Source organism: Cupressus sempervirens, chromosome 3 (assembly GCF_028749045.1).
Source record: "Cupressus sempervirens isolate cs-2001-9-10 chromosome 3, ASM2874904v1, whole genome shotgun sequence".
Taxonomy (NCBI): Eukaryota; Viridiplantae; Streptophyta; class Pinopsida; order Cupressales; family Cupressaceae; genus Cupressus; species Cupressus sempervirens.
In genome coordinates this window covers 572,130,188-572,274,366 of record NC_143120.1, presented here as the reverse complement: position 1 = coordinate 572,274,366, position 144,179 = coordinate 572,130,188, and the positions used below count along the sequence as shown (strand labels likewise).

At 35.9% G+C, this 144,179-nt stretch overlaps 1 protein-coding gene across 4 annotated transcripts; it reads right to left on the bottom strand.

Moving 5' to 3' along the window:
* Positions 1 to 37,810: 37,810 nt before the first annotated feature.
* On the bottom strand, positions 37,811 to 138,611 carry LOC149567716 (transcription initiation factor TFIID subunit 14b-like). 4 transcript variants are annotated; one of them, XR_016362471.1, is made up of 7 exons: positions 138,474 to 138,611; positions 99,299 to 99,387; positions 98,783 to 99,004; positions 98,466 to 98,656; positions 98,182 to 98,306; positions 79,175 to 79,259; positions 37,811 to 38,373 (listed from the first exon to the last, which is right to left on the bottom strand). XR_016362471.1 is itself a non-coding variant. In XM_089820973.1 (7 exons), the coding sequence occupies exons 1-7, from the start codon at positions 138,579 to 138,581 to the stop codon at positions 38,327 to 38,329; spliced, it is 822 nt and encodes a 273-aa protein (XP_089677099.1). In that variant the 5' UTR covers positions 138,582 to 138,611; the 3' UTR covers positions 37,811 to 38,326. The 4 variants fall into 4 exon arrangements, 3 of the variants coding, with proteins under 3 accessions (XP_089677099.1, XP_089677098.1, XP_089677100.1); XM_089820973.1 differs by lacking the exon at positions 79,175 to 79,259 and adding an exon at positions 98,022 to 98,061; XM_089820972.1 differs by lacking the exon at positions 79,175 to 79,259.
* Between the last annotated feature and the right edge of the window lie 5,568 nt (positions 138,612 to 144,179).

Below are 144,179 nucleotides of genomic sequence, written 5' to 3'. Positions count from 1 at the left end.
GCTAAGTAGCTATGCCCCCAAGACGAGGATAAGAAACAATTCCAAGCCAGGAAATGTGTAGTGAAATGGATGATTGAGATTGATAGACATAGCTGCAAGGGTCTCAAGTAGCGCCTGTTTCCAGGTTTTCACCACTTGGCAAAGTTTTTTTTTTTTTTTTTTTTTTTTTTTTTTTGTGATACATCAAAGTGCCTATTGCTAGGTTTTCACTAAGATGATCATTTTTTCAGGGCATTTTTTTATTTTTAGGATTTTTTTTCAGCATCATATATGATTTTTTTTTGGAATTTTTAGAATAATTTAGAGATTACTAGTTCTCAAGCAAGATCACATCATTTTCTCCCAATGTCTAGCAAGGTGTAGGACATGATGGAGCAAAAATTTGGTGGATAGAAAAAGATGGATAAGAAAGGAGTATGAAGCAAGTGAAAGTGATCCTTAAGGACGCACTCCTCAAGAGTACCCAAGCTAGGGAAAGATAGCCATATAAAGTAGGTTTTGGATAAGCAATGGAAGAAATGAGCAAGATAGCATGTAGGATAAGCGGTGAAGCCAACCAGTGCAATAGCATATAAGATAAGCGATGGAAGGCAATGAGTAAGATAGCATGTAGGTTAAGCAGTGGAAGCCAATGAGAAAGATAGCATGAAAGCGTGCAATCCAAGAGAGTAGACATGTCAAGAGGCCTATGAGAACCATGTTTTATTTATTGTGATCAAGACTCAAGGGTCAACTAGAGAGGATAGTAATGGAATAGAACAATAAGAATAAAGCTCAAGATAGAGGCTATGAGTGAATGGGAGAGCACAATAAAAAATCTCGTGGATAAGATAGCCAATATGCAAAGATAGCTCAACATTGTCAAGATCAAAGAGAGAAGAGAGGATAGATGGAGGATGGAAGAATTACGCATGATGCCTGTTTGTCGGGTTTTCATAATGGTACTTATCCAAGGTGCCACAAGAAGTAGTTTTCACCATAGGATAAATTTATTTCTCTTTACTTTTGCTACCAAGGTGCCACAAGAAGTGGTTTTCACCAAGGCACATTTTCATTTTTTTCATTTTTTCTATTTTTTCTTCTTCTTTTTTTGAATTTTTAGAAAGAGCTCAAACTTTTTGAATGTAGATAGTGCTCCTATAGGAAAGATAAGTCATGATAAGACAAGACCATAGAAAGGTATGCTCAAAGATGTTGATAGGGTGATGAAAGAGAAATGGTAGTAGGAAGAATATATTGAGGATAAGAGTTCATGTATAGAAAGTAAGTGTAAGCTTTAGAGGATTTCATAAGGGTAGATGAATTATTGGACAAGATCAACATTGACACACACCTTGAAGGGTATTGGAATGATGGAGGAATCATGGATGAAATAGCTGAGGTTTAGATGCATGAGGTGGTAGACGAGATTTGGAAAAAAGTGGAGTGGAAGGCTTTGGAATATTTTTGGGAAGATTTTTGGAAGAAGATGGAATGAAAGCCTTTGGAAGCTTGAATGTCAACTTTGAAGTATTTTCAATATTCAAGTCTTTTAAAAGAGACTTGGGAATCCACATAGCTTTAGATTTTCCTTTTTCTTTGGGTGCTTGAGAGTGCATTTCTTCAATGATGGATTTAGGAACCCACATTTTCTTTGATTTAGCTCTCTTAATAGTGGACCTTTGCAGTCTCTTTTGTGCATTTTCCTTCTTAGCATTCACATGTCGATTAGATGGGACATAGTGATCTTCATTTTTCAATGGATTCTTATGTTTATTCTCACTTCCAAAGGACTTGGTATTTGTGGATGAATAAGGTTGATATGACTGGTTTAGATGGATAGATGGGTAAAAAGTTATCAAGGATGAGTGTCTTTGTTGATCTTGAGGTGTGATGGGAGAGGTAGGAGTGGAAAGTGTAGGAGATGAAGGAACATAAGGTCCCAGTATAGATGGAAGGTTTGAAGGCTTTAGCTCTAATGGATGAGGACCAAGGATAGAATTAGGATATGCAAATGGATAGTGAAAAGGGATATTAACATCTTTAGAGTAAGAAACATGGTCAAAGCTATCAATAGACTCATGAGTAGCTTTGATAGGAACAACACTTTTAATAGGAGCAGTTGAAGCTTGAGCACAATTTTAAAGTGGATATGGAGAAGTAGAACATGAGGAGATGCTTTGATCTTGACAAGTAGCTTTGGATAGCATAGGAAGAGAAATTTTCTCATAATTTTCAGTAAGCTCAAGGGAGATAATGGAAGTGGTATCTTCATCATACTTAGGAGGTGGACAAGATATAGGATATGGAGGGGGGAAATCTTGAAAGAGATCAAAGGGTGCTTGATCTTGATCTTTCTTGACATTTATAGCTTTTTCTTTTTGAGAGTCCTCTTGACATGGAGCCACTTCTAAGGACAAGGGAGAATGAAGAGTGAATGTAGTAGTGCTTGGATTAGGCATAGTAGTGCATGAAGGTTGAGGGTGTTTAGGATTAGTAGCATGGAAAAGGTTTGCAGCCAAGTGAAGGTTAACTTGAGTTTCCTTTAGAGGTAACCCTTGAGGATACACGTAGTTAATGTGGGAAGAATTAGGTTCTTTATTTGATAGAGGCATGTTGGAAAGCTTTGAAGTGTTGGGAGATGCACAAGTGTTGGAAGAAGTGGAGGTATCAAGGAAACCATCACTAGACATATAGGTTCATTAATATGATCTTTCTCAAGAAAAGTATCCTCATCACATGAATCATTAGAGGTATCAATAATTCCATTATCAATAAGATCTTGGATTTTATGTTTTAGCTCAATGCAATCTGAAGTACTATGGTCATTATGTTGATGATAAGTACAATAGATATCCAAGAATGGGTTTCCATATGAGCTAGACTTAAGTAACATGATGATCTTATTGCCAAGAAGTTTTTGCAAAGTGTCATCATAAGAATCTTCCAAGGGATCAAAAGTTCTATTAGAAGTATGTCTAGAGTCCTTTTTTTGTTTCTCAAGTGAATGGTATGCATCCATGTCTTCATCATTATCTTGGTCAAAGATAGGTCCATCATAAAATTTTGTCATAGGCTCAAAGGAGGTACCACTTGCTTGTTCTCTAAAGAGGTCTTTAGATCTAGAAGATGAAGACATTTGACATCTTGAAATAGAGCATGTAGACCTAGAAGAAGAGGATGACCTCAAAGAAGGTGACTCACATGCATGTTAATACCTTAAGGAAGATTCATGTAATGATGAAATCTTCTCCTCTAACCTTTTCTCAAGTTTAGAATTCATTTCTGTCATGCGCTTAAAGAGATGAAGGTAAGAAAGATCATTTCTCTTCTAGTTCTTTGTATTGCACATATATATCTTGACACTCTTTAGTGACATGGACGATATCATGATCATCTAGATTTGGTTGACGTTTGGTAGCACAAGCTTTGAATTCCATAGTGGTAATTAGATAATCAAGCATGAAGGAGACTAGAGGAAGCTAATAAGATGACACAAGATAACTTGATGTCCAAACTAGAGAGGTAGATTATTCACTTGCCAATATAGTAAAGATAGAGTAAAGTGACTTGTCAAGAAAGTGTCCAAGTTACTTATGACACTAGTGACTCAAGTCAAGAGCTAGACAAGAAGCCAATAGCCAAGTAGATAGAGCAAGTGGGGTGACAAGTGAACAACTTTCCCAACCTAAGAGTGCAGTCAAGAAATCAAGGTAACCATTTTAGCAAAAGGATAACTAGCAAGTGGACATAGACCATGAAGACAAAAAGACCAAGAGAACTAAGACCAAAGAGCCACTTTAAGCATGTTCAAGAACTAGAGACATAGAAAATAAAAATCAAATGATGAGACTCCCCTTAGCAAGCAACACAAGAAAAATGTTAAGACTTGATGCTTTGACTTGGTTGACGAAGTTTGACAATAGTTGATAGCATAGAAAATTTGATGTTCAAAAACAATTTCTTTCCAAGAAAGATAGTGACACATGGAGTAGTCTTCAAACAATCAAGCAAGGGACAAAGAAACCTTGCATGATACAAGCATATGTGAGGTCTTAAAATAAATCCCTAGAACTATCATCATGTGTATGTTCAAAATATTTTCATAGGTCTAGCACATTCAAGAACACATCAAGCAATATCTACCTAGAAGTCATGGTTCATTGCTCAACAACTTGGCCCACACTTGATGCTCCTTTGCCTCACACTAAGTGGTTTCCCATAAGAGATATTGGCTTTGTCGTGGAAATGCAATAAGCACAACCAAGGGAACACATATGGTGAGTGTAAATCTTGGGGTGATCCGGGTAGTCCACTAGGATCAATCCTTGCACCAAGAAGTTGAGCGGAAAAATAGGGTAGCTACTAACCTAGGGTGTTTAGAAAGGGTTTCCATTCATAGCACTCCTCTTGCTCTTGATATAGGACACCTCACCTTGCAATGAAAATCGATCTCGTGACCACAAGAGTACCTTAAGCATTCCTCCCTAGTGATCTCCTTATGGTCACAATCTCACAAGAAATAACACTAGGTAAGACAAGTGCTATGTCTACCAAGGTTTTTTTTCCTTGACAGCCTTGAGATTATAGTGGGTTGGAATAGCTGGGTAATTGGTGTGTCCTAACTTGGGTCGTTCCTCTTAGGTTGTCCAAGAGTAGGCCCTCTAAAGGATCCTAACTACCACAAAATGGATCCACTCTCAAGGGTCAAGATTTCTGATTCACCTCAAGGGTGAAGAGCATACTCTCCTACCTTGATTGCTTCCCCCAAACATACCAAGAAGATTCAATTACCCACTTGCTTTCGAAATCCAAAGGTGGGTCAAAATTTTTGATTCACCACAAGGGTGAAGAGCATACTCTCCTATCACCAAGAGATTTCAATTACAAGTTTAATGTGCCTACAAAAAAAATGAACAACTACTAGATGTCACACATGAAATAAAAAGAACAAGAAATTTTTGGTTTTTATGCTTTGGGCAGCTCTGCAAACAATTGTTAGTAGCCCTTATGCATTTGAAGCTTTGACATGTGTTCTTTTTAGCAATGAAATGAGAAACTCTCTGCAAAAAAACTAAGGTTATGGAATAACAACCAAGTAATACCTACAAAAAAAAAGTGGTTAGTTGCCTCAAAAATTCAATTTATCTTCCAACCAAGTGCATGCAAAGAAAGTGCAAGTTAATCACAAATGCTCTCATTTTTACTCTTTGATTTTGATCTAGTCAACAAGATTGGACTTGTTTGCTATGATTTCAGATCTAAAAATAGAAATGGAAAGAAGAGACCCCTACTAAAAACTAGAGAGATTTCCAAAAATGCAAGAAATTCAAAAAAAATTATTCATTTGTGCCCTAGGGACCCATTTTGTCAAAACAAGCCAGATTTATCAAATCGAGTTTTTGATCCCTAATACGACCTCAAAAGTCAAAACACAAAGAAAGTACCCCCCTTAGAATTCAAAAATCTTTCTTAAAATGTAATATTTTTTTCTAAAAAATACGTTGATTTGTGATCAGAAATAGCTTTTTATGAAAAATAAAGAAAAAATCATAACTCTCAAAAATTAGGTCAAAATGCTCTGAAAATTGGACGGAGACATTTTGGATACATACCCAACCTTCAAAAACAAATTCAGAACCAAAATCTAAGTAGTTTAAAAGATATGATCAAATTTTTAAACCAACTAGATTTTTAGCCTTCAAACCAATCTACTTATGGGTTGGCCTTAAAACCAAAGTGATAATTCTACAAAAGCACTTGACAAGATCCAATATGCTGTTGTAAAAAGCTAAAGATGAGAAATAAAAGAAAATGGAGCTAGAAACTTGATTCAAGCCCCACAGTGGACGCCAAAAATGTACACTCGAAAGTGTCCCACTCTAAGCCCTTCTATCCAAACGATTCCATGAGTTTGGAATGCTTGGATGTCGGCTTAGAGCTCCCTCTCCATGGAGTGCAAGAGAGTGTATTTAAAGTTCAAGGGCTCTCAGCTGAGCCTTAGGAATACTCTTCTTGCTAGTAAACTATGCAATGGGAGGTTCCAAAGACAAGATGCAAGAATGCAAATGTCTCAAGGAGTTCCTCAAGAATGCAATGCAAGTATGAAAACTAAGCTAAGATGAGAATGCAAAATGCAGATATGCTAAAACATGTATGAGAGTGTTACAATCCAAATATTAAGCTATGTGAGATAGATTATTGCAAAATAGAAGCTAAACTAACATGCAACATGAATCTAAGCTAAAATGCTATGGTATGAAAGAATGTAGACAAGAAATAGAAGTTCTCCACAAAGCTCCAAAGAAACCTGTTAGAAAACCTGCAGCATAACAATACTCAAAAGATGGATGCTTTGAGGGGGAAAGCTCTCTCCCTTTTAAAGTTGTACAAATGGTAAAGAGCAAGATGCAAATGGTGGAATTTGAAAAGAGGAGTGATCCATGTGCACACACAAGTCAACCAATAGAATATAAGTTGACTTGTCATATAAGACAAAAGTCACAAAGCCTTTTCTTTTAATTGCAAAATAGAAAAAAGACTTTATGTATTCACTTTAAGTGGGTCAGAAGAATGGGGTCTTTTATTTAATTAAAAAGGGGCATATGCTCTTTTAATCAAATAATGAACTTAGGATAGCATAGTCAAACTATAGGTTATAATCAAATAAATTGATTATTAGTAATTTGGTCTAGGTAAATGATTAAATTAATTTAGCTAAAATGTTGAGAAGGGGGCTAATAGTCTAGATGACCATTTTTAGGTGATTACACTACCCAAGTGATCACTTAGAGTAACTACCCATTTACAAAACAAGTTAGCATTTACCCAACTTTTACAATGATAAAGCTTCAAATATATCTTTAATTACAATAAGTGATATAATTCACTTTTACAAGGAAGCTACTTGAAGCTCATGACATCAAAATAAAACCAAGACATGTGTTGTTGATGTGATCTTTATGTCCTTTTCTCAATCCAAAAGTCAATTGTTAAAAAATAACTTAACCTTCATAAACACATCCTCCATCCATACTTGATAATCATCCTTGGAACTCATAATTTCATTAATCACTTTTTCTTCTCTTTGGTTGACTCCAACTTTACAAGATCAATGCCATAGTACAAAATGAGAACACATGGTGACTTGCCATATGCTCGAGATCACCCATGCTTCTTCATTGGCACAAAAATGTGTTAAAGTTCATCTTCATTTAGAAGATAAAATTTAAGGTTCCCCAACAATAATTGTAACCATTGTAATCCTCTGAGATTGCACATGCATGAAATAAAGTAACAAAAAATAACCAACTATAACTAAAACTTGCTAATAGTATTCCATGAGATGATAACTCTAACACATTATGTCAAACAATTTATGTACCTTGTTTTTGTCTCCTTCAAGTTGCACATGTGTTGACCAAGAGACTATTTACGTTCATTTCATGTTCTATGCATCTTATCATTAAACAAATTATCAAGACAAAGCTCCTCTAAAATGGGAATATTTAAGAAAATGCATTCTTTGTGTCTAATGAGATAGGCATTTCTTCCATGCATTTTTTTTTATTGACTTGTGTGTGTTGTATATGGCATTGTACTCTACATGTATGCATGTCTATACAAATCCGTCATCACAAATTTGTTAAAAATTAATCATTTTTCTATGATCTTAAAGCTTTTATTTCAGCTCATTGAAAGGATGGTGATGAATATTGTGGGAAGGGGATTCATAACTAACTTTGCATTGGCCTGAAAGTCCTAAAGCCTTTTACATTGAATCCACTTTGTTCACATCCTACAAAAATGGAATTCCCATAAGATTGCATTCTTTCACCCAAAAAAATTCCACAAACCCTTAGCAACTACAACTGGCATCCTCAAGATTAGATGACTTAAACATCACACACTACTTGGTTTGATTCCTAAACTAAAAATATTAAATAGCCAAAGTTGACTCTCTTTTTTCAAGCCTAATTTTTTCCTTAATATATGATGTTTACGGATGAACCCTCAAAATGGCTAGCATGAGTCTAATAGGGAGTCATATATGTCATAAGACCCATATTTGTACTTGTCTACTCAAACACTTTTAACTATATTGTATTATTCATGTAGTGACATACCAATTTAGGCAAGGAGAATTTTCATCATAGAAATGGACTTCATACTTGCATTTGTTTAAAATGTTCTTGAAGTTGCTTCAAAACATTTATTTCATATATTTTGCATCAACTTCATCTTCACTTGTGAAGATGATTGTGGCTTGGCCTATGTAGGTCCGGATAGGTGGTTGAATGAAGTAGTTATATTATCACCATTAATTCTCAGCTCTTTAATAAAATTAGAGACCTTAGCCAAATGATTGATTCCATGGGATGGGATCGGCTTGAGATATCCTATCAAACCCCTCATCTACTTTGTTTATAATCTCAAACTTTGCATGCATCTCACCGAGGGAGTTTCTAATTGCAATTTATGGTTTAAAACTTCATATTCCTTCCTAGTTTGATAGATATTTATAACATGTTTCAAGACTTCCAATTTAGCCCAAATCATGGAGAAGATGTGGGTACAAATTATAAAGTGAAAATTACATCCGCCAATTGCAGGCCTGGAATTTGATGGTCACTCTTGTCTGTCATGTGATTTTTTTTATGATGGTTTAGTCATTTTGTTGCCTTTCATTTTGCATTTTAAGATCAATATTAGTTGCCATTTTCCCTAATTTATGAATAATTTAGTAATACTTTTAAATTGAAATATTCTATCAATATAATATAAAGTAATAAATAGTAATATTAACAAAAATCTTATGTTTCTAAGTACGTATGTTTAATAAAATATATAAAATTATAAAAAATAATTATTTGATATTAATACTTGTTGTCATTTTCACTAATTTTATGAATAATTTAGTAATATTTTTAAATTAAAATATTGTATCAATATAATATATGTAATAATTAGTAATATTTACAAAAATCTAATGTTTCTAAATACATATGTTTAATAATATAATATAATATAAAATCATAAAAAATAATTATAAATTATTAATATATAGAAAGTTTCTAAGCTCATGTAGTGCATACTAATATTTTAAATTGTTAAAACAAGTCTATATTATATTTTAAAAATATTATATATATTCACTATAAAAAATATTGATAGTAAATTAACAAATTTAAGTGTAATATTGACAATTTTATAAAAATTTAACTTGTCAATCCATATGGTCCAAGAAATTTTTTGTGTCATATATAGCTTAAAACTAGAAAAATGGCCAATACCGCCATCAAATTTGTGTGACAGCTGGTTCTTTCTAAAACAAAACTAGTCAACATCTAAATTTTAAGTCTGAAATTAGATTGGTAAGTGTTGAGTTATTTGAAAAAACTACTTCAAGTTACAAAGGAAACTAAGTGTTGTTTTCACGTTTCCTTTTGTCTCAATTCATGCTGTGAAGCAACTTTTTATGTTGTTCACATGTCTCGTGTTGTGGACTATAAAAGTCCCTTTCCTTTCCTTTCCTATGCCCATAATGAAGTGGTGTGTTGCCTAAGAAGGTTGGAATTAACCAGCACACTCAAAAAAATGCCCCCAAATCACTATTGTCCCCTACCCAACTCACCTCATTTTTAACAACCTATTCTAGGGATATTTGACCCATTCAAAGTCGAACCCACCCTCAAAATGCCATCAGCTCACTGGAGGCCTCCCACGATCAAAAAATGCCCACTTTTTCATCAACCAAATTTCCACTTTTTGACACTTTTTTTGATCAAAAAAACGCTCTTTTTTTGACACCCCCCTGTCTTTAGAGTTGTTTTGGCATTTTTCATGTCACGGTACCTTACCATCCCATCTTCACAGGCCATTGTCGGATCCATCAACCCTTTTCGGCGAGCCAATCGGCGAGGCTAAATGAGGCCACTGTGGGCATCGTCGAAAAAAAAACACCACTTTGTTTTCTCTATACTTTAGGGCAAAAATGACCATACCAACAACTGATAGCCATCTCTCACCATTATAGGTTGTATCATACATTATATTTTAGGGCACTTTCGGCGGACTCTTTACGCTCGTTCTAGGGCAGGTGTGTTTTTCATTTTTTTCATCTTTTTTTCATTTTGTGGTCTTATATTGTGTAAGCCATAATATTTTGTCAATTGGGTAACCAGAATTTTTTCATTTTTTTCCATAGGTTACCCTACCATCTACTAGCCTAAACATATACCTACCATCCACCTCCGGCCTACCTACCCTACCATCCACCTACCCTACAGATTATTGAAGACACCGACTATAAATTAGATATAACATACTAATCAGGTAAAATTATATATAACATACTAATAAAATCACCATAATAAGCGGGTAACCATAACTCAAAAAACTCTCATCGGGTACCCAAACTCTTGATTTTATTACCAGCTATGGCCAATAGAATGAATAGTTGGTACCATCCAATTAACATCATATTTCATTCCATAATTTTTACATAATTTTAACTACCTTACCCCACCTTCTACTAGCCTAACATATACCTACCATCCACCTCCGGCCTACCAATAGTAGGTCCCACCTCTGGCCTACCTTACATAATAAGCTGGTAACCATAATTTTTTAACCATTATAAGCAGGGGAACCATATTTTTGGTTAACCATTATAAGCAGGGGAACCATATTGTCCATAATAAGCAGGGTAACCATATTTTACATAATTTTCCATAATAAGCTGGTAACCATAATTCTACAATAAGCTGGTAACCATAATTTACATAATAAGCTGGTAACCATATTTATGAAGACACCAACTATAAATTCTATATAACATACTATATACAAATGCCCCCAAATCACTATTGTCCCCTACCCAACTCACCTCATTTTTAACAACCTATTCTAGGGATATTTGACCCATTCAAAGTCGAACCCACCCTCAAAATGCCATCAGCTCACTGGAGGCCTCCCACGATCAAAAAATGCCCACTTTTTCATCAACCAAATTTCCACTTTTTGACACTTTTTTTGATCAAAAAAACGCTCTTTTTTTGACACCCCCCTGTCTTTAGAGTTGTTTTGGCATTTTTCATGTCACGGTACCTTACCATCCCATCTTCACAGGCCATTGTCGGATCCATCAACCCTTTTCGGCGAGCCAATCGGCGAGGCTAAATGAGGCCACTGTGGGCATCGTCGAAAAAAAAACACCACTTTGTTTTCTCTATACTTTAGGGCAAAAATGACCATACCAACAACTGATAGCCATCTCTCACCATTATAGGTTGTATCATACATTATATTTTAGGGCACTTTCGGCGGACTCTTTACGCTCGTTCTAGGGCAGGTGTGTTTTTCATTTTTTTCATCTTTTTTTCATTTTGTGGTCTTATATTGTGTAAGCCATAATATTTTGTCAATTGGGTAACCAGAATTTTTTCATTTTTTTCCATAGGTTACCCTACCATCTACTAGCCTAAACATATACCTACCATCCACCTCCGGCCTACCTACCCTACCATCCACCTACCCTACAGATTATTGAAGACACCGACTATAAATTAGATATAACATACTAATCAGGTAAAATTATATATAACATACTAATAAAATCACCATAATAAGCGGGTAACCATAACTCAAAAAACTCTCATCGGGTACCCAAACTCTTGATTTTATTACCAGCTATGGCCAATAGAATGAATAGTTGGTACCATCCAATTAACATCATATTTCATTCCATAATTTTTACATAATTTTAACTACCTTACCCCACCTTCTACTAGCCTAACATATACCTACCATCCACCTCCGGCCTACCAATAGTAGGTCCCACCTCTGGCCTACCTTACATAATAAGCTGGTAACCATAATTTTTTAACCATTATAAGCAGGGGAACCATATTTTTGGTTAACCATTATAAGCAGGGGAACCATATTGTCCATAATAAGCAGGGTAACCATATTTTACATAATTTTCCATAATAAGCTGGTAACCATAATTCTACAATAAGCTGGTAACCATAATTTACATAATAAGCTGGTAACCATATTTATGAAGACACCAACTATAAATTCTATATAACATACTATATACAGTTAATATGTAATCAAGAAAGGTATATAGTATGTTATATAGAATTTATAGTTGGTGTCTTCATAAATATGGTTACCAGCTTATTATGTAAATTATGGTTACCAGCTTATTGTAGAATTATGGTTACCAGCTTATTATGGAAAATTATGTAAAATATGGTTACCCTGCTTATTATGGACAATATGGTTCCCCTGCTTATAATGGTTAACCAAAAATATGGTTCCCCTGCTTATAATGGTTAAAAAATTATGGTTACCAGCTTATTATGTAAGGTAGGCCAGAGGTGGGACCTACTATTGGTAGGCCGGAGGTGGATGGTAGGTATATGTTAGGCTAGTAGAAGGTGGGGTAAGGTAGTTAAAATTATGTAAAAATTATGGAATGAAATATGATGTTAATTGGATGGTACCAACTATTCATTCTATTGGCCATAGCTGGTAATAAAATCAAGAGTTTGGGTACCCGATGAGAGTTTTTTGAGTTATGGTTACCCGCTTATTATGGTGATTTTATTAGTATGTTATATATAATTTTACCTGATTAGTATGTTATATCTAATTTATAGTCGGTGTCTTCAATAATCTGTAGGGTAGGTGGATGGTAGGGTAGGTAGGCCGGAGGTGGATGGTAGGTATATGTTTAGGCTAGTAGATGGTAGGGTAACCTATGGAAAAAAATGAAAAAATTCTGGTTACCCAATTGACAAAATATTATGGCTTACACAATATAAGACCACAAAATGAAAAAAAGATGAAAAAAATGAAAAACACACCTGCCCTAGAACGAGCGTAAAGAGTCCGCCGAAAGTGCCCTAAAATATAATGTATGATACAACCTATAATGGTGAGAGATGGCTATCAGTTGTTGGTATGGTCATTTTTGCCCTAAAGTATAGAGAAAACAAAGTGGTGTTTTTTTTTCGACGATGCCCACAGTGGCCTCATTTAGCCTCGCCGATTGGCTCGCCGAAAAGGGTTGATGGATCCGACAATGGCCTGTGAAGATGGGATGGTAAGGTACCGTGACATGAAAAATGCCAAAACAACTCTAAAGACAGGGGGGTGTCAAAAAAAGAGCGTTTTTTTGATCAAAAAAAGTGTCAAAAAGTGGAAATTTGGTTGATGAAAAAGTGGGCATTTTTTGATCGTGGGAGGCCTCCAGTGAGCTGATGGCATTTTGAGGGTGGGTTCGACTTTGAATGGGTCAAATATCCCTAGAATAGGTTGTTAAAAATGAGGTGAGTTGGGTAGGGGACAATAGTGATTTGGGGGCAGCATTGACCCACTTAGGTGGCTGATGTGGGCATATTTCTAGCTTCACTTTTCTAACTTTCAGCAGTGATAGTGACTGTTGTGGTTAACTTTGCAATAATTGTATTTCTAATCCTTCCCGAACAATCATCTGCCTGCCCATTTCCACTTGAACATTGAGATCGCTCCTATCCGCAAAATTAATAGAGGGCTCAGCATTTCAAATATATTTTTTGACACACAATGCTCCACACCGTGGGCCTCATTTTATATGCCAGAGAGAAGAGATCCACAACATATCAGAATGGCGAATAATATTTCGAGCTTCAACATCATATTCCTTCGCAATTTACTTCTTTTAATTGCCAGCTCCCTGATCTTCAAGTGATTGTATCTGCCATCTTTATCACCTATTCTTCAAGATGTATTGGTCAAAGCGTTGATTGCTGGAGAAATTTCTCCAACTGTACCCTCTGAATCATTTGATTTGCATTATGTAAAACGAGTAGTGGCTGAAGTCTCTACGAAAATACAGTCTCCCTTGAAGTTCTTGAGGGGTCATTTGTGGAATATACAGAACTTTTTGTAAACTATTTGGTACTTTGATTTATTATATTGCTTTTTATTTATATTAATTAAATAAATTATCATCTACTGGCGATTATTGATTCAATTGTTAAATGATTTGTTGTAAGTTTTGATAAAGGATTGAGGCATTTAATGATTTATTGAAATTTTATTAAAAAATCAAATCTATTATAAAGAGATTTCTAGTTATCCTTAAAATAATTTTGTACAATTATTCATAGTTGTTTGAACATATTTCAAACATGAATCTTGTAAAGGTCAACAAAAAAATTTCTTTAGAGTTAATCTTCTTCAAACATAGAATCCTCCATCTTGTCATTTGACAAAGAGAGCAATTGTGGGATTTGGATGGATCTTCTTTATGTGATGAGGAATTGAAAGATAACTCACCACATAACATGTATCCACTCTCAGTATCTCAAGATCAATCAAACAATAAGATTTTAAGGTAATAATATACCCCAAAATGATATGACAAAGTAGCTTGGAATCAATTTCCTTCCTTCTATTGACATGGAAATGTACATAATAGTAGAATAAAATACTCTAAGATGAGGAATTAATAGTATATAACTAATCCATACCACATCTAGTGACTTATCTTGTAAAACCTTGGTAGAAGATATGTCAAGAAGCTACATAAGTGTTTATAGAAAGAAACCATTCTTTTTGTATTGCATGACACTTTTAATGTGGATGAGAAGAAGATACTTTCTCATCTTGCATACAAATCAATGGTAGAAGTCTTGAAAGTGTGAAAATGATTCACTCTTCCTCATGAGAAAACAAATTCTTGTCTTGTAAGATTAATCATCCATGAAATCAAAGGTACTTGCATCCTTAAAATGGAATTCTCATATTAGTCACACAATTGTAATGCAGAACCTAAAGGCATTCCTTGGCATGGAAGGTATCCTTAGCTTGGATAGTTGTTTGTCCATTTGCAAAAACTCATATTTAATTATTTTCCTAGTGACTTTAGTTAGTATGAAGATAATTATTTATTAATTAATTGATTCCTCCAAGGACATGTACAAACTAATCTTAATGGGTTGTTAAAGTCTAATTTATCTTAGTCATTGATTGTAATTAAATTTTGGTCATTGATTTTCCAACAAGGGTAGCATAAAAGGAGACCATTGGGAATTTAGAGATCATAAAATTGAAAAGGAGTTTTAGTATTAAAAAAAAAAAATTATTGTTAGAAAATAGGTTTGCAGTAATAGCAAGGGTGCAATGATAGCATTGGAAATAGTAGCAGGATGGAATCTCAATAGGAGAAATTGGGAGAAGAATTTTTGGAGGCAAATATTGCTGAAAAACTGCCAGTAAGAGGCAAGCAATCTATGTATCCCTTAATTTGTTGGAGTTAATATAATTCCTCGTGTGGTACTGGTTTTCACTTTGGGTTTTTTCCACAGATAATTTGTCCAAAAAAATGTGTTTATAGTGTTGTGCATATTTTTTTTGTACTTTTATTTGTGAAGTTGCAGTTATGTTATTATTTAATATTTATTGTGAATTAATCTTTGGTAGTCAAATAATCTATATAAGTGTTAGTCACCCTCCCAAAATCAGCAAATTTCCAAGTTTTCCATGACAAGAATTATTTAATAATTCATAATTTTGATGGGTTGTATGTTGACTAATTCTCAAATTTTGAACACATTGAACATGTTGAACATGGTAAACTTGTTCAATGGATTTAATTAGTTCAAACTGTTCAACATGGAAGTCATCAATTTTGGTCCATTTCTGAGTTTTTAAAGTCATGAACTACTCGAACCCATTGAACTAATTCAAGTAGTTCATAGGGATCAAATTGTTATTTGTGTTCATATTAAAGTCACATTTTAAAAGTAAGTTTCACCACCTCTTTTCTCGTCCAGTCATTTTTTGTTCAGTAAAACACATTAAACCCATTAAATTGGTTCAAAAGGTTTAATTAGTTCAATTCATTCAATGGTTCCACATGTGTGAAGAAAGATATAAAAGATATTTTCACAAGGTACTAAGTGATGTGACTGGAGGAAGTGAATATTTTACTCATCACATTTGAACATTGAACCTTACTAGCAACCTCGTGTGAAGTGACAAATAGTTATGGTTAAATATGCTAGCACAAATACTCAATCTTGTGATTAATGCTCCACTAATATTGCATGTCATGCCATTTAGTTGCATAAATATACTCATACAAAATTAGTTATTAGGTCTTCTATGAGAAGAGCTTAGGCATATATGAAACTAGAGCTCGAGCAAAGAGGTAGAAAGGTTTAGTTGCTTGTAGAGGTGAGTTGTTGATTACTTTCTTTCAGTCTTCAAGAATCTATGTTACAATCAAATTTTATTAGGTTCAGCTACTTCCTTTTTGAAAAAAAGATGAGGAAATCTTTCCAAATCTTTGAAAATTCCTCTACTTTGGTGTGCGATACCTCATAATGTAGAGATACTAACTGGCCACATTTTGATTTAGATGATTTTGTAGAAAGGTCCAATAACTCTAGAGTAGATTTTTCATGAGCACCATATTTAAGAGTAGAATCATCAAAGTTGTGGCATTCCAACATCCATGGTTTTCGTAGAATTGGTTTAGAATTGTCTAGATAGATACAACCCCAAGAAGAGGTGCATTATGAATGTTGATGGTGGGTTGTTTCTCCCAATTAATAGAGAGACCATTACAACAACCCTAAAAAATGGATAAGGGATAAGTATTCTAAATTTAATGTTTCATCCTCTTGGGAAAAATTTTCCCAAAACAAACAATTACATAGGACTGTGATGACCAAGAACTAGTTAATTAAGGCACAAAGAGGTGCTTCAAGGTTACCAAGGCCCCTCACCCATGAGCATATGAAAACCCACATCAGATACTTGGTAGCCATGTTAAATAGGGTTAGGGGAGCCAACCATGCCTATCATTTTGAAGATTGGATTTACTTTTTTATCCAAATCTATCTACAGGGAACCTAGTTCTTGGATTGGGGGGATATTCTTGTCAAGGAACTAGATGACAAACTCAATATTAATCATATTGACAGCCAAAGGGTTTCACACGACTTTATGTATATTCCATAGCCTTGCATATACTTGGGAATGGGTTGGGTAGATACATGAGCCCTTCATCATGAATATGAAAATATATGAGTGTTACTCTTGTTTATAAAGGAATAATTGTACCATAAACTATAAGAGGGTAAATAATACATTCTCATGAAAATTGTCACATAGATTAGTAGGAATTCTCCACTTCATAATGTCAAATGAATCTATTTAGTTCATTGGTGTGTATGGGTGTTATTATACATCATTATCATGCTTTGCATATCTAAGGGTTGGACAATACAGAGGAGCCCTTGTGAAGTTCCCTTGGTACAAGTTAGATTGCTACATGTTGGTGGAAATTGTATGCATACAATCTACTCATGTTAGGGAAATGTACTCACCCAAGAGTCAGAAAGGTATTTCTTTTATCATTGAACTAGGTGTATGTGAATGTAAAACTACATATGATGCTCTTAATTTACATTTAGATTTATTCAAGTTCCAATTTTGATTATATAAACCTTGCATGAAGTTTGATAATAAGGGGTTTGCAAGGGAACACTTTCTTTTGAAGCCAGAGTAACTACTAATTTCAAACTTAAAGGATTACTAAGCTTACTGTGCTAATGAACACAAGGTTTCTAAATAGATTATGAAGCAACTTCACTTTATTTGAAATTGTCATTTTTAGCATAAAAATAAACATTTATGGGGTTGAAAAGGAGGATGAGGATATCTTAGACCCTACCTTTATAGAAATTAACCCCCTTCCCATACTGAAATTGACTGGATGCTCCTACAAATTGATGACTTGGAATTCAAGACATTCCTTTTTATAAGGGGGACTGAAAAGTGGTTGCATGAGAAGAACAGTGCAAACCTAAAAGACAATTAAGGAGAAAGATCTTGCAAAGACTTGCAAGAAAACCAAGCCTATTTCTAAAAAAGCTAATACATGTGCTACCATTTATGATGCATGTGAGGTCTAAAGTAAAGCCAAAAAGTCAAGTCTAAAAGATGATCCCGTAAACTTGATACTCATATTACTGCTATTTAGGTCACACAGTCAAGGAGAAGAAATAAGGAGAAAGGAGTGAGAATTAAACATAAGTTGATTAACATAGATTCAATAGAAGAAAACCAAAAGACCATTTATAGGGAGGATATTGATTTAGATAAATTAGAAACCATTGACTTAGATGATTCTCTAGATTTCACAGAAGCATTGAGTGTTATGGACTCTACACCAATCCAACTTCTAACCACTATTGGTCCACCATCATCCACTCCAAAATGGCTGGAGACCTTAGTGGGAAAGAAAAGGAAATCTATACCTCTTGCAATACCAATTGAATATATGGTTAGAAAAATTCTCTAGATGACACCAAAGGCTAAGATATTAAAGAATACAACTTTAACGATAGTCGATCCACATATAGGAAAATGGGTAGCAAAGATTTCCCAACCAATAACCATAGAGGAGGTAGAAGAACCTACAATTAAAAAATTCAAGATAGAGAAATTGGATTTGAGTCAGGAACAAAGGAACTAACAATCACCTACTCAAAGCTACAATTGGAAAGATGCTAAGAAGATCTTGGAAGTACAAAAAAGATAAAAATGAACTTAAATAAAAGTTATAGGTCATGGCCAAGTACATTGATGTCATCTGCAAGTTGTCCTCCTAACCTCTACCTTAGGGGTCATAGTCATTTGTTCCCAGATCTCTTGCCAACCAAAAGTTCCACAATCAGGTACAAAGAGGTAAAGTTAATGTAGACAAAACTAAAGAAGTTTATGATGAAATAAACTTTGCCAAAGATTAATTGGAAATACAAACCTCTATTTGGGAAAAGGGGGAAAATAAATTGATTAATGTAAATGCACAAATCCAGGAAGTCTAACAATATGGGTTTTCTATGTTCCTTACAGAGAATTCCACTAAAAGTGTAGGTGAATACATGCTTTACACTTGCAAAATGAATATGGACTAGAGAAACTTGATTATTGAACATGGGAAAATAGAGCATTCTAAGATTATTAGAGAATTGAATGAGCTCATCAATATGTTGTTGGAAGAACTTAGGTGTAATCGAGTCCTGTACATTTATGAAAGTAGAGAGGTGGACCAAGATAAAGAATTGATTTTGTAGGATCTAAAGAGAGAAGTGGATATAATTAAGGATTCCACACTATAGGAAACAAGTCCAAGCTGGCGAAATTTGAAGCCTTGTTGTCTACATGCAATGATAACTTGCCTAAATTCACCACTAGAATTTGGGAGATCAAAAAGGAAAATGATGTTTGGTGACAACATATGACACACATCAACATACCTAAATTGAAGGTGGTCTAGGATTTTGTGGCATCTCATGCACAGTAGAAGGTTTTTCATCAGTTGACTCAACATTAAGAGTCTGCAAGAACAACCTAGTGATGCTTTATGCATGGATGAAAATAGATAAATTTTGGGGTAGTTTTTAGGGCATAAGGAGTTAGGTAATTGGGATAGTTATAGAATTTTTTATGAGGTTCTTTATAAAAAATTCAAAAGAAAATTTTGGGTTAGCGATTAACCCAACCTTTTAATTTTGGTTATGTAAAAAAACTATATATAAGGGTTGAACAAGTGTTTCCCGCACTTTTAGCTTACTAGGATATTCCAAATCATAATATTACATTTTGTAAATTTCAATGGTATGGATATATGATATACATGATGAGAACCTTTATCTATGAATGAAAGTTTTTTTTTTTATGTGTTGAATGGATTAATCCTTTCAAATTTCCATATTTGAGGATTTTTGGAGTGCATCTTATCTGTTCAAAGTCAATTCCAACTGATCTATTCATCATCTTCATATTTCATATCTTCTTCAATTTATATATGTTAAAGAAGGTACATTGATTATTTTGTGGGATTTTTTTCTCTCTTAGTTGGAAGATCTATGCATTTTTTAATTGAATATAAAAATATTATTTACTATGTTATACATTCATTTTGTATTGATATGACGAATGTCAAAACCTAGGTTTCAAGTAAAATGTGCTTACTGGTATAGATTTAATTAGAATTCATTGAACATCTAATCAAAATTCAAAGGGGTTCATTAATATTACCCTATTGTTGTACTATAGTTTGGTTCATCCACAAGGGGCATAGAGTTATTTATGTGAAATTAATTCAAGATAAAAGTAGGAGACAAACTATTAGCCAACAACAACATAGGAAATTAATAATCAGTAACTACAATAAAATTTTCATAAGTACTCGACTCAAATTGTATCATCTTGAATTGGAAGAACTTTAATTTGATGAGAGTTTAGAAAGCATTTAATGTGATGCGATCACAATTTAGATTTTATTTCACTTTCCCGTTATTCTTATCTCTCTTTATTCCTCATAGATGGAATTGGGATGGAATCTAATAGACCCTCCTTGATATTCCTATTTGATGATACAAAACTCGAGGTAGGACCTATCCTCTTGGTGTCCTTTTTTATCTTCCAATCACCAAAATCTCTTTTCTGCACAGAAACAAGGTTTTTCTCGAGATCTACACAAAATTTTCCAAAATAATGTGTTTTGGATCTTGGGGAAATCCCAGAGCTTTCTGGGGCCCTAGGTGAGGGACGTAGTGCATCCCTACCCAATGTCGTCAATGTAGGGAATCTCTACCCAGGTTAGGGATGTAGTGTGCCCCTACCTAGAGGCCTATTTTGGGTCCCTTTCTCAACACTTGTGTCAGTGTTGATCTGAGGCATAATTTTGATTGCTCGATTGGTCAGTAGGGGAAAGTTTATTCTAAATCCTTTATAAACACCTCATTTGCTCCATTTTGCATCCATTATTCATTTATTTAGTTGTCCATCCATGATTTTTAAGTGCTTTCAAGGAGATCCTTTACCAAGCCATTAGAGACATCTCTTGCATTCAAGGTTCTTTCAAGGAGGTCAAAAAGAGTTCATTTGAGGGATTCATCATCTATCTTCCATGCTCATGACACAATCTTTCAATATCTAGCTTCCTCCTTTGGTGATAGTAGAGCTTGTCATCAAGAGATGGTCTTCAACATTCATCGTTCCTCTACATTTACACCTTCTTCATCCAAATCAACTTTGTAAGGTGAGCTTAATGCATTTGATTTGGAAACCCTACTATCCTAAGGTTAATCTTTTCAGTTACTTTACACTTTCAACATATCAATTGTTTCTATTTTAAGGTTAATTCCTAAATTTGGGTTAGACCAAGGAAACCCCCCATCAACAAAATAAAACCATTTTTATTGTAGGTTATAGATATTGAAAGACAAAACATAGTGCAAATTCAAACACCCTTTTCACAAAACTTTAGAGATCTTAAATCACTTTTGCAATCAAACACAGAAGGTCAGGGTAGTATTGCATCACCGCCCTTGTAGATTGACCCAATCATAGATTGAAACTATCAATGGAGGTCAAATTTGGCCTCGAGTTGAATGATTTATGGGTTTTAAAGCTATCACAATATCAAGTTTGGAACCAAGTTTGTATTTTGTTTGGAGTAGTATGAAGGGTAGAAATTCAAATCCAATATTCCATTCACTTTTCAAGCTTAGTCACTTATTTGATTTATTCATTTCAACACATTTACTTTCCATATCTATAGTCTTTAATTGCATTTCTTTCATGCCCAAAAATTAGGGCAAAAACACATGATTTTTTTTAAAGTAATATAAATATGTTTATCACATACTAAATTGAATATGTTACAAATATTTGAAATGGGATTGAAGTGAATTTCACCTGTAATTCAAAATGATGCAAAGTCGGCATCTCAACCCTAATACACCATGACAAAACCTTAAGTTTTAGTGCTACATGAACACTTAGTTTGGGTTACACAACTCGGTTTGACTAAACCATAATTAAGATGTGACATCATGTTCAAGGAAACATTAGGGTTCCATAGTTCTTGGGTTAAAGTTGAATTAAATATGTTTAGATGAGTAAGGTAGATTCATATAATTTCATTTTCTGACATGCACATGGAATAACACCACAACAATGGCACATTCAAGTTTTCACCCTAATTGACGATTTAGTCAATGTTACTTGATCATTTTTCATTTCTCATTATTATGTTCTTTAAAGTTCATAAGTTATATTAGATTATTATGTCATTTTCTATTCGTTCTCAGTATGTCAATTCAAACTCCTAGGTGAACTAGTTTTACATCTTCAATAGTTTATCTAATACCTTAATACTTGATCTCGTTTAAATCATACTTTAATTTAACTTAATTAAATCATTATTATTCATCAATTGCTTACTTTTGATGTTCATTTCATTCTTAAAACTGTATTCCTAATCACTCTTGGGATTTCTATCTAGGATCCTTTCAAAATCCTTCCTACTTATAACCTTAGCAATTCGAATGTAATTAACCCTTAGTTGAATTCATAAAAATATTAAATAAAATAATATGCCCAAAGTTTTTACTTGAATACATAATATACTTGTCTTAACAATATAACTTACCTAATATTCTAACATACGAAATAATCTAACAAATAAAATATTCCTTTTTAACCTTACCTTTATTAACTCTTTAAGCAACTACTAATTGTACACTTAAAATGAATTATTAGATAAAATACCTAATTTATTTCTACTAACATTAAATAATTCCTAACCAAATTCAACTACTATTAAAATCTAACTAACCTTACCTTACCTAAACTAATCCTAATTACTAAGCCTAACACCTACCCTACTCTCTTACACCCCCCCACCCCCACTTGTCAACTTGCCTAGCCCTATTCTCAAAGGCCTTGGGGTGGTCTCCAATGTCTTCCCATGCTATCAAAGACTACAGTTCACTAACCAAGCCAGCCAATCTTGTCCCCTCTCCCCCAAACGCATGATCCCACAATTGAACAAAAAGTAATGTGGGAGATTTAAAAATGTGAGTTTTGAGTTTAAAGGTTTATCATTTAACTACCTTTCTATCCTTACACAATATGTTGCATCTATCTTTGAGGAGAGAAGAGCTGAGGTGGAGGCAAGTGGAGAGTGACCTCAGCCTGCAAGTACACATGGACAAGGGAATTTAGGTTTTAAAGATTTATGGGTGAGTTTAAAAAGGTGATTGAGTATGATAGAATTTTGTTTTAATTTCTTTCTTTTGCATTTGTTCATTTTTTGAATAAAGTTTATATGGCTTTCTGAGAGGATCTAGGGAATATTCCCTATCACCTTTTGAATTTAAATGCTTCCCATGTATTTTACAGCATCTTGTAGGTGCTCATTTAGGAATTTTTTTGAAACTTAGTTCTTTTTGTGAGAAATTTTTTAAGGTGGTTTAAAGAGTTCTATCCCAACTTTCTATAGTGACATTAGAGATAATTTGAACGTGTTTAGAATTATGTTAGTGATGTGCTAGCTTAAGTCATTTTTTATTTAACTATATTTTGATAGCTTCATTATATCTATTTGACAAATTTTAATGCACTATAGAAACCATATCCTTCGAACATCAAATTTGATTTTTAATAACTTAAGGAAATCTATCCATAGTCTAATTTGGATTTCTACATGCATCAACATACCTAGAATAAAATCAATCATCTTGCATTCAGAACTGAAATCCAAGGTTACTAGAAGTTGAATTGTGAAATAACTAGAATTCTATATTTATACTATTTCAAGCAATTACAAGAGATTTAAAAATGGAATCTATTCGTCATCTACTCTTTTCTACTATCCAATTTATACATAAGAGAGATCATAATTGTTCATATTACAATAATGCATACATCATGGAATTTAAATCCAATAGGTCTCAATAGAGATACAAATTTCTTTTTATACAAAGGTAACAAGATACACTAAAAATCATCACAATGAGCTCCAACAAGACTAAAGGAACATTATCTTGAGGCTCCAATTTCAAGGATGCTCTATCACAAGGAACTATCCAAGAAATCTACAAAAATACAAAAAACAACCATGGAGAGCTAAACTCCCATCCTAGTTCCCAAAAGGCCACTGACCAAGCTAGGAGAACCAGTAACCGACCCGATGACATTCAGAATCCAAACACAATGACATAACTCAACATATAATTCACATCCAAGGTATGCACAACAGGCTTCATAATGATCCTATGACTAGGGAGAAGGTAGATTTTTCAAGTAGGAGATGTCAATGAAGAACACAGATCATATGCCTCTTTCAAGGCTACCAAATCACATAACTTCCATTTTTTTCTCTCCTTATTTCCCCAAAACAACCTCAGTTTTGCAATGACAAGAAAGAGCTCATAAAACCTTGGTTTCTCCCTCTTCTCATCATGAGAAGAGACTCTGCACTGACCTGAAGTCCAATTAAATCCTTCTCCCATACATGGCCACTTTTGCTCTATCCGAGGGTGAGTAATACCAACACTCCCTTCATAGTTTCTCCAACAAAATAAAGAGAAGAAACATAAAATGAAGCAAGTAAGAACCCACAATACCCATCCCTCACATGATACAAACAGAAACATGCTACAATATGCAAGAATTTCACACATACAAGCAATGAACAAAAGAACATAACCATGGCAATGGAGAACCTACCTTCACAAAAGGTTATGGAAAGAATGAATTTTGAGATGAGCTAAATCCTCTCCTTCTTGCAATTCCAAACTTGACTTCTCTAAATCTAGAGAATGGGTGAACACCTTCCAACTCTTCAAGGGGACTCTAAATAGCCTCTAAACTCACCCACCCAAAATAACAATAACTCCAAATATTAACTCTATGCCTCCTACAATCTTCCCACTTGCCCCTATCATAAAGGCAACCTCTTAGCTAGAGTGTAACCTTGGGTAACCTCATGGAGATGATTAATTTTTGCAAAAAATGAAGAATGGGATATTTTAGGGGTCATAAATGTTGCTAGGAAGTTCTAGAAGGGTGGAAAAAATTCCTAACCCATAAACATACCACTTGGGCACTTGAATAATATTAAATTTGGCTTCTAGGATCAATTTATGACCTATACAAGTGGTTTGAAATATTTGATCTTCAAAAATCCTAAGGATGTAACATTTTCACTAAACCTTAATTAAGGGAAACTAATTTAGATCACTAACTAAATCAGTCTTAGGTTAACGGGTTACTTTGTTAACCCTAAATTGACATGTCAATACATATATGCATATAACGGGTGTCAAGTGACACCATAAGATTTACTTTTACATAACATTCAACATGTCACAAAATATAGAATAATATGCATACATTCAGATTACGATACAAATTAAACACTTGACAATGAGGTTCGAATCACTTTAAAGGATTCAACATTAGTCTTACAGTTTGCACATAGGGTCAATTACCAATTCTCTAATTAATTTCATGGTTAATTATCTTGCACACTCAATTCAAATATAGTAGTTCGATAACATCATATACATATATTTAAACCAAATTTGCATAATCACATTGATCAAAATATTAAAACTTTCATTTAAATAACCTTTCTCTTTTCTACACACATATTTAATCATTACTAATCTCATAATTGAATCATCAAAACATATCCATCAGTTCAAATTAAAATACTGAAATAATCATCATAATGCATACATATACCCAAAACATCATAAACATCCTCAATTATCTAAATGCATATATCCTAATCATCAAGGTACCATAATTAATATCATCATCATAAGGTGAAACACATCATATCATTGTTAGTGCAAATCAATGTTTAAACAGTCAAACAATGTAGTAAGTCTCAAATCATAGAGTATCAAAACATGAACATATCAACTAATCTCAATTTCCATTAGGACACCTAAATCATAAAACATTAATTCATATCCATCATCATAATTATTCTATACACTACAACATTTGGGGTCAAATTGTAATAGCAATTTGTGATGGTGGTGTAATTTGTGGTGATTTTCATATTTATTTTTGTAATTATCCCCGATGTTGTTGTAATACTGACCTTGGCATCGTAATTGCAATGCCCTCGTGAGTATGAACCCAAAAAAATGACATAAATCATTTCCCATTTATTTTGATTATGGAGAGCTACGCGTGAAAGAGGGTGGAGAGCTTCGAACAAGGGTGTAGAGCTCTGAACGTTGTTGTGCCCTTGTGATTGTTACATTCATTGTTGTGATCTCTGCATTTCATTGTCATGCCCTTGCTTGCTCTGTGATTTTGTTGCTATGATCTTTGCATTTCAAGGTTGTGCCCTTGCTCTGCAATTTCGTTGCCATGCCATTGTGATCTCTAGATTTCGTTATCGTGCCCTTGCTCTCCGATTTTGTTGTCATGTCATACCCTTGTGATCTTTGTGCCCTTGCTCTACAATTTCATTGTCATGTTCTATGTGATTCCGTTATCGTGCCCTTTGTGATTTTCTTCAAGGGCTATGTAAATGTTCATTCATCTTCCTTCTAAACAGGCATCTCTTTATATTTCCTTCCAAACATGTATATCTTAGAGATCTTTTTTAAGGTGCTTATTACATCTTAGAACAACAGAAAAATTGATCCAGCTGCATACATATTCTAGAATCCAAATAATAAAACAATAAAACTCACTCAACCCATGCTAAGTGACTTACCTCAAGATCTTACACAAAAATAATGTAGACCAGGAAAAATGGTCAGAGTTTGCAAGAAATTTTACAAAAACATATCATAACAGACATTTTTAGGAAGAAACTAGCCATAACGCAGTTAAATGGGTCTAGTTGTTGATTAGTTGGGTTGATTACAAATTCCTATAGAACTATCATCAAATTAGGTACAATAAAATGAACAATCAGTTGTTAGCAGGATCAAATACAATTTTCCAAGGTGATAAAATTGCATATGCAAGGAATTGAAGAATAGCTTCAATGAAGAGTTGAGTGTTAGGAGTTGAAGAAGCAAGTTATGCTTCTATTTAAATGCCATAATCATGAGGGCTCATTCCCTTGCAGAAGCCTCTACAACAATGACATTACCTCTAAACCATGCAAAGGATGTTGAAGTGGTTCTCAACCTTGAAACACTCTTATAAGCAATGGCAAAGCAAATGCAGATGCAATACATATATTACTATTATTTATATATATGGATGTATGTATGTATATGCATATATACATATATATGTATGTATGTATGTATGTATACACAAGCATATGTGTGTGCCTATGTATGTATATATATAGAGAGAGATCTTGGCACAATAGAAAAATTGTTCCTGCTGAATACATATTCCAAAATCCAAATAATAAAACGATAAAATTCACTCAACCTGTGCTAAGTGACTTAGCTTAAGATCCTACACAAAGATAATGCAAACCAGGAAAAATAGGCAGAGTTCGCAAGAAATTTTACAAAAACATATCATAGCAAGAACAATCAGTTGTTCACAGCTAGCAGGATCAAAAATAGTTTTCCAAGGTGATAAAATTGCATATGCATATGTATGTATGTATGTATGTATATATGTGTGTATGTATATGTATGTACGTGTATGTGCGTATATGTATGTATGAATGTACATTTATATATGTATATGTATATATATGTGTATATATACATACATACACACATGTGCGTGTGTCTATGTATGTATGTATATATACAGAGAGATCTTGTGGATTGTGGAGATCTAAGATTTCATTGTCGTGCCCTTGTGATCATTGCATTTCATTGTTGTGCCCTTGTGATTTTTGCATCGTGTTGATGTGCCCTTCTGATCTCTGTACATGTGTGTGTGTGTGTGTGTACATACACACATGTGTGTGTCCATGTATGTATGTATGTATGTATATAAACAAAGAGATCTTGGCACAACACAAAAACAATAAAACTCACTCAACACGTAGCATGGCCACAAATGCAATGGTAATGCCTATTGGTAAGTAGATTCCTCTTTTTCTCTCTCATTTTTCATGTGTTTATTTCACTTGAACTATTATTTCTTAAGGGGTATTTTGTAATATTGGATTCATTTTATAAAGGACAGGATGAGGCTTTTTCAATCGCTATTGCGAGAGACACACTTAGTGTCACAATTTGTGATAGCAAAAGTCTGACATTTTTCCAACGAGAGCCAATTAGCGGTACTGTCGCTCGGGGGACAGGTATCTGTCACAATTGCGATGGCCTATCGTCGCAACTTGGGCTCAAATGTAGTAGTAACATAAGTTAGCCATAATTTATCATGATGTCCTCTACATGGTTTCTAGTAAGAACAACAGCATTTCCCCATACCATTGCCTTGTCGTGCTCATATATCCATTCAAATCTCCTATAAAGGGTTTTAACAAGAAATTCATATTTAAATAAATACATACGAGGAGGGGTCTTACAATTTCATAGCTCTTTCTATATTAGGGTTTTAAGGAGCTCACATTCTTTCTCCAATTCTATAATCATTAGATTTGTGTTTGCATTAGTGTCCCTTCATCCTTTGGATTGCATTAATCTAATTAGATCTACTTGCCATAGAGTTGGAATTGAAAGGATCAGTATCCTTAACTTTTATTTAAAGTATAAGGCCAACAACCTAAAATGTGATGTAATTGACATATTTTTTGATTGCTTCACATTTCACCTTATGTATTTTGGTGATCCCACTTGCGACAACTCTTTCTTTTGTGGTGTTAAATTCCCCTTTGCATTGTATTGTGTGTTCACCTTCATTATACATTTGGTGAACCCAATTGTCGACATTTTCACATTTTTTTTGGAGTTAGATTGCATCATTTAGTTAAATACATCTCTTGTGATTTATCTTTACATGTTATATGTATTTACTTTTTGTTAGATTACAGTGAGTGCTTTGTGTTCTAATTCACCCCTTAAGACATTCCCTTTGTGTGATCTTCCTCTTGCCTTGCTTGTTATATGAGTTTTATTACCTTAAGCCCTACCTATAACATTCATGTGAGGCAAAATCGTAGGTTCAAAACTTCCTTTGATTCAAAATCTTCTTCCCCCCTCTTTAGAAACCTTGATGATAATTTGGTTTCTCATGATCCTAATCCTTCTATGTAGAATGACTATTTGTATTCATTGTGTGATTAAGAAGAGGCTTTAAGGGTTCCTCATGCCCAAGCCCATAAGCTTTCTACTGAGATTAAAAAGATGTAAAATTGTCTTATTCAAGAGAATCATAATACGGATACTATTGATGTTTTTGAAGATATTAAGAAAGTGATCCAATGATGAGAATAGTGTTAATCTTTTGTGTAGTCTTACTCACCATGTCCACTCCCATGTTAATCCTTCCTTGCCTATTTCTATTCCTATATCTAGCATTCCTACATATGTTCCACCTATTGTGACTACATATATCCAACTATCCAATCCTACTAATGTAAGTCTTCCTATTCCTTCTCTTCATGTGAATGTTTCACCTACTTCGTTCCCTACCTTGCAGCCTTCATATCATAGTGTTCCATGCACTTATTGTAATCCTCTTAGTATTGTGGTTCCAAGTGTCCCACCAATACCACCTTCTATTCCTGACAATTCATACACTCTTCCTAGTATATCAAATGTGTCAATGCCCGCTATTTCTTCTAATGATTCAACCAACATTAGCCTTTCTCAAATTATCTCTTCTTTGCAACAACAACTTGCTTCCTTAACTCAATCCAAATTATGTCCCTGCATGTGACATGGCTAGTCATTTTTCCTTAGACATTATCCACGTAGTTGCCCCTCAACAAGTCAATATGCCTCACTTTGATACTTATAATGGTAAGGAGGATCATGTGGCTCATCTTAAAACTTTTCAAGTCATATGTTGTGATTATGCCCATGACCATAGGATTTTAGCCAAGTTGTTTTCTCAAACTTTTTGTGACAAGATCTTGTAATGGTATTGCTACTTGCCACCTTGTTCCATTTATTTCTTTCATAAACTTGCTAATTATTTTATCCAACAATTCCAAAACAACATTGGTCCTCAAGTGTCCTTAACCTATTTAATGCATTGTAAACAAGGTCCTAAGAAAAGGAAAAAGGTAACTAATTTTATTGATAGTTTAAGCATTTACATACTTAGATTTCTAATCCTATGCCTAATATTGATATTCTACATGTGCATTGCTAATTTACAAAAAGACAATAGAGATAAGATTCTACTTACTAAATTTACCTCTTTTTTACAACTTTGTGCAATGCTTCATCATTATCAATTACAAATGAGTCAATTTGAGACCACCACTTCAATGGATCTTGTATGTAGCAATGAAAAATTTTAAAAACCTAACAACTATGTCAAGATAAAAAAACACAATGAATACAATAGATGAACATATAGTTGTTGCATACAAAAGTGTTGTAGCATCTTCCTCTGTTTTTCGAATGAATCATAAGTTTACTCCTCTCTCAGAGTCTTTGCTTTTTATTATGGGAAGGTTAGTAAGTGCTAATAGAAGGTTAGTAAGTGCTAATATTATTGCATATCCTCTTATTATTAAGACTCTTCTTCTTTCTAGAATATCTAATCTGAACTTTGATTCCAAAGCCTTTCATCAAATCATCATCAGCCTAGCCATGATACTAAGCAATTTTACCTTTAAACATAAGATTCAAGACTTGATTGATTCCAATGCTTGGTTTATTGATAATCATGATAGTGGTAACAAATATGTGGCACCTTCTAATAAAGATCTTCAAATTTACACTAATCATTCACCTCAACACACTACCAATACGATTGCTCAACTTTGTTCTCCCTTTGCTAGGAACATTGTTTATGATCACCAAATGGAAGAGGATAACCATATTGTCAGTATTGTAGAGCATATAACCTAATCCTAAGCTTCAATCTAAACCCCAAGCTCAACCTAATCCTAAACTTGTCCTTAAACGTGGTACTATTACATTTGATGATTCTGGAACTATTAATGCTCTTGATGGTCCTCATTACATTGTTTCTCGAGTTGTTAAGTCACCTTCTTATGGTTGTCTTATTGATCCTACTTCCATGGCTAATGTCATCATTGAGGAACATTTTTTGACCAAGTGTTTGCACTATGACTTTTATGATTCAATTAATACTTGGATTCAGATTTGTAATCATTCTTGTATCGACCACATGGTTCCATTTCTTTGTTTGTTTAACTTTGTGGTAAAGTGGTGTATGATATCTATATTGGCATCCTTATTTCTAATCAATTCCAAGTATGTTTGGTTTACCTTGGTTGACTTTCATGCAAGCCATTGCTTCTCCTATTCATAAATGCATCAAGTTTCCTCATGATGGCAAGATTAAGATGATCAATCATAGTCTTTACCATCCTTCTAGATCTAGGCATTGTGTTGTACTTTCCTTCTTTGCCTATCACATCTCATACTCATCCTGATTTTCTTTTCCAATCATATCAAGCTTATTAACGTAGAAAAATTCTTGAGTTAAGTATGCCTAAGGATCTTACTCATGGCTTGTTGTCTACACCTACACCTCTTTCTTCAAATTCTTCTATTTCTAATGAGACAATGCCTCCCACATCAAATGCTATATCTAGTGTGGTTTATCCCCCTACATCTCAACCTGTTCTGGTTCCTTCCATTCTCACATCACAAGATACCAAGTACCCTATGTCTATTGATCCCTCTTCTTCTCAATTAATTTTTAGCAAAACTAAACAAAATCGACATGTCTGTGATTATTGAAAGAAGTGTCAAGCTAGAGCTAAAGCCCATTTGCATTATTCTCATTCTTCACTAGCCTATGTTTATGGAGGAAGTTAATAACAATCATAATGAAGAGAGAGAGAGAGAGAGAGAGAGAGAGAGAGAGAGAGAGAGAGAGAGAGAGAGAGAGAGAGAGAGGAGAGAGAGAGAGAGAGAGAGAGAGAGAGAGAGAGAGAGAGAGAGATAAACATGATATTCGTATTTTGGATTCTATTGCTATTAATCTTGATGAAGAAGATTCAATAGATGATTCTACTAATAATGATGATGATGAATATGACAATTGACCTTGACAATGATTTTCCTAACATGCTTTCAAAATAACTTTCACTTACATCTAGTCTTGAGCTTAGTGACACTCAAGAGGTCCTAGTTCAGACTTAGCTATTGTTCCTGTTGTGTTGGATGTTGCTCCTCTCACAAGGTGTCCACCTTCCCTAAACGATATAGACCGAGATTGGGGAGGCAATGCACTTGAGTGGCTTCTCTAACATATAGATTTCATATATTCGTCTGTTGTGATGTGCTCCAAACCCCCCCCACCCCCCCTCCCCCCCAACTTATTGTGCTTGCTCTATGTTTGTTTAGATTTATGTAAATGACCGTTATTGCTTCATCAACACAAGGTGATAAAGGAATCAGGATGTCATATCATTCTTCTATTTGTATCTCACTTCTATATGTTGGTCTATGTTATGTTGTACACGTGTCAGTGTTTGTATAGGTATCCTTGTGTTTATTCACTTGGATTTGCAACATAGTACCATCAAATTTTTTTTCCTCCAGAAGTCCAAAAAGACTCTTATGTGTAACTCCTATATGTCTTTCTTCCATTGTGTTGTAGTTCTACTTCCTTTAGGGAATGATGAAAATTCATTTGCAATCATATTTGTATATTCTTTCATGATCGTATATATTGACCACGAAGTTAGTAGATCCATATTGTGCACTCTACATGTTATGTGATCATTTCCCATGATTTTCCTTCTCTTGGGGGCGTTTCATAGTGAATGTATGTATACTTTATTATAGGCATGCTCATGTTAAAGTGTTAGCAATGACTTTAACGTAGGGCCATACACTATGCTCACTTTTTGCACACACGCAATTACTTGACAACTTAGACATACACTTGTTAATCCCTTTATGGATTATGCACAATCCTAAAGCATGTATTATCCTTCCACACCTTTGATTCCTTAAGGAAGTGAGTATATCTAGCATTGGGTCTCTCTTTCTTTTGCACTTAAAATATGTTAAATCTCATACACCGCTAACACATTCAAATTCAATATCGGGCTATGCCCCCTTGCTGGATCTTTACTTTTGGTTGGTGATAGGCTTTTTGTCACCTTGGTTACCCTATGTTCGGGGGGTGACCAATCCTGCTTTTGTTTGTTCTATCTTTGTATTTGAACTTATTGAAAATCTTTAGTCTTGTACAGGGTTTCAGGCACCCTTCAAAATTTGTTTCTCTTAATCAAAAACACATTCAAATTCAATATACTAAATCCTATACACGGGTGATGCATTGAAAAGCTCAGCATGTTAAGTCTCATACATAGGTAATTCTTTTTAACTTTTTTTTGCATGATTCGCAGTGAGATATACACTTCTCATTGGGCATGCTAATTATAACCTTTTTTGTTTTGCTTCCTTGTGTCAATGATTTCTCTCTTATTATGATCTTGGAGTTAGCAAAGACTTAATCCTAAAGGGCTTGATGGATTATTTGTCTCATTGATTATGATAAGATCATCTTATGTCATATGTTCTACTTTACTAAGAGTGTGGGTTGAACTCATACTCTAGCTAAAGTGGGGGTTGAATGTATTGTCTTAAATTGGAAGCACTTCAATTTATTGACGGTTTAACACCCATTTAATGTGATTTCATCATAATTTACATTTAATTTGCAATTTCTCATTTTTCTTATCTCTTTATTCCTCCTCGATGAAATTCGAGCAGGATCTAATGGATCCTCCTTGGTATTCCTATTTCATGGCACAAAGATCGAGGTAGGACCTATCCTCTTGGTGTCATTTTTTGTCTTTCAATCACCAAAATCTCTTTTCTGCACCAAAATATCATTTTTCTTGAAATTTGCACAAAATTTCCCAAAATCAATGCATGTTCCAGAACCCTAAAGGAATACTAGAGCTTTCTATGGTCTTGGGTCAATATGTAGTGTATCCCCACCCAAGTCAAGGATGTAGTGTCCCTACCTCGAGACCTATTTTGGGTCCCCTTCTCTGCCCTTGTGTCAAAGTTGATCTGAGGCATTATTTCAATTGCCCAGTTTGTTGGGAAGAGAAAGTTTATTTTGAATCCTTTATAAGTACCCTCATTTTCTCTCCATTTTGCATCCATCATTCATCGATCTAGCTATCCACCCACACATGTCAAGTATCCATCATTCATCGATCTAGCTATCCACCCACACATGTCAAGCCATTTTCAAGTGCATTTAAGAATATCTTTTTGCAAGTCATTGGAAAGGAGATTCTTGCATTCAAGGTGCTTTCAAGGAGTTCATTTATCTTCCATGCTCATGCCACAACCTTTCAAGATTTAGCTTCCTCCTTTGGTGATAATGGAGCTTGTCATCAAGCGAGGATCTTCAACATTCATCCTTCATCTACATTCACACCTTCTTGATCCAAATCAATTTGGTAAAGTGAACTTATTGGATTTGATTGAGAAATCCTACTATTGTAAGTAAATTTGTTCATTTACTTCACATTTCTAATATTGCAATTATTTCTATTTCAAGGTTAGTTCCTAAATTGGGGTTTGACAAAGGCAAAACCCCATCAACAAAACAAAATCATTTTTCTTATGGGTTAGAGATCTCAAAAGAAAGAACAAAGCACAAATTCACATACCTTTTTAGTAGTAACTCATAGATTCGACGAACACAGAAAGTTAGGGTCATATTTCATTCCTGCCTTTATAGATTGACCATGTCCTAGATTGACACTGCCCCTAATGGTCAACTTTGACGTGGAGCCGAACGATTTCTAGGTTTTGAAGATCTCATAGTTTTAGGTCCACAACAAAGTTTGTTCGTTGTTCGAAGTAGTAACAAGGGAAAAAATTCCAATCCAATATTCAATTCACTTTTCAAGGTTAGTTACCTATCTACTTTATTCATTTCAGCACATTTACTTTCCATATCTATAATCTTCAATTGCATTTCACAGCTCTTGCTACATTAGGATTTTAAGGATCTTGCATTCTTTCTCTAGCTCTATAATCATTAGATTTTTGTTTGTATCAGTGTTCCTTCATCATTTGGATTACATTAATCTACTTAGATCTAATATCCTTAAGAGTTGGAATTGAAAGGATCCATCTCTTTAACTTCCCTTTGAGGTATAAGGTCAACCCTAACCTAAAATGTAGAGTAATTGAGACATTTTCCAATCGCTTCACATTTCGCCTTATACAATTATTATATTTATTGACAATTCAAATAGAATTTTGTATTTGAATTCATTTAAGGATGTCATCTAAAGATTAACAAGATTAGTAATCAAAACATTTAAGAATGTCATCTAAAGAGTAACAAGATTAGTAAGCAAAGGCATTTAAAGTATATGGTTAGTAAAAGAAGGGAGTGGAATCACTTTAAATAATAGTTTTTTTAAGAAGCATAAGAATGAACCACATGTAAAAGGCATTGAACCAATGACTAAATGGGAATGAATCTTACATTCTAAGTTCAACTAATGACCAATTAGACGAACTAAGGGTAAAGTTTATGTTGGAGAATCCACATAAAAAGATCAAATATATACAAGCTTCAATACTTTGAATCAAATATCAATCTTATGAATATTGGACAAGCTAATCGTTTAGTTGGTAGGAGTAACTTATGTTTATGGTTGACCAATGTGTTGTATTAAAAATTATTCTTTGTAGAACTCTGGTTATTGAGAAGTGTGAATGAATGCTAGGAGTTTGCTCCTCAACGCTTACTAGAACTCTTAAGTTGTTAAAGGTCAAGATGCATTCCCAATCCTATGAAACAAGACTTAAGACAAGAATCCAAGGATAACATATTGAAGGCATTTACGTAAATTCAAACATTGTTTGAGATAGACATATAACTTGTTAAATTTGTACTTGAATGGAGACCATATTATGATCATTTTATGATCATTTATAACACCTAAAAATTAAAACTAACAAAAATTATGATATTGCTATCAAAATTCAACTATGTAGGTTTTTAGTCAAACTTGTTGACCCATGTTTTATGACTAGTTTCACAAGAAACTCTCTCTCATGAAGAATAAATAGAACACTAAACACTCGTTAAATTATGATATTGCTATCAGAATTCAATTATGTAGTTTTTAAGTCAAACTCATTGACTCATGTTTCATGACTAGATTCACAAGAACCTATGCCTCATGAACAATAAATAGAATACTTAGCACTCATTAAATCTAAATGGTGCTCATAAAAATGAAGCACTAACCAAACATGTGAAAAAAATACACAATAAACCACAACCCTTTAACATTCTATTTTATTTGCTCTCTATTTACATAGTTTTGATTTAATTATGTATGACTTATTTAATGTCATAGTTGTTTACCATGAGTTAAAAACTGTATTAACTGTTAAATTTTATTAGGTTTTTTTTATAACTCTTCCATTATAACCTAAGTGTTATTTATTTTTATTTTCAATGTGCCAATTCAAACTTCATAACCACGTGTAACCAGGTTGTGCAATAATGCTCTCTTTTTATGTCAATTTAATGATTCAAAATCTTTCCTGCAATGTTCCAAATCATAGCCAACCATTTTGACTTTCAAAATCGTGCACAGAACATTCAATATTTTAAACCAATTCAAAATGTGTGATCTCCCAAAAGCCAAGAAATTCTATTATCAATTCTGATCAACGGTAAAAAAATATGTACATTAAAACATACGTGCCTTCTTTAAACCCTTCAGTTATGTCGGTCCTCCTTTAAGCCCTCCGGTCATGTCGGTCTGTGGGGATACTATCATAATCATCATCATATGTATTTGGAAAACGAGAAGATGATGGCCTATTTCCTTTTCTATGCCTTGAACGTTTATATTTCCTAGGATATTGTGTTAATCATCACAGATTGCAAATGGCTGTTATTTGTCATTTCCTATTCTTATTTATCATACATTACAATGGAGCTTCACTTACCCTAGTTTCCCTTAATCAAAAATTATTTTTTCACAAACAAAACCATTGAGTTCTAAATGATGTCAAAATGGATACCAGTTTGTACTCTCATATCCCTGTCATGGGACTCCATCCAGCATTAATTCTTTCATTCTAGAACCTTTCTAAGCCTTTATAGAATGTCAATTAACGAATCTATCAAGAAAACTAAAAGAACTAAAGAAAAATACTAGTGTTGCATCATGTCACATGCAGTTTGGTTCTTATTTGAAGGTCCTTAACATCCTCGCCCAGGCACCTTAAACGCAATTCTAATCACTAGTTTACCATATTAATGAGTCTTTTCAATTATCAATCTTTGAATATTACTTTCATCTGTGACAGATCTTTCCTAAAATCTACTATTGTAGGCATTTTCCACGGAAATCCAACCTGCTACCATATCGATGACATTTTTAAGGACCAGTAATCTCATGAAAGGTCTTTCCTAGGAGTAATCTTATGAAAGATATTTCCATGGTATCTTCTATATCTTATCCTTTATACATTGGACTTCTTTCATCGTTGTGAGTACTATAAATGTATTCTGACCAGTTACAATACCAACGATTCATCTGAAAATTAGTTGTCTTTTGACCTCCTCAGTGTCATCTGATGAGTTATTACATCTTTCCCAGATATCTCCTATATCTAAACCCATAAATTGGATTTCTCACTGTTCCTTTTTGTGTAATAGAGAAGTAAAAGTGTTTCTATTGTCAAATCGGAATAAAATGAGAACTGCACATCTGCTAAAAAAAGTTGGAAATGAGTAGCAAACTGCAATCTCAAACTTTATTATACCAAATGCTTCTCATTTCAGAGGCTGAAAACAAGATTTTGAAATATGGTCCAAATTATTTACTTCAACCAAATTATAACAGAGTAAGATTTTGCTACCTGAAACGTCTTGCTTGCCTTCCAACAAAGAGATAAAATTTGGATTATCCAAGATAATCCAATGCATTGGATCTTTATGTATAAAAATGTGATCAATTCTTTGAATCAAGTTAAAAATCTCAGTAGATTCTGTGTAGGCCAGAAAGATGTGGTCATCTTCAAAGTTTATGTTTCAATAATTCATTTCCAACTTGCACCTCAAACAAGAGATTTTTCATAAAGCAGCAAAATATTGACTTGCAATTAACTTGCAGCATAAATATCCATCTAGATCATGTATGCAACATATTCAGATCTCTTTGTAGTTAAGGAATGCAAATACTGAACCCAAAAAATTCCGAAGTGCACAACTGCAGTCTTCTCAAAGTGAAACATTGAACATATTTGTATAGCAATTTTACATATGCCCTCAATGACCACCTCCAGTTGAACAATGATAAAGCAATTTTCAATGACCAGCTTACTGAACAAAATTTAACTCCCAATAGAGCAATTTTTATTGACCTTATTGACCAGAGTTCGATTTCATACGCTGAGCCTCCGCTTCAATTGAAGTAAGCTGCCTTTTCAATTTCATTATATGATGTTGAATCTGCAAGCAAAAAGGATACCAGGCTCAAACAAGAGATGTAAATCTCAAGGGTTCGAGAAAGGGAACCCTCGTAAGAATGAAATATGGATGCACAATAAAAGAATTACATGACTAGTTCACTCAAAAAAACAAATTCCACTGGACCTTCATTGGGGTTGGTTTATTTACTTTGTTTTCTATCTATGAATGTTATGTTATTGTCTGACTTTGTCAGCAAAGCACTTTCCATGAAGTGAAAAACTTTTACCTGCCATGCTTTTCAAGTTTTCTGCTTGACAGTAACAAACATTTCATTAATCAATTCAAGCATGTTTAAGGATTTCAACAACTATCTTAGCTTCAAAAGGTGTGACTAGAAGATGTTAGTTTTCTTGTCACCTAAAAGCGAAATATACAAATAGCTCTATTTGTAAGTCATTATGGTTAGCTAATCTAAGGCAATGGAAGGTGTTAATATGAACTCTTCATGAAACAATGGACTGCAGCAGTGACAATATAAAGCTTAAAGTGATAAATTTTAAACTACAAAAATCATTAGTTGAACTATCAATTTGAACTTTTTTTATGAAATAATAATGACAGTGGTAGTTTCTTCATTTTATCTTGCAGAGGGCATGACTATATCATGAGGCTTTTCATGCCCTCTGATAATCAGTAACTCTTATGAGGTAAGACAATTCAACGGTTAGTAATAAGGTAGCTTCTGGATTCACTTGGTAAGTACTTATACACATCAAATGCAGAAGCTATCGTATTATTTCAGTGTGGACTGTGGAAAACTAATACCAATCATTGGTTAGTATCAATTGTACCATGTTTAGGAGGTTTCCCCAAATACTCTCCGCCTATTTAAGACCAGCAGATAAACATTGTGATCACTGTGCACTTCAGAAGTATTTAGACAACTCTAACATGGTCCATCAGCAGCAAAGTAGGTAAAATCCTCTTCTTCAAAACACAGTGACTTCCTAACACTGTCTAGTGACTTATTTTCTCATATTTAGTCTTTATGTTTACAGATTGATATAGTAGAGTATTGAAAGATTGAAAATGAGATGACTGGAAGCAACACACTAGATGAATTCCCTAATCAGGATTAAGCATACATTTCTGAATACAATTTGGAATCTCAACTGCACCAAATGTTAATTTTAAGACTGAGAAGCTTCTAGGAACAGGAAGTATGATAACAATAGCAGCTAAATAAAGAATGGCTTGCACCAGGTAAGTCCAACTTCATCCTTACAAGACTCGATGTCTTTTTTCAAAACAGTGTCTAATATTTTATTATTTTTTCTAAGAAAATGAAATAAAAATCCAAAAGATCATGAGATACTCATGAGTTTGTGATTATCTACAGAACCTCAAGGACAAACATACGCATAAAGAATGCATACTGGCATGCTTCTAGACCTCCATGAGGGCACATCCACCCACAAAAAAAAACCCCGCGTTATTTTTGGGACATGGGGACCTCAGGGAACATCCACCCCCCAGCCACACCGCAATCAGGATGCCACCGAGATGTTGGGGATGTCGAGATGTCTTGTAACTGTCCTGGAGATACCTAGGAGTCTCTCATGGCCTCTAGTTAGAATCTCCATCTGAAAACAAAAAAGGTGATAAAATTGTGAAAATAACATTTGTAATGAAGGTTTTGGAGGTTTTGGAGGCTTTAATTGTGCTTTCTGCCCCTAAGCCCGACTTGGGGATCTGCCCTTTAACCAACCCTTCCAAGGGGAATCGCCCCCTAACCCCATTGGGCGCTCTGCCTTTTGACCAACCCATGCAAGCTAGGGGCTTTACCCCTAGAGCCCCACAATGGGACTGTTCCCTGACCCCACTGTGGGCTTTGCCCCCAAACCCCTACAAGGGGCGCTAACCCGTGACCCTATTGGGACCTTTATCCCAAAGCCCCACTAGGGGCACTCTCTCTTGACCCCAGATCTCCACCCACCAATGTTATGTTAATGCAATCATTGCCATGTCTTTTATGTTTAGTAGCTTAAACTTTTCTTGGTATATTTGCTCCCAAAGTTTCAAAAATCTACCTGATGGAGCCCAGAAATTCGTTATTCCATTTATGTGAACGATGTTGTGAATTGGTTTCTTTTTTATATCTTGGTGAAGCAACAAAGTGTAGAGGAAGCAAGTTATTGGTATTTGATATTGAAGTTTCAGATCAACTTTTTAAATGAACAATATATACGGAGTATGCAGCAAGGACACTTATTTCACTAGTCTGAGAAGTTTCAAAAGTATTCTGATTGCTCATATATTTTTCTTCAAATAAGGAAATATTCAGCGTCTTTATTTTTGTAGCGGCTGGGAAGGTTAGATCTTCTATAATATGATAAACTAGAATTACAAAAGATCTGCAGATACCTTTCAAAGAAAAAGGTAATACTTTTTTTTGATTCAAATAACAGCCGTAAGAAGCCAACTTATCATTTGGTTCACCAAGGAAATGGATCAATACGTAGCATAAGAACAAGTATGCATAAGCAAGAATATGTGTACGTGAAAGTAGCAGGTTTTCAAAACTGTGCACTTGTCTCTTTTTCTACAGATTGCTGTCACACAGGGCATATTCAATCATTTTACTAGGTTCAGCAATATTTATGACCTATGAATTATTTCTAAGATTATATTAAGAAATGTATGAATTTTACGTACCCAAATGAAGCAGGTATCAACATTTGGCACCTTCCGGTCTAACTGTGTGTTTGGTCTTGTTTGGAATATTTCTTCAAAATACCATAGTGTTTGCACAAGGTTCTCTATTCAGCGGTACTATAAAGAGATTCAGTGAACACTCTGCACTCGGTCTTACATTGAAGACTCAATATCAGGGCGATCAAAACAGTTGGGCAGTTGCTACAGAATGTTCATTGATTACAGGAAAATTCTGTGCATGGAGATCCTGTACCAGCTGAGATTCAAGAAAGTGCTTTATTGAAATGTATTAGAGGAAAATGTATTACACAACTATTGTTGCTTGATGCTCTTGATTGTATCCAGAAAAATCAATTGGACCTGATCAAATAGAGGCATTATATCAATATGCCAAGTTCCAGTTTGAGTGTGGTAATTACTCTGGGGCAGCTGATTGCTTATATCAGTATCGTGCTTTTTGTACAAACAATGACAGGAGTTTAAATGCTCTGTGCAGCAACCTTGTAGACTGGGATTGTATCTATGGGTGTGCACAAGCAGCACCTGATGAATTGCAGGTTGTTGGTAATGGAGATATACAACCGAAGCCAATGAACAATATGTTGAAAGTGGGCTTGCTATCCCAAAACTAACAATAGACGATAACGAGCCTACAACATTTCCCGAAACTCTTAAAGCACAACTTAAATTCATAGATGTTAAGAAGGCATCATGTGATATTTTAGGACAGACGGAGAGCATTCTCGGTGCTTTGATGATGCTTACTACATCTCTAACAGGCCATAAAGGGAACAGTAAAAAGGAAGTCGGGCACAGGGTGATTTTACGTCTACGGCAGATTTATGCACCGTGAGTACATTCGGACGTGGGAATCATCACGTGGAGAAACATCAGAAAAAGGAAAGGAGATATTAGCGGGCAGACCCTAAGTGTTGCCGTTGGATAATCAAGCAAATCTATAGCCCTTGCATCCTGCATCTGCACTGAAGCTTTAATTTTTATTGATCGATTCTTAACATAATCCCTTTTGTTGCAGGTATACGAAGGGATGGAAGCACTGGACATAGGGCGCATAAAATGACACTTCACGCGATGCTACCTGGAAGCCTGAGTATGCACACTTGCCGCAACTTGGAGAAAGAAAAGGATTAGTGATTGCCTTCGGTGCTAGTAAGCTTCAGATGGACATAGAGAACGCAAACGATGGAGCACGCGCTCAGATTTCTGAATCGTTAGAGTGCAGAATTGTTGATGAATTGTTACCTGCGGGCACCGAAGTTTGGACGTGTCTGAGTTAAAAGGCAGGAGATTATTTGCAAGCACGGCGGACAAAAAGGTTATAGGGGTCCGATGAAGCAATATAATACATTAATAATTAAGCCACCGGTTATCAGGAAATGTTTATATTTTAAAACATTTCATAAGGATTAGTCATTAGTCATTTGTTTCGAAAGGTTTTGTTATTAAAGTATGACTTTTCATAATGACATAACTTTTCAAATCGTGACTTTTCATAATCTATACAATATGAAATGTAAATCAAACGGGATACATTCGATTATCTGAAGAAACCTTGTCACTGCTCAGCATCAATACTCTCGAAATTTTTCTCTTTAAAGGAGGAGTTGGAGTTTTGAACTAAGCAAAGAAGATTATAATTTTTCGAGCACTAATTCAGGCATTGTATGAATCGAACCGTGCTGAATAGAGCATTAGAAGGTTGAGTGTCTTCAGTACAGTCTGTCCAGCAATAAGATCAGTAAAGATTTTAATTGTTTTAGAGTTGGAGTATATGTAATTAGTCCTTTGTGGTGTCGATTGTCTATTTGTTTATGATTTACTGAGTTGATAGGTACACTAAATTGTTTATTGCTATTCAAATTTGACAAATACAAGTAAGTGCAGTATATAAGTTCTTACCTATTATTTGTATCTATTGTGTCCGCATAATGGTTAAAGCATAATAGACTAATCTGAATATGCCAAAATATAACAATTTGTGGCATCATAATCAGTGAATTTTTAGCAAAACCATCATCAATGTCATAAAGTTGTATGTAAAAAATATATGTTCGACTCTATTACCCAATTAGAATTTGACACTGATCATAAATCTGCTCATAAACATTTAATCGAATGTCAGCATTTCTCTATCTTCTCTTTTTAAGGATTTTGGCTTTATTTAATAACTCGTTTTAATTTTTTCTTTCAGCAACACACAAATATAAATAAAGTAATCAAAGATTGAAGATAATTAATTATTAACTACAATCAAAAAAGTTTCCTTAATACTTCCCAGTTGAGGAGTTTGTTTTATTGCTATAATCCGCTATAAATCATCTTGGATCCAAGTTTTGTCACCCAGGATTTAGGTAAACAGGCAGCCAAACCAAAAGCGCAAAGGATTTGATTCAATCCTATCAAGTTGGCCAAAATCAGTTAGATACCCAGCATCGAGCAGGCAAGGCTCGTAGATTGCTAACTAGCGATTTTGATAACCAACACTACCCACCATTATTAATGCTCAAATTTCAATGCGATCGGTCTTTTTTTTTTTATTAGTTTAAATTTTACATAGTATGCCAAATATTCAGTTACAATACTTATACCTCCATTTTTTTATAACAATTTTTGAAGTATTATATATTAAAGTAATATTTTGTTATTTAATGGTCATCTTACTTAGTTTAATTAGTTTCTAATTTTGGCTTCAATTCACAATTGTTTTATTTACAAACTTTACCTCATGATCTCTTATAAATAGCACCTTTCATTTCTATTGTTATATTGATTTATAAAAACATAGTTGTCGAGGGTTTACAGTACATTTCCTAGCTACATCTTCAGAGCAAGCTAACAAAGATTTCTGATGCACGAAGGCTGCAACTAGTTGCGACCTCTGCTTTTTCTCTTTGCTCACACAAGGGTTTTTCTGTGGCCCATGTTTATGCCCTGCGATTTTCAATCTTCTTTGACTGACTTCTAGATGCCTTTTTGTTTGCATTTTTCACTAACGCATGGATTTTTCCCTATGTGTGTGCCGCTCAAAGACAGTTTCATTTGTTGGAGATTGTAGCTATGATAGAAATCTTTATATTTAGAAATATGGACGTTATTATCGTTATGGTCACCTTCAGCTGAAGAAAACACTTATGATTAAATTGTAATATAAAATATAAAGACATTTGTCACTTGACATGCGTTGAGGCGTGGAAATACGAAGAGTTGTATTTGAAAATAAAGAATTATGTGGGGAAACTAAGAGACCTTCAGTTAGAATATGAAGTCCTTCTTTATGTTATATATATATCGCTTCAAGCGAAAAGCTTTGCACACATTGAATTTATTATCAATAAAATCATCTTTTGTTGTGAGGCTGGGTTTTTCGCTTCATTCTAGAAAGGTATTCCTAGGATAATCTTCTATGTTTCTTGTATCTTTTGGGTCTTCCTTATTGCTGTTTATCTCCATTTCTGGGTTAAATCCAGCATGGTATCAGAACATGGTTTTGATAATAGCAATAAAAGGGAGATTGGTAGTGTCAAAGCTTTTGAGCTTGTGATGCATCGACGAAGATAGTAGAGAGGAGAAAGATCAGCTTTTGCATGCTCAAAACTCAAGGTAAAGACTCAGGAAAGAGTTCTCTTTTGGTTGCAACATCCTTGCATGATTTTATTTAGTCGACTTTCTTTAAAATGTCTAATGGTGGCATAGTGGATACCCTTTCTTTCGAGTCTGTAATCATCCACTCAATGCAACCCTGGCTTATCCATGTTCATCATAGTTATTTTTCTTTCGCTTTGGCTTCATTCGCTTCAATCATAATGTCTTCCGGCATCATGTGTTGAAGCTCATGGTCTCTTTGTCAATTTTTAAGAGAACCAGTCAAGTTTTCTGTATGGAAAAGAAAAGTGTTATGAATAAAGTAGATATGGTGGAGATTTCATTTTATGTCCACCATGGTCATCCGAGCATTCAACGGCTAGGTGTCTTTGTTGGTCTTAAATACAACAGAGGTGTGGTATGTGGTGGACACAACGGGATTAATGCACAGATGATCAACGCTCTTCCTTGTTTGAAGATGGTTGTCGTCAATGGCATCGAAATTGATAAGGTGAATTTGACCAAGTACAAGCAGCACATCATTGCGTAGGTCTCTCTCAACATCTTCTAATCTAAGCGAATGTCATAAGGAAGTCTAACCCCTTTTAACAACTCTCATATGGAAGCTTACTGTCGAAAAGCTAATAACAATCTTCAAGGAAGTGCGACTGAATCAAGTGTGAAGTGTGAATGAGTTGTAGGACAGGAGTTAGCCATAGTCGAATCCTGCAATTGAAGCTTGGCATCATTTATTCTTGTGCCTTCGTGAATGATGGCGTGTATTCATATGCATGTTAGCATATCACTCCCAAAAGCATGAATAGAGTTTAGTGCCTAGGTTGAGCATGCATAGTATGATTCACACTGATAGAAATGCTAATCCTCCTATGAACAGTCTAATTTCGTTCTAATTACATGCGTCGGGAATCAATCCACGCAAAGCGTTCGAGTCTCAAAGAGGAGTTACACCAACGGTATGCCCGATCTTTTGTCTCACACGATAATGGTATGCAAACACCATGCATAGGAGCTTGAATGGCACGGCAGACCTTCATATCTCGATAAGGAAGTTAACAAGTTGATGGTTGTTACAAAGAAGTTGCGTTGGCAATCCATGTTGGCAATCGTCTAAAGTGACTGGGCACCCAACGGGAAGGACAACTCCATTAAGCGTCCTTAATTTTGACTCAATAGTATATTCTAAGAAATATATGCCTGCAAAGAAGACAAGCTACACCAAGTCATGGATTGACAAAATCTCTATCTCATATCAATACTTAAAGCGGCTTCATTTATGGTGCTTGTTTGTTAAAGATGATGAGTGGTGTTGCTCATGAAGAACCACAGTCATTCTCTACAAGCCGTTAAGCATGAAAAGTTAATGAGTGCGGTGGATATTTTTGTTTACTTTCACCATGTTCATCCATGTGTTTGATTGCCCAAGTGCTATTTTTGGATAGTGTTGTGAAGTTTATCAAGTCTATCTTACCCAGATTTTGAAGAGGAACCTATGGCTTCTATAAGTATTGTTCAGGGGCACAGAGATGCATCGGAAACCAGGCTTAGCAAGCTAAATATTTATTTATTGTTAAGAAGCATGCCTATATTATTTCTGTGTAATGGCTGCATGCATTTGGAATTTATTATTTTTTTAGTCTGTGTAATGACTACATGCGTTACACCTAGTACTGAGTTCTCTATGCATGATCAAGAAGATTATACTTTAGTCAGATATATTTGGGATGACTGATAATTTTTTGTTGCAAGATGCAACAAGATAAGGATTTCAAATTCAGAGGAAGGTGTTGAGTTTCAGAGGGAGCTAGTGATTCAGAGAGAGGTTTCATTTGCTATCTCTTTTTGCGTGATGAAAGTAGTCCTTGATTGAGAGGGAATCTTTGAGTCCCCACCTTTCTTACATATGTTAATATTTTGGTATTGTAGATTTTTCAAACTCTTGATGGAATCAAGTCTTAGCCATGATTCTTTTTATTATTGTGAGTTCTTATTGATGATAGATATAAGGTCAACCTGATAACTCTTTTGCTTTGGGAGTGAACATCATGTTGGAGTTCATGATGACATCACATTGAGAGATTTTGTGATGGGAATTGGAAGTCATGTTGAGAGCCTCCATGACTCTGTCACGCTGAGATAGTCTTTGATAAAATGTTGGTTGTTAACCTAACCAACTTGTCATCTTGAGAGTCCATGACAACATCACGTTGAACGAGTCTATGATGAAAAATGAATGTGTTTGTTGCGGGTTTTTCATGTTGAGTGATTCCATGATTATTAACAATGAGAAAATTGTTCTCTTAATGTCATGTTCAGAGATTCCATGAAAGTTGGTTGTATTTCTTGCAGGGTTTTTCATGTTGAGAAATTCCATGAAAATTGTTTGTATTTCTCTTAGGGTTTTCATGTTGAGAGATTCCATAAAAGTTGGTTGTATTTCTTGTAGGGTTTTCATGTTGAGTGATTCCGTGATTATTAACAATGAGTAAATTGTTCTCTTAATATCATGTTGGGAGATTCCATGAAAGTTGGTTCTATTTCTTGCAAGGTTTTTTCATGTTGAGAAATTCCATGAAAGTTGGTTGTATTTCTTGCAAGGTTTTTATGTTGAGAGATTCCATGAAAGTTGGTTGTATTTCTTGCAGGGTTTTCATATTAAATGATTCCATGAATTCCATAGGAGCCATGTAATTAAATTTTATCTTTTGACATTTTGGTTGCTTCCTAGTGTGATCGTTCAACTAAAGATCTCTCTCTGGCTAAGGAGTGTTGAAAATTGTAGCTGTGATAAAGATCTTTATGTCTAGAAATATGGACATTATTATCATTACAGTCACCTTCAGCTGAAGAAGACACTTACGGTTAAATTGAAATATAAATATAAAGATGTGACACTTGACATGCATTGAGGCATGGAAATATGAAGAGTTGTATTTGAAAATAAAGATTTATGTGGGCAAACTAAAGAGACCTTCAGTTAGAATATAAAGAGTCTCTCTTTATGTTTTATTATTATATATTGCTTCAAATGAAAGGCTTTGTATACATTGCATTTATTATCAATAAAATCATCTTTTGTGTGGCTGGGTTTTTCTCTTCATTCTAGAAGGGTTTTCCCAGGATAATCCTATGTGTTTCCTGTATCTTTTGGGTCTTCCATATTGTTGTTTTATCTTCTTTTGGGTTAAATCCAACATCATTTCCTGCAGGTTTGAAGCTAAGGGCCATCTATTGTGTGTTCACCATCAATAGTTACCAAACTTAAGATTTTCACACAAATTAATGACTAGAAGCGTTCTAGCAATTTTTCTGATACTCAGCCAATGCAACCTGCATTTTCCTACAACCCGTGGCTAAAGTATATAACAAGATTGTGGGCTGCTTCTATTCAAACTGGTTATGGTTTTGTACGTTTTCCTCTATGTTACCCCAAGTTTTGGGGACGAGGACTGGGGGACGGGTAAACGGGACGAATTTATTTTCTCATAGTCGGGGACAGCAGTGGGAATAACTATATAAAAAATAGGAAAAAATTTAACTATATAAGGAGATTTTAAATATTCATATAAAAACATGGATAAAGCATGCTTATATAAATAATAGAACCTTAACATATAATATTTGTGCTGAATAATTTTAACTTTAGAGTTGACATGCGAGTGGAAGTCAAACAAATTATCAAAACTGAAACATTAATTTTATGGGACAGCCAAGGGAAAGATTTTTGAAAGTTTCTGAAGTTCCGAGATGTCCAAAAAATGGGGACAAGTCAAATTTTGCAGGAAACGCATCCCTCGGTAACACTGGTTTTTCTTAAGAAGTGTAGTGCTTTTTCATAGATTTTGTGTGATTTTTTCCCCAAACAAAACATAATTTTGTTTGTAAAAGTGTTTTGCTAAATTGTGGTCATGGGTTTTATAATTTTTTCCTAAAAAACAATTTGCTGCTCTGTTCTATAATGTTTTCCTAAAGAAATTACCGTTTTCTTTTATAAATTTTTACTAAAAAATTGTTGTTTGGTTTCATAATTATTTTCTAAAAAATTATTGTTTGGTTTCATAATTATTTCGTAAAAAATTACTGCTCAGTTTTGTAATTTTTTCCAAGAAAAAATTACTAATGAATTTTTTTCTAAAAAATATATTATCAAGGTGTTTTTTATTTTTTCCGTAAAAAAATCATTGGACGATTTGACAATTTCCTCCACAAAAAATGCGCCTTCTTGCAGCCAATTCTTGGTTCGTAGTGCTCATCTCCAAAAGTTTTTGACAATTTTTTGAACTAAATCATGGCTGTTTTTTTGAAGCAATGGAGGGGTTGGCAATTATTCCTCAAAATTGTGGTTTCAATATGAGAAGTTGATCTCAGTGTCTCTGGCTATAAGGAGGGACAACTTTGTTACCCAACATCACGTTGGAAGGATTGTGATTGTCTTGGTGGTATCCTTAAGTTTTGAAGAATTGGGGAGGGTCTCAACAATAGGCTCATGTTGCAGAGCCTTTTGAAAAGAAGGGGCAGCCTTTCATACATTCGCAACCAAAAGACCTATAGATTATGTCTCTTGTAGGGTAGTTACAACAATGACCATTAAGAAAGGATGTTAAATAAATTGCAATGTTTTTTTGATTATCATCTCAATTCAGTTAGGTTTTAATTTTGGCTTCAGTTCACGATTGTTTCTTTAGAAATATCGTCTTGTAATCTCTTATAAATACAATTTTCATCTCTATTGTACAGATCAATTTATAAAAAATACATGTATTTGTGCCACCCCTTGTCGTCATCCCTCCACTACCCCCAAACTTAGGCCCTTACTCCCCCCAACCAGAAACCTATCAAGAAATTCCATTGAACTGTGTTTTGCACTTCTTTTCATTATGGAACATTACTTTCACAATTTGTAATTACATGGTTTTGTCATCTATGGACATTGATATAAATACTTTCTTTGATTAGGTCCTAAATTTTCCAATCTTGGGGTTATTGTTTTGCTTAAGAATATCATTGACTTGTGAGGATTTGACCATCTATGAACATTTTGCCTGAATGTATGTCAAAAATTCTATAGCAATCAAAAAACCAGGCTATCAAATTCAACAAAGAGGAAATTTCATTCTGGTTTTCTCTCCCTAGCTAGATAAGATAAGATAAATGTATTAATGTCCAACAAGAGACCACAAAAAGGGTCTAATGGACTGCAAGCGTACAATCGAGGATACAACAATAGGATCATCAAACGGTGTTTGGAAAGAGCAGAGCAAAGGAAAGCAATAATCTGAAAGAGAAGAGTAAGAACAAGAAAATGAACACAAACACCACCTAGGTAAGGACTAGGGATCCTTCCTTGGTGTACATAATTCCAGAACATAAGGGTAAGGCCCAGGACAACCAAAAATCCCAGTGCGTCTCTAAGTACTCCAGGAGGGGTGACACTGTCGTGTAAGAGTGTTGCAAGGTCTCACGAATTTGGAATGACCGATGGTACAAATGTCGAGCGTACACTTCGCACCTCGAGCAAGAGGTAGGGGTGAAAAGAAGGCATTGATAAGCTGATCCGAAACCTAGCTTTGGGGAAAAGGAAGTTGTAGAGTATGGTCATGGAGTTGCATAGTCTCGCGAAGGTAAAGCACAAGACATCTCTGGTCTATATAACTAAAGGTGGAGAGAGACTAGCAATCTCTGAATAAACAGTAATATCTCCCTCTAACCTCAAAGTAGATCGGTTGTCGGAAAATGAAGTGGGTCTCTGTCTCAGCTTCCGACAATCGACATAATCGATGAATTTGGTCCTCCCATCAATGTGGTGATTAGTCTGGATCCGAAGTTTGAGAGAACCTACCCAAAAGGAACCCAGGGAGATACCCAAAGCATGGCTCCACCACCATGACAAATACCCTGGGCATGTAATAGTCCCATCCTAAATATCCATAAAAGGCTCGGTGTGGGCCATCGGCAAACACAACCCCCCCGGGGGATTACTCTAAGTTGTGGCAATGTATCGTCTATAGATGTCAAGTCTGACATGCCCATTCAACTCCTGTTGTGAACGAAGGAGGTGAGCAGGACAATCCAACCAGAACTGGAATAGGGGAGCCTGTTAATCCCAATCCCAATCAAGCTCAGCAAAGTAGTGGCCTGAGTGTATCAACAGCGGGCCCTAGTGGTGGAGTCAGTGTCATCTATGGTAACAAAAGAGCAATAGGCCAAAAAAGAATAGTGGTGGCGACCTGCTGTAGAGTGCAAATCCACAAAGACGGTGAAGAAACCAAACCAAGTCAAAGATAGCCCCCAGCCTGAAGGGGTGGGCCCCAAACTCAACAAGAATAATGTTGTGTCGAGTGGACTGATGGCATCTGATAATCTGTCCAAGAAGAAGCGTTGAAACCCATTGGATTGAGCCCCAATCCAAGTGGGGGAGGGAAGGGCCCCCTACCACGAAGCCATAGAGAATAGTCGGCCTAACCAAGGAGTCCAAAAGGGACAACTTGGACCTAGTGTCCTAAAAATTATGTCTGGAGCACTACCTCTCCAGCATGGCAAGGGAACCCATCCCTTTACGAATCCTAGGTTGAGTTGTTGGTCTCAAGCTTAAGCGAGGTCCAGAGAAATTAACCCTAGGCTAAGAATAAGAGGAAGCAATCTCAACCTCCTACCCTGAAAGTAAAAATGTAGATGCGAAGTCTTCAAGTAGTTTAAGACCGTGACCTGAGTCTTGCTCAAGTTCACCACAAGCTGGTGTAAGTCGCAGAAGGATGCAAGTCCATCAAGAAGCCTCTAAAGGATGGAGATCATGACTTGATGTAAATAGCATCCATCACCAAGAGTGAAGAGTCTTTGAGAAAAGCCTCAAGCCCATCAATATTGATGCCAGATAAGGTTGGCGAGTGAGGGAAACCATGCTTCACATCAATGGTGCTCCGAATAGGATTGCAAAAACCCTCTAGAGACTTGAATCTGCCCTCAACAATCTAATAGAACCTCATAATAGTTGCAAATAACATCTTGGAAATCCCAATATCTCTAAGTCTCTAGAAGAGAGCTACCCACGGGATGGAATCGAAGGCCTTATGAAAGTCCCAAAATAAAACAACAGACTTTCATCAAACGATGTCAAGCCTCCTCAATAATAGCACGCAAGGTCAAAATATGGTCCATAGTCTGATAATCTACACAAAACCCTGCTTGGCCCCAGGCTCAAAAAAATCTCTTGTCGAGTACTCTAGATAAGATAGAGTTCACTGTTGTGACATAAAGTTTGGCAAAGGTGTGCCTGATCATGATAGTCCTGCAATTGTTGGGTCAGAAGTCTCTTTGGACTTGTTTATTGAATAGATCATGTGCCTTGACCAAGACTCAGGGAAACCACACAACACTTTGTTGAAGAGCGTGGGAAGGAAAGAGCTCAAAACTAGGATGCCTAGTTGAAGAACTTAGCTTGAAACACTTCCTCATACACCACCTTACTGCATCTCATTGATTTGACGACCTTACTAATTATGGAGGTGCTGAAAATGTGGCAATGGGGAAGGGGGGTGAGGTGAATAGAGGGTTGGCCACAAATATCGTAAAGCGCGAATGTATGGGAGGTGAGGGAGCAGAGGTCAAGGGTGGAGGTGTGGAGGTGATGGCGAGGAACAGAGTGCGTTAAAAAGGCTTAGGGTTGTGAATAAGCATGTCATGAAAGGATCTACACTAGGAAGCAATGAACAATCATTTCTTATTGCGAAGAAAGCAATGGTAAGAGAGACACAAACAAGTGTAGGAGGTGAAGCAAGCAACAAAAGCCAAGCACAAAGAACATGAAAGTTTTTACAGTCATCGTCATACCACTATTTCATAGGGCAAGTACTATGACGTTTGGGGCTGAGGGAGGAACGAGCGGTGTTGTGTAGGATGGAGAGGAGAGTCAACTCACAAATCGTCATGGTCAATAAGTCGAACATGGGAGAAACTTGGCTAGAGTCCGTGAAGCAAGCAGTCAAGGGGGAGATGTCTAAGATGGAGAGTGAAGAGGTTTTGGTCACTCTCCAAGAAAAGGAAGAGTGTACAGGAGGAGCGAAGCACAGCGAGCAAGGGGTGGTCAAGAGGGGATGGACAGTGGGGAGGGAATTAATCGCAAGGCTAATGAGGGCATAATTGGCCAGCGGGAGGCAGGAGGTAATGAAACTATGGATAAAGGGAATGAAGGAGGCACAGGTAATCGCATAATCCACCATGCTAGCACCACCACAGTGAGGCCAGCAGGGAAAGAACTCAGAGCTGGGGAAGCATGAGAGGTCCTTCAGAATCACAAACCCAGAAGACTCATAAAGTTGAAGTAGGCGGTGACCATAACTAAAGAGAAGCCCCTGACAATCCTCTGAGCTATGCTGCAGAACCATACTAGCAGCATCAATCTCTGAAATGTAGGTAAGGTCGGATCCACAGTCATGAAGAGGAGTCTGCAAGTCCCTCGTACGCGCATTAAAATCCCCCAAGATAATGATATCACCCACAACCGCAAACTTAGAGATGCACTTGTGCATGTCCATGAAGGGGTCCTCGTCCTCGAGGCTGTGAATGGTATACCGCGAAGAGATCAGTGGAAAGTAGCAGGCAGACACAAAGATATCACTATGATAGCGACTTGCACAACCACTATAGATCCACAGGAATCTAGCGTAGATGTCAGAGTGAACAACCGAGATAGAGTTGAAGAGACCATCCCTGACTAAGCAAGCAACACCACCAGAGTCGCGAACACTCCCAAAAGCACGGACCTCATCTCTACAAATAGAAAAGAAATCATATTGCAAATATCTTTAGCTTTTCATCGTGTTCCACAGTGTTTTTGACACAGATGGTAGGGAGCAGTGCAACACAATTTTTGGGATGGCAATCCAAGAGGACATCTTTTTGGATGGCAACATATATATATTTCAAATTTTACAAGTTTACTGTACATCACAAAAAGATTCCAGTTTAGAGTCTTAGGCATCCATACAATGCATCGCTTTTGAGGTTTGGTGTTCAATGCCCATTGATTCAAGTATAGCAGCAATTCAAAAACTAAAATTTCATTGTTTTCCTTACAACAAAAGGCCCCAGCTAACAAATGAACAAATGTCCAATAATAGGCATAATAAAATAACTTCTATAACTACACCTTGTTTGAGCTCTTGGTACCAAAATCCATCACTGACTTTAAATCACTCCCTATATCAAATTGTGAGATCCCAATCAATCCCTATTGCACCTTCTTCTAATCAACCTATCTAGCATCTTTAAGATCAAAAAACCAACATAAACCTATATATTCAAGAATTTGTCGATCCAAAAGTCACAAGACATTTATAGATTCCTTCATTTTTCCGATTCAAATCAAACAAGAAGCTAACCAATCTCCTTTCTCCATTGGATTCCAATCCAATTCATCATAACAATTATTATGCTCCACTTTATGCATATCCCACTGGACTCCAAAAACTCATAGCATGAGTCCTAATAAACTCCAATCTATTGCTTCTTCTCTACTAACAATGCCTACTCCCTCCACTTATTTGTAAAAAATAGGTTTACGTGTAATAACTTATAAGCCTTTCATATTTTGTCATTTTCACGAAGGAATAACAAAAAATAATTAGAAACTTGTCTTTTAAACTACAACTAACTTCTCCACTCATCTAGAAAAGAGCTTATTCCTTTTGACTAAATTAAAAGAATGCATGAACTACTTCATCTATGCAACAAAGGAACCAACCACCTATGGGATCAGATGAGTGACAAGTCACTCCAGCTCTATTATATCCTTCATATGCTCAAATCATCACAAAGTAGGGTCAAGGGTGGCTCTATCCATCCTAGCTTCTAGTTTGTTGAGTATTACAACCCCAAAGATTGGATGCAATTCTCTGCTCCCAAAGTATAAATGTATTGTTAAAACTATACATCCTCCTAAGGGCCTTCATAAACCTCTCATTTACCTCATAATTGTCAAAAAAGAAACTCTACCAACCCAAGATGCATATCGCTTAAGGTTAAGCATGTAAGCTACCATATGAATTTGGATCCTCATTGTGTGATCCTTCATACCACAATAGACTTAATATGCACTTTATAGAATTCCAATTTTGGCTCCCTAATACTTGTTACTTCATTTGGTCAATCATGTTGTCAAACATCTCCTATACTTAGAGAGTTTGTATCAGCATACCTAATTACCCACACAAATGATGTGACAAAGCAAACATATCTGAAATCAATGCTGACACAAAAAAATTAAAATCTTAATAGTCAATGATAAAGTTTTTCAAAATTAGAATGAAGGTGAAATAATAATAATCATAATTTGAAATCTCGTTGTGAACTGGCAGATATACCTACCTCTAGTGAGAAGTTTGGCATGGCAAGAAAATGCATGTTTTTCGCACCAAAATCTCAGCTGAGAAGTTTCAAACTTCTCACCGAGAAGTTGGCACTATATTGCCGAGAAGTGGCAACATTCTCACAATAACTTACTATCTTATCGGGTGCGAGCAATGTCAAAACTAGGATGCCCAACAGCAACTGTCATTTCATTTTTTTGCATTCTAGAACACTTGGAAGGGAGGAGAAGGGTTGTGGAAGAGAGAAATAGTGCTTGGCAACCTTGTAGATTGATTGCAAGTGGATTTGAAGCAGATTCAAAGCTCTTTTCAAGAAAATCCGGATTCACAAGTGTTGTAAATTGTTTTTCTTTCAAGTTAAAAATAATTTTCTCTTGCCTTAGTCGCATGTAACTTTATTAAATCTCTTGATGGAAGGTCCCTAAGGAAGAGTGGGAGGACAGGATTTGTAGATTTTACAACGAGGGTGAGGTCGAAACAAAGTGGCACTATCTGAAGGATTGTATAGCATACGAAAACATTCGCAACCAACACAAAAAAACGTTAAAAGTGGACAACATAAAAGACCTTTTCGAAGGACCAAGACTCCTCAATGGGGGCCATTTTACTTATGCAGATTCACAACAAAAGAGACAGGTTGGAGAAATCACGTCAGATTGACTAGGGGTTTTATGTGGGTCCCTTAGGCTTATGGCCTCGTGGATGTCATTAAAAATCTTTCTTTCATTCATTCAATGTTCTCTAACACATTTTAGAGTGTAATGGCTAAGATCTTAAAACCATATTTTTGCAATTTTTCCCAAAAAAAAAAATAGTTTTCTCAAATATTTCATAACGTAACACATTTTTGGTTTTTTTATTTTAAGTTTCAGCTTGTGTTAAAACTTATTGAAATTTATAATCTAATTTAGTTTGTTCCTATATACGTTTATTCAATATCTAAATTTGTGGCTTCAATTTGTGTTTTGTATGCATAGGTTGATTTTATATTAAATGGCAAATATGGATTCTTCTACAACTGGCTTAGCTGCAGCATCTAGCAGTGACCCCATAGGTGCATGTCCATATGGTTTTGTAGGCACACGCCCTAAAGGGGATAGAGACGAGGCATAAAAGTATGGCTTCGAAGGAACCAAATATTAGCATGATATTCCCATTTACTTCAAATTACATTCTTATCTTTAGCTCTAGGAACCAATTCCCAAGTTTTGTTCTTTTCAATCTACTCTAATTACTCTTTCATAGCTTTTATCGAAAAGTCATCTTTACAAGCTTCATCAACATTTGTAGGTTCAATTTGATTTATCAAACACAATTCTTCACTAACCTTGTTTCTTGTCATAACTCCTTTATTCACACTTCCAATGATTTGTTCTATAGGATGATTCTTTGCCACATTTCTATTAGGTGTTACTTGCTCAACTATGGTTTCTACTCTTGGTTTTGATCTAGGTTCTTCTCTTTGTACTTCTGTTTGTAAATCAATTTGCAAATCAAAATCAATTTCATCAAATAACTCATGCTCAACATTCTGATTGTTAGTCCTTTGATAACTCTCTCTATCAAAATCATAGTCAAATATCCTTTCTTGAATTCTAGACTTTTCATCACATCTCACATTAGCACTTTCAACAATAGTCTTCAATCTCAGATTAAAACATCTATGTGCTTTACTCTTCAGTGAATATCCAAGAAACATTCCTTCATCACTTCTATAATCAAACTTCCCAATATCATCATCTCTCTTAAATAATGCTTACTTCCAAAGATTCTAAAGTATTTCACAGTAAGTGTATGTCCAAACCACAATTTATAAGGTGTCTTACCAGTGCCTTGTCGAATTTGAACTCTGTTCATTGAGTATACTATAGTGTTCACTACTTCTCTCCAAAAGATATGTGATACATTATTCTCAAACATCATTGCTCTAGTTGCTTCAGTCATTGATATGTTCCTTCTTTCTGCTATCCCATTTTCCTGCAGAGTTTTAGGAGCTGAAAGATGTCTCTTTATACCACTATCCTTACAAAAGTTGTTAAATTCATTTGAAATAAATTTTCCACTTCTATTTGTCCTCAAACATTTAATCTTCAAATCAGATTCATTTTCAACTCTACTCTTAAATATCTTGAATTTCTCAAAAGCTTCGGATTTCTCTCTAAGAAATGCAACCCGAATCATTCTAGTAAAGTCATCAATAAGAAGCATAAAGTACCTTTCTCCATTAAAAGATCTTGTTCTTGCAAGGCAACTCAAATCTGTATGCACAATCTCCAACTTCACTGAAGTAGTAAACATCTTGCTCGTAAATGAAATTTTCTCCTGCTTTGCCAACACACATTCTTTGCAAATCATAATAGAAGGTTTTACAATCCTAGGCAAATCTCTAACTTCAAACATTGTACGCACCTTTACAATGTTATCAAAGTTAATATGATAAAATATCATATTCCATAACCAACTGTCATCCAATAACCTCTTGTTCTTGTACCAATACCAATCAAAGTGCCATTATGATCCTTGATAATGCAAGTCTTCTCTATAAACTGCAACTAATATCCCTTGTCAACAAAATGTCCAACAATCAAAAGATTATGTTTCAATCCATCCCCAAAGTAAACAGCCTCAATGTTAGTCTTTCCATCAAGAGTAATAGATCATTTTCCTTTAATGTGACATGCTGCATTATTTCCAACTCTAACTTTTCCTCCATCATAACTATTGAATTCAAAAAAATTGTTCATATCTCCAGTCATACGATGGGAACAACCACCATCTATAATCCAATCAAGCTTTATCTTCTCAACATATGATACTAAGGCCTTCTCTTCTCTTACTTATTTTATTTCTTTTTCAGAACTTAATTCTTTAATAGCAACAAATCCTATCTCATTATCCTCATCATCACTATCATCTAGGAAATTTACCATCTCAAAATCAAGTTCATCATCCTCATTAATAAAGAAGCAATCTTTAAATTTTATTGACTTGTAAGGCTTTCCAAGTTTAAACTTCTTTTCTCTCTTAGGACATTTAGATGAATAATGACATAATTTTTTGTGTACAAAAAACAAGAATTTTGTTACCTTTAGGTTCTCTCTTCATAAGGAAAGTCCTTCATGGATCTTCTTATCTTGCTCTTGTTTTGTTGCTCGTTTTCTAGCATAATCTCCACTTGTACTTGCACTTCTTGTTAATTTAGGTCTGTCTCTTTGTACACTAAAAGCAGTCTCCAAACTAGGTAATCCTCTCTCTTGTTTCGTCCACAATTCAAATGCCTACATCTTCCCAAGAAGAGTCTCTTTTGTAAACTTAGGTGTACAAGGAATAACTTCTTGAATCATCTGTCTTCTAATGATAATCAGGTGTCAAGGTCTTCAAATCTTCCATACAATCTCATATTTTGTCTTAGTTCCACCATTGCTTCTAATTAAACAACAATCTCAAATATCCTACTAAACTATCCTCTTATAGTTTCATCATCCTGCATTTTAGCATCTTCAAAACATACATATCCAACTCTGCAATCTAGACTTCCTAGCATGTCCATGACCTTCAAATATCTTCTGTAAAGTAATCTGAATTTCATGTGCAAGCTCTAAAGCTTTTACCTCTGCATATTTTGATTCAGGAAGAGCTAATAGCGGTGCTTCTTTAGCAAGCATATTTTGCATGAATAGATCTTTTTCGATTTGTTCACAAGAGTCAAAATTATCTTCATCTACTACATCCTTCTTCAATGAAACCAACCAAGATTCCAAACACATGCACAAAAGGTGAGTCTTCATCTTCTCCTTCCAGCAATCATAATTTACTACATCAAACTTCAGACTTTCTTTCATGAAATAAGAAGCCATGGATCTCCTCAAGCTGTTAAGAAAGTAAAATCCACCAAGATAACTGAGAGGGGGCGTGAATCAGTTATGCATTTAAAACAACTCTCAATATCTTTATTAATTATGAAACATGTAACTAGTAGATGCAACAACCATAGAAAGATAACCATGCACAATAACACTAGATATGTTAACTAGGGAAACCCTTAATTAAAGAGAAAACCCCAGTGGGAATGATACCCACAGGACGATGTACTAATATAAAGTTCCTTATGAAAGGATGGACTCTATTAGGAGCCAATGAAAGACAATCAGTACATATGAGTCCCTCTTAGGAGACTTTGAATCCCTGTCAAGAGATTCCAACCCTATTAGGAGTTGTGTCAACCCTATTAGGAGTTGAAAGGAGGACAATTGAACCCACTGTTCAAATAGCCTTAGACTATTTCACTAAACAATCTAGGATGACATATCCAAGTTCTGAACTGACTAAACAACAACTTCTTTGCCAATACAATTCTTTTGAAGCTCCCAGTACATCCTCAACATCAATCACTAACTTGATCAAACATAATTTGCATTCAGGCTTGCATAACCAACATAATGATCTCCCTAATAATTACAACGAAGGAAATGAACTTTCTTATACTCGATCCTAAAACAAGTATTGAGTCAGTCTTGAGGCTTTCTCAATTTACAATGAATAATATAGGACCTCAATAAGATATAACACTACACGTTACATTACATATAACACTTCCCATAAAGATTTTAGCAATAGTCGGCTTCTTGAGAACAACACATTGAATACTCTTCACAAATTCTCACAGAATGAACATTTGATTCCGCTATGTTCCATAGCATCTTGAACATGTGTTCAACAGTAATCCAAGTGTGTTGAACAATCCTCAACCTCAACCTAACCAAAAAGATACAATGCAAATACTAGAAATTGTCAACCAAAAACTCTCTTTGAGAATGGTCTCCACAAGACTTTCTATAGCTCTTGCAAATAATCATAACTCTTTCTACGAACATAGACATAGCATCAGGACAGGTTCTTGAATATACCTTCAAGTGCCCATAACATAACTCACTAACCACGAACCTCATCAAATAAATCTTCCTCTGCAATTTTGGCTCAACTATCCATAAAATGGTATGCTAACATCAATGACAAGCACTGTTATGAATGCAACACATAAGTACTCAATCATCTCTCTAACATACTGGCAAACTTCCCACACAACTGCATCAAGCATTCATGCTAAACAAAGTCCCTTTACAAATCTCTCAAGCATTTCCCCTTCATTAAACTCCCTGCCCCTCCACCACCTCCCCACTTTAACATTACATAAGCCTTGTATTTATAGGCTTCATTAGTAACTAACTTCTTTTCAAGGTTAATAACTAACATTAATTTACGTGTCTTGGAGAGGTTAATTAAAAAGTTTGTTAATTAACCTTGACAAAATTAACCAAAATATAAATTGAAACATGGACATATTGAGAAGATAGCTAGATAATTGATTTTGAAGAAGCACTGAGTCACCCTGCAACTTGTACCCACTCCAACCTTTCTCTAGAGAGCTCGAGCTCATCATCTTCAAACTGAAATTGATTTTGAACAATCTTTTCTAATGGACATATTGAGAAGATAGCTAGATAATTGATTTTGAAGAAGCACTGAGTCACCCTACAACTTGTACCCACTCCAACCTTTCTCTAGAGAGCTCGAGCTCATCATCTTCAAACTAAAATTGATTTTGAACAATCTTTTCTAATGTAAGACTTTTGTAAGAAATATTTCCTTTACATAGTCCCAACAGTTCCATAATGGAAATAGATCTTTGTATCCTTCTACTGTAAGAATGAGGCCCCAACACTTCTTGAATTTTATTCATTATCATTTTTACTAAACTCTTCCTTTGACATCTTTATGATATTTGAGAAACCATTATTGATCACATTTTTCATATTGTTCTAAGGAAACTTGAACAAATTGCTCCTCACATTGTTATAACACATTGAAATGTCCATAGCTTCTATTTTCATTCTTTTGGATAGTGATCATCTATAATACTACTTTCTTTAGTAGTCATCGTGACAATGTATGTATTTGTATTTTCTTTGGACCTTTCACTCTATGGTATTTGGATCAAGTAATTTCTTGGCCATATATATTACCCCAACCTGTGAGATGATCACCTTCTAACCATTTGAGATCACAAATGTCCAACTATAAAAGATTCCCGCAGAAGTTCCCAAATCGGTGCCATAGATTGCTTGATATTTTGGCAATGCGTTGATGAATAATCAAAAATTGTTTCCAACCCTTCCAACCATGAAACTTTCTCTGTATGTGTACAGTCGTCGTCTGTAAAGGCCCATCGGAATTGCCCAACTTAGATGATGCTTGAACAGAAATAGAAAAAAGTGTTTTTTCCTCTGACATCCTACACTGCCATCTCCATATTGAAACAACTGCTTCCTACAGAATGAGTATACCCGAAAGGCTCCTTGGATACATGTTGCTGCTTGAGCAGTGTTTCTAACTGCAGCAAGTGAGTCTTCTAAAGACAATTGATCTACTCTTTCTCCTTTATCGAGCTGAAGAACATTATGCTCTGCCACAGTCTCTACAACTTTCTCACCAGCAAGAGTTCCCGAAACACTGCCCATAATATTTTCATTTATTGATAAATCAGACAGATGACTTGTCAAAGAAGACTTCACCAAATACTATGCAATGCCTTTGTGTCCTCGACTGGAAGCCAAAGCTGTAGGTGTGTGACCAGCACAAGATTCAGGCGTTGGATCAATTGCATATGTAACATTGGATAAAAGTTTATAAACGTCATATCCAGCGAGTACATTTTCTTAAAGGTTCTAAATTGTTATTAACAACTCCATTTTGTGCATATTCTTCAATCATTGACCACCCTTTGAAAACATTCATCAATCCATTGTGTGACTATCCTACACTCAAAGAGACAATATAGTTCAGGCATCTTTTTGAACAATTCAGATACACACTGTCACTGCTCCTTCACCCATTGTTCTGCTTGCTTATTAGCTTCAAGTTCAGCACTGAAATATTATACTCATGTTCTTTCCTCATTTTCATCATATGTTAATGCAAGATTATTAGTTCCATCATTTTCTAGAGCTCATATATTCCTTTCACCAAAATAGACCTATCATGGCATTTGTAATCAGAATGTCAGACAACAGCATTTGTTCGAAATTTACTCGAGCATTATTAATAATTCTATTTTATGCATGGCCTTGCCTTCATTGAATTCCATGATATAGCATTCCTTTGAAGCATATCATTGCGTGCTTTAGACAATCTCGCTGCAAGGTGGAAAGAGTTGCAAGATTTACAGCAACGTGTGAGAATTTTGTTAAACACTTGTCGTGCCTATCCTCCATCATAGTGTAACCATGTACCTATTAGCCCCAACTGATAATGCTGATAATTTATGTGAAAGAGTCATATCAGTTGTTATGTTGTCATTAATGTCAAAGCCTTGGTTAGATATTATGCTTCTTTGGTAGACGATATCATTTGATTGATATGTATGGTATTCATTGGGCACTTGAATGAGTTTGACTATGATAATGTAATGTTGGTTTGATTGCTTTACAATCATGTAAACTCGTAATGTAATATTGAAGTTCAGATATTCATCGAACTATCCAAGCTATACCTAGCTACAAGGTGTAAGAAGGAATACAGTGTTCATCGAGTGACTATAGTTGTCACCGAGCATTTGGCAAAAAGAAGTTAAAGTTTAGTGTTAACCGAGCCAATCTAGTGTTAATCGAGTGATGTATTGCCCGAGTAAAAATGTAATGCTCACCGGGTCTAAGCTTGAAGAACAAGTAAAGAAAAATAGAATATAAGGCCAACTTATGATGAAAATAAGGAATGATTGAGAATTTCAAAGGATAAAGTAAAAGTTAGTTACAAGATCTACAGCTAGAAAAATGTAATGAAGATCTGATGAAAGAGATTGAAGCAAAGATAAAATTAGCACAAAGTTTAATGAAGTTATATTTTCTGAGTGACTAAGTACAATGAATCTAAGATCTACGATCATGATTGAGCAAACAAGAAGCATCTAGAATCTGAGAGAGTACTATTTAAAGGGATGATCAAGCAAGGTTTTGGTTGTTGGTTGGATGATGTGTGGATGAGAATTATTGAAGGTGTTGAAGAAGCAAGGTGAACCAAGAAAAATAGAGTTGTGAAGATTAAGCAAAGGAAAGTGAAAGTGTGAAGAAGTGAATCAACTAGAAGAAGATCATAAGGAAGAGACCAAGCAAAGCAGAAAATGAACAAACAAGTTAGTGCTAAAACTATCAGATCATTTAACTGATACTTTTTAACCATTGTAGCACATAAAATCTCTTAAGCGAGTGGACCTAACAAGTCAATGAAATCCTATATGGTAACATCAATTAGTGATGTTTGTAAGTCCTTTAGAGCAGGCCACTCTTTAGACAAGATCAAGGAGTGATAAAGTCTAGATGATCTTTTGGTTAAAATCCTCTAAATAGGTAATATTAAAAATGTGTATGTAATCTTTAACAAGGTTGGCTCTATTGGTTCCCAAAACCGCAGATTGAAATCCTACGAGTCTTGCCAACTCGATGCTGGGATATCAAACCGGTTATGGCCAACTTGATGAAACTGAACAGTCAAATTTAAGTTCCCTACACTTATGACTCTGGAAGGCCAAGGCGGGTGTACCTGATCCTAAATAAATCACTTAAATCCAAGATCCTTATAGCAGATCAATTAGAATGTGAATGCAATGAAAGTTTTCTTAACGAAAAGAATTGCAGAGAAACTTTAAATTTGCAAACAATGAATTAATAACAAAAGTAAATGATTGTATAAATATAAGGATGTTTTAAATAAAAGTAATTATTATAGATGATTGCAACAAATGAATATATTAATTCTTCAAAGGAAAGATATGAAACAATTGCCAGTGTATGGAATGCGAATTATGGAACCCCATGCTACAAACCTGGCTTTGTACTTTTCAATGCAGCCATCAAATGCATGCTTAATTTTAAACAGCCATTTTGAAGAAACAACTGATTTGTTTTTAAGTCTTGGTACAACATCCCATACATCATTTTTTATTATGGAGTTATATTCTTCAATCATTGCTTCTTTCCAAGACTGATTTGAAAGTACTTCTTTAACATTTGAAGGTTCAATTTTATAAATTCAACTAATAATGCAACATAACATAATTGATTTCTCATTCTTTTACCTTCTCGAATCACTTCATTAAGTTCAACCTAATTTTCTTCTATCATTTTCTTAGCCCAAAGTGGCCTCTTTTTATTGTTGACATTTTAAGAATCTTCATGATTAAACATAGTGGAAGAGGCTGGTTCAATATCATTCTCCCTCTCAATTTTTGCTTGGTGATTTTCATCTAATTCAAGAATAGATTTAGTAATGGATTTATCACTGTTTCTAGAAAATATTAAAGTCGATATCTTCTTGAAATTTCACATCTCTGCTAATCTCAATTGTTCTTTGACCTAGAATGAAGACCCTGTATCCTTTTGTTGTTTCGTTGTATCCAATAAGTATCCCCTTCTTTCCGGATGGTTCTAGTTTTGTTCTTTTCTCTTCAGGAATGTGGATATAAACAGGACATCCAAATATTCTTATAGATGACTTAGATCTGGTTTAATGCCCGTAAATACTTCTTCAGGAGTGGTGTTTTCTAATACTGAGTGTGGACATCTGTTTTGGATGTAGACTGCAGTGTTAGATGCTTCTGCCCAGAAGGATGTATGAAGGTTTTGATCATGCATCATCGCTCTGGCTAATTCAACAATTGATCTGCTTTTACGTTCAACAACTCCATTTTGTTGAGGATTATATGGTACAAAAAACTCCCTCAATTCCAATAGAAATGCAAAAGTTTTTAGAAATATCAGAGATGTATTCACCTCCATTGTCTGACCTTAGAACTTTTATTTTCTGTCCTGACTAATTTTCAACTAGGGCTTTGAACTCTTTGAATTTTGATAAAACTTCAGCTGATTCATGTTGTTTCATAAAGTAGATCCAAGTTCTTCCAGAGTAATCATCAATAAAAATTACATAAAAGAAGCACCCATTAAGAGAAGGTACAAAGATAAGACCGCAAAGGTCAGTGTGAATCAGTTTAAGAATGGATTTTGATTTGTGAACACTTTTAGGAAATGATTGCTTAGTATTTTTGCCTAAAGCACATCCTTTGCAAATACTTAAGTGATCAGTTTTGAGACTAGGTAAACCTTTTACAATTTTTCCAATGGATGATAATGCACAATAGTGAAGGTGACCTAGTCTCCTCTGCCAAATTTTAGCGGAATTTGAAGTTTCATGACTAAGAGCTAGGTTTTGATTATTACAAAGTTTATATAAACTTCCATCTCTAAATCCAATGGAAATGGCTTTCTTGATATTAGAGTTCTTTGGCCAAGATAAAACTGTCTTCTTGAAAAGTGATTCTAAATCCTTGATCAACAAGACCAGAAATAGAGGCTAGGTTTCTTTTTATTCCTGGTACATATAAAACATTTTGTACAGTAATTCTTGAATTTAGGTAGATTGAACAGGAACCAATGCCTTTGATAAGATGAGTAGAGTTATCTCCAATGGTAACTTCTTCTGAGGATTGTTCTAAAAACGTTTCAAATTTGTCTTTAAAACCGGTGATGCACCGAGATGCTCCACTATCAATAATCCAAGTGTTGTGGTTTGAATTTAATTCACTTGAAAGGGCTAAGTAAAAAATCATAGTTTTCTTTTTCTTCTTTCTCTACTTCCTCTCCTTGATTTCTGCTATAGTTGCTTGAATTCTCTTCTTTTCAGGGCCAAAGTTATGGGAGTGACCAATTTTATCACATTTGAAATATCTAACTTTGGACCAATCACATTGCTTATATGATTTGTTAGATTCCCTTTTATTATATTTGAATTTTCTTTTCTTGTTTGAATTTACATGGAGTGCTTGGATTCCCTTTTATTATATTTGAATTTTCTTTTCTTGTTTGAATTTACATGGAGTGCTTGAATGTCTCCCTCTTGATTTGTACTTAGTCCTCTTGAGACCAATCTCGATTTCTTCTTGTGTGCATTCATTCTTTAATAAATCAAATTTAGGGAGTTTGGGTCGAGAGCTTAAATCTCGAATAAATGTTTCCCAAGATAGAGGAAGACCTCTTAGTGCTATCATGCTGAGTTCTTTTTCATCAACTCAATTTTCCATTATTGCAAGTTGATCTTTCAATTCAGAAATCCTTAGAAAGTAGGATGTAATAGATTCTCCATTTTTCATTTTTATATATAGTAGCTCTTGTTTTAGGGTTAATAATCTACTAGTATTGTTGATTTCAAATGTACCTCTTATAGTAGAGAACATTTCAAATGCAGCCTTGAGACTAAATATGGATGGAAAAATAGAATCTATTATAATTTTCATTACTTTGTTATTGTGTCTTTTTCATGTTACTTTCTCTAGATCATTTTCAGGCATGGATATATTTGTTTCAATATACTCCTCTAATTCCATTTCTCTTAATATTATCATGACTCTAATTTTCCATGATGAAAAATTTGATGCACCCTCAAGCCTATCTTCTAGTCTTACATGATTCACCATTTTGATTTAATAATATAATTTAGCTTTTGTAAATCTGAGACTTTAGATTTTAATTCTGAGTAATAGCTTTTCTTATCAAAATGGCTCTGATACCATGTTAGATTTTATAGATCTCTAATAGACAAAACTATTACAGTAGATATGAATAATGAAAGATACTCTTACTTGCATAACTGTAGATCAGATTTGATTCTCAAATGGTGATTGTTCTATAATTGCTAAGATGATGAAGATCTTCCAATGAAGACTGCTGACAACTCGTACTGTAGTGTAATATGTTAATTGTCTTTCAACAAAGAGTGCAGAGGAGAAGGTTGATAATGATCCTGTGATTATAGTGCAGATCGCTGGGACTTATAATGCCTTGTATTGATTGTTATCCTCAGCAATCTGCCTATTCCTTTATACGTTGATGAAGGGTTATGACCCCCGTAGAGTCATGACTCTACGTGGCCTTTGGCCATGAAGAGTCATGCCTCTACGGAGGAATAACTAACAAGTAACCTAACATATACACAATGCATTAACATAAGCGATCGGTATTATAATCAAACGCTATCGATACTATAATGATCGCTGATATAATACAACACAGTCAATACTATAACATTTGCTAATATAATACAATACTGCCAATATTATTGTTTGCCGACATTAAGTGTATGTTTAATCTAAACAACACACACACACATATCTGTAATTAACAATAATGAACATTATCAGAGAAGCTTGATACAAATTTGTATATATCACATCATTACTTCTACTGATGCTATACATCAACAATAACCGATTCATCCCCCCTCTCAATTATCTGACAATTGGTATCAAAGCACAGTGCTTGGAGGAAGAAGTTTGAAGGAACTTAAGCTAAAGATTTGAAGATGTATAAGAGAGAAGTCCCAAAGTTGAACAAGGAGTATTTCTCCTTGTGGCAAAACAGAATGAGGTTGCATCTGTCTGGAATTGGAGATAATGCTACATGCTTAGCTGGACCATGAATACATTGCACCTCCCCTTCCTATGATTGTGGAACAAATGGATGAAAAGAAAAAGCATAATAGCTTGATGATTGAAATTGCATCTGCCCTGAATGATGTCGAGTTTAATGATGTCAAGCATAGTTCAAAAAAATAGCGAAATATCACCAAAAGCGCAATATTTCACAGAGCATATAAGGCAGCAATTTTATTGCTACAAATATCGGCACCAAAATAAACTATAATATAGCTGCGATATATACCTCTCAAAAATGTGGTACAACCCAAATTTCGTCCATAATATCGTTGAAAAGTCATGCAGACTTGACTTTATTAAAATCAATTTAAAACTTTTAGGGTTTCTTTACTTTATCAGAATCGATTTGACTTTATTTGCTCACAACGTGAATAGTCTAGAATCTCTTTTTTGCACCTAGAATAGTCAATGTCGAATAGTCTGTACTCTGATAATCACAATGACACTTGACAACTAATTGTTGTCAGCATCTGAAGTTCTAAACGCACAGTCTGACTCTGAACGACAGTTTGCAAATTTTATTCGACTTTGAACATCGTTTCCAAATTTGTTTGTATTCTATCAAATTTGTTTGTATTCCAAAGAATCGACTTTGCAACCGCTTGTAAATTTTAATATGTATTTTTATTAAACTGTAAAATATGTATATAATAGATATAATTTATAAATGTGTTTTTTTGTTAAAATATAATTATTATATATTTTTTATTATTAATAGTACATACTAAATATGAAAAATTGTATATTTCTAAATTTTAACCAAATGCAATATAAAATATAGAATTTAAATTTAAATAACAATATTTATAAAGATGTGAAAAAATGATAGAATTATAAATGTTATATTAAAATTTAGTACTGATATATATTAAAATTTAAAAATTGTATTGTTATATATTATTATTTTCATTTTTAAGAACTATAAATATATAACATTTAACATTTTACTCTATTGTAATGTTTAAGCGTTTAACAAATTTATAAAATACTAAAATTAAATAGATTTACGATAAATATATTTTAATAGAATTATGGTTTCTAATAGATTTTAATACATTTACACACATTAAAATGTATTTACTAATCTAGTGTTTAAAATATTAATACATTCATAATGATAAAATATTAAATTTGATTTGGTGTGTATGTGAGTGTTTTTAAGAATATTTTTAGAAATTGTATATTTTCAAATGTTTGATAAATGTGTCAATTTATTGCCGATTTTTTCATCGAGGTTTTGCTGATTCCAAGATTTTCAAAAATTTTGGGTCGGCTGAGATAATGCCAAAACCGAATTTCTTAACTATGATGCCAAGAACTGGACCAAAGCTAAAGAGATGTGGGACAAGCTAGCACTTGTACATGGTGGAGATCCAAATGTGTTGAGAGCTAAAGCAAAAAGTCTAAGAGGCAAATATGGTGAGAATGTTGCACAGTATGTGAACCGAATCAAGGAAGATGTGAATGCAATCAAAGCTTCTGGAGAAGTTATCAATGACAATGAAGTTGTATGTAAAGTTCTCAAAGCTCTTCTACCTATCAATGCTATAAAACTTTCTACAATTCAAGAAGTTAGAACCATGCTTGGTAATTCAATCTTACACTTGATGGTTTAGTCGGTCGATTGATTGCATTTGAGTTGAGTAATTTTGATAATAGTGTACCTACACTTAAAAATAATTTCAAGACTTCTCTAACCATTGGTGGTTCAAAGAAAGAAAAGAGCAGTAAAGATGAAAAAGGGTCTGAATCTGAAGATGATATGGAAGACATTGAAGCATTGCTTGCAAGGAGGTTACCAAGAGGAAAAGGTAAATTATCTCTGATTTGTTTTAATTGCAATAAAGTTGGTTAATTTTCTATTAAGTGTCCTAACAAAAGCAAGAGTGGTAGAAATGCTAAGAAGGATCATAAGTACAGAAAGATCAAGGACTACAAGGACAAGGGGAAGAAATTGTGCTACATTGTTTAAGAAGAAATCACCGAGTCCAACATTGAAGATGAGAAAGAAATTATTGAAATGGTTTATGTTGTTGTTAAGGAAGATACTAATGAAGAAAGGTATGAGAATGAAAAAACCCTTATTTCACATGTTAGTAAGAATGATACATGGATCATAGATAGCGCATGTTCACATCACATGGCTAGAGACATAAGTAAGTTTGATAAAGTTGAAGAAATTGGTGAAACTATTAAGTTAGGTAATGATGTTCCATGTCCCATGAAAGGTAAAGGATCATTGATGTTGAATAACAAAATCAGATGTGATGATGCATATTGGGTACAAAGACTAAAATATAATCTATTGAGTGTTGCTCATTTGAACAATTTAGGTTACAAGTTGGAGTTTCAGAATAGGAGAGTCAAGATCTATGATGAAGATGGAAATCTGATTGGAATTGGAGTGCAAATAAAAGGTAATCTATTTTATCTTGATCCTATTGTTGATACATGCTTGTTTGCTAAAGTTGAGGATGTATGGTTGTGGTATAAGTGATTGTGTCATGTCAATTTTGAGAATATGGTGAAGGTTAGTAAAAAGAAAAGAGTTAGAAGCTTACCGAATTCGCAAAAACCTGAGAATGCTATGTGCAAAGAATGTCAACTCAATAAGATGACATAGTCAAGCTCTTCGAGCAAGTCACATACTTCTAATGATATTCTAAAATCAATGCATATTGATCAATGTAGACCAATGAGAGCAGAAAGTTATTATGGTGACAGATATTTCATATTGTTTGTTGATGATTATTCTAGAATGATGACTATCATGTTCATGAAGTTGAAATCACATGCTTTTGGTATGTTCAAATGGTATAAGGCTACAATCGAAAAAGAGACTAGTAAACAATTGAAGTGTTTGAGATCTGATAGAGGTGGTGAGTTTATGTCTGTTGAATTCATTAACTTTTTTGCTGAGGGTGTTTGAGATCTGATAGAGGCGGTGTGTTTATGTCTATTGAATTCATTAACTTTTGTGCTGAGCATGATATTAAGAGACAGTTATCTGCATCGAGAACACCACAAAGAATGGGAATGCTGAAAGAAGAAATAGATCAATTGTTGATTGTACAAGGACATTGCTAACTTAGAAAGAAGTTGCTCAAATATTTGGAGAGAAGCTATCGACACTGCAATTTATACTCTCAACTGAGTTCAATCGAGGAAAGGAACCAACAAGACACCCTATGAACTCTGGTATGGTTATACACTTAATGTGAGTTATTTCAAAATATTTGGAAGCAGGTGTTACATTCATAAAGATACACAAAATAGCAAATTTGATTCTAAAGGAAATGAAGGTATTTTCCTTGGTTATTCATCTAAGAGCAAAGCATATAAATGTTTGAACAAAGCTACTAACACAATGATTGAAAGTGCAAATGTGAGAATTGATGAGTTTGCAGACAAGAATGATGTGGAAAGCAAGAAAGAATCTAAAGACTACAACAAGCCGGTATGTGTGTATGAAGAAGTACTTGACACACCACCCGAGTTATAGCAGAGAGCTACCAAGCAACAGTATGCCTTACCCATGCCATAGACAATACAATCCAAGCAGGAAGTTGAGCCCCAACCGAGTGAGAATAATGCTGAAAATCAAAATATCTGAATCTGTATAAGCAAAATATGTAAGAAAGAATTATTCACCTGAACAAATAATTGGAGATAGAAGTGTTGGAGTAATGACAAGAAGTAAGTTGAAAGACAATACCTCTTTAATTGTTGAATTTGAACCTAGAACAATTAAGGCTACACTTGATAATGAAGATTGAATAAATGCAATGAATGAAGAGATTGATCAGATTGAGAAGAAAAACACATGGACATTAGTATCGAGACTTGCAGATAAGAATGTGATAGGAACTAAGTGGATTTTCATAAATAAGTTGAATGAAAATGAAGAAGTGGTGAGAAACAAAGCAAGACTAGTTTGCAAAGGTTATGCATAAAAAGAAGGAATTGATTATGGTGAGACTTTTGCACCTGTAGCAAAATAGGAAGAAGTAAAAACATTGTTGGCCTATGCTACTTACAAGAAATTCAAAATATATCATACAGATGTCAAATCTACTTTTTTTAATGGGAAGAGGTCTACATATAACAACCAGAAGGATTTGTTGAACCTGATCAGAAGAAACTGTTTGCAAATTGAACAAAGCACTGTATGGATTGAAGCAAGCATCGAGAGAATGGTATGAAAGGTTAAACACTTATTTGATTAAGACTGAATTTGCTAGAACAAATGAAAACAATAATCTATATTTGAGAAGTGAAGATGAAAACATGGAGTTGATTGCTGAGATTTTTGTGGATGATATTATATTTGGTGGGAATGACTTACTATGCAAATCATTTGCTGATCAAATGAGCAAAGAATTTGACATGTTTATGTTTGGTGAGATCACATTTTTCATTGGCTTACAAGTTCATCAAACAAAGGATGATATATATGTGACTCAATGTAACTATGTAAAGGAAATCTTCAAAACTTTTGGGATAAATGAGTCAAGACCAGTCAGGACACCTATGGTAACTGAAGTGAGATTATCAAAGGAGGAAACAACTGCTGAGATAAATGAAACACAGTACAGATCAATGATTGCTAGTTACATTATGTTGTGTAGGGTAGACCAGATATAACACATGTAGTTGAATTAGTTGCAAGGTTTTCCTCTAATCCTAATGAAACACACATGACTATTGTCAAGAGGATATTCACATATCTTAAGGGAACTAAAGATTTTGGATTGTGGTATAAACAAGATGATGACTTTACACTTAAAGTCTACACCAATGCAGATTGGGCTGGTAATGTTGATGATAGAAGAAAAAGAAAAAAAAAGTGGAGGAGCTTTCTTTTTATAAGGTTGATAACATAGTTGAACAAGAAACAAAGTTGTATTTCACAATCTACTATTGAAGCCAAGTATGTTGTTGTTGCAATTAATTGTTCCAATATTGTCTGGATTAAGCAATTGTTGGAAGGAATGCAAGAGGAGATAACCGAGTTTGTCACTATTTAGTGTGATAACACTAGTGCAATAAATATATCAAAGAATCCAGTGATGCATGCAAAAACCAAGCATATATCAATCAATTATCACTTCTTGAGGGAGCAAGTACAAGAGAAACAAGTGAGGCTTGAATATGTGAAGTCTAAAGAACAAATTGCTGACATATTTACTAAGCCATTGCCTAAGGATACTATTGAGTATCTACGAGGTAAGTTGGGGGTCCTTCCCCTATCCAAGATTCACTGATTGAAGATGCATGTTGCATGGATTAACAGAAATATCTTTGCGCAGTCAATGCAAGAGTTCACTCTTAGGAGATGTTTCCTAAAGTTGTGAAAATGACTGTAATGAAACTGATGTAAATAGTACATACAAGGAACAAGGTATAGCTACAAGGTTTTATAAGTTTTACATTGGAACTGATAGTTATCTTTGGTATTGTTGTCAAAGGGGGAGAGAATATGTAAGAATGATGATATGCAAAGGAGAAAGAGAAGAGAATCAAGAATTCTAGAAAAGGAGATGAAAATGAAGAGAATTAGAAAATGATATCACTGAACAAAACGAGAAACATATCCTAAGGGGGAGAATTGTTGAAGATATAGACCGAGTGAACTTGATGTCAAATCTGTTGCAAAGAACCTGATAAAGTCAAAGAGCTGAAAAGTTGTATTGTTGTCAATGCATACATTTGAATATCTTAAGTGTAATGTTTTGTAATGCCAGATCATATGTTTAAGTGTTGCCATCAATGCCAACGGGGGAGATTGTTAGCCCCAATTGATAATGCTGATAATGTATGTGAAAAAGTCTTATCAGTTGTTATGTTGTCATTGATGTCAAAGCCTTAGTTGGCTATGATGGAGTCTTAATTTTTGTAAATTAAAACCTCTATAAGAGTTTTGAAGAGTATCATTATACATTGGTTGTTTTAGGATAAAATGATATGTAGGGCAATAATCTTTTGTTGGATGTTTCAAAGCCTAATTGGCCAAAGCATGTACATTTTCAAACTAGGATTCTTGAGATTAATTGGGTCACTTTCCTAATGATGTTGAAGCGGTCTTGGCAAAAGGAATTTTCAGTCGCTATAACAACCCTTGTATAGTATTGTTGGTTTATACACTACAACACTATACAGAGTTGCCTGATATCAAACATGCCATGAAGAGTTTTCAAACCATTATCCAAGAGGCAAAAACAATGTTTCAGAACAGAGGAATATACATTCGTGCAATTCTTTATTTCTTCCTAAGATGGAATCAAACATCTAAGAGGCTTGAAGAAGAAACAAGGGAGTGTTGGAAACCAACTCGCTGTATTGACTAAAGTTTATGTGCAGTAATAAAAAAGAATATAATATTTGTGATATACTAGACTATCAGACAATGATGAAGGCAACAGCAAGCCTGTAATAGCAATAATCTTGTCAGTAAGTAAAGTTTGGATTCAAAAGATATGGGCCTGTTAGACAAAACAATGATCTAGTTTCCACGTCAACCAGCCATCAGTATCACCGATGCACAGGTACACAGCAATAGCAACATTGATGGAGGAATATATATATATATATATATATATAATATGAAACAGAAGTCAATAGCATATTATAGAAAGAACCTCATTGCTATGCAGCGGATGTAAAGGAATATACTATGTATGCCTACAACAGCAACCTAAGTATTATGTGTGCAAGGTATTATTCTTTCAGCAGTGCCGAAGTTTACTACAGTTTGCTCCCAGCATAGAAGTCAAAGTATGCACAGTATTGAAAGGAATTCTCTGCAGGGATAAAATAAATAATGAATTATTGCTTTGAATAGCTGAGATGGGACCAGTTCGGCATAGTGATAATCGTGAAGTCAAACACCACAGGTCATCCCAAGTTATCGTAGGTTCCCAGTCAACATATGGAGAAAGAAACAAACAGGGATATGAACCTCGTGATAAATAAAACATCCATGTCAGCGTTTGAAGAATACAAAGCACATCGTAAGAGCCATGTCAACCATCGTCTGATAAATAGTGACAATAGTGAAGATGTTGTAAGTATTCAATATTATAAAAGACGGCAACATGGACAGTCCACAAGGAATAGCGACTGCAAAGTTTAAATCAATGGAAGTAAGAATGAGAGACTCAGAAATATTATTGGCCAATTGAAGAACCCTTAATTTTGAAAACAATATAATAGAAGCCGCTGTGAGTATAAATATAGAGAGCCATCGAGTATAGCTGTACGGATACTAAAAAATATTCAAAAAGCCTGTATGTACCATCGGGAGTTTTCAAACATGATACAGGAACAAATATGAATCGTGAATATAGAAAATTAGATATGCCGTCCAAAACTAAAAGAAACATAAAAAGGCTTCAGTTAGCCTACGCATAATGTCTCCAGACGCTACATATATGATAATGGTGAAGGCTCGATAACTACTGAAGTTAACGATTATCACAAACAACTCTTACATATTTGTGAGAAATATTGAGGCGGAAATGGTTTTTGAAGATACTGGATGAACCAGAATTCATGTCCAGTGTTGCCCAAAGAAATATTTCCACCGATTAAAGTCAGAATAAAGGCTACAAAATATTAATAAAAGTAATTTATTAAAATGTTGAAGCGGTGCGATTTATGAAGAGCGAGGATTATTTTAATGATTAGTGGTTATAATATGAAAAGACACATCTATTTGGATTTATCCTTTCTGACAATATAAAGATAGAAGTTATCTGGAACAAGGAGGGATATTCATATTCGATATTCCAATAAAACATACGATAAGTATTTTTATATCCATTTGTAGGGAGGGATAAGGTACTTACAATATGGCTTTGTAATGTAAATAAGTATTTTATTTTAATAATAAAATAAAATATCTTTTGTTTATTTTTATTATTTTTATTAAAAGCATGGAGATTTAAATTACAGTTGATTTGTCTTTTATAATCATTTTTTTAAATTATATAAATAAATTATGTCAAATAAGTAGACGAGGTCATCTATGACATTTTAAACTTGATCATTGTAGATATTGTGAAATATTTAATTGTTTCCAAATTTGTGTTCAGTCTATCTCCCTTGCTCTAGGAGTTAAAGCGCAATCTGGACTAGTTTAAAATTGTGTATATATATTTGATCTGTCACGTCTTAATTATTACACTGTTTATAGTTTATGTGCATAAAACATTATAAAGTTTATGTGCATCGTCTTGATTATTAAACAGTTTATAGTTTACGTGCATAGAACATTATAAAGTTGTACTTATAATCTTCATTGTAATTGACTTTATTGTCCGAATAAGCTAAAGCACTGGTCTTTTATCATTGAAATATTGGATTTATATTTGAAGTCAAAAAATCTGTAACTTCCTTCTTACAAACCTCAAATCCATTGTTAAAAAAGTTATACAAAACATCCAATTTAAGCGTTCAACATAATTTCATATTGTTTGAGTTCGAGGACCTTGCTAGCCGAAGAACTCACCAAGCTTAAATTCTCTACAGAAAAACCTTGAACCAAGTAGTCAACGTTTGAGGTGAAGGTACCTGCCTCAATGTAGCAGAGCCTAAAGTGTAGCAAAAGAATCGAGGTGATTCTCGTTAGTTGGCCAGAATTGATTGTGGAATCCCATCGGAGAAGTGGCAAGCTCTTGGATTTCCAATCTATGGTTTTGGAAACCAACAGGTTAGACATTATGCTAATTCAATAGAGAGTCATATCATTTGATTGATGAAAAGGAGTTGAAGAAAGTATGTTAATGATTTAGAATGTCAATATATATGGTATTCAATGGGCACTTGAATGAGTTGGAATGTGATAATGTAATGTTAGTTGTTTTACAATCATGTAAACTTGTATGTAATGTTGAAGTTCAAATATTCATCGAGCTATCCAAGCTGTACTGAGCTACAAGGTGAAAGAAGGAATATAGCGTTCACCGTGATGGAGCCCAAATTTTATAAAATAGGACCTCCATTTCTCTACTCACATTCACCTTCTCTCACTATAGTGATGACTGAATCCATATCCCCTTTTCTGATAATTGTGAAGCACAATATGTGTGAAATTGAAACAAGAGTCCTCACTTCTCTTACAAAAGCATACGAAGATATGTTTAAATCAATGCAGAGGCAGATGTTTCCAGAATTGTTGAAGTGTTTATCTTTCCTAGTGGAAGCAAGGCTCATGTGGAAATGAAAAAGCTTAACATGCCATTTGTTTCATGGATCATTCTAAGAGTGTAGGAGCAGCTCAATCAGATGCAAACTTATCATTATTTTCCACGAGAAAGATGAAAGTTGTTTAGTGACTGATTCAGAGAGATCTCATGAGAAATTCGAAATACATTAATAAATTGGGAAATCTGGTAAAGACCAAATCGAGAAGAGTGATGCACGGATTGACTTTGGGCATAAGTATTCCAAATATGATGGTAATTTACACACCTTGCATATGTGGATACCACGATAAATGGAGAGGTATTTGCAGAGTAAACACATGTTTGCATTGGTAGTATTCGTAATATGGAAATAAAATTTATGAATTTAATCAAATCCAACCAACCAGATATATGGTTCAGTTACCTTTGCATATTAAGGCATCATAATAAATTTGCACTAGAACAAGAGACATTTGAAACTAATATGGAGCAACAAAATTATGGAATGAATTGTTCAGGGAATGATTATAAAGGATGTGGAGCGTTAAAGACAGCCGGAAACTGAGAAGAAACATTCGAAGTTAGAAGTGACCCCTATGCGATACCCATGAAAAGGAAAGTTTGATATATTGAAGTTTTCTTTTGCAAATGATATGGTAACCGATGACGATGGTCAAGTGCCGGAAGTTAACAATTCATGTTCATAGAGAAGACTCCATCAATGGTACCTGTATACTGCAGTGAAATCAACCCAATACAAATCTATTTACTCTTCTATGAATCTAAAGGTAAAAATGCAAAAGAAAACATACAGAAATAATGGAGAAATCCCTTTGTCTTGTTGTTCAAGCCTCACCATTGGTGAGAGGAGAAGCATTGACATTGGCCTCCCAACCGCGGACCATACTTATCCCCACACATCCTATCTTAATAGAACAACCCTCCCTACCTCAAGATTGGGCTTAGGATGTTCTTAAGTCCAGCCATCCGAGCTACCCGGTGGTTTGAGTGCCCCATCAGTTATTCTTAAATAACTGAAGCTTATGGACAAACAAAAAGATCTCACGATTGGCACATATGCCTATAACAACTTTGGCCAAGGATTTCAGTTTGGGTTCGTAAACCCGATCTCCACCACTCAACTTGACAACAAATTTCATTATCAGGACATTCATGAGCTATTTAATTATTTATTCCAATCTGATTTCTTGATTTTTATTTGCAGATTTAATTCACACCTCTTCACCATTCATTGGCCTCTTTGCCGGGTGAATTCCTCAGTGTCCTCATGATTTTGGTTTGGTTTTACACCTCTTCACCATTATTATGGCTTCATTGCCAGGTGAATTCCTCGGTGTCAAAGTATTCTAAATTATGTTTGGAAATATATTAAGAGCATGTGTAATGATATGGATTCTTTTCAACAATCATGATTATCACAACTCCAATGAGCTGTATATTTAATGTAAGCTCAGAATCATCCTGGTGTTTGGTTTCATACACACCTCAGATAACATAATGGATCAGTCTTAACCGGCTGAGGAGGAAATGTCGAACGAGAATAAGAGAGAGCAAATAAAGGTTTGGAAATACATATGCATTTTATTCACTATCGGCTAAGTTCAGATAAATCGATTCATATTTATCTCTGCTTCTATGTATTAATCTTGCCATTGCAAATACTACCAAAAATGGTTTATCATGGAATACCGAACAAGAAATAAATAGAATTCATGACTTACGAGTTTGGTTGTATCTTGACCTTTTGCAAGTCTGAGGCTCGGTTCCGGCTTTACTTCGACAACATAAAATATAATGGAATCAACAGCAGATGAATATGTATGATGTATTGCAGGGATTTAGATGCAAGAAGAGTATGGTATTCAGCGGAAAAGGAGTGATTAGATGCAACGTAAATGATGGAAAGAACAATAAATGTAAGAGGTATCTCCTCCAATTCCGATCACGGCTCCTTAATTAACTAAGCCGAGACTCCTCGGCTTCGATTCGTTTTCAAGAAGTCTATTCAAATGCATCAAGAATTTTCGATTTGAAAAGAATTAAAGCGGGAAGAAAAATGAGGAGAAAATAAAGAGATTTAATCTTTTATTTTATTATTATTATAAGCTCTTATGTATGTTCACGTATGTATATCGATGAGGTGACATCATTAGATTATATAATTATAATTTATTGGTGCCACTTTATTTTTATATATATGTGTTTGTAGTTAAAGGGTTTATAATAATGATTAAATAAGAAAATTCAATAATAAATCTTCAAAGGTATGAATTATATTTAATTTAGATTATTTTCAGTTTTTATTATATTGTTTTCCCTAATAGCTCATGCGGTCCCTTAATGTAACCTATGGTCAAGTCTTCGTATCCTTTCCAAGGTAGTTTAGGGCATACCTGTTGATCCTGATGACTGGACCAATCGACCATCCCCTTCCGATAATCCTGTTTAGCAATGCTTCCCCTCTCTTCAGTCTTCTTCCTAGAATCACCCAAGCAAAACATTCTCGCCAAGACATTAATTCAAAAATATATATATTGATCGTCAATTCCAATCCAACAATTGTCAATCATCTAATGACAATTATAGTTTGCTTAATTATTTTCATCAACCTCTATAATAACTAACTCATTTCACATGATCATGAAAGGAATAATTCGTTATCAGTTGGTACAATGTCTATAATTAACTAACTCGTTTCACATGATCAGGAAAAGAAATATTATGTTAACAATTGATACAACGTATATAATTAACTAACTTGTTTCACACGATCAAGAAAAGAAATAATTTGTTAAACCAACAGTTATGATCAAATTTAAAATTAGGGCAAAATTTGGGATGTAACAGGATATCCTAGCATCGAGTGGGCAAGACTCGTAAGACTCCACTCTATGGTTTTGGGAACCAACACACCGAGTGACTAAACTTGTCACCGAGCGTTTGACAAGAAAACGTATAAGTTTAGTGTTAATCGAGTAATGTATTACCCGAGTAAAAATGTCATGTTCATGGAGTATGAGTTGGAAGAACAAGTAAAGAAAAATGGAATCTAAGGCTGACTTCTAATGAAAATAAAGAATGATCAAGAATTTCAAAGGATAAAGTAAAAGTTAGTTACAAGATCTACGGCTAGAAAAATGTAATGAAGATCTAATGAAAAAGATTGAAGCAAAGATAAAATGAGCACAAAGTTCAATAAAATTATATTTTCCGAGTGACTAAGTACAATGAATTTGAGATCTACGATCGTGATTAAGCGGCAAAATCTAGAAGCATCTGGAATCTGAGAGAGTAATATTTAAAGGGATGATCAAACAAGTTTTTGGTTGCTGATTATTGTTGGTTGGATGTTGTGTGACTGCGAATTATTGAAGGTGTTGAAGAAGCAAGGTGAACCGAGTAGAACAAAGTTGAGAAGATTAAGCAAAGGAAAGTGAAAGTGTGAAGAAGCGAATCAAGCAAAAGAAGATCAAAAGGAGGAGACTGAGCAGAGAAGAGATCTAAACAAGCAAGGTAGTGCTAAACCTAACACATCATTTGAGTATTACTTTTTAACCATTGTAGCTGATAAAATCTCTTAACTGAGTGGACCTAACAAATCTATGAAATCCTATATGGTAACAAGTGATGTTTGTAAGTCCTTTAGAGTAGGCCACTCTTAGACAAGATCAAGGAGTGATAAGGTCTAGATAATCTTTTGGTTAAAATCCTCTTATCGGGTCATATTAAAAATGTGTATGTAACCTTTAACAAGGTTGGCTCCTAGCAGAGCTCATTTCAGAAGAGTGATAATATTTGGGTTGTCAGTCCCAGGTGGTTTTTTCCTTTCCAGGGTTTCCACGTTAAAATACTTGTGTCAAATGTGTAATTGATTTTGTATTGCAAGTATATTTTACTGATTACTATAACTCGGTAAAAGCTAAGTTAAATATCTGATACTCTGCTCCCTACAATATAGAACAAATAACTAAGCTCGCTCGGGTACGATCCTTAGCATGGTTATGGTGACTTCTCTCAACTTTATCTCTTCTTCCCTATTTAGAAATAAAGATATATCCCTTTCAGATAGTTTACTATTCGCAAGGGAGATCCTATAATTTTATGGGCCCGCCTAGAATAATTTGTTTAGGGAGAATAGTAGGGGCCAAAGCAGGGGAAAGCCCAATGATAGAAACAGTGAGATAACAGTTTGAAGTAATTTGATTACAAGTATGAAGTGAGAAGTTGAATGTGATCACCGAGTTATTATTATTGATGATTATGAATTCTAAATCAGTACTAAAGTGTTTGAAAGCCCTGTAGGATAATTGGACATAACTGATTCACCTCCGCTCTCAATTATCTAAGAGTACCCACTTACCCTATTGCAGAGGTGCTCTCCAACTTGCGGTACCTTGTGTTGAATTGAGACCCTTTTAAAGCCACTACAACATATCGGTCCATTGCAGCAATGCATGTTGCATTGGCCCTACCAATGCCAATTATGCTTATAAGAAAGACATCAAAGCTTGTTTGACTATCATTCGACACACAAGACTTGTTGTCATTTTATTTACCTTGAAGAATTTTTGGATAAATCCATTATCTATATCTTGCAAATCGTCCAACTATTGCATTCGGTAGATGCCATGTCATATGGGTTCTTTGTGGAGTGTTATACCAAATAATTCATAGGCATTCATGTCTTTCCAAATATGTTCCAAAGCATAAAGATCATGTAGTAGCATCAAAGCTACACAGTATTCGTGTCCTTGTGACTGTTAACAATCTTGATAAATCTTGTGAGTATCACATACTCTATATGTGATTGAGCTAGTGTCAACAAATGATTCAAGCATTAGTTCTTGTCTTTGAGTTTTTCCTAAGACGCACAACAACACTATGGTTTCAACTTCACGTCCATGGACTCCCTCCTCAAAATTTTCTTATATCATTGTGTAGATTGGGTGTGTCTGATGATCATTGCATTCTATAAGACGACATTTGGTCAAACATATTGTTTCCTTCCATGAAATCATTAAATTAGACTAAAGGACATATATTCCGCACTTTGCCAAATGATTTATCTATACTAATACAACCCACACACACACACACATATATATATATAGTGTGTGTGTGTGTAAGAGAGAGAGGGAGACGACAATCAAGGTTATGAAGTTCAACCCATTGTGTGCATATTCTACATGTGTGTGTGCATCACCCACAATCTGCCATTTCGAAGGCATGACTATTGTAGGTAGGAGAAGAGTCAAAAGGTTTGTGGTATGTACTAATTTTCTTCATTTTGGAATTTCTACTGTCATTTTGATGTGCCCATCTCTGATCATTCCATTTCATCATGATGATATCTATTGTGTATTTTTTCAAGCAAGAATTGAGCTCCCTCTTACTTTAATGATGTTCATTCATTATTCAAAATTCCCAAATAGGAGAAAGGTGGCTGAAATGCTTGTGCAATCGGCTTTAAGGCATGAGACCACACTTCATAATTCCATTTTGTTAGCCAATTCATATGTTTTGGCATGTACATCTTGCACCATCAAATTAGATGTGGCGTCATTCTTATTCAGGCATTCTTTCTACAACCAAAATTTTTGGCAAGGCTTCCTACGTGCTAGTTTGTCAAATTGTCCCTGCATCTTTCTTGTGCTACCAAAATCTCCCTTTTGTAACAATATTTACTTTTTCCTATATATTGTCTTTTTGTGTTTTCAATTTATAATTCAAAGGTAGTTATAGATTTTAGAGGTTAATGAATAACTTCAAATACATATTTCCAAACAATTGTTTAACCTATTTGGTTAAAACTTAAGCAATCATTTCTTTTTATGTGTTTAAGACTATTCCATTAACCCCATTTTTCAGAGAGGTTAATAAATTATTAACGAAAGGTGAATGAATGATTAATATTTATATGTTTTTGAATGATTCATTAACCTCTGTAACTTTCTGGGTTAATGGATCGCTTGAAAATACGCATTCTAGAAGCCCATATTAACCATTGATAACTTTTGACTGAGATATCTGATTTCAAGCATGCGAAATGCAAGACAAAGATGGCAGGCAACCGAAGATTTTGAAAACATAAAACTATCAAAATTTACATAAATGAGTGACCATTTTAAAGTCGCAAGTTTGGTGTTCAATTCCTCATTTTTTACTTAAAACAATGAAATTTTGAAGGTTTGGATCACAAAACCATGGAAACACAAAGCAATCACATAGGGACAATGGCTCCACAAATGACCTTACTTGGCATGAACAAAATTTAAAAATTTTGGCCAGAATTAATACAAGGGCAACAAGTCTATAAAAAAATGAAACATGGAAACTAGCTCTCAAAACTAGTCAAACAAGTCAATTTTCAAAATTAGTGTATACCTATTGTTTGCAATTATGTGATGGTGACTAAGTAAAGAACTAGATGGTTATGTGATGGTTGTGTGATTAGATGGTTGTTTTGTTCTTCTAGTTCTCTGCTAGACACTTGTTTTGTTCTTCTAGTTCTCTGATTAGAGATGGATGTGTGCTTAAGTAATCCCACTTGAATATTAAAATGCTAATGGCTGAATTAAAATGCTTCCACAGCTTTGATTCTCAATCACAATGCCACGTGAAAAAGACTTTGCATGGACACATTGTGCACTGATTATCGGTAGCACAACAAAGGTTAAGTGCGATTGGTGTCTAAATGATGTCAGTGGTGGAATTTACCATTGCAAATGGTATTTGTCAAAAGAAAAGGGAAATAACATGCTACAATATGAAATCAATGCCCTACAGATGTTACATATCAGGCCAAAAGAGCTCTTGAAGGAATTGTTGAGAACAAGGCAAAAAAGTCAACAATTGGGATCAAATTAGATTCCTATTCTATAGGCCTTAGGAGGAATCAATTGTATGAAGAAGATGATAGGGCAGAGGGTTCGAAGGAATCTGAGATCAGCGAGAGAACAACTACTATGGCACGTGGCCCAAACGAATGCGGAGGGAACATCAATGATTTCTTCGCACCTCGTAATACACCAAGACCACAAACCACTTTAGAGAGTATGGGGTGGAAGAAAGTTGTCCATGAACAAGCATTGAAGGGGATTTCAAAAAAAAAATTCTCCTCTACCTTGGCATTCCACACTTGCAGATATCCACATTGGCAAGCTATGATGGATGGCGTTACAACTGTAGAACCTAGGTTGAAGGCCCCATCTTACAATATGATGAGGGTTGGTATGCTCAATGATGCAATAAAAGATGTTCAATATGTTGTTGATGAGCATCTGTTAGAGTGGGTTAGTACAAGGTGTACCATTATGTCAGATGGATGGACAAATAGGAGGAACCGATCCCTCATCAACTTCCTCATTTGTTCTGATAGAGGCATTATATTTCTAAAATTTGTGGATAAATCACATGTAATGAAAACTGCATCTACATTGTTCGAGATGTGTGACTCAAGTCATAGATGTGGGTCCAAAGAATGTGGTTCAACTTATTAGAGACAATGTTGCTACTTGTGTTGTTGTTGGGAAAATTCTGACAGATAAATACCTTTCTATATTTTCTACCCCATGTGCAACACATTGCCTTGATCTAACCCTAGAAGACACTAGAAAAATTGCATGGGTTAAAAGGGCATTTCAAAAGGCACACATAGTTACAAAATTTATCTACTATCACACAAGGGCTTTGAGCTTGATGCGCCAATTCATAGGTGGCAAGGAGCTAGTTCGACTTGGGTGACAATGTGTCTGCCACACACTTTCTTGCACTACAAACTCTAGTTTGACAAAAATATGAACTTGAAATGCATGTTTGTTTCAATTGAGTGGATGGAATTAGACTTCTCAAGTTGAACAAATAGCATGTGTGGCAAAGTATATGTATTCTCCCTACTTTTGGGACGCAATTGAGTAGGTGATACAATTCTCAAAGCCTCTCGTAGAAGTCTTGAGACTAGTGGATGGGACAAATCCCTAATGGGATATTTGTATGAGGCCATGGATAGGACCAAGGAGATGATGAAGGCTGGGTTGGAAAATGACAAGAGGAGATATCAGCCATTATGATACATAATAGGTAATGGGATAGACAAATGCACTCTCTTTTGCATGTTCCACAATACTTTTTGAATCCCTCATTGTTCTGCAACATGAAGTTTACAAATATTGATGTTGAGATCACACAAGGCTTGTTCATGTGCATGGAAAAAAAGTTTCAAAACACACAGAAATTGAAGACACTATGTCAAAGCTGAAAATGTATAAGGGAAAGGGTTCTCTTATAGGGTCGTTGAGGAAGGTGTTGGTGTTTTTTAAACTACTAGGTTGCTCTAAACCCAATATTAGGATGCAAAAGATGAAAACAAGCTTAAGGGATATGAATATGACTAGTTATTTTGATTTTCAGGGTCCAGGGCAAAAATGTGTACGAGGAATTTCCAGAAAATCATGATCAGCAAATAGAGGTTCTTGAAAATGAAGAGTAGTCAACTAGGTCATTGTTTACAGCCTTTCAACAACCATGTAGCAGATGTTATACAAGGTGCAAGTTTTTATGTTGGTGAATTGGAGGTTAGTGTTAACAAACAGGCTGATGAGGACAGTTGCACACGAGATAATAGCAAATTGGAAATTTCGTGTGATGAACCATATATTTCCTATGCCCATGATAGGAATTCAGAGGAACAATCCAAGATGACACTACATGACAATGAGCTGTATCAACATGATAATGAAATGCATGCATTTAGAAACCAGCTAAAGGTTAACAAAGAAATCGTTGTGGCATCTTTGGTACGTTATGACAACACTCACAAGATGGTTGAGGATCTCTACAGGAAGGTTCAAAAGGGAATGGAAGATGGAATGGCTTGTTTCTAATTTGCAAGTGATCCAAACAGCTCTTGAAACTATCATATTAGAATATTTGTATTTGCTTTCCGACAGGGATAACATTCTAAAGGTTGTTGAAACACATGTTGATCAGCTGAATAAAGAAAGGAATGAGATTAAGAAGCTCAATAGAGAGCTTAAGGAAACCCAAGAGGCATTAAATGATGCTTAGATTTCCCTTTAGCAAGCAAAAAATCAGATTAGGATCACAAATCACTCTCAGGAATAGAAGGATAAAGAGAGGTGGGAATTCTTCCTACAGGTAATTGATGAACTTGATAGCATTCAGCAAACGTATGCTTTGGATAGTTGCCCCAAGCGATTAAGTTCCAAAACTTCAGAACACACTCAGCTTATAGAGAACCCTCTATTTGAGGTAGATGCTGTTTGGATTTCTGATAACCCACTTTTTAAGGTAGAGGAGAGAGTTCCTTTTGGATTCCAGGAAGAGGATGATCTTGACTTAGAGATTCGAATCAAGCTACAGTTTTTAACAGTAAAACCTAGTCACAGGATGGGAGTGGTGATTTGACTATGGTTGTGCATCATTGGATTAGTACACATAGGGCTCATAATTTCACACCATACAGGAGTTGATTGGATTATTTACATTAGCCTTTGGATAGTTTTTGGTGTAGTATTGAGGAGAGTTATGTGTTGATCATAGGGAATGCTTTTTCAGTTTCATTCTTATTCATAGTACCTATGTACCCGAAGGTTCTCCAGATTGATGATAACAGTATGGTATTTGATGCGCTCGGGGTGTTCTTTCAATTTTTGAGCGGCTTGTTTATTATGTCATCTATTTAGGTCGGGTTGTTACCATCTACTGGGTTATGCATAGTTCATTGATACATTTCTACCTTATCATATCGGCAGGTTATGACAACAAGGTTTGGGATCCAGGTGCTGGCAGTATGTATCTATGGCTTATTAAGGATTTTGTTACACTGTTGCGTAGTTTGAGACTGGATGCGAGAATACTCAGAACTGTTCAATTTATAGGTGCAGAGTTTTTTCAAAGAGTTATATGGGATCCAAAGATCCAGTTGAGAGATAGATTGTAGAGTGAAACCTTGCTTCGCAGTATACCCGAAATTGTTTTCAATTTGGGCTACAGGGCTACTTGCAGACACATATGGGATCTTGGTACTAATTGCTTGAGGGCAAGCAATTTTAAGGAGGGGAGATTTGTAAAGTCCCCTTTTGGGGACATTAAAAATATTGAAGTCTTATTATATATAATGTTAAAATTGACTAAGAGAGCGTAGACTCATATTATTAAAAGGTCAATTTAATGTTATAAAGAGGGCAAAAGGTCAAGGAGGAATAAGACAAAAAGCCAGAGGGAAGTCGAAGAGTCTTAGTTTGTGTATTAAAAAGGGAAAGAGGCTCATTCCTGAGTAGACTTGAATTATTATTTCAGATTTCAGTTCTCTCTTGCAAGAGTATTTGGCTATGCTCCATGGAGCTTCCGAGACGGGGACGTTTTACGGGACGGGAACGTGTTTCCGGTACAGGTACGGGTCGAAGCCAAAATTTAGGGGACGGGACCTCAAGGGACTGCTATAAAATATAGGGGATTTTAAATTTTTTATATATGGAGAATTAGACTTCTTTAGAGATATATTTCTGATATGCATACCATAACAATGATAAATCATAACATTGATAAACCATTCACCATAAAATACATGGAAATTGAAAACTATTAAGATTAGAATCAAAATGAGAATATGATATGATGATATATCCGAATATCACATACAATTAGCAAAAATGCCCAAAGGCTCCAAGTATCAATCTATCATCATCATGCATGAAATGAAAATCAAAATGACATAATGAAAGTTCAATGTTGAATGTTCAATGTTTTCCTCTTCCTCCTCCAAAACACACTCCTCTTTTGTTGTTGTTGAATGTTCAATGTTTTCCTCTTCCTCTTCCCAACTTGCAAACAACTCCAAATGAGCAATGAACTCCAACTTTAACTATTTAAGAAGACACATTAGGGTTAACAACTTAACATCCATGTGGGCCCTAGGCGGAATAGAAAAGACTAAAAGTTTTTTTTTAAAAACCATTTTTTTAAACTTTTTAACTCACCCGCGGCCGGCTGGAAAATAGGGGACGGCGTGGGCAAAAGGGTACGGGCGAGGGACGGGAACGCCGTCCCCGGTACGGAAATCCGTACCCAAGTTTCCTATGAAACTTTTTTTGGCATTTCGGGACGCCCTTTCCCCTCAAAAAGGGACGTCGCAGGGTACGGCCAAAATCCGTACCCGCGTCCCCGTTTCGTACCCGGTACGGGTACTAGGGTACAGAGGCAGGGGACGCGTCCCCGTGGAGCATAGGTATTTGGAAAGCTTCAGCTTTCGGCTAGTATGAGGACGTAGCCCCTCATGCCAGCAGATAGTGGACACAAACCCATTGTCCGGGGAGACATCATTTCAAGTGTTTCATATACACTTACAGGTTCTTATTCTAGTATTCCAATCTGATTGTTAATCTGTATTTAAGATTGGATTTGTTAGTGCTGGTCATTGTATTGTTGTTGCATAATGCAATAACGTATTTTAAAAAGTTATAAGAGTTTGCTGGTTTTTTATCTTACTAGTTTGTAACGCATTGCTATATGCTCGAATCTTGAATGTTATTTTGGAAATAACAGGTTATAATCTTGTGGAGAATCTTTTGGTTTATTTGTTGTATCGTATTACATTTGTCTATATCTAAGTTTGAATATTATATTCAAGAAGAAGCTGCTTAAATATCTATTGGGATTTCTACTGGTTTCGATTGTGTTCGTAATACCTCTGTAATGTTCAGTCCTGAATATGCTGTTAAAAGGGAAATCGAGTAAATATCCGGCTAGGGATATTTCATACTAAAAGAACATTGTTTAGTTCAATCCCAAGATCACGGACATACAAGAAAGGAGAGAAAACTCAGATACACAAATATGCAGAACTTCCTTTTGTATTAATTTCCTTTGAAATGAATACAATACTAATATAGACTCGAAATATAAATTAAAACTTGACAACTCGATCATTCATATTCGCTGCATCTTCAAGTTTACAAAACTGAATGCATTCATACAATAAACAAAACTAGACAGATTGTAAATGACATAAAACTAAAAAAAGCTACAGACTTCCAACCTCTATTCCTCATCTTGGAAATCCTTATAAGGGATTGCAACAAGCTACAGATGGGAGAAGGACACATGTCAAAACCCTAATGGAAAAGAAGGTGGCAAGACATGTACAAAAATTTATTTTTAAGACATTCCTTATGTGCTTGATCCAAAAAATAGGAAGTGGTTGTAAAGTCAGCAGGTGGCTATTTATTACTGGAGCTTTAACTTTAATTCTTTATCTTCTACTGTCCTTAGCAAGTAAATCTTTAACTACCTCCTATCGTCAAAGCTTTAATCTCTCCCACCGCTTCCCAAACATAGATCTCCCTCTTGGTGGGCCACTCAGTTGTTTTAACTTCTGCTAAGTCCTTTGTGGCTTTAGTCCACCTGGCATCAATTATAGCTTTAGACTCCACTGAAAATTTATTTAAATCTATTTCAGCTCTGAACAAGGAGTCAATCAAATTGTTGAATGGGATATCACTGCTATCTTCAAAAATTGTTGTTGTGGCCTCTTGAGTTAATATTGCACTAAATGAATCAGACCACTCCTGTCAATCCCTCAACTTGTTGTTTGTATCCAAAATGGGTGGAATACAAGGCTCAATCCCCTGAGATAAAACTTTCAATTTTCCTTGTATTATTTGCATTTTTCCAGTGAAGAAGCCAATCAATTCCTTTACCATTTATAGGCCCTCCTTCACTGTACTAATCTTATCAGGCAAATCTGACTTTTTAGCCATCAACATAATAAGCCTCTCTAAGAATTGAATATATGGCCCCAAAGATTGAATGTGGATGACAACCATGCAAGAGCTACATTGCAAACCTGCTCAGCATCTTGTAAAGAAACATAGAATGTATGGGCCGGTTGAGACATATTCTTCAAAGTTTCAACGCTGTGACCTATCATACATCTAAGGACAATTGTCCTTACCTCATTACCTTGTTGTATTGGTGGAGCATCAATACTCATTCTTCTAGGCTCTATATCCTCTACCTCCAACTCATTTGTCTGTGTTGTTGTCTCTGCTGTGACCTTGGATAGTTGCTCCTGAATCTCCTGTTCCTTGCTCTATTCTGCAGTGGCCATTTGTTTTGCATTTGACAGTTGCTCTCTGAGAGATGCAACTTCAGCCTCCAATCCTTGGACCTTAGCCTCAAGCTCTTCAATTCTTTCTTTGTATACATGGCTTTTCCTGGGCTCATCCTTATAGAGCTTCCTAACATCAATGTAATCATGAAAGGATTTAGCTAGCCTTGTCTCTATCTCCTCCACCTTGGCCTCATTCATAAATGAAAAATGTTTTACAGCCTTGGAGATCTCTGTACCTGAAGTAACCTGTAATGTCCATACTATCATCTTGCCCTGATCTGTGCTCTACACATCCATCAGTTTGGGCTTGTTTTTTGAAGGAGCCACGCTCCACACTGCTAGAGACTTGTTGTCAGTGTTAAATCTAGATCCTCTCTGTAGTCCACCAGCACCATTTGCCTCATATGAGATGGCATTCTCCTCTCTTTACATTTGGTCAAGCATAAATTCCTGTTCCAGATCCCACCCAGGTACTAGTAGCATTCCACTCCTCTGCACTAAGTCTCTTGCCTCCTAAAGAGTCATTACTTCACCCTCTGGATTATAGGCATGCAATTTTTCAACCAATTCTTGCTTTTGCTCGTCTGACTCCCCTAATTTCATCTTTAACATTTGTTCACTCTGTTTGACCTTATACAAGAAGCTTTTGAATTCAGCAGATTTGATGAATTCATCAACCTCAATAAATTGTTGGGCTTGGATGATCCTGTCATCCAGCCTTGTTGTTGCTAATTCCAAGTAAGTTAGTGTATTCTCGACTGCATTGACTCTGTCTTGGATGTAGCTTTGTCTTAAGTCAGCAAAATACAAACTTCTACCAGGCAGGATCTGCAATGTCCTCTGTTTTACTTTTTCAGAGATGTGGACAACCTTTTGCCTCTTATTTCACTTAGTGACCCATGACGCCTCAGGGGGCTCATCTTCTTCCATTTCTAAGGTCACATCAGGTTCAAGGCTATTAGGGTTCACCCTCTCTTCCTCCCCAAGTGGTTCAGCTGTCATCTATGCCATAATTTTTGCATGGTTGACCACCATCTTTCTTATCCTTTGTAAGTAGGGGATATCCACGTAAAAACCTTTGAAATTGGGATCTAATCTCTTCAACTCCATCTCTACCCTCAGCACATCATCAAACTTTGACAATTTATCAGCTGCCTCCCCCTCAGCAACAATATTGAGAATGCGGTCTTCATGGGGCAACTCTTTGGTACTAGGCAGCACATAGTTTCTTATTTCCTTGAGGGTGTTCCTCATCCAATTATCAGGATCATACATCCTATAAGGGCAAGTTGACAAAGTGCAGTGGTGGAGGAGAGAATGAATTTGATCTAGGGATTTTATTCCAATTGAAAAGTCCCTTACCTTAAAGGCACCTACACAAGAATGTACCTCTATGTACCTTAGGCCCTAGGTACTCTCTGTTTACCATAAATAACAGCCACATGAATTCAATGATGGCCAACCTAAGGGGAATGAATTTTGGCAATATATGGGGTGGTTGCGGACAACCATAAACTCTCATTAGGGAAAAGGTAGTTAACAGAAAGATATCTCCCTAGTTATGATCTAATCTTTTATTCTCTAGGAGCAAGGCTAGTCTCAAAAGACTCTTCAAAATCCAAGGGCCCTAAAATAGCCTGGATCTAACATTTTCATTATAACAGTACTGTAATTGTTGAAAAATGAGACAAAATCAGAGTAATGATAGGAACTATCCCATACTTGTGTCCAAAGTTGAACTGGCAAATCTCCATTGGCATCAAAAGTGTGATCAATGAAATCTGGGCTTATCTACACTACATTCTTGTACAGGATCAAGTGCATCAGCAATGCGTAATGATGGAATTTGAACTTTTCCATTTCTCCATTCTGGGCCAGTCCAATGTTCTCCTCCATCCTCTCCAGAATATACTCAACATAATCATATTCTCCACCATGATAGGAGTCTTGCACATCTCTGGCAATGATGAATTCTACTCCGTATACCATGTCAGTTCCATCTTTACCAACTACCTTGTGGACACCATACACAGTTCTCACAAAATAATTCTTGAACTTGTCCAAAGGCATCTTCTTCTCCACCTTCTTGGGGTAATCACCCACCTGCTTTGGGTCCATGGGAATATGCTATAGCATTGACTTCCCTATGTAAGCTTTGGTGTTTCTCTCAAATTTTTCTTCTAGGTCAACCAAGTCTACTAATTCACTCCTGGTATCTTCCAATCCAAATGCTTCAATAAAAGAGGCACGGTCCAGTGTGCACAGAATGGTTCCATTTCTCCTATGGAATAATTTGGTGGTTGGATTATATGATTGGATTAGGGCCTTTACCAAATCAACGCCCACAAAGACTTTTGGAAAGATTAACTTTGCCAGGTTCTTCTTCCATGGATTGCAAACAGGGATCTTCTCTGCTCTGTTCCGATAGAAATATCTGAAAAGCTCATAACCAGTGACTCCAGGACATGTAGCATCTCTAGAAAACATATAAGGGTCCTTCATGGTCATCTGCAGAAATGGCATTTGAGGATTTCGGGAATAACTTAATCCATTCTTCCACAAACCTATTAGGTTTTTTCTGCCTGGTTTTTCCTCTTATTGCAGCTCAAGTTTGTGCAACTTCCATGTCTGAAGCTTGAATTTCTTCTACTTCCTTGTCAAACATCTTGAAAATAGACTGGAAACATTGAAAAAACTTTTGCAAATAGCTCTAAAAAATAACAATCTACTGATACTGAAAGCTCTGAAATCTCTAATCTTTGCAAATCATAACGAAATACTAGATTATGGAATGTTTTATGTTGAGCGTACTTTCATCAACCTTCTCTGTGCATTGATATTCTGCATGCTCGAGCTTTAAATTCAGTGTTGTTTGTCACCTCAGATGGAGCGTCCACATAACTATCTAGCTCAGGAGCCTTTGTACTTTACTCAAATTTCATTGGCCAGGGTTTCTTGTCATTATTCCAGCTCAAAAAAGTAAAGTTCACTTTTTCATGTCAAACTAGGGTTTACGATCTTACGATACACTAAAGGAGTCCTTCATATCATCTTAGGCAAGGAACTTTGGCTCTGCGATCTTACGATCATTTGAAATCAAAACCTTTATCGTGTTATTGTAAACTTTGAAAATGGCCTTCACGATCTCATGATACATTAGTTACCATGACATCGGAGCTTACCTTTAAGTCTCTTACAATCTCATGAGACATGGTTTTTACACCTTGGCATAGCATCTTATCTTGCTTTCCTTTGCCTCACGATCTTATGATCACGGTTAAGTGAATCATTTCGTAACTTCGGCAGTTACCCTTCAAACCCTTACGATGTTATAAGCATAGCATTGGCATAGCATCATGTCTTCATTTTTTGTTCCTTACGACCTCTTGAACATAGTCAATAAACAAACTTTGTAGCATCAGAGGTTACCTTTAACTGTTAATATCGACTTACGACCACACGACGGCGGTTTACATTTCTTTATCACAACTTCAGAAGAATCAAGTTTCATCTTTATGATCTCACGATCTAACACTGCTTCGTAGCTTTGTAAAGCTTTGAACTTGCCCTTGAGATCTTACGATCTACTACTGGTCGTAGCATCAGAAGATATGACTTGCTACATGTCTCAAAACCTTATACAAATGTGCCTGGCCCCATTGTGCTTTATCATGTTTATTTTATGATCTTACGATTGCTCACTTATTGTGCCATCGGACATCCCAAAATCTACTTCTACGATCCTACAATCATGACCTTTTCATATCTTTGGAAGTCCTCTTGAAAACCTTCACAATGCCTCGATCTTCCCTTTGTCGTAAGATCAAAACTTACTTAACCTTTCGGACTTTTATGTCCTTGCGAGCTTACAATCACCACTTTGTCATATGGTCGAGAGCCTCCAAACTACTTTTACAATCCCAAAATCACTTGTTTGTCGTAACATCGTACACCTCGATTTTAAACCCTTCCATCAAATACTTAAGATGACACGACACAAGAGGAATCGTAAGATCGGAGACCTAATTTTGAACACTTGCAATGCTACGAACACATGACATATCTTAAGATCAGGGGACTCAAACTTTACCCCTACGATCCTCCGCTAATCCTTATATCGTAACATCGAGAGAGGGAAAATTTAGCTTATGACTAGACACCTAAACCCTAATCGTAAGATCATAACACATGTTTTGAAAATGGCATAAATCTCCCGCTTGAAATAAAAACCTAGGGTAAGGGTAAAATGATTGCGGATTTTAATGAATTCTTTTCAAGACAAGGTAAAGACACAAACTTAGGATATCAAATTATTTCATTAGGGAAAGACTTTCAACACTAAGTTAGGGCAAATTAACCAAGTTAGGGTTTTTTCTAGAAACTAATAATAAATGAAACACAAACCCTAACAATGCAACACAGTTCAAAAAAAATTCACAATGAGTTTTCAAATTTCTAGCTTAGTGAAAATAAGGGCTACCAGAAGGCAGAACATCCTTCCAACTAGGTAAACTCTTATGTATGAAGTTTTGATAGTCCAATTTTTTTGGTTGACATGATAAACAAATTTGTTAAGATTTGAAGATATCTTACATCGTATCATCTTCTCATAATCTATTTTTCAGCTCAATGTTGGGAATGTTTTGGTCATAGATGCAAAAATCGCAAGTGGATGGCAATACACATTTTGACTCAGCCATCTAGCCATTTGCCTGTAAGCATAATTGTAGTGCTTTTGAACACATACATTCCAAGAAATGCAACCATATAACATAAAAACGGATGAATAACTTGGTGTTTGTCCACCACAACCTAAAATAAAAGTTGAAGAAAGCTCAAGGTAGAAGTTTTATTATCTTGCATTCAATTGAAGATGTTTTCATTGTGTTTTTCATTTCGAGTGAAAGACTAATTTCTGCATAGAAAAAGTTATGAAGTATTGAGGACGGCTCCCTAATTGATCTTGATGAGATAGATCCAGAGTCTTAGTGGATTGTTGCCTTTCGAAGTGGTGATGATGATATTTTTCAATATGCCAATAGAGTCTAAAGATCTTCAAATCTTGGAAGAAGCAAACTTTTCTCAAAGCGTTCTTTAAGTACTCAGGGACTTCCCGAGGAGAAGCATCAGGAGAGCCTCCTGCCCCTAATGGAACTCTAGAATTTTGAAAAGTTTTAGAGTCCAAAATCCAAGCTAGAGGAAGAATCTTTAGATTTTACACACTACTTATATTCAAACAATGTGTGTCAAGACACTAAAAGTCATGATCAAGAGAACGTGGATATTCATGATGAAGAATTGTCATTAATGTCAGAATTGTGTGTTCAAATACAACAGTCATAATCAGTATCACTGATATTTACATGAAGAGACTACTGCCGTAGATATGTTGTTTGATGACTACAATTTTATTTTTGGTGGATGACGGGTCAACAGTGCTTCATAGCTAGATAAGGTTATAGTAATTGCAAGTTTCACAATGAATGAAACCATTCTACAATTAGCCTTCCTAGTGCTGGTGTACGCTGGTACTAATTTGGTGTAGAAAGGGACCATTAGCATACACAATGAGTCATTCTGTGATATGTCAAATCCACGCCACACAATATGGAGTATGTTGACAAGCATCATCAAATGAAACATCCTTATTGAGCAGCGTCGAATGTCACAGAAGATGACGGAATGGATACATAGCACAAAGCCAAACAATACCTACAACGAAGAATAGCTTCAGACAATATAAAACTACATAGGAAGTCATTAGCCAATGAAAAGGTATATGAGCAAAATTGCACTAAGAGACAATCTTGGTTAGAAGCCATATAAACAATGTTCAATAGAAGACAGGACCCCGACCAAGGAATACAAATAGCCTTCAATATCGAAAAGATATAAAATGAGAATCATTGCAAAATAGTGAAAGTCATTTCCAGCATCAACGGCATAGAATATGATCACCAACATGTCTACAAGAGCGGTTGAGTATAAAAGACATCTCCATGATTTAGCAGCAATTTAAAATGAGTGAGCATCTTCATCTCCAAATACGGATGGACAAAGTAACTAGTATAAAATGAATTGTGGCATTATCTGAAATAGATGAAAATACTTTATGCCGGAAAGTATGGAATGAATCACAGACATCTATCTGAAGGCTCTATTCACCGTTCTCACCCAACCTCCCCATTCACTTCTCGGCAGCCAAAAGCACACAGCGATGGGCATCCCGACGGCACACTGAAGACAAACTTATTGAAACCAATAATGAAGAAGACTGTCAAAAACTTTCATATGCCCTTGGTTCAAAGACGGAGTCTAGAATGAAGCGTATACTTCATAAAGACAAATACTTGAGTAAAACTAAATAAGACATAGAGCCCTACAAAGTTAATGAGAGGATTAATATTATAAGCTGGAAATCTCAAAAACAAATTATGACATGCCAATAATTAAAATTATTAAAGGTTCTAGTTTTAAGAAAAGGTGTGATTAGTGCCATGATATTATAATAATAATAATAACCTCTATTGATAGCAAAGGATTTATTATTATGGATTATGAAGAAGTGTGTCTATCCAAAACAAAAAGACATAACTTCTTACCTTTCTAGATATAAAAGGAGAATATATTGAGAAATAAGAGGAAGACAATATTCGAAAAACATTTAGATTCATATTCTGGAGAAAGTATTTTATATTTATTATTGTATGGAGGGATAAGGAGCAACATTATGACTTTGTAATATAAATTCTATTATTTTATTTTTATAATAAAATAAAATGTTCTTTGTTTATTATTAAAGACATGGAGATTTAAACTGCAGATGAATCGTCCTTTGTAATTATTTTTGGAATTTTGTATACAATTTAAATGTCGGATAAGTGGACATGGTCATTTAGCATTTAAATTTGATAATCACAAATAGTGTGAAATATTTAATTGTTTCGCATCTGTGTTTAGTTTGTCTCCCTACCAGAGGAGTTAAAGTTCAATCTGGACTAATTTAAGATTGTGTATATATTTGATCTGTCGCATCTTGATTATTTAAGTGTTGGCAATAAAGTGTGTAAAACATTATAAAGTTGTACGTGAAAATTCACTGAAGTTGACTCTATCGCCTAAATGAGCAGAGGCACTGGTCTTTTTATTATTGAAGTCAGAAAATCTATAACTCCCTTCCTACAAGCATCAAATCCATTATTAACAAACCTTATACAAAACATTCAAACACTTAGCATCCAGTTTCAGTTTCATCGAGTTCAAGAACCTTGCCAGCCGGAGAACTCCAAAGCTTAAATTCGCTTTAGAAAAGCTCTGATCTAGGAGAAGGTCTACCCGCCAGAACTGATTGCGAAATCCTATCGGAGAAGTGGCAAGCTCTTGGATTTCCAATCTGGGGTTTTGGGAACCAACACCCCTTGGCATGTCATTGCCTACTTTCGAGTTTTTTGAACTTTGTACTTAGTTTATTGGTTGACTTTGTACAGAGTCACAAACAATATTGTAATTGATATTTGACAATTGTCTCCATCTAGTTATCTTTTATGCTATTGTGGTATGTTCAGTGATATCTATATAAAGTATAAATGATGAAAATCTATTCTCTACAATCTACACGTTAAACTCTATATTTTATTTACTCTCAATATATCTATACGTGGAAATGCCCCTTAATTTTTTAATTTAAAGTAATTTTTTACTGTTTTACTTCAAATTTATACATTATTTTGCAAATTCCATTGTTTCCCAATTAATTTCTGGTTTTTTCAAAAACATCCTACTCTTTTGGTTTGCTGATTTTTTCCCAAAACGATTTATGCTTCTATGGTGTTAACTTTTAACAACTCAACATATGACTACTATCAAATAGCCTATTAAACAAACTGTATGACTAAAATATTGTTAAGCTGTTTAACAACTTAATATTATTATAACACTTATTTATCACGACCCACATATCCTCTTATTTACATTACTTATGTGAACACGAGTTCCCAACATAAAATGCACACAAAGGAAGTAAACAGAAGAACAAACCAAAAAAATTGAACAATCAAATCATTACTAGAGTTTACAAAATTAAAATAAAATAATTATCAGTAACATACTCATCTGACAAAGAACTAACTCCAACTCAAATTCGTGTGCCTTGATGACATCAATGCCACATGAACACGGAACATCCATTGAATGTTTATTATCAATTCCTCATCATCAATCAGCTTTCAAGCGACTGAAAATGCATAGAGAAAATTAAAGGATGCTTGCCTGCTGGCGTGCTGCTGTTAACTGAGCCAGCTCATCAGCTTCAGAATGTCTCAAAAACCATTGACTTAGAGCGTGTTCCTTTGTATCCCCTCGATTCTTCTCACTAAAATTGTCATTCGCAATCCCTGAAATGAATAACATTTTGTAATTTGAAGACTGTAATAAGATCTCAAAATTTAAGAACTGCTATTTGTTGTATCTGTTTACTAGACAGTTAAATATCCAGTAGAACTAATTGAAATCCGATATCCTTCTATTACATCAAAGCAAAGGAATAGACTAACCAGAAGGAGGTGGTAAAGTCAATCCGGTTGGTGTTCCAGATACAACTATTGCAGGATGATTGCCAGCCCGCAAATAGAAAGATTCTGAAGGTTGTGCAATGACAATCTCATCGTATGCCTCAATGACTACTGGTTTCTTTGTTGACTGTGGTCCAGATTCATCCTCGGGGTACAATTTTAGATGATGAAATCTGCTCGTGAGGGAAAGTAAATCAATGAGATAAATATTGAAAATGGATATTTGTGAAACAAAAACAGTTGTGATGTCAAAAAGACAATATAGACTACCAATTATGAGTTAGACTGAGTTAACTTACAGCTCCAGTTGTTTTTCGGCTACATCACTATGGAAATAGATAGTCATGCTTATCTCAAATTCACCCCACCCAGTTTCAGACAGCTCAAAAGGAGCAGCTTCAATAATCCTAGTTGGATTATTAAAGCTTGGGTGTAATTGAAAGACAACTCTTTTAATTACAACTCCAAGATCCTCATTTGTTGCTCCGCGAATATACACAGTCCACCTATGGGAGCGATACCTGCCAAAAAGAATGCAGAAGTTTTTAAAACTGTCACAAACTGGCCCCACTGAAACTTTTCTTTGCAGCATTCATGCTTCTGCACAAAGGAAACTTGAAGTCCTTAATAATAACCCATTACATGGAAAACGGAAATATAAGAAGCATAAGTTAAAAAATTTAAAACAAATAAAAGTATGGAGAAATGCTTATTCCAAAAGATGGAGCATCCATCAGACTGAAAAAAGGATTTTGCAGAAGCATAATATTTTAAAACAATAGATGAGAAAATTATTCATAGTAGAAAACACTCACTCGTCTGCTTTTTTCCCCAGCCAGAATGATACTGTTCCATAAACTATAGGTATACCTATCTCCACATCCTTCACCCTTCTTATTTGATTCTGCAAATTCTAGCAAGCCATTCATTAAAATACAAGTATCCTATATTCCAATCATTCCAAATCAAAAAAATCATAATTTCATTACCCAAACCTAGCAATCATTGCAAGTGAAAGGTATACACAATGCACGTAAACAATAGACCTCATTATCACCAAATGTGTTACTGCCAAAGGACCATATAAGATGAGCAAAAAGTATATTTTGTAATCTAGGACCGTAAAAGAACCAACACAAAACACATAGAAAAAGGTTGCAAAATGAGGATTTCACCCCTAGTAAAGTATGCCAATTAATTTGATGGGATTAAGGGATCCAGTCTCAAGCTGAACAGGAGATTGAAAAAAACGCTGAAATGGTAGAAAACAATAGACTAGATTATCATCCCAAATAACTATGTAAAATGTGTAATTAAAATCTCAAGTTGCATATCCTGTAGGCTAAACTTATGGTCCTATTTGAGCCTATCAAACCATCTAGTATTTTTCAAATTTGACCGCAATACAAGTGATTGTGTATAAGATGAATACAAACTTTTGACAATTATTCTTGAGGTCATATGTATGTAACTCTTATAGCCTATAAAAGAAGTCTTAAAATCTATCAGATCATCAAGAGTGAACAAACTTGCAACATAACATTTAATGATTGGATCGATGAGAGGCCCAATTTCAATCAACATCTTGGCATCTTCATTCCTTTAGTGAAATAAAAATGGAATTCATGGTGGTAATGAAGCAACAAATTAGGAGTACACAGAGATATCTTCAAAGAAGATGAGGTTTTCATAGTCCATAAGAATGACTAAGAAAAATCTCATAAAAACTCTATGTTTATTTGCGACAGTTATTTGGATCAAACTCCATGATCAATCATCAAGATAAGAGAAGTGATCAAGAATCGCAGTGCTAACCCAATACATTCTATTAGATGCCAAGGGGAATGCACAAAACCAAAGAATAATAAATTAATAATGGAAAAGGAGGTGGAAGATAAAAGTCAAGGGCAGCATCCCAAGGGTTTGACGTAAGAACACATACATTGATCTAGAGGTGGGAAGGGAGAGGAGTGCAACTCAGACACAAGAAGGGATAGACAGGAAGAAACATAATAACTCATATAGAAGTATACCTAGCAAGTAGCACAAAAGTTTCACAATAATCGACAACCTATTTTTGAGCAAACCTTTGTGCAACAAATTCAGGATTTTCTTTCTCCATGCTTCCATTTGATGCATGCTTCAAAGCAATCAATCGATGATTTTATTTCAATTCTTGGAACAATCTCCCATGCATCATTTTGACTAGCATTAACCTTTTCTACCATGGAATCTCACCATATTGTGTGGTAGCCTCCTTATAATTTTAAGGCTCAATCTCAATCATGAAAGGCATTAGAGAAAAATAATCCGGAAACTTCTGAGGTGATAACTCTCCCTAAAAAGAACTTTTCAGTGCTCCAATTTCCTCTTGTGCCTCCTACAATCTTTGGGCCAGCCAGTCAGGCATCCCAACTATTTTGGAAAAGGCTGAGGCTACTTCTTCTTTACTAGAACTCAGTCAAGCAGAAATTAGAGACTATTGTACTTTGCTGATCAAAACATAAAATGGTAGCATGTACATTGTACTCAACCTCCATGGAAGGCTACTAAAGCTTAAGAGGATCATGCATCCTTATCAAACTTAACCTCTATGCTCACTACAATCTTTCTTTTTATGAATATAAATTTCATAAACCTTGGAAGACTAGTTGTAACACACAAAAACACCTTTCAAATTAGGGGTTCAAAATTGATTATTTTCTCTTATAGTACATGAATACAAATAGGTATTCCAATGTTCCAAACAGATAAAAATGAGAAGCATCAAGATTCTCTTTAATGAAGGCTTCTTCTAGAGTCATTCCTTCAACACTTATGACAACACCTGATTAATATGTATAAAGCACAACTACATGTTTCAACGAAAGAACATGAGCCTATCTAAGTCACAAATCATAGACTTGGTCAGCTCTATGATAACCTATTCTTCATCTCTGCAACTTCATTCAACTAAGGGTTATATTGTCAAGTAAACTTCCTTTTGATCTCTACATCTTTACAAAAAGTATCAAATTGTTGGGAAGTGTTCCCTCCATTATCAAATCTCAACACCGCAATCAGTTAGATAAGCATGTTCATGTTGGGTTCACCCAATGTAAGAAGAAAATAAAAAATCATTGCATGCTAGAGGAACCACCAAACCCTAAATTCATACAAAACATCAATCCTAACTTAACCACTAAAGCAATTGAAATAAAGTGTTCAAAACATGAAAGGCATAGAATCAATAGCACTCCCTCAATTGAACATCAATGTCCTTTCTTCTCAAAAAATTGATATGTTGCTGCCATAATTACAAAATGCACCTACCAAATGATAGAAAGAAATTGAAGATAGATTTGAAAGATGATGGTTAGTTTTTAATAAGAAATGGCTCTCAATTTATAGGGAGCAAACTTAGTTACATCAAGCTACTTGGAGAAGCAAGAAGGGACATGGGAGTCCAATTGAAGTAGATTTGTTTATGTTTTGCATAGCTTGTTTTAACTCTTTCTCAATAGCTTTCATGCTTACAATAGGATTGTTTATGCATACTTTTAGAGTTTGACGGTTGCCTTAGTAAGCATTTTCCCTCTTTTTTCTGCCTTACATTTGGTGAATCTAACGTGAAACATATCTAACTCATTTTTGTGTGTTTTTGGTATATTTGCAGGTCCCCAGTGAAAAATTGTGCACTTGGTATGTCCTACACACTTGGTAGGGCAATTTGCACAACTGGGGCCTCTACTCTACACACTTGGGGCACAAGGTTGCCTAGTTGGTCATGTCTATTGTGCAGTTGGTAAACAGAATTGTGCAATTGGCATGATGGTTGTGATGCAAGTGCTTAGGGTCTAGTTTGTTGTTTACAACTTTTCTCCTTTCATTGCAACTCTTCTAAAGGCTTAAAAGGAACCCTAATTTGGTTAATGAATGTCATATTTTGATTAGGGCATATAAAAACAACTTTTACACTTGTTTTGTGTTCTTAAAATGAAGTTCACGTAGTTTAGTCTTCAATTCAAAATCTATTCAACTAAGGTGTTCGCAAATCAAATCTAATCCACACCTTGTCTAATCTGGGGTTCAAATTGACTCAAAAAGTATCAAGTTGTTTAATGACTTAATGAACCTAATCTAGGTCACCAAATTCTCTCTACCAACCCTCAAAGTCTGGTTCGATTATGTACAAAGTCTGGTCCTTGTCGAATTCGCCTGCAGAGCTATGAATTTGCTGCAAATTCTGTCAGAAGTACCTAGGCAGAAGCAGCCAAACCTGGGCTGAATTTGGTCTCAACATTTTCTAAACTTTTTTAGGTGTGCTTTTTTGTGTAATTTGGTATATTTGATCCTCCCAACCCTAAAGGGACCACTAAAAAGACTAAAAGAAATAGTTTATATGTCATTTATGTATTTGTGAATGTAAAGGAAATAGGTGACATTCAAATTGATGATTATAGAGGAATTTCTTTTAAAAAAATATGATATTTTTGAATCCAAGGCTTAAAATTTGAATCTCGACTTTTGATCTAGCCTGGTTAGAAATCCTCTAACCAATACAAAATAAAAATTCAGATAGCTGCACTTATCTTTTGACAATACTTTTCATTCTCAAACTGTCTCCTTGGTATGGAAATATGTTACATGCATATGACCAAGCAAGTGTATCATGTTGTATGTATGGCTAAATGATGCAATTAATATCCTATTGAACTAAAACATAGATATAGTGGTGTATTTTGCTATGTTGATTTACTATTAGCATAGTGATGTGTGGACTTATTTGTTGTTGCATATGAAGGAAGGATGGCCCCAACCAATCCCCCCAAGGACAACTTCCGTAACCCCAAGCATCGACCGTAGTTGAAGAAAGCGTGGCAATGCAAAAGGTTTAGTGAAGATGTCTGCAACCTAACCGGCGGTAGGAATGTACTCCAATGCAATAACACCATCCTGGATCAACTGATGGATAAAATGCATATGCAACTCAATGTGCTTGGTATGCTAATGTTCCACCGGGTTGCAAGAAATGTGGATGGCACTCTGATTATCGCACCACAAAACAGTCGGGCGATCAGGAGGAAAGCCAAACTCAGTCATCAACTAACGAAGCCATAAAGCCTCCTGACTAGCAAGAACTATGGCCCTGTACTCAGCCTCTGTAGATGAAAGTGCTCAAGCATGCTGCTTCTTGCACAACCATGTGATGGGACCGAAGCAAAGGCAAAACACAAAGCCAAAAGTAGACTTCTGATCATCGACATCACCGGCCCAGTCTGAGTCAGTGTAGCCAACAATGTGTGGAGTCCCTGTAGTGTAATGAATGCCATACATAAGTGTGCCCTGAATGTAGCGCAGAATACGCCTGGCAGCTTGCCAATGACTCTCATGAGGGTCCTGAGAAAACCGAGAGACTAGGCCAACCGCAAAAGAAAGATCAGGGCGGGTGTGTGTCAGGTACAATAGGCTGCCAACCAACTGTCGATACAAAGTAGCATCCACTGTAGGTGAGGAGCAGGAGGTAGACAAAGTAACACCCGACTAAAATGGTCTAGGAGCAGCCTTACAATCAAGCATGTGAAAGCGACGAAGCATGTCAAGAGCATACTTCTGCTGATACACAAAAATGCCAATAGGAGACTAATGAATCTGAAGACCAAGAAAGTAGTGCAGCAAACCAAGATCAGTCATCTCAAACTAGTCCATCAGTGCACGCTTAACATCCTGGAGCATGGATGATGAACTACCTGTAAGGATAAGATCATCAACATACAAAACAAGAATCAGAATCTCATCACCAAGACACTGAATGTACACTGTAGGATTGGAATGGCAGCAAGTGAAGCCTGTAGACAGCAAAAATGAGTCCATCTTCTCATACCAAGCCCTAGGGGCTTGTTTGAGACCATACAATGAACGTCGAAGCCTGCAAACCAAGGTGGGATCCTGCACAAAACCTAGAGGCTGCTCCATATAAATCTCCTCTGTGATATCACCGTTCAAGAAGGCACTCTTCACATCCATCTGATAAACTGACCATCCCTGTGAAGCTACGAGGGATAAGACAAGGCGAAAAGAATTCATCTTGGCGACAGGGTAAATGTCTCGGAGTAATCAACACCCTCGACTTGCGAAAAACCCTTCGCAACAAGATGAGCCTTATACTTATCAATGGAACCATCAGCAGCATACTTAGTGTGATAAATCCACTTACAACGCACTAGTTTTCTCCCCTTAGGAAGAGAACAAAGATCCCATGTGTGGTTCTTCATCAAAGAAGAATATTGCTCCTCCATTGCACTGTCCCATTCTAAATGTCCTGTCGCCTCCGCAAATGTCTAAGGATCAGTAATAACAACATGACTGAGTAGACTGGAACCTACAGTGTGAGAATGGGTGCGACGGGATGTGGATGGGTCACTAGCTAGAGATCCTGTAGCCTCAACAATAGCTCGAGCCCATTTAGGCATCTGGGGAGGATCCTGTGGTGGAGGTATATCGGGATCACCATGATCATCATCCTCATCATCCGTGAAACAAAGTGGAGATGAAGAGGGAGTAGTGGGAGCTGGAGGAGGCGTTGGAGATGAGGAATGAACTGCAGGAGGGCTCTCATCAAACTGGACATCCCATCAAAATAGGACCTCTCTGGAATCAGGATCAAATAACCTGTAAGCCTTTATATCCTCGCAGTAGCCAACAAAAATCAGTGGTCGGCTCTTCGGTTCCATTGCTTTCCTCTGAGCATCAGGTACAAATGGATATGTCATACTCCCAAAAACTATGAATGACAACACATTAGGCTTGACATGGGACCAAGCCTCCTCAGGAGTCATATGTCGAAGTGCCTTGTGAGGCATCCGATTCTGAATGTAGTTGGCACAATTGACTGCCTCTGCCCAAAAACATGAATCCATGGACCTAGACTGAATCATGCAATTTGCCATCTCCCGAAGGCTTCTGTTCTTCCTCTCGGCCACACCATTCTGCTAAGTGTAGGGCACTGAAAGCTGATGCTGAAGACCATGCTCAAAACAGATATCTCTGAAAGCCTGGTTCACATACTCCCCCCCATTATCCGTGCGTATCCGCCGAATAGAAAGCCCAGACTGCTTCTCTACAAATGCCTTAAAAACTCGAAATGAGTCGAAGGCATCAGACTTGTACTTAAGAAAGTACACCCATGTGCGTCTGGAGAAGTCATCAATGAATGTAAGCACATATCTAGCACTCAAAAAAGGAGTAGGAAATGACATGAGGTCACTATGAATCAACTCCAAAGGTGCTAAAGCACGAGTGGCTCGTCCATGTGGAAAAGAATCCCTGTGTTGCTTGCCAAGTGCACATCCCTGACAAACACCATCTGGATAGGAAATCTGGGGAAGCCCAAGAACAAGTGCCTGTGTGCTCATCTGCTGTAGATATCTGTAATTGACATGCCCAAAACGTTCATGCCAAAGTCTGCTTACTGAATCTGCATGTGCAACTAAACATGAACCTATGTCATCAGAAGACTCAAATCCATCAAATCTGTAGAGGCGTGATGCAGAGTCAACACTCCCAATGGCCACGATCATCTCCGAATCATGCAAGTCTCGAATAACCACATCATGTGGTGAGAACTCGACTGTCTTCCCAGAGCCAAAGTGGCAAATCTGATAGATGGACAGAAGGTTCATCGGAATATCAAGAACACAAAGTGCATCCTGTAGAGAACCCCCAGCCAAAGCAATAGTGCCAGAACCCAAAACTGAAAGTTGTGAAGAGTTCCCAACTGCAATCTGTGTGGTGGCACAAGGAGCAAGTGAAGTAAGCAACTTAGGAGTGTTTGTTAAGTGGTGAGAAGCCCCGGAATCAAGAATCCACAAAGGCACTGAAGTCGTAGCTGTGTGGTGGCGCAAGGAGCAAGTGAAGTAAGCAACTTAGGAGTGTTTGTTAAGTGGTGAGAAGCCCCAGAATCAAGAATCCATAAAGGCGCTGAAGTCGTAGCTCGTGCAGAAAGAGCATGACCTTTCCCTGCAGGTGGAGATGAAGACTGAGGAGCTGAAATGTGATGCTCCTTCATGGCTTCCTCTAAAGCCTCTAATTGTTTCCAACACCTAGAAAAGCTACAGTTCTCACTCGATTTCTTCTTGGTCTTGGAGGTAGACTCACCCGACTTTGAAGAATCTTTACCCTTGGGAGGGTTTGTTGGAGGATTAGCTGGAGGCTTAGGATCAGATTTTGATGTGTCTTTCTTCGATTTGCCTTTCTTCTTTGATTTCCCCTGAGAATTTTGAGCAACCAATGCTTGGCTGGAAGAGCCAGAGCCATCCACCTATTGGATCTTTGCCTATTCCCTAGTCAACCTATTACAAAATGTCTCAAATGTAGGCATCCTATGTCTGTCTCCAAGGGCATCCATGGTGGAGTAGAAAGTAGAAGAAAAGACCTGATACTGCCCCTTCAGCTTTGAGAGTATAAAAAATATGCACTCATTATCCATTTTGTTCTTCCCACATCCCTGTAAAACTACACGTAGGGATTTGAACTTCATCAGAAAGTCCTCGATGGTGGGAAAGTTGCTTGGTGACAAAGATGTCAATTCTGCATCCAACTGAAGTGCTTGGAACTCATTCACCTATCCAGAGTCTGAAATTTTTGCCAATAAGCCCGTGGAGTAGTCAAACCATCCAGGTGAAATAGCAGACTGTCTGAAATGTTGAGTGCAATCAGCCCCATGGCTTCATCCATCTTGTTCCTGTGCTGTAGAACCTCAAAATGTTGCGTAAGAGCAGGTTGATTCTCATCCACACAAGACCATAGACCTCTTGACATGAGAAGCCTAGTCATTTGTGCCTTCTAGGTGTGGTAGTTGTGTGGTATGAGACGGGTCACAGATGAATCTGCCATTGAGAGAAAGAAGAAGACGGAAGTAGAAGGGTCTTAACTGAAGTAAATTACAAAAAAGAAAGACACCCCCCCCCCCCCAAACGTACAAATATATCCCTCAAATACCACAAAAACAACTATGGAAACCAAAAAACTGGAAAAGAACCTGGATTCGTTGATGCAGAATAGGAGGAAACAGAAGCCTCTATTTTGACGCCAAAAATGGGAGCTCAAACGAACTCGGAATCTTACGAAACCAGCACCAATGTCTCCGTCTCTGAGTCAGCTTTCCGACGCTTCTTTCGGATAGGAAAAAGACCTCCGTATGCTCAAGTTATAGCTAAAAAACTGACTGCTGCTCAAAAAATGCACCTTGCTGGAAAATTACAGACTGGATTAAATTTGACGCCCGTATGGCTGTCACGGGACCGTCACCAAAAAATGATGTCAGCGGCCATAAAGGTGACATCAGCAAGGTGGCAGGTACAGATGACGTCAGCCGACGAAAAAATGACGTAAGCGCCAGAATATGATGTCACATTGTCGGAAAAGTGACGTCACGGATCGGGAAAGTGACATCCGCGACTCTACACAAGTGTCCACGTGGCAGAATGCGGTTGGAGGTGGTGCTTCAACGGAGACCACCGATGGCGGTGGTGCCCAGGAGGAGAACCCGACGGAGCTTCGGTGCAGCGCCGGTGGCGCGCTAGCGGCGATGGCGCATGGCTGGCTGAGCTCTGGCCGCGCGCTGGCAGCGTGCTAGTGGAGCGCGCTCTAGGTTAAAGCCGCCAGCGGAGTAGGGTTCGGGAGGCCAGTAGGTGGCTGGTTGGCTGACGCTGCTGCGGTGGCGCCCGAAATTTTTTTTTTTTAATTTTTTTTTTTTGCTCCGAAATTCCATGCAGCTACCTGGAAGGCCAAAAAAATGCCTGAAGCCAAAAACAAAAAGTTTTATATGAATCTTAGCTATAAACAACGTTCCGGATCCAATGGCAACGTCCGTTTGGGCTGAAAATGCTCCAAAAATTCGCTCTACCCTCGATTTGAAGAAAAATTGCACAAACAAACTAGGGTTTGTGACTCCAAATTACGGCTTCAAAAATCCTTCAAACAAGAAGCAGCAGGGAGACTCTGATACCATGTAGGAGTTGAGAATCCGACTCTGATAATGCGCCAAGATCACCTGTAGTGCAAATAGCTTGCTGAAGAGAAACCTAGGGAGCAAAGAGCTTGAAGCAAATACTGCACAAGAATATTTCACAATAGGAAATTAGAATTGCTATGTGAAAATGGAATTGGAATGAATTTACAATAAGAGAGAGACCGCTTATAAAGGCCTCATGGAAGCTTGTAGAACAAGCTAGAAAGAGATAGGAGATAAGGTTGACAACTAAGCACACATCCACAAAAGGTGGAAAAGATAAGTATGCTAAAGGGAACAAACTCCCGTGTTGTCAACAACTAACCTCAACTACATGCATTAACCTAAGTAAGCGTAAGCAATAGAATAAATAATTAACAATTAATTAATTATTTACTCTAACAACCTTGTCATAGACTTTGCAAAACATAAAGTTTCAAAACAAAAGCCTTGGAGCCTTGTTACATTTTTAGGATATCCATTACATTCATCTTGCATTTCCCTCAATCATCTTTGTACAATTGCATCTTCATATTAAATCCTTAGTGTTGTTGCATTATCACCCTCATTTTGCAATTGCAACCTTCAAAAAGCTTGCATCATCAACCCTTATTAGGTCCCCATCATAATTGTCATATTGGCCTTGCATAGTTATCCTCATTTGCATTTAGGACCATTTTTTTTAAAAATGCAAATTTTAAATAAGTTCAAGTCTTAGAGTTTCGTCTTATGGAATTGAAAAACAGATCTTGACTTTGTTTCAAGTCTTTTCACTTTGAACAATTTTATCATTTGGTCAATATCCTATATTGTCATGATGGATTTGACTTAGTCCATTTTATTTATTTGATTTTGTCCTTTTAGTCTCTTCAAAGTCAAGATCCTAATTCAATTTCCTGTGATCCTACTTTTAGGTTTGTATTTCTAAAGACTTTTCAAGGTAGAAACTCACAAATCATAATTGCATTTTTATCCTTGAGCTTGCATTCCCAATATTCCAAAAATATGCATTATCATAAACTTCAGTTTGCATTCTCATAGACATTAATTTGCATTACCATTAACCTTAGTTTGCATAATAATATACCCCAAGTTGCATTTTAAAAAATACAAAAATATTTGCATTTCAAAAACCTTAAGTTTTGCATCCTTGCATAAATGTCCTCGAGTTTGCATTTTTCACAATCAAAATTCCAAAAAGAATAGTTTGCATATCGTAACCCTAAGTTGCGTGCTTTCATTACCATATCGAACTTGCACTTGCAAAGTCCAAAATATAAATCCTAAGTCTTCCATAATCATTACAAAGTCAGAATTGAAGTTGTGTTTTGCATTATCATTTCATAACCCTTCAAAATCCAAAATACAAATTGTATTAATCACTTCAAAACCTTCTAAAGTCCAAAGCCTAAATTTGCATTCTTAATCCAAAGTCAAATTGCATGTTGCATACCCTTAGTTGCACAATCATTTTCAAAAACTACAAAAGTTCAAAAAATATTGCATTTGCATTGTCTTTAACTTCTGTGTAGCCTAAGTTGCATATCATTCCAAAATCCAAAAACAAAGTCCCCTTTGCATAAATCCTTAGGCTCATTTAGACATCATGCCAACAAGATCCCAGAAGCAAGGTTGATATCAGCATATGTACATTTCAAGTGAGAACACACAAACACCTTTTGACCCAAGACAGCATATACCTCTACAATCACAAGGTTTTGATCCAAACATGATGTAGCCTTCAATTAGGAAGCCCAACCCAAGACAAACGACATTCTCACAATCAAACGGTCAATCACATCAATCCCACACAAACTTGATCCAAAAAATGGAAGAAAAGGAGGAAAATATAGAAAAGAATAACATAGAAATGTCTAAACTTCTTAAACATCCAAAAGAAAGTTTTGGTGAAATCAAAATGCATACTCTTATTGCAAAATCAAATATACCAAAACTTATTTCACAACTAAATGATGCAAGCACAAATTTCAACCAAGGCCAATTCAATCACGTTCAAAAGAAAATTTTGTTCAACCAAATCCCAATCAATATTCATTCAATCAAATATCATTCAACCAAGATCCACATCAAACCTTCCAACCAAGGGTAGCATAATTCAACTAGGGTCATCGCCTACTTATAAACCAATATTCATTCCAAAGCAATTGTATAATCCTGAAGAAATCACACAACCCCTTTTTCCAATCACGCAACCAAGTCAATCAAAACCAAAGTCAGAAACAATTTTCCCTCCAATAAACTCACATGTCAATGAACAACCTTTCATGTCCTCGTATCAAACAAGTTTTTCTCAAACAAAGACAACTTCAAACATGCAATCTTTTGGACATCAATCAAGCATAATTAATGAACAACCTACTAAGACACGTGTTGAATCCACAAACTTTTTACAACACCCAAACATTGATTTGAAATTAACCAAGCAGAGAAAATTCAAATTTAAATCTCTAAAGAATTTGTTTCAAAAAATTTATCCTTTGTATGGAGAGCATGAAATAAATAAATAATTTCTAACAATGACCCATTCCAAAACAATCACACGGGTGGCACACCCATCTCCTATCAACACGACCTTCAAGTAGCATCCATATCTCCCTCCATTCCATCATCCCTCAATTTTCACAAGAACAATTTTCTCCATCTTTGTCAAATGACATATTCAATGATGAAACCTTCTAAGGACTATCCACAAAAGAAATCCAAGCTAATCCTTGTACTGTTACAAGTCCTTTTCACGCTTCCCAAATGCCAGAGTCAATGCCACCATGTCCTCCATTTTCAAGTGACCTTATTCAAGAGGAGTCTCATCCAAAGTCCATCTCCTTCATGTCAAAACAATGATCCCATTCCAAATTCTCTATTGCATATCTCAATTCATACCCTGTAACAACCAAATTTCCCTCGTCTTAATTAACAACTAACATACTCGAGGAAATACAGATACTACTTCATCTTCATAGGAAGACAGTTAAATCAGTTTCGTTCATATGAAAGAGATTGACAATTAAAATCAGTTTAACAAAATATCTTAACTAAGAACTTAAATCACCATCAATGAATTACTATAGATTTTAAAATCCATAAGTAGGAGATAATTTCCATAGCAAGTCAAATTGTGATAATGCTCACTTAGATCCAATGAGTGCTAAGTGTTCCATTTATTCTCATGAGAGATGGATTCATGTTGAATCACTACTCATGAAACATGGGTCAATGAGTTTGACTCAAAAATCACACAGTTAAATCCTGATAGCAATATCACAAATTAAAATCCAGATAACATGGAATTCGAAATCAGAAATCATTGCAGGGATGCTTTTGCAACCACCCAGGTTAGTCCACAAATACCACTATAACAATATCAAATAACAACTACCATCCAATACCGCTATATCAAAATCAAATGACGGTTATCCTTAAATACCATTAAATAAAATTTGGGCATCGATTACCATTGGATCATTTAGGGCATCAATTACCACTGTTGGATCATTTAGAGCTAAGTTGCCGGTTCGCGGTTCGGTTCCGAGTTCGGGTTCGAGAACCGGTTCGCTGGTTCGACAAAATTTTGAAAAGGGGTTTGGGTTCGTTTGGGTTCGTTAGTACAAAAACATGTAAAAAAAAAATTATTTTTTTTAAATATATATATACATCTTTACGAAGCATGAGTTAGAATTAGAATGTAGCATAGTAGCATAAACACATTTGAACAACAAAAAACTTTAAAACAACATAAACAATATAGTAGCAAACAACAGCGATCATTGGAACCCCTAGCAACTAGATCTCTTCCCTTTCATTTAAAAAATTCATAACTGTATTTGATTAGTTTATGCAGATCAACAGTAAGTTTTAATAAAAATTTCTTCTTTTCATAAATTTATTTACCAAACTCTTATTATGATTAACATAATCGATCGAACGTGGTTAAAAACTAATTAGATCTAGCTTGCAGAAGGTAAATCCCTTTGACCAGCTGAATATTCTTCAATCTCTTTGGGCACAATCTCCCAAGCACTGATCAACAACAGTAAACTGGAAAAAGACCATTCATGGAGGCCTTTGGCTAACACAGTCTGACGTCCCAGATTCAATATTTTTTAATACAATTTTTAATATACCTAGAGGAGAAATAATCAGCCAAACAGTGATAGACAATGTGGTAAGTAGCTGCCCCACCTAACCATATTCATGTGACCGTAACTTTCTTCTGCAGGGCAACATTTCTCAATAAAACGTTGTTTATTGTTTAGTGTTTGAAAAATTCATATTGCTACTCAAATAGGCCCTAAAATTCCTCGAAATTGGTCATGGTGGTCGCCACATGTTGAGCATCTTCTCTTGTGGGTGTCTCAAATTTAGTAGCATTTTGATTCAAATAGAAAGTGTTTTACAGCTAGGGATTACTCAACACTAAAAAACTGTGGCATTGTAATGCCTACCAACCCAGACCCAAGATGTATCAACATAAATTAAATTAAAACATGCTGTAATGTGGAAAATTTATATGTGGTTCAACTGGGTTCGAAGCCTGGTCCGAAATTTTATATGTGGTTCTCTTGGGTTCGAACCCTGGTTCGAACCAGATCTAACCAGGCCTCGAAAAACGAACCCAGATCGAACCCAGGTCGAACCGGACCAGAACCACGAACCGGTTCGAACCGGTACGTGGTCCGGAGGGGGGCGGGAGGTACCCGTGCAACTTAGATTTAGAGCATCAATTACCACTTTATCAATTAGGGCTTCAGATACTAGTGAATCAATTAGGACTTCCAATACCACTATATTATTTAGGGCTCCAAATACCCCTGAATCAATTAGGTCTTCAGATACCAATATATCATTTCTTTCCTTTCGATTGCTTAACGATGGCAATATCATAAGATAGATGATGTGCTCATATTTATTATTCATATAAATGAAAGACGATCCATAAATCTATCTCTCGCATCTAAGTGTAAAATAACTGTAACAATGATATAACTCAATTAATCTTACCTTCTTGCATATACAACATAAAAGTGATAATACTTGTTACCGACAAACAATTGAATGTATAACTTATTTTTGTCTATTATATGTCCGACAACTTGGGGAGAGGTGAAACATTGTCAGGGGCTTAACCACCCAACTTTGGACCAAACTTATCCCCACACAATCTCTAATGAGAAAGGGCTTCCCTACTCGAAATTGGACTTGGAACATCTGTCATCTATTGAGCATCTCAGTATCTAACCACACCACTAGACTTGACAACAGGAGTTACAATAACAGAATCATGCATGCGCTATTGAATGATATTACTCTAGATTTAATGTATCATATCTGACTTTTATTTTCTAAGTCATTACAGACTCCATCTCACCTCTTCACCCTTTTCCATGGCTATACATTCAATGAATCCTAGGTGTTCGGATCTCAGAGCAATCAGCTTTATCTGTTGATTCCCAACAAATCCATGAATAACCTATATGTTCTAGCTTATCACAATTTGTGATTTAAAAAGGATATTCTTAAAGATTGCAGAATTTATTGTTTAGTTAATTAATTTAATCATATCTAATTTCTCTTTTGCGTTCTTGCTGATTCATTCCACCTCTTCATTGTTTCATGGCTATCAGCAAGTGAATCCCAGTTGCATTAGAATTTATGAGCTCACTACCCCATTTTCACCTCTTCACCATTGTGGCTTTATTGTCGATGATTCCCAGGTGCATTGGATGAGCATACTATTCATATTATGCATTTATCATGGTTTAGGAATAGAATAGTTATTGTTGTTGATATTCATATTGTTTGGGATGGTTCATACATCATTTTGATCTCCTAAAGTTACCATCGACTTCTTTACTGATGAACTGAGATTATAATGAATAAAAATACATACAAGGAAAATAATTATGGAAGACTATGTATTTTAATGGTGACCAACAGCATTACTACATATGATAATCTGTCCAAAAACTGATTATCATGCCTAGCCGGCTGTAGTATGTATTACATAAAAACATTTGAAGCATTTTGTAACCTGGTTTATGGAAGACCCTTGCTTGGACTTGGCACCCTCACGACTTCTAGCTGGTACTCTTGCACGGTTTAGTTGAACACCCAAAATCAAGCAAGCTGATTACGGAAATGGTAGGGTATGGGCAGATATAAGTAAGAATGTGATAATATGAATCTCGGCTTGTTGCAATATATACAGAAATGATCCCAAGAGATTGCAAGGCTGGGAGTTGTGTCTTGTGGCTTCTATTATGGCTCTATATAAAATACTAGCCATGGCTTCTTAGCTTCCATCGGTTTAAAGATTTAAAAACCATTTGGATTCCAAGTAAATAAATCGAATTATGAAAAGAGAGGGAAGAAGGAATAAAATAAAAAGTTGAAAAGAGGAATTTAAAAGATTATAATTTTCATTTATTATTATAATATATTCTTATATACGTTCATGTAAGTATATCAATGGGGTGACATCATTAAATTATGTTATAATAATTTATTGGCGCCATTTTATCTGTATATTTATTATAATAATATGATGAAGATTAATTAAAAATCTCTTGAGGTACGTTTTATATTTTAACTCAATTATTTATATTTCTCAAATTATTTATTTAAATAGCTCATGCGGGTCCCACAGATGTATCCTGTTTCAAGTCACTACGTCCTCAACCCATCTGCCCAGTGACGATGATGCTCCTGTGCCTAATTCTTTTCTAACAATGCTTTCACCCCTTCGACATGTTTCTTGCAAGGAAAATCTCCGCAATTAAATCATATTATCATAACAAGATATAAATAATCATAACGGCTAGCTGCCTTTTCAATTCCATGAATTTGTGATAAATAATCAACTAGCATAGTATCTTCACATGAAACTATAATGACTAACCATCTTATCATTTCACAAGATTATAACCAATTTAACTATCAAATGACTTCATGTGAACCTCAACGACTATATTTTAAATTAGGTCAAAAATTGGGATGTAACATACCCCATGTCAAGAGGATGACCTAAAACACAAAGAAATGAATCCTAAAACAAATCAAGATCAAGATCCCAATAATGACAAATCAAATCCTTGACCGAGATTCTATTTTTCTTGAGGCTCTTGATGATCGCATTGTCCCTAAACAAAATGATCCCCTTCTATCTCAAGAACAAAGTGTCCATCCAAGTCCCATTAACCTTCCACTTCCTAAGAAAGATCATGACCTCCCTTGTATTCTTTCTAATGATTCCATCCAAAGTCAAGAGAAAAATAACTTTATGATGGGATCTAATGATCCCCTTCCAATCAAGATCAAAGCATCCCTTCTTAGTCATGTCAACCACAATATACCATTATCCCTCCAGATCCTCCTCAAGACCCCTCCATCCTTTCATTTCCTTGTCCTAATCCTCTAGATACCCCACAAGATCCTATCCCACCAAGTGATCCTTTCATTGCTCTTGTTTTATCATAGAATCCCATTATTCCCCCTAATCCCAACATATTTGTGCAAATTGTTCTCAAACCCCATACATCTCAAACGGGTTCCTCCACTTCCATCCACTTCATGATCCTATTAGTCCTTCCATATCACACACCTCAAAATGGATTTGTGTCTTGTAGCAAGTCTCCTACTGTTCAAAAGCATTATCAAGTCAAAGGGTTTAAGCATCCATAAACAAGGTATATTAAACCCTTTGATGTCAAAGAAATTATGATGGTCATGGGCTCCGTTACAAAGCTCAGTCTCAAGATGTTGGTATCCCTTTCAAACCCAAATTCAAACATACACCTTCCCATTCACCCCTTCTGTTCATATTAGGTCCATATATTCCTGCATCCGATAGTTCACAACTTACCCTTTCCCACATGCAAGTCAACAAAGGCACACATCTTTGAGAACCTTCCAACCATCCAAAGGGCCTCCATACAATTCCCATCCATCCATCAATCCCATTCCTTCCCAAGCAATTTGGATGCCAAACATATAATCCATACATAAAGAAATCCACATGCAGTTAAGGATCAACGTGTCTCAATTAATCAACATGGAAAAACAAAGCCAAATATTATCCAAAAAGAAAAAGCCATGTCCAAAAGGCTACAATGGCTATTGAGAAAAAAGTAAAGTCAAAAGCAAAATGGGTTCCTAAATCCCTTATGCAAGCAATGCATTCCAAGGACCCATAAAAGAATTAAAAATCAGAATCCATGTGGATTCCCAAGAAGCTCCTTGAAGCACATAGTCCTAAAGAAAAGTCAAAGTTGGCATCCAAAATTGCTATTCATCCATCTAAAATAACTTTTATCTTCCAAATCCATTGTGGGTCCTTATGTCCCAAAACCCATATCCATTCCTTCATCAAATCCAAAATCACCTTTTCCTCCACTCCATCACCCCTCAAGGTGCGTGCCAATGTTGTTTTTGCCTCCATTTCCATCCCCACTCAAAAGCAAGTCTTCCTACATTCCCTCCATTATTCAACAACTATTTTCCAGCCTTACATCCAACCTATCCAATCCTTTGCCTAAATCGTACATTCTATCCTATCTAACCATGCATTTCATATCCTTTGTCATTACCATATCAACATCTTTGAGAATAATATCATAGTCATGGCCCATAATTGCATACCTTCAAAAGCACTATCCGACAAGAAAAATGCTCTGAGTCCTTCGTTCTATCATGTGTCCATTATCTTCCTAAAAAGTCAAAAAATGCAAAAAAAAAAGAGCAAAAAGAATAGTTATAGTTGCCTTGATGAAAACCTATTAAACAAGAAACTTGGTAACAAAAAAATGAATAAGAAGAAATAATTTTACCCAATAGTGAAAACCTAGCAAACAAACACTTGGGAAAGTACCATGATAAAAACCTGACAAACAGGCATCATGCGTAGTTTATGAACTCTTTGCATTTTATACTTGGGGAAAGGTTTCACCTATGCTATCTTATCATACCGCTATCATTGTCTCCATTAGTCCCTTTTGTTTCCTTTGTTATCATGTGTCCATCATATCCCAACCTTGATCTTGACAAAGGTTACGAATCTCCCTAGAAGCATCCAATGTCCTATCTACATTTACATTTTCCACATCCCTTCGATACATATCTCTATCTTATGACAACCTTTGGTTTATATTACCTATGTTATCCCAACCTCCAATCCATGTCTCGTTTTTCCCTTGTTGATCTTGCTTTCCCTGTCAATATCCTATCATTGTCCTATCTCAATCCCTTTCTTGGTCTTGACATAATATGCAAAACATGTTTTTCAAAAAACCTCTTGACATGTTTATTCCTATGTATTGCATGCCATCCGCTGCACCATTTTATTGCCCTATCATTGTCATGTCTAATCTCTAAGCTTGGCCAAAATATGCTATCCCATTCCATTGATAGCCCTTGGCACCTAAACAGCTACAAGAGATACTAAGCGACCTTTGTCCTTCATCTACCTACTAGTTCATCCATCAATCTACAATGTTCTTTCCTTGCTAGACATTGGCAGCAATTCAAGACATCTTGCTCATGTAAATATTGAAGTCCTAAAAAATCCAAAAACATCATAAAAACACCTGCAAATATTTTTAATAGTCAAATAAGATTCTGAAAAAAGACAAACAAATTGAATATAATCTTGAAAAAAATTTGTAAACATGAAATACAAAGCTTTAAAAAATTTAAAACAATGGAAATGATCCTGAAAAAATGCTTTAAAATTGCAAAAAGTCCTAAAAAATACTAAAAATTACAAAAAGTCTGAAACAATCCTTAAAAATGAAATAAGTCCTAAAAAGAGCACAAAAAGTAAGATATTTTCAAAACCTAAAAATCAAAATATCCTTCAAACATAAGCAAATTTGTACACAATCAGTTTTCATGCCATCAATAAATTGTCCCTTGTGACAAGACACACATCTAAGCAAATGGAACCTAAAGACTGCCAAACATTGCAATTAACAAAATCATGCATCAATAGACGATCATATCAAACTTGTCCTATCAATCAATCAACATCAATTTGTCCTTTATCAATTATCATTTGTTTTAAACAGGGTGTGGTATACTCAAAGCTAGACAACATTAGTCTTAAACAGGGTACTTCAATCCTGAAACCAGACACATTACTAAAACCAAACATTGTCATCATCAACAACAACATCAATCAAACAAACTATGAACTTTGACAACAAGATTACAATGGTTGTTGACTTGCTTGGTTCAATGAGTCTTATCTTTTGTTGATTTATCATTGGTCATGTTCCTATGCTACTCAAGGATATCACTGAGTGATGAGAGTTAGCCAGGATGGTTCGTGGTCCTTCATTTTTATTTTATCTTCTTCTTGTAGGGTGTTTATAATAAAGTTCAGTGGCATGTATTGCATATGCTTCAAGATGGATGGAAACATCCATTGTCTACAATTATGATTGTTTGAATGCAAAAGGATCGCATTATGCCCTAGCTTTCTACACCACAATGTACCGCATCCAATCTATCATATTAAATAAAGCCCTCATGACAAAAGTGCACTTATGAAAGCAAGTTTCATCATTACTAATTGTTCTCAGTCAAAATTTTGTTTTCTACTAACATTTCTTTTGCCAATCCTTGTAATCATTTTCTTTTCAAAAAGTTGTCCTCTTGTCAATTTCTACCGAATTATTTGAGGGGTCATCTTACCTCCATTTTGTCAATTCACTAGGGCATGATCTTTTATTCTTCTTTGAACTAACGCTCATAATCACATTGTCTCAAAGAGGGGCAAAATGTACACAACTAAATATGGCCCATGCCTATGTGCAGCCTTTTAACATCTCTTATGTCTAATTTTTGTCCCTAAATCACATCATAATTCTTATTAATTTGACCTAGTCAATTGTTATTAAAATCATTTTCAGAATCATCAAAAACGTTTTGAATCCTTATCAAGATCAACTCATGTTTGCATCAATATAATCAATTGTCATGTCCCCACTCTAGCTCAGTCTAACAGAGACATGTGAGTCAACTTATTATGGGGTCTTGTAGGCTGACAGGGTTGGATAGAGACCCAGTATGGTTATTCAGTGTTGGGGACTTGGTTTTCTGGTGGGTATTGATTAGTAAGGTGACGTTCCTTGTTCTTAGAAGGCAGTTCCTACATTTATGGGGCTCATTCCTACTTTTTAGGAGGTATGATCATGCCCAGGGCTGGGTTTCCATGAGATGACCCTTTGGGTTCAGTTTTAGAGGGATAGGGCTTGTTTCCTAAATTTTAAGAGCATCCCTAGATTTTAGGGATGAGACTGCCAGTGGATCCTTGATTTCCGACTTCAGTCACAGACAGGTGACAGGATGATTTTATGGTTTGTGATGTCAATTGGGCAGTTTGTGGCTATTTGGGTTATATTTTTAATATTTCCTAAGTTAGCATTTAATATTTAAATAAGGCTAAGTTAATAGCCATTTTGGAGTAATAAGGGAATTTTGGCCTCATCTGGATGTGCATCCCATGTTATGATAGCTTGTTGGAAAGGTCTTGAAATTCTCTAAATCTTCCTCTTTGGTCTCAGGGCAATTCGGTGAGCGGATTTATTACTATGGTGGAAAAGGTCATTTTCTAGTGACATGGTCACTTTAAAATAAGATTTAATTCATTTTTATAGCCAACACCAATTGGGGTTCACTTTAGGGTTCGAATTGCTTTGCAAGGGGTTATAAGGAGATGGGCGCCATTTCTCATCATTATGCATATTTTTCAAACACTTCTTTTCAGATTTGCTCTGCTTGAGCGATTTGCATTCTGGGACGCAAACCCCAGGGTAATTGCTGGCTGGGACGTAACCCTCAGCAGTATTTGGTCTTGGAATTTTTAGTGGTATCAGCTGTTATCAAGGAAGGAGGACGCCATTTCAGCTTGGGTCTGCAGTATTGTTTAGCTAGGCACGATTATTGGTACATGGGAAAGTGAGCCTTGCAGCAGTAGCCGCCATTTGCAGCACTTTGAATTATAGAGAGTCGGATAATCAGCAGCAGACGTTTGCATGTTCATAGTCCTTTCCATCAGCCAGTTTGGCGTCATTGTTAGGGAAAATGTACTGGATCCTTTATTTGGCTCTATAATTCAGAGATCTGCCTGGTACGATTTGTATCAATTCTGATTTTGCTGCATATTGTTATTTATTTTCAAACTCTTTTCATATCATTTGCTCCTTCTCATTTCTATGTTGAATAATCATCAAAAACGCAAAAACAAACTCTTCTGCATTTCCGTCTAGTTCTGCAAGAAAACTTTAATAAACAAGAAAAAGAAAATTAAAAAGAAAAAATATAATAAAGCTACAGCAGATTAGTGGCAGAGATCCATCAGGGATCTTTCAGTGGTATCAGAGCTTACATCCTGCCAGCTTGTAGGGTTTGTGAGAAATTGTCACAACAGATTTTGGCATCTGGGTATTGGATAAAAGTTTTTGATAAATCATTTCAGCATCTGGGTAGTCACTAGTTGGTGGATTGAATACAAATCTATGCATCCTGGTGGAGAAATACACAGATTCTACGAGCGCAGGAGGAACTAGTGGCAAGCAGAGGCCGCCAGAGACGCACAAATACCAGCTATGGGTGAGGCACAGGGTGCTGCTGGCGACGGCATGCCTACAGAGGCAGAAGAAAGAGAGATGGTGCGGACCCTATTCACTACTCAGCCCAGGACCGCTCAGGCTCTAGACAAGTTACAGGATACCTTGGAGCGTTTGGAGATGGGTGGACACAGAGGCAGGCAAAGTAGATCAGTTTCAGTGGCTGGTAGTCAGCGCAGCCATCAGTCTCATTCTTCCGTTGGGAGCTCCCTTCATTCCAGTAGGAGGCATCGCCATCGTACACCTACTACGAATAGGCCATTGCTTCCCCAATTCATACCAGGTGAACGGCCAATGCAGGTGGAACCACCAGAAGTGGGGTTTCAGGAGTCAGTTTTGATGGCCACAGCTGAGTGGAGAGCTCTACCTCTTGAGGTTAGGGACGTCTTCCCTCTTCCCCAGTATTGTGCACAGCGTAGAGATACAACTAGGTTCAGGGGAGATCGTGGTAATAGACTACCACAACAGCAACAGAATTATGACCTCAATAGAGCTACTGGGAAGATTACATTGGCCCCATATAATGGCTCAGGAGACACTAGTGCACGAGCTTGGGTCCACAAGCTGGACATATACCTTTCATTGAGGCCCATGCCTGAGCGTGAGGCTATTCAGTTTGTTGTGTTGCATTTAGAGGGGATTGCCTATGATTGGTGGCACCATGGATTGGTCACCCAGGATCACGCCTTAGCTCACTCCTATGCTAAGTTCACCGAGCAACTCATTGCACGATTTGACCGTAAGGATACAGAACTTTATTACAGGGAGTTGGCTCACCTTAAACAAACTGGTCATGCAGAAGCCTATATTAATGAGTTCCAGCATATTGCAGTTATGGTACCGGATATGCCCCAGAAACGTAGTGTGATGTTGTTCATTGAGGGTTTGCAGGATAGACTAAAAGGATTGGTACGTGCTTTCCAACCAGCTACTCTTAAGGAGGCTATTGATGTGACATTGAGATTGGATACTATTCCCACTTCTTATCAGGCAGATAAGAAACCATTTAGAGATTCACGGCCTGCACAGAAGGCCAATACAACACAAAACAAAGGAGGGACCTCATCTAAAACTCCTTGGATGAATCAGGAGACGAGGAATGAATTGAGGAAAAAGTTGTGTTTTTCCTGCAAAGAACCATGGGAACCAGGACACCGTTGCATGGGTAAAGGAAAGGTTCATTTGATTGAGGTAACTTCTGAGTTAGGAGATGAGGAGGTTCCTGATACTGATATTGAGGATAATACAGAGGATGTTGAGCATTTTCCGACACAGTTGGAGTTAGACACCGCTGAGCCTGTGGCATCAGCTAAAGTAGCTATGGCTACCCCCTCCAGTTATCCTAAGTTTCATGCCTTCCGGTTGAAAGGTACACTTAAGGGTAAGCGAATCACCAGTTTGGTAGACACAGGTGCTACGCATAACTTTATTGATCAAAAATTAGTTGAGAGGCATGGCTTACAGTACGAGGAGTTTGGTGGTTTTGGAGTGAAGGTGGTTGATGGTGCCATTTTGGGTTGTACCAAGCGGATTCCACAACTTAGTATTCAGATGGGAGATTATAATTTGATTGATGACTTCTATGTGCTTCCCATAGAAGATTATGATGTGGTTTTGGGCATGCAGTGGTTACAGGGTATTGGGCGTTACATTATTGATCACCACCGTATGCAGTTAGAGTTTCTTTCTGGCGGGCAGAAGGTGATTTTGAGGGCAGCGTCAGATGGTGGACCCAGGGAGGTACTTAGCATAATGGAGAGTCAGTCTCTATTTGCTAAGCTTTCCAAATGTGAGTTTGGATTGAGGGAGGTGTTATATTTGGGTCATGTGATCAGTGCTGAGGGGGTGAAGGTGCATGAAGAGAAGATTCAAACGATTCAGAATTGGCCTGTCCCTCGGAACATTACTGAGTTAGGAGGGTTCCTTGGATTGTGTGCTTATTATAGAAGATTTGTGAAGGGTTTCTCACAGCTGGCAGCACCTTTGACAGATCTCACAAAGAAAGGATCGTTTAGATGGACAGAACAAGCACAGGGGGTCTTTGATAGACTCAAGGAGGTTATGAGTACTTGCCCCGTTTTGGCACTACCTGATTTCTCGCAGCCATTTGTCCTGGAGTATGATGCGTCGGGCTTGGGTATAGGAGCGGTGTTGATGCAGAATAGACACCCCATTGCCTATGAGAGCAGGAAGTTGCAAAACAATGAAAAGTTGTACTCTACCTATGATAAGGAAATGTTGGCTATTATGCATGCGTTAGCCAAGTTCAGACAGTATCTTGTTGGCAATAAATTTGTGGTGAGAACAGATCATAACAATCTGAAGTATTTCCTAAATCAAACAGAGCTCAATGATCGACAACAAAAATGGGTTAGCAAAATTCAGGCTTATGACTTTGATATCGAATTCATAAAGGGGAAGAATAATACTGTGGCTGATGCACTCTCTAGGAAACCTTCATTGGCTGCCCTATGTTCATTGAGCGAGATTTCAGCAGATTGGAAGGCTCAACTTTTAGTTGAATACTCATCAGCATGCTTGTGAGATTATGGAGGGATTGATAATGGATGACAGATACAGTGTGGTAGATGATATGATCTACTATAAAGACAAGGTTTACCTTGTTCCGGGTTCTCAATTGAAGGAACAAATTTTGCATGTTCTCCATGATATTCCTACAGCCGGACACCCAGGATATGGTAAGACATAGGGCGGTACGTGAGAGATTCTCTTGGAAGGGTCTCAAAGATGATGTTTTACGCCATGTCCGTGAGTGTATGACTTGTCAGCAGAACAAGTCGGAGCATACCTACCCAACGGGATTATTGCAGCCCTTGCCTATACCAAAACAGAAGTGGACAGGGATCTCTATGGATTTCATTACAGGTCTTCCTCGGGTTCAGGGGAAAGATTGCATCTATGTTGTTGTGGATAGGCTAACGAAGTATGCCCACTTCTTTCCATTTGCATTAGATTTTACAGCATCGCAAGTGGCTGAGTTGTTCTTCAGGGAGGTGTTTTTTAGACTTCATGGTCTTCCCAAGACCATTGTGAGTGATAGGGTCAGCAGATTCATGAGTTCCTTCTGGCAGGAACTCTTACACTAGCTGGTACTTTGTTAACACCTAGTACTAGTTACCACCCTCAAACGGATGGGCAGACAGAAATAGTTAACAAATGGGTTGAGGGATATTTGCATAACTATGTGTCAGGGCAGCAAAAAGCATGGGTGTGTTGGCTGCATTTGGGCGAGTATTGTTATAATACTACGCATCATATGTCCATTGGCATGACGCCTTTCAAAGCTCTCTATGGATATAAGGCATTATCTTTCACTGATTTGGCATTTGGTGACAGTAGAGTTCCCTTGGCTCAGGATTGGTTACAAGAGAACCAGGATGTCATGAGTTCTCTTAGGGAGAATTTGCAGCAGGCCCAAAATCAGCAAAAGATGTACGCTGACAAGCACAGGATTGAGAGGGCATTTGAGGTGGATGATATGGTCTTTCTGCGTTTACAACCATATTGGCAGAGCACCCTAAAAAGGGGGGGAGCTGAGAAGCTCAAACCACGTTTTTATGGTCCATACAGGATACTCAGGCGAGTGGGAGAGGTTGCATATGAGGTTGAGTTACCACATGGAAGCAAAGTTCATAATGTATTTCATGTATCTTGCCTGAAAAAGGCCCTTGGACAGCATATTATAGTTTCACCCGAATTACCTCCTATGGATGAGGAAGGTAAATTGATTTTGGTCCCTAATGAGATTCTTGAGGTGAGGGAACGACGGCTGAGAAGCCAGGTGATTCGAGAGTATTTGGTTCGATGGAGAGATCTTCCCATAGAGGATGCCACTTGGGAGGGTGAGAGCATTTTACAGCATCCTGCATTACAGTTGCTTGTGGGCAAGCATCTCCGAGAGGGGAGGGCTGTCATGTCCCCACTCTAGCTCAGTCTAACAGAGACATGTGAGTCAGCTTATTATGGGGTCTTGTAGGCTGACAGGGTTGGATAGAGACCCAGTATGGTTATTCAGTGTTGGGGACTTGGTTTTCTGGTGGGTATTGATCAATTGGGTGACGTTCCTTGTTTTAGGAGGCAGTTCCTACATTTATGGGGTTCATTCCTACTTTTTAGGAGGTATGATCATGCCCAGGGATGGGTTTCCATGAGATGACCCTTTGGGTTCAGTTTCAGAGGGATAGGGTTTGTTTCCTAAATTTTAGGAGCATCCCTAGATTTTAGGGATGAGACTACTAGTGGATCCTTGATTTCCGACTTCAGTCACAGACAGGTGACAGGATGATTTTATGGTTTGTGATGTCAATTGGGCAGTTTGTGGCTATTTGGGTTATATTTTTAATATTTCCTAAGTTAGCGTTTAATATTTAAATAAGGCTAAGTTAATAGCCATTTTGGAGTAATAAGGGAATTTTGGCCTCATCTGGATGTGCATCCCATGTTATGATAGCTCGTTGGAAAGGTCTTGAAATTCTCTAAATCTTCCTCTTTGGTCTCAGGGCAATTCGGTGAGCGGATTTATTACTATGGTGGAAAAGGTCATTTTCTAGTGACATGGTCACTTTAAAATAAGATTTAATTCATTTTTATAGCCAATGCCAATTGGGGGTCACTTTAGGGTTCAAATTGCTTTGCAAGGGGTTATAAGGAGATGGGCGCCATTTCTCATCATTATGCATATTTTTCAAACACTTCTTTTCAGATTTGCTCTGCTTGAGCGATTTGCATTCTGGGACGCAAACCCCAGGGTAATTGCTGGCTGGGACGTAACCCTCAGCAGCATTGGGTATTTATTGACTGGGATGTAACCCTCAACAGTATTTGATCTTGGAATTTTCAGTGGTATCAGCTGTTATCAGGGAAGGAGGATGCCATTTCAGCTTGGGTCTGCAATATTGTTTAGCTGGGCACGATTATTGGTACATGGGAAAGTGAGCCTTGCAGCAGTAGCCGCCATTTGCAGCACTTGAAATATAGGAGTCGGATAATCAGCAGCAGACGTTTGCATGTTCACAGTCCTTTCCATCAGCCAGTTTGGCGTCATTGTTAGGGAAAATGTACTGGATCCTTTATTTGGCTCTATAATTCAGAGATTTGCCTGGTACGATTTGTATCAATTTTGATTTTGCTGCATATTGTTATTTATTTTCAAACTCTTTTCATATCATTTGCTCCTTCTCATTTCTATGTTGAATAATCATCAAAAACACAAAAACAAACAAACTCTTCTGCATTTCCGTCTAGTTCTGCAAGAAAACTTTAATAAACAAGAAAAAGAAAATTAAAAAGAAAAAATATAATAAAGCTACAGTAGATTAGCGGCAGGGATCCATCAGGGATCTTTCAGCTCAATCAAAAACCAACTATTTCCTCATTAGGAGTAAATAGCCCATGATTTATCCCTATGACCTGGTTTGGATAAATAAATAGATTTTTTTTATCTCTTTTGTCCTAACTCTCACAATTAATTAATTTTGCATTAATAAATTATCCATCATTTTGATTGATGAGATTTTACTAAATCCTAATCCTAACTTGTTAGTTTAGTGAGAAGAAATGAGTTTTTAAATTAAGAAATCCCCACTCTTCCGTTTCCCCCTAACTGCGCTTCTATTCCTAAAATCCACCTTCATAATTGCTTACACTTCCTCTTCCCAATTTTCACTAATTTAACCACCACCTTTCCCTACCACTTCTCTACCAATTTATGCATTCCAAATTGTGCAATCAATTTGTCATAACTATCACATTCTTCCATTTTGCACACCTTGTGGCTAATTTTGCATTTTAACCTTCAATCCTATAAATTGAGTTCATTTGGCCTTCATTTGCTAACCATCATCTTTCAAATATTCTCGCCATCATTATAGTCATTTGCTTTCATAGTTGAGTGCATTTTGTCAATATGGGAGCTACATCAAGCTACTTGGAGAAGCAAGAAAGGACATGGGAGTCCAATTGAGGGAGTTTTGTTTATGTTTTGTATATCTTGTTTTAACTCTTTCTCAATTGCTTTCATGTTAGGATAAGATTGTTCATGCATGTTTTTAGGGTTTGATGGTTGCCTTAGTATGCATTTTCCCTCTTTTTCTTGTTTTACACCCACAAGAGATTCAATTCTTGCAATTTCCCTAAGACCTTGTCTTTCATGAATAAAATGCAAGTTTTCCTTGTAGAATTACCAAAGACGCATAATTAATACTTCAATTCACTTAAGTTGTCAACATAGGTCCACAAACATTTGAATTTATAAAATCTAGGATTCTACTTTATTTGTGTCCACTGTCAAGAAAAACAATTTTGATGTGAATGTCAAGTGCATTTCCCTTGCATATACTTGCTTTTATACCTTAAAATCAACTTTTCTACCATAGAATCAAGAAACCCGAGCACCATACTCTTCATTATAGGTACAGCTCCATAATGAAAGTGGTCAAATCTCATGTCCCAAGTTTACACAGTTTAGCGCTTTCATGCATCAAGATTTCTGGTTTAATTGGATTGCTAATCAGCCTGTAAAGACCTCCTTCCCAAACACCTTTGGCCAATATTTGATGCATATCTTGGCTATGAGTTGCGATGAATCTAATGATAACTCGATGATCAAATTCAACCACACAAGTTTAATTTGCCATAATTCTTGATGAGAGCCATTTATGACCCATTTTTATGTCATATTTTAATCCATTTCATGTACCTTCATACTCACTTCCATATTTTATTTCCATTCCATTTCATCCCATTTTACCATTTTATGTTGCATGTGATTTTAAAATTTATATATATATAAGTAGCATTTAATATAGTTTGAGATTAAAATATGGAAATTAATTATTGATTGTTTTTACTAATTAGGATTATTATTTTATGTTGTGAAACATATAGCTTGCAACATGCTGACTTGTGGGTGTAGATCTTCCTAACACCTATTTTACAATAACTTCCTGTCGCATCTTGGAAAGGAACTACTGTGTATGACTATTGAAGTGCAACTTATTTCTGTCATTGTTTTAAAAGATGATTTCAAACTCCACCGTAAACACAGGTGCCCACTTTGTGTTGAATTTACACTTTTCATTGGCAGACTTCTGATTACTCTGAACGCATTCTCCACCATTAGTCACACATGAAATTACAGATTTCTTTCTAATAATTTATGATCAGATTAAAGGGAAAAATATTTAATAAATGGTGTGGTGCTAGCTGTCAAGAAGGATCCACAATACAAGAGTTATTTGGGGGAAACTGCCAATCTTCTACTTCATATTTTCTAGCTATTGTATCAACAAAACTATTTTGTTATATGGCCAGCGAATGAAGTTGTACATGCGTTGGATTCTCTTGCACAGTTTTGTAATACCCTTTCCAGATATTTTACCAAAAACCCGTGATATAAAAGTGCAGATTTAAATCCGAACAAAAAACCAATATTCAATATAAATTCCAGAACTTTAATTGATTTCTAACCAGCAGATTTGCATACAAGAAACTCAGAAAAGATTATTTTATTTCCCCAATATTCAAAAGTTTATACATAAACCAGCAAATTAATACAAATAACTCTCCAGTATCGTTACTGTATTATACAACAGCAATACAATAACATGCAACAATCTCAATAATCCAATCTTATAAACAGAAATGACAATCAAATTGGCAATGTAGATTAAACCTGTAAGAAGGCTAGGTTTGCGTCCAACCTTCAAATGCTTCTTCAAGGGTTTGCATCCTCGAAGAAATAACCAGCAACTATTTTCAGCTCCAAATTAATATTTGTTTTAAATAATATAATCTTCATAACATCCCAAGTGAAGTCTGATATACTTTATCACTTTTCCCAATGTGATGCACACTTTTTTAAGCAATGTGGGATAAAGAAGCTTTTTGTCCTTTAGTCACTTAAGTGAAAATAGTACCTTTTTAAAAATAAAGTGACAAGTTAAAGGAACTTTAATAATCACTTAGTCAAAAAACCATATAATCATCAAACATTAAAATAACTGATCAAACGAGCTCAGATAAGCACGTGCAATAGCTCGTTGGAAAGCTCTCGGCAAGACGCTTCCAAATCAACACTGGGATATCAAGAATACTAAGCTCTGTTTACTTACTAAAAATAGTAAGTATCCGAACAACCTGCCAAAACTGCTCTAATGGGTCTGAAACTGGAAGTGTCTAGGCCAAACCTCACACTGAACCCCGTAAAGAATCTTTTCACCCCGAAACCTAGGGGAAGTGATCCGGCACACAGAATTATAATGTCCCAGAAAAAGGGGACATTACAAAGCCTCCCTCCTTAAAGATTGCTTTACCTCAAGCAATCCGCTCATACTTGCAGAAACCAAATGCCAGGATCCCATACTCACCATGAGAATGAGGTTCTACTCCTCAGCCGATGTACCCCGGTATGCATCTTCCCAAACTCAAAAGGGTGAATCAGTACAATAGGAATCAATATGCCAAATAACTAAATGCCAGGATCCCAAGTCTCACCATAAAAGGACACCAACTACCACGTACTGTTGCTCTGTGTGCCAATACCATCAATCAGAATGAATGCCTCACCCCATGAGTGACCCTGCGAGTCTGTATTGTCAAGTGAAAATGGGGGCTCAACAATATACCCATATCCACCCCAAGATGATGGCAACCAAACTCTCCTCCTAGCTCCCCAACCAAAGGCAATACCTAGGGATGCTCCACCTGGATCCCAAGTGAGGACCTGTACGCTGTCTGAGATACCATTGACCAATTCTTGTAATACCTGCACCACTGTACCACTCCTGTAATATTTGTTCCGATGTCAATGATAGATCCGGCCAATCCGACTCCACCGCCATATCACTCTGGTGTAAGAGTAGTCCTAATCTCTGCAACTCTGATATGTCAAAAAGCTGAAACACACAGATCATAATCATGTATCTATGTAGCAACACAGCATAATCCGCCAGATGTAAGATACGATTAACACCTGGATCCCTGAATTCCCAAACAATAGGATCCTAAGTAAATGAAAGAGTGGTTGGTGAATCAACAACATCATGAGTGCTAACACTGCCTTCAATACCCTGCTGAAATAAAAATGTAGACACCTCATGTGGAATGTGGGGTAATGTGTGATCTCTTCACTCACTTGCAAATAACTCGTTGACCCTGGCAGGCCCCATAGAATCAGTGAATTTATTACCAACATACATAGGCAAATCACTGATAGGGGAAATATACCAACAAGAAAAATCACCAATCAACAAGTAGGTCGCGGCCATCTCATAAGAGCTAGGTGATAAAACTCTAGGCAAGCTGAAAATTTACTCAGAGCATGCTAAGCATAAATCTGAACTTCCTATTCCACCATAAGTGCTCTCGCTTATGTCAAAGTCTTTATAAAAGGATGGTTCACCATTAGCTGAAAACTCTGAATCATCCTCACTTGTTGTATCACTAACCATGTCCTCTTGTGAAAATGTACAGATGCTGTCATAAAAATCAGAATTTTCAATCTTATCAACTTGTTGATCCATAAAAAATTTCTCACCATAGATAGTCTCAAATGGGAAATACATGATTGAATCACATTGCTTGCCTTCACATCTACCCACTTTATGAATTCCTTCAATGATTTGCATGATTTCTTGTGCCCTTGAACCACTGTCATCTTCTTCATGAGTGGCTGCCCCACTCGTTTGATTTTCAGTTTTGTGGATAGAATAATGTGTTAAGCGCAATTGAAGACATAGCTCATCTACCTCACTCTCCTTGTCCCTTCCAAATTTTATTGCTAGATTTCTATCCATTAATAGTTGTAAGTACTCATATTTTATCATTTTCAAAGTTTCAAAAATAGCATTTAAAAGAGGACTTGTGATACTGCAAACATTCCCATGCCTCTCTTCTATCACAATCTTTCGCATGAGATCCTCAATCGAATTGGAAGAATCATCCAACCTCTTCAACACTTGGACAATCTTGTCCTCTTTGACCAAAAGCATATCCAATAAGTCAAGGAGTGATAATGGTTTTTGACCATCTCCTTCAAACACAAATGGGCTGTTTTCCATAGAGTTTTCTGATTTTTCATCACCTGGGAGAACAACATTTTCAGATATATCCTCTAACTCGATGTGTGCTAGATCATCTATCTTGCCAACATTGCGGTCCATTTTCTCCTCCTCAAAACTTGACACAATTTTTAGCCTGGTATCATCATAAAATTCATCCAAGTTAATTTCCATGTCACCAAAAAAGATGTTGGAGTTGCCAACGTTGGCGGTTTAGTCAACTCTACTACATGGGCCATTAACCTACTCATCAGAAGGACTAGTGTAAACAGCTCCATAAGATACTTTTGTTTCCCAATTACCTATTAGTATACTTGTGCCATTATTAGTACTACTGTCAGGTTGATTGATATCTTCCCTATGCAATTCTCTGTAACTGTCCTTTGCAAGGAGACCTCGAGCCAAATCATAGTATTTGTTTCTTATCATATCCGGCTTGTTTTGCAACTCTAGCTGAAAGTCAACATAGTCAGTGAAAGGTAATTCTTTCTGAATCTATGGAGGAAATTTGTTATCAGATTGGAAATTTTGGGCTAACTGCTTATGCACTTTAATAAGATCTTTTTCCAGACTATGCATCTCTCCCATAGCTTCTCTCTTAAGATTCTAAAGTTTGATGTGCTAGGACCCGACTTCTTATTAAAATCAATGTTTGGTTTTAGCAGTCTTAGACTTCCTAAATTTCTGATTTGCTACAATTTCTATTGATTTGAATCCTCAAAAGTCCCATGCTCTGCAAAACCCTGCAAAAGAATAACACAATGCTGCAGGAGTCCTATATCTCTAAATGGCGATGATAACCATTGGTTCCAACCAACTCTTGATCCGGATTTAAAACTAATGATTCACTAGGAAAAGGCCTTGGTGTTAAAACTGTCTGAACTATGCAAGTCACTAGGAACTTTCAATTTCTGGTGGAAATTCTAGCATGATAAAATGCGTAATTTGCAAACCTCCAACCTCACATCCCTTATTCCAAACTTAAACTCCCAACTGACTTATATGTGTACTATAATATTCTCTGCCCAAGTTATGACCAAAACTTTAGAATAATAAAATAATTGTAACCACACTTTCCTTCAACACCAGCCTCCCTTTTAGCAATCAAACTATCTCTGATTTGCAATTAAAATTACAAGCAACACATATCTCTCAACAACAGATATATAAAACCAAACTCTACTACAAGATGAACATTAGCCACCCAGAATTTGCACGATTAGCTACAAACTCAAACCAGAGGTCTGCAATTAATAGTTACTTCCTTCCCAATATTATCTGCGGGAATCTTATCCTTTATCTGCCTCCTATCAGAATCTACCTCAAAAACAGATGGTAGATCATTTATCATATTAAAAAGTCGTTTCCTATCATTGTGGTTAAGCCTGGCACCATGGTAGAAAGCAACAGCAAGCAAACAAGAATCACTGTGCACAGCAACCAAGGAAAGCCAATCCTTTCATTGCATACCATCTCTTGCAAAATTCTAGTCTGACTCTTCCAATCAAGCAATCACGATAGTCTTGTATATTCGACTCACACCCAACGTAAAGTATAAGTTCATTCGATGAACAGAAACAAAGAATTGATTTATGCACCTATTAATGGAGTAACCCGTCTGTCCTCACTCTAGTGCCTACCGTAGTGTGATTTCTACTGATGCTGAGGTCAAAATATTGTAAATGATTTGAACTTGCATTCTGTGATCAAAGTGTTGTACCTTGCAACGTATTACCATATAGCAATATTTCCAAACAAACCACCACTTTCTAGTTGATCAACAATGCCATAGTATCCACTCTGTAATTTTATAGGTTGATTCTAATTAGGAAGTTCTGATCTGAAACTGGTATTATAACAAACAGTTATTCCTCGACCTGGTATGTCCGACCCACGTATTGCATATGATGGTGAACACCGACTGTTATAACACTTCCCTTCAACCTGTGATGCCTCCAAAATTGTTGAACGTGCATAATGGAGTTCCCCGCGCGAAGACCTATCCCTGGTATCTGCCCAGTAAGTCCAAGGAAAATAGCCTTCAACAAGAAACTCGAGTTCGTTGGAGATAGAGGAAAATGAGCATTGGAAGGCAATCCCGAAACCACTGTTGGAACCTCTCGCTGGATATTATTCCTGCCGCGGTATGAAGATTGAACTCATTAAAATGGATGAGTGTCAAATTGAAATGATGCTAAGTCCAAATGCATGACCCCCTCACTCGAACTTCTTTCTGACTGCGGTGACTATAAACAATGTTGAGGCTACTAACCAGTGTGTTCATTCTGTCTGTGACCTTGTCGTCCACATGCAATATAATTGGAGCTGTTAATTACGAATGGCCTACTCACCCACAACTGTTATGAACTCGACCCAGTCTTTCCTTAGCTATCATTAAGTTGCTATACTATCGAAGATGTTACTACCTCTGAAACTATGGAGCAATACGATAGTTGCCCTTTCAGGCCAAAGCCAAGTTTGCCACTGTAATATATTTTCCAATATATTGCTTCCCAAGCCCAATGCCGAGTTTCCACACTTGAATATTTTCCTGCGGCTGGAGTTATCTACAACATAGAAATGAATAAAAACATCCCCACTGAATATACTGTTTAGATTGAGGGCTTACCATCAAAACCAGATGTTTCTTTTGTCTTTCCAGCCAACTTCTGATAACTCAAATTTTTTCTTTCACCTAAGAAGACTGGGCTACGTCCAACTTCTATCCCCCAAGAGATTTCATACTTGAGAAAGAAAACTCAGTCACAATTAAGTAACCAGTAATTCTGATATTAAGTTTATAAATTCTTGTGTTGCATGATTCCACAGGATGGCAAGATTCTTGGCTCTGATACCACTGTAATATCCCTTTCCGGATATTTTACCAAAAAACAGTGATATAAAAGTGCAGATTTAAATTCGAACAGAAAACCAATATTCAATATAAATTCCAGAACTTTAATTGATTTCTAACCAGCAGATTTGCATACAAGAAACTCAAAAAAGATTATTTTATTTCCCCAATATTCAGAAGTTTATACATAAACCAGCAGATTAATACAAATAACTGTCCAGTAACGTTACTGTATTATACAACAGCAATACAATAACATGCAACAATCCCAATAATCCAATCTTATAAACAGAAATGACAGTCAAATTGGCAATGTAGATTAAACCTGTAAGAAGGCTAGGTTTGCGTCCAACCTTCAAATGCTTCTTCAAGGGTTTGCGTCCTCGAAGAAATAACTAGCAACTATTTTCAGCTTCAGATTAATATTTGTTTTAAATAATATAATCTTCATAACATCCCAAGTGAAGTCTGATGTCCCTTTATCACTTTTCCCAATGTGATGCACACTTTTTTAAGCAATGTGTGATAAAGAAGCTTTTTGTCCTTTAGTCACTTAAGTGAACATAGTACCTTTTTAAAAATAAAGTGACAAGTTAAATGAACTTTAATAATCACTCAGTCAGTAAACCATATAATCATCAAACATTAATATAATTGATCAAATGAGCTCGGATAAGCACGTGCAATGGCTCGTTGGAAAGCTTTCAATGAGATGCTTCCAAATCAACACTGGGATATCAAGAATACTGAGCTCTGTTTACTTACTAAAAATAGTAAGTATCCGAACAACCTGCCAAAACTGCTCTAATGGGTCTAAAACTAGAAGTGTCTAGGCCAAACCTCACACTAAACCTCGTAAAGAATCTTTTCACCCCCGAAACCTAGGTGAAGTGATCCGGCACACAGAATTATAATGTCCTAGAAAAAGGGGACATTATAAGTCTGTTGGCATCAGGAAAACAAAAGGGCTCTATTTTTGTATGCATTTGTTATTATATTGCATATACATGATAGAAGTTGGGGGATATTATTGTTATTGGAAGCAAACTACTGCACGTGATAGATTTCTATTACAGGGTTGTTACAAATTACCTATTCCATGTATGTAGCAGATTTCTGTTATGGAGATTACCTATTCTCTATATGCAATAGATTATCATAATGGTTATGGAATTTTTACAGGCTGCATATATACAAGCAGCATAATATAGATTTTAGGGGGCAGGAGATTTCTGTAAAAACTCTTATATTGAGTCCTTGATAGTAAAAATTATACTTTGCCTGATAAAACCGTGTAGGAGCAGCATTTCCATTTCATCGTTTAGAAGACTGAGGAGGAAGGGCCCACTACTCAGAATGCCGGCCATTTCTGTAGAATATTTTTTCAGTAATGTGTGTTTTTTGTCATAGCCTAATGTTTTATTTTGCTTTGGCAGTTGAGTTAGATTATTATTGTGTTACTACTTTTGCAATTTGATTAGCATTAGAGAGATCATTAAAATTCTGTCAATTTCTCAATTATTTTATCTCTTATATTGATGAATTTGTGAACTGGAATTTACAAAAGAAATTGTTGCTATTACTATGCACATTGTCAACTAGAATTTATATTCAAGAATTGCCAACTGGTTGACAAATTACCAGCTGTGTGTTGAAGAAGAAGTGTAAAAAAGAAATTATACCAAAACAGGGGCATTTATCCCATTCTTGCAACAAGATAATTTTCCACACTTGATATGCACAATTCATAAAGGCTGCCACATTGTTCTCCCTTTTCCATGACCTTCTCATTCACTAATCTTCACCATGTACGTCCTTACGTCAAACTCCACTTTCAATCCCTCATCTGCAAGTTTACCAATAATAATAGATTCTAGGTTAATCCTAGACTCTAGAAAATGCAAAACATTATAAATTTGTTGCATACACCATCCAAGAGCCCTACCAAAATCACTTTTCCACCACAAATATTGTGACTTCAGTCATCACTCAAACAAGCCTTCTTCTGATTATAGAGTTTTGCATATGAAGCTCTGAATCAATATTTGCAAAGATTTTGATCGCTTACAATGGTGGCCAATGTCGTTTAACAAATATTTTAGACTCTTCAGCTCCTTCATTTGTTGTAATTTCTTGTGAGTTTGTGACATTTGCTCTTGCAAGATCTGTTGCTTTGTTCCAAAAGTCCTTCACATAGTGACCAACCTTCTTCAAATAGTGACATAGAATCTCTTCTTCAAAGAACTTTCATCATCAATGATGATTGGTTTCTCTTTCTTCAGATAGGGTTCTTTCTAGCTTCACTCCACTGTCTCTTCTTCCAAATCCTGAAACAATAACACAATTACTGTTTGGAGTTCAAAGCCAGCTTGTGCGCCCAAAAATGCCACCAAGCTTTCAAGTGACTGTGGAAAACTCTCTAATGATAATGCTATCCTCTCGTAACAGTGGAGAGCCAAATGCGGCCAACTGACTCAACGGAGCTTTCTATTCTATTTATTTATTATTTAAAGGGTCTTATCTCAAACTCATAATCATTTTAGCTACCTAATATGGGGTACAAGTCATAGGTTAAAGCCTCTTCAATTGAGAAGGACCGAGAGGTATTAATTGCACAAAAAATTGCCAAGGTCACCATTCTCGCATCATCCCCTATGGTACAAGGCAAAGGCTGTGCCGTAGGATGTTTACTATGTGTATTTTCCATGATGATAAAGCATGATCCCTCAGACTGACTGCTCTCCAATCACGAGAATATGTGACATTGTTCTAAACTATTGACATGACAACACAATACTACTGAGCAATACTGTCATACTGAAAGGACTGCAAGGGCCTTCCACTCGGCCAGACTTGATCCCTAGTGAGCTCATCTAGAACCATTCAACTTCATCAAAGACAAAGGGTCCATTAATATTCAACATAGTTTTGAAGAAGCTGATGTGTGATGATAGCAATTCTTCATCATCCATCGTAGATGAAAGAATTCTTTTGCAAATGCAGCATTGCTGTCACATCCTTCATCTTGAATATTTGACACAGTGCCTCCTTTCAGGTTTTCACACTATTTGCATGCGGTAGCTGTGTATCCTTCAGCTTGAACCAGAATGTGCCTTATATTTTTCCAGCTCTCTACTTCCTTTTGGTTGTTGATTCTCCAATTAACAGGTTTCAGCTCAGTCCCATTACCATTATTCAATAGATCAGCTGCTAAGAGCAGCCCGTTCATCTTCAAATTCCATGGTCTGGCCCTCACATTCTCTCTTCAATACAAACTAGGCTCTCAAAACATATTCAAAATATAGCCCTAAATAAAGCGGTGACACGAAATGCAAACAGAGAAGACAGAAACAAATTAACAGATAAAGATTCTGATTTTTATTCAAAAGATTTGCTACTTACGTAACAGAGATTTGCAGAAATAGACATCTCTAATCACGCCACGGGGTTCAAGCTTTATTCACTGAAACAAAAGTGAACAAATGAAGGCTTCATTGACTAAAACGGAACTGAACAAATAACCACTAATTTAGCACCTGTTAACTGAATCTCTACGCAATCTACACGACAAATGATAACAGCTGGTTCTTCCAACAAATACTTCAAATGTTATTTTGCTGCCACTGCAATAAAGTATGTTCGTAGTCAAAATACACATTGGCATGAGTCTGAGTTCAATAAGTATCTGCCCCAGGAAAGATCGTACAGCAGTTGTTTTGAGATTTATGATGGGTAAGATCAGATTACCATAAGCATAGGAATTGTTGGATTTACTGTTATCACTGTAACTATATCAGCAATAGGTACAAAGTTAAGGCTTCGAGTTTAAATTCAGCATGTAAGAATCAGACAAGCATGTTCTCTTTCGACAATTATCCCTGCTTGGTGTCTAGAACGGAAATGGCTATGGAGCCACTTATTTAGATAACTTATCAAAGGGATGTTTTTTAAAGACATAAGTATAGAAATTCCCCTTGGTTAAGTTATCTAAATAACTGGCTTCATAGCCATTGCCGTCTAGAACAACATCTGCAATACAAGAAGCTACAAGTTTTTGTTGGTTACGCCATATGACAATGCATCTCTGTGAGTCAAATTCGTAATAAGATACAGATTACGCACAAACTTCCATGGCACATCATCCTATCCACGCCTCACTGCAAAAACGATATCGTATACTGCACTCTACTTTCATAATTACTGTTCAAATCACCACGTTTCCAGACCTCTCAGCATGTCAACCACGGCCATCACAGGTGGATCACTCTTATCATTCTCATGCGTACCAACTACTCGACAGAGCTCGGAAGGTAATGCTACGTACCGTGGTCAGTATACAGAAGAACTTAAATATGTAGACAAGATTGGAAGATTTGGGGATATGATCTGTGAATTAGCCGAAACAAATTGTTCAGAAAATACCTTGGGATGGGAATTGGGCGGGTAATCATTGTCAGCAACCCTGGCATTCTTGGCCCGTTGCATTCGGGAATTCAAGTCCGTCTGCTCCCCGCTCAGCTTCTTCCCCATCTCAACGCTCAATTTTCTCTTTTAGGGCAGGCCGATATAATGGCCTCAGAGGGCTAGTTTACCGTTTCAGTTTGCCCAGGTTGATGATGTGGATGCTGAGACGAAGGTCGTCGCGCATAAGAAAATATATAAACTAGCGATTGCACCTAAGGTTGCAATAAGGTCGCTGAAGAATAATTTGTATGGTATGACTTGGGTAAGAAGTGACATTAACAAAATAAAATTTGGTTCTATTTAATTGAAGACAGAAAAATATGATATGTTCTAAGAAATTAACAAATAAATTTGAGTTATATATAAGTAAAGATTATATAAATGTAATTCTAAAAAACTAAAATTTGATTATATATCATTTTGGTAAGAATTGATATTAACAAAAATAAATGTGATTCTAAAAAACTAAAATTTGATTATATAATTCTATATATGTTTAATCTTAATAAGTGTGATTTGTATGGAATCATATATATATATTACATTCTATATTTTTTTAGCTAAGAAGTACATGCAAAAATAGAAAAACAACATACATTAAGTACATTAGTAAATATAAATAATGAGTTATCATTCCATGGTGAAGGAATTAAATTAAAGAAGTTGTTAACACTTGTGAAGAGTAGAGTAATAAATTTATGGAAATTAAATAAGATATGTTAGATGTTTTTTTCTTTTTTTTTTGAGAAATCAATAAACATTTCATTGTATTTTGGCAAAAGTGGAAAGGCCATTGAATATATATATTAATAAATAAATATATCTAATTCAAAAGCTCAACTGGGAAAGAATCAGTAAGAAAACACGGAATCATTGCTATATACAATAGTTTATGACTTCAAAATTTACAAACAATATCCAATTCGAGGAATCGTCAAAATCAATAAACTGTACTATAGCTAAAAATTTAATGGGAAATACAATGAATTGAATAACATGAGGAAGCCTAATTTACTTGATATAAATGAATAGTACAAATTAGGAAAATGTAATACTAAAATGTACATATATAGTTTGAATCTTAAATTTGGCTATGTTGGTTCCAATGTAAACTATTTGTAGTTTTTCTTTTAACATGTACGCAACATTTATAAAAGGCAATAGAATTAGGTGACAGTGCGGATATAAAACATGATGAAGAAAAGTTATAATTACTTGTCAAATATAGAAGATGATGTTCATATATAGTAGAAGTGGATGATGGTAATCTGAATGCAAATACCTGATTTATTATAATTTTGATGAATATGATGCCTTTGTAGAGAATTGAAGTAAACGTGCCTCCTCAGTTATTCAACGAGCAACACATGGATTTGTTTGCATACGTGCATACCTGTCAAATGTGAAATTGGGTTGTATGCGCAAGGAAGAAAGCTCTTTGACTCTTGAAATTGTTGTGAAAGTTAGTCCTTGGCGATTAATGTTGCCAATGTCAATGTTGGCATGTTGCAATGTAAGTCCTCGTGCCTTGTGTATCGTCAATGCCCATGCCATTTTAAGAGGAATTTGTCGATGAAGTCCATAGCTCAATGGTGTTATTGGCACATCCATTGGGTGATTTGGGTCCCATGGTGGGCTTGTTAGTTTCTGAAGTGGACAACAGCGAAGAGTGGGAGTTATTGTGGTTTCTCAGTGGGTGCATAAACAATTTTTTTAACTTGTCCGAGTGCACCATTAACAAGGCTTGTTTCTACCCACAAATTTGAGGCTAACATGACTTCCTACCCAATACATAAAAGTATCTTTGACTCTAGTTATTCATCAACATCATTTGAAATTGTAGAACCTCTAAGTTGTTCTGCAATGCAGAGTGCAATTGGCATTGTTGAAGATATTAACATTTATTTATTATGTAAAAATACCATTTCATTTGTGGCAAATAAATGTGTAGATTGTTGGAAATTGGATTATTGTTCAGAAGTTAGCGAGGAGCTTGATCTTGTCATTAGAAGTTTCCAGTTATCAATCATTGGTGTTGCATTTTGTAAGTTTGAGAAAAGCAATTGAAAGCTTACTTGAGCATCATCATCCCCATTTTGGCGACAAAAATTCCACAAAGTAATAATTGTGTTGAAGTTACATCGTTTCCCCATAAGATGTTGAGGCATACATTGGAATGTCTTTCACTGGTGGAAATTGGCCCAAATCACCAAATAGAAGCACTAAACGACCTGCAAATGGGATGTTGTTTTGGCAGGGAAATGCTTCACACAATCGTCTGTCAATTTTTTCCATTAGCTTTGGCCCTATGAAACTTATTTCATCAATTAGAATGTATTGAATGAAGTGCATAACTTGTTGGAAAGAAGCAAGTGATTGACCTTGCATTGGTGTCATTTCTATAATTGGAATCTGAAGTGTTGAATGAATTGTGGACACTTGAATATTGAATGTTGCTACCCCTATTGGTGCAAGGAGAAGAAGTGGCAAAGGGTCATTTGCTATTGATTTGATTATTGTGTTTTTTATGCATCTAATCAAGTGAGATTTTCTTATTCCTGTTGTTACTTGAACAATCATATTTAGTGGAGTTAACATTGTGGTTGCTTGTGCATGGGAAGCAACTATATCATTTGCCATTTTTTGCTCTGGTGATAGAGTGTTTTCCAAATTTTCATAAATATCATGGACTACATGAAATGTTTAACGATTGGAGTCAATGAAGGAAGCTACTATAACTTCTTCAAAGGTATTGCTTTAAGATTCTCCCCAATCATGGTTGATATCTATGTTGCATCTACCAAGCATGTTTAGTTCATCAACATGAATAGGCTCTCTTGGTTGTAATCCGGAAAGGACCTACCATTCATCACGATTGTCTTCTTCCATTGCTTGTGTCTCCATATTTGGGCTTTCTAGAACATCTTCTTCTGTTCTTGTTTCATTTGATTTGTGTGAATGCCATGGACTATACATGGTCTTGAACCTTTCCCAATGTTGTATTATGTCTTCTTCTGTATTTCCTAAGTCTTGTTGAATGTTTCTAAAAGGGTAGTACAAAATTAGTTCTGTCCAACAAAATGTATAGAATGAGTTATCATTCCTAGCTAGGATAGTGGTGAATCTTGGAGAAACTCAAACTATTGCCTTCTTAGATCTTTGTTTCCACTAATTGTTTTTATGACTGGATCTATAAGACCAATTTTAAGTTGCGTCGAGAAGTGACAATGTTTCTAGGTGTTGTGGTCAAGACATGTAAATATCAATATGACTTGGAGATATTGTTGTGGATGTGGGGGAAATGGAAATGCGGTTTGCAATCTATTTATGGACGGAAAGGGAAACAAATGTCCTACTACAAATGGATAGGGGCAATTTGAGGAGGAGGTGGGATGTTTCTTGAGCTCTAATGTCTCTTTCAACAAGTGAGTCGGTTCGTATTTTTCTAAATGCAATTGATGTTGGTCTATCTGATGCACAATTGGTGGATATACGAGATAACATTGAATGATATGTTTCAGATTTGTGTTCTACTTTTGAAGCATAGTTTGATATATACTTTAGAACTGCATTTATTGATAGAACTAGTTGACAATCTACATTGGCTCTCCAAATGGACAAAATTGATGGGTTGTGTAGGTTAAGGTAGTCATCATTTCTGGCAGCACTGTATTTTGGGTGACCATTTTTTGGTAAAGAGATGTTTGATTTGTCTTGCATTGGCCAAGGGGCTTTGTATTAACAAACTATACTTGATTGCTTCTTTCAAAGACAAGTTTGTGTTGTGCATTTAGTATGTCGTTGGACATAATGGACAAGTTCGGTGTATTTATCAAGAGGGTTTCTTGTCAAAATATCTCTTGTTTGTTGTAAGCAAGGATCATCCATTGGTGAACGATGAATTACTTGATTCCTACTCTCGAAGGTTCGTGGGTTCCATGCAGAGACATACTTATCAATGTATTTGATTGCATTTTCAATAGATTATTGATCATTCCAATCCAATTTGCCAAAATTTGGTGCATTAGGAAGCCAAATGAACCCATGGATATGTGGGGAACCTTTGTGTTGCCATTCATACCTACAAAAAAACAAATTTAGTACATAATATATAAATGGATATAAATACTCATTGGTAAAGGTGATTTTCTATGTACCTATATCAAAAGTCCTTTGCCCCTAAAAGTTTTTCAAGAACCTCTTCTCAAAATCCAGTGAATTTATGGTGCATGTAAAGCACTGTAAGGTGAGGGTTTTCAATTATATTTTCTAGTCTCCATTTAGTTGTTGCATGTTGGCTTGAAGGAGTTGTTTTAGGCATGACATTTTGTAGATCTGCCCATTTAGTATATGTTGCACTAAGGGTGAAGAATAGTGTCAGGCAACCAAGTTGGATAACCAAATCAAATAGCTCCCCTCTTCTTTCATTCCAGAAAGGCTTTGTTCCTTGTATTTTGGATGTGAATTGCATCAATTGATCTGCGAACTTGTCATTAGGTAGATCATTTAGTCCTTGTCATAGGGCAGCAATAGTTGGGGGCAATGAGTTAGCAAGTTGTCGTTGTACAAAAATTGATGTTGTTGCTCGTGTTCGATGCCACATGATTAGGTTTAGCAAAAAGTATCTGAAATGTGGATGTTGCCCAAATCTATTATCATTGAATCACATGAGGTGGAATGCATATTCATGCATGTGCACATCCTTTAGTCATTATTGCTTGAAATCTATGTTGCCCATGGGAAAGAGTGTTGGAAAAGCCATTACAAATAAACCTTCAGTATTGTACTCATTAATGGGAAATGGATAAATTGTTGGCCATTGTACTTTATGTGTTGGGCAACCACTTCTTGTTTCAAGTAAAGATCGAACTTCTACAACCTTTGTAAATGCCGATGGAAGGTTTGCTACAAAAGAAGATTGAATTTCTTCGAGGTTTTGTAGAAGGTCATCTTCTAGAGCTTCTGTTTCTACGAAACCAATTTCTTCATGACCAATTGTTGATGTTGTTTCATAGAGGAGGTTTGATATATCAGTAGAAGTAATAGGCAAAGATGATAATGCAATGTCATCTATTTGTACATCTTTGTAATATGGATCATTTTGTATTTTGTACATGAATGCTTCATAGACTCGATATCTATTAACATAAAAATTGTACTGTTGTTGGCCAATGCTATCTCTATTGATAATAATTATGTCTAATTCACCCATGCACCTTGGCAAGTGAGATGTAATTGTTGAAATATCTTGAGGGAAGGAAATTGTGTGATCATTGTATTTGAGTTGTCCACCTCTTGCATAATTAACCTGAAGTATTCGACTAACTCTAGCAATCAACATCTCTTCTATTTGAGTTAGTACTTTCAAACAAGAAGGTTGTTCTCTAGGGTCCATGTTGTTCCATTTAGAGTATCGATGACCATTTTTTTTCTATTGCACATTTGCAACATGTTATTTTCCCATCAAAGAGTTTTGTTTTGATTCCTGGATAACTTTTCATGCATATCAAACATGTTGGCATGTTTGAGAGGGTATCTAACTTTGAGCACAAGTTTTTTCTAGTTGTGTAGTACTGAGGACTAAATTGTGGGGTCCTTTCAATTGATTCAAGTGGGATGGAACTTTGGACTGGATTTTCAAAGTGAGATGCAATTGTTTGCGGG

Excerpts from the sequence above, each read along its gene's own strand:
- LOC149567716 (XM_089820973.1), bottom strand. The coding sequence starts at position 138,581 with ATGGGGAAGAAGCTGAGCGGGGAGCAGACGGACTTGAATTCCCGAATG. Across the intron at positions 98,307-98,465 it reads GACTTTACCACCTCCTTCTG|GGATTGCGAATGACAATTTT; the intron begins GTTAGTCTATTC and ends TATTCATTTCAG. Across the intron at positions 98,062-98,181 it reads TAACAGCAGCACGCCAGCAG|GCACACGAATTTGAGTTGGA; the intron begins GCAAGCATCCTT and ends GATGTCATCAAG.